The 102571-nt window shown below is 37.0% G+C and overlaps 1 protein-coding gene and 1 long non-coding RNA gene across 6 annotated transcripts; both read left to right on the top strand.

The window, feature by feature from the left end:
• Positions 1–12190: 12190 nt before the first annotated feature.
• Positions 12191–82066, top strand: phactr4a (phosphatase and actin regulator 4a). 5 transcript variants are annotated; one of them, XM_082186701.1, is made up of 15 exons: positions 12191–12574; positions 36375–36422; positions 60055–60219; positions 60687–60767; positions 61076–61993; positions 63806–64336; positions 71329–71460; positions 72744–73239; positions 73846–74096; positions 75299–75455; positions 75546–75601; positions 75730–75791; positions 76638–76775; positions 79388–79464; positions 80321–82066. In XM_082186701.1, exons 2-15 carry the CDS (start codon positions 36410–36412, stop codon positions 80334–80336), a joined length of 3093 nt encoding a protein of 1030 aa, XP_082042827.1. In that variant the 5' UTR covers positions 12191–12574; positions 36375–36409; the 3' UTR covers positions 80337–82066. The 5 variants fall into 5 exon arrangements, with proteins under 5 accessions (XP_082042827.1, XP_082042826.1, XP_082042829.1 ...); XM_082186700.1 differs by lacking the exons at positions 12191–12574; positions 36375–36422 and adding an exon at positions 51191–52524; XM_082186703.1 differs by lacking the exons at positions 12191–12574; positions 36375–36422; positions 63806–64336 and adding an exon at positions 51192–52524.
• Positions 24571–27144, top strand: LOC309510446. The gene is made up of 2 exons (XR_014210366.1): positions 24571–24766; positions 25057–27144. It is a non-coding gene; the product is annotated as an uncharacterized lncRNA (long non-coding RNA).
• Positions 82067–102571: the final 20505 nt, after the last annotated feature.

Genomic DNA, 102571 nt, shown 5'->3' with positions numbered 1-102571 from the left:
CAGCACAGCGCGAGCCGCGAGAGCTTATCTGGACACTTACCAAACTCGTGATGAAATAATGACACTGTTACACTACACAACGAAGCTCTTACTGTGTATTCACATCGTGTTTGCATTGTGATTTGGTGTAAGCATTTGTGAGAGTGCAAAAATTGCGTTGCAATGATAAGATCTTTATTCACGCGATCAACAGAGACTGTCTGTCATCTGCTCAGTCAGTGCTCATCATGCTGCAACCTTTCATGTGATGGAATAGATTTAAATATAATGCTTTAAACGATACTTTTCACGATTTGTTAATCTCGATAGCTGTAATAGTAAAAACGTAGTAAAAGTTTTTACTAGCTATTTCATATGCAAGTATGTCAGCCAATCACAGCAGTGGGCGTTTGCACTGCAGTCTCACAGCAGACACGCCCCTTAAAACAGAGCGTTCAAATCTGAGGCTGAAATCTGAGGCTGAAATCAGGCTTGGAAAAATGGCTTTTATTTATAAATTATGACCATTTTTAATGTAAAAATCATACTAACATTATAAGGGCACCCCAGGCAACATTATAAAATAATAAAACAATCCAGTTCATGACCCCTTTAATTGATGTTATCTGGCATTTTGTAATGTTTACATTCCAATAAAAACAACACAAATTAAATTATACAGTAGGCCTAGACTATAGACTATTTACTTGTGATTTAGCTGCAATCATGTAAAAACGTTATAATATAATATATTTACGACAGTGCAAGTATTCCACAGCGACTCTAGGGGTCGCTGTTTGACAAAAACACAATTTCTACTTAGTGTGGCTTTAAGTAATATGTACTTTATTCTAGAGTTAGTTGCATGTGATTATGCATAATTTATTTATTACTATGGGTAACTATAACAACTGTATGTAACGTGTAATACTGTAAAAAAGTCTTACCAAATTTCACACTTTGATACCCTCATGAAAATGGACACTTAAGCATACTTTTACTTTTTTTTTTTTTTTAAATAACATACTTATAATACATTAAAATAACATACTTAAGTGCAAACTGAATGTAATGTTTTTGGACACTTCATTGCATTAAATGCAATTATTTGAATGTAATACCCACTTAAATAGGACTTGAGTAAACAAAAAAATACTTTAATGTCATTTCTATTTATGTAATATTGAATAACACACCACAGTTAAAATTATAATCAAGTATTTTGCATTTAGTATGATAACATCAAAATAATTTCCCTTCAAAACATGACAATATTGTCATGGGTAGTTGCAGGTAAACAGACAAAGATGGAGCATGAAGCTTCATGGCAATGGTCCAAATGACAGGCAAACTGGATGCAATGCAACACACACTTAACATAGACATGACCAGACACTGAATCACGGTGAAGGAGAAACTTAAATAGTGAAACAAGATAATAACAAGACACAGCTGATACACATGAACTCATTGACAGAAACCAGACTACCAAGGAGAGGCGGGAACTGAACAAAGGAACACATGAGATGAATGCAGATAAACTAAAAGTTCATGAAAACTAAAGACACTGAACATAATGGTGACAAATATATATTAAAACATAATTATTTCAAATATACTTTAAGGTAAAACATTTCATTTGACTAAGCACACTTTTTCACAAGGATACATTTGAAATGTAATCGTCTATTATTAAAGGTACAATATGCAAGAATTTTTTGCCGCAAGAGGGCGCTAAATTCCAAACAACAACAACGGCGTAGCTTGATGACGATGTGAAGGAGCGTGGAATGATGGGAACTGTCGTTTTAAACTCCACCGTGGATGTAAATCAGTCAGACGGAATCGAAAAATCATTAATGAGGTTAAGTTCTATTTTTATAAATGTTGCGTTTAATGAGATGCTTTTTGTGGCGAGGGGGGCGTGGTTCAGCGCGGTCTGTGATGGGAGAGAGAAGAGACGAGCAAGTAGGTCAAGTGCAAATGACGAACACCTGTGTCTTATTGCAGTATTATTGGCGTGGAGAGACCGCTTATAAGCCGCGCTGGAACGAGAGAGAGAGACTGGAGAGAAAATTGGACGCAGAGGAAGAAAACCGGTGGATCCGAGCTCTCATTTTTGAACTGTTTTGTGCCGTCGCGGTTGCCACAGTGAATGCGCGTTGTGCACGACTTTTGTTTGTTTTGCTTTATTTTAATAAAGTATGAGTCCCAGTCACGCCGACCCCTGTCTTCTTCCTTCCTGACTCTTAAACCTCATCACACTTTTATTTCATTAAAATGAATTAACCGCAAGAAAAGTAAGGTTTAATACTAAATTGGTTATCATAACGCGGCGCAGTTTTACGTGTTCTAAACAATTGTTGTAAAAGTACATTCGAACATACCCACATCATTTGCCAAAATACTGATTAATCTTTATGTATAACACATGCTATGTTTATTTACATGGCCATAAACACCAGATGTGATAAACAATGTCAATAAACTAAACACAAATCTAAAGCAATAATACTTTCCTTACATAAACATAACTATTACCGAATGCTACATTTGGAAAATATCAAATTAAGCATGCTTTGTCGACAGAACCATCTGCAGTCTGTAAAGAATAATTGTGTACCATAACGACTGCACGAAACAAGCTAAAGTTTGTAGCTTGATAGACGCTACAACTACAACTTCCGCATTTGTCCAGGACTCCACGCAGTACGAGCGGAAACCGAGGGTAACGCGGATATGACGCAATTGACTGCCGACTCCCAGCTCTCCCCTGTTCTAACGCCCCGTTTCCTTGGTTAAAATCGCAATTTTCTCACGATTTAAAAATAGTTGGAAACATTTGGGATATTGTAAGTAATCAACTTAACAAAATATATAACACTGGCCTTGAGATTTTGGGATATTTTAATGCAAAATTCTTACATATTGTACCTTTAATTATTTTTCTACTTTGTGATGAACTTGATGACTCGATTTCTTGATTTTTTTGGGGGCTATACTGTCCCTTTTTTGGTGTACTATCCCTTTAACAGATGTAAAATTTGTTTAATAGTTTACACTGACTTCAGTGTAGAAGGTACTAAATCCTTTCTGTTGTTCAATTCACCACAATTATAGCAGAAACTATATTGAGAGAAAAGACACTTGCATTGGAGATCGTCCATATTGTTTCCAGCTATGCACAGACAATGACGTTAGATGTACGAGTCACAAAGTCTCGTTTTAGACGGATTTTGACTTGTCGTTAATTAAACAGCATTGTTAACAGTAAATCTTGTCATATTGTCTAGTTACTTCAGTCTTGGACAGTGCTTCATGAGTCTAGACTTACATACATCGATTGACCTGCTTTCACATCTCAGACTGTCAATATGAAGTGTGTGAACTCATCACCAAAGCAGTTAATATTTGGGCTAAAGCAAAACCACATACAAACATGAATAATATATACAGTACTGTACTATCAAGCAAAATTAACATAATGCAATAGATTGTGAATTTTCAACATTGGTTACAAAATCCATAAAAGGGGATATGAAGAAATAGACTGTGGATTGGTTGTTGATTTCTGTCTGCAATTCTTTTCTTTGCAAGATTATGAATAATCACTTCTTGTTAAGTCTAGGAGGAATGCATTGTTTACTTTAAACTGTGTGACCTGATAAGTTTGGAATGTCATATATCCCTCAATGAGTCGCCATTTCGAATGATTCTCCGTGGTCTACAAATTGGAAATGATGTCAGAGGATTTGCCACAAAAGCTGAAGAAGTGTGACTAGTGAAACTGGAACTTGTAAACCAGTGGTCCTCAACTGTTTTATTTCAGAGCCCTCCAAATTAACAGAAACTGGGAGTAATGATACACTCACTGGCCAATTTATTAGGCACACTGTGCTAGTATAGAGTTGGACCCCCTTTTTGACTTCAGAACTGCCTCAATTGTTCATGGCTGGATTCAACAATGTTCTGGAAACATTCCTCAGAGATTTCCATTTTGACATTATAGCATCACGCAGTTGCTGCAGATTTGTCGGCTGCACATCCATGATGCAAATCTCTCATTCCACCATCCCAGAAGTGCCCTATTGGATTGAGATTAAGTGGCTGTGCCTCCACCTAGGGATGCACCGAAATGAAAATTCTTGGCCGAAACCGAAAACCGAAAAAGAGGAAACTAAGGCCGAAAACCGAAACACCGAAATAACTTATGCCAATTATTAGTACCATTGCATTTATGGCTATGACTGTGTACTACCTTTACTATAATCAAGGCATTGCATAAATTAATATTAAAGTTTCAAATAATAAATCAATTAACATTTTATGCAAATATTTATTTAGCACATTGCAAAGTATAAAATTAAATGTTTAACTTGACCCCACTCATGTGTACATTAAATAATAATGTAAAAGCCTATACTGGCCTGCAGAAAGGTTTAAAAATGAAATGTTCTCTCATAAAAACAAAGTGCATTTAGGTCAATACTGCCATAGCCCATAATAATATCTGCAGCTATATGCTCATGGACGTGAGTTGCAAAAACCATAAACAGCTAACACACACACCTCTGATAAATGACGGCTGCTCTGCACACACACGCAAGGTCTCTCGCTCCCTCTCTCTGCCGCGCGCGCGCTACGTATGCGCGCTCATGCTCGCTCGCGATTCCGGGAGATTTAAACTACTTTGCGGGCATCAGGGAGCCGCTATCAATACGCGGGAGACTCCCGGAACTTCCGGAAGACTTGGGACGTCTGTGTTTTAAAAATCGCTGTCCGTGGGTCACTCTCAGACAGTGCTCGAATTGAGGGGGGGCTGGGGGGATCCGGGACCCCCCATAAGGTATTAGGGACCCCCCATAAGAAATAAAAAATAGAATTAGGGGGGTCCCTCAGATATTTTTATTTTAGTAAAAATAATAATGACAAATCTGATTAAATGCATGCAATGGATACAGTACATTTCGTGAATTGATTATTTACAATAATTTATTTTAAGTTTGTTTATAGCTAGTTGTCTCTTTAAAATGTAAACGCCCCGCCCCACATCTAAAGAGCGCTGTGCGCGCGCATGACATCGTTGACTGACAGGATTGTTTGTTTGGCGCCGCTCCGGTGAAGCTAATTTTAGCTTTTTAAAAAATGGAGAAAAATAAACCTCCACTCCCAGTCGGGAAAAGAAAGCTTCTTACTGACTTTTTTGAGGGGTAATTGTTTCTCTCTGTATATCTTTCTACTTTATATCTGTCCACTCCATGCCGGGGCTTTTGTATTCCTTGCATAAATTGGAAACACTTAGGCTTAAGTTACTAATTTTTCATTATTAATAGTCCTCCTGGTTCTACAGGAGTGCTAGAGATCTCGATGAAGATGGATAAGTAAGGGTTAATGCCCGACGAGGTGTCCATTGTCAGGTATTAATGCGCGTCGGACGGTTGCCTCCGCCGAAGTCCATTAATACCTGACAATGGACACCTCGCAGGGCATTAACCCGCTTATACCATGGTCACTTAACAAATAACACATTTTTAAACCATTAGTTTATATTTTAATTAGTTTTACAATCGAAATCTAAAGGCTGTCATTGATAAACGGACCTTATCTGAGCCACAAAGTCTGAAATTAAATATAGAGTCATTTCAGCCTTAATAAGCCTGTTAACAAGCAGAATCACTGAAGGAAAGAAGAGGACAGAAAAAGAGACGAGCAGAAACACAAGAACTACAACTGACTTCAGCCACAGTCTAAGATGCTGTTTGTGGAGTTGTTTAATCCTCCTCTGCTGAGATCTTCACAGATTTAATGTCTCCTTTTCGCTTCAGTTCATCTTAGACTGTGGCTGAAGTCAGTTGTAGTTCTTGTGTTTCTGCTCGACTCTTTTTCTGTTCTCTTCTTTCCTTCAGTGATTCTGCTTGTTAACAGGCTTATTAAGGCTGAAATGACTCCATATTTAATATACACAGGTTTTGCGGCTCAGATAAGGTCCAGTTCTGGTTTATTTCTTTGCTCTTGGCTGACATGTGGCATTGCTATGGCCTGCTTGTGGCCCAGATCTGGCAAACAGGAGTGAGCCGCCCAACTGTCATCATTCCACGCTGCATGTGGGTCAGATCCGCATTCCACAAGTGCCAGATGTGGGCCGGATCTGGGCCGAAACGTGTTTTCTACATTTCTATGTAACACATTATATATAGTTATGTTCAGTTCTCCATTTCAGTTGTGGCAAAAGAGACTGAGTTTATATATATATATATACACTAAGTACACTGTAAAAAAATTCTAACCTCCCTAACTCAAAATTTTCTAGTGACTGATAACATCTAAATTTTTCAATTGGCCCAAGTGAAAATCTGTAAATTTAAAATTTAATTTACAGAATTTCACTTGGGCCAATTGCAAAATTTAGATGTTATCAGTCACTAGAAAATTTTGAGTTTGGGAGGTTAGAAATTTTCACCCTCTAAATCCATATTACTTTAGTAAGTAATTTAAAAGAAGAATTATATATATATACACAATTCTTTATCCAGCGTTTTTAATAAATAGTATATATACGCATATTATGATCAAATATACTGTATATTTTGTATAAAGTGTATATTGCGAGACTAACCAACCCCCCGCCCAAAAAAAACTTGGGGACCCCCCATAAGACTTGACTCAATTCGAGCTCTGCTCTCAGATATATTGAAATACGTCCACACCGCAGATATGTTGCTTCAGACAAGCACGTGCAGGTCGCGGTATCTGCTGTTTGCGTCATCACAACATTTCGGCCGTATTGTTTCGGTGATACAAAAATTTTCGGTGGCCGAATATTCGGTGCATCCCTAGCCTCCACCATTTGAGTGAAGTGAACTCATTGTCAAGTTCAGGATAACAGTTTGAGATGATTTACGTTTTATGACATGGCGTGTTATTCTGCTGGAAGTAGAATGTCAGAAGATGGGTACACTGTGCTCATAATGAGATGGACATGGTCAGAAACAATACTCAGGTAGACTGTAGCATTTAAATGATGCTCATTTGGTACTAAGAGGGCCCATCATATGCCAAGAAAATTTCCCCCTCACCATTACAACACCACCAGCAGCCTGAACCGTTGATACAAAGCAGGATGGACCCCTGCTTTTATGTTGTTTACACCAAATTCTGACCCTACCATCTGAATGTCGCAGCAGAAATTGAGACTCATCAGACCAGGCAACGTTTTTCCAATCTTCTATTGTCCAATTTTGGTGAGCCAGTGTGAATGGGAGCCTCAGATTCCTGTTTTTATCTTCTGCTGCTGTAGCCCATCTGCTTCAAGGTTCAACGTGTTTTTTAATTTTTTTTTATTATTATTATTTGAAGCAGATGGGCTACAGCAGCAAAAGAACACACCTGGTTATTTGAGGTTTTTTGAGTTACTGTTGCCTTTCTATCAGCTCGAACCAGTCTGGCCATTCTCCTCTGACCTCTTCCATCAACAAGGCATTTTCGCCCACAGAACTGCTGCTCACTGGTTATTTTCTCTTTTTCGGACCATTCTCTGTAAATCCTATTGCTGGTTGTGTGTGAAAATTCCAGTGGATCAGCAGTTTCTGAAATACTCAGACCAGCCTGTCTGGCACCAACAACCATGCCATGTTCAAAGTTACTTAAGTCACCTTTCTTCCCCATTCAGATACTCAGTTTGAACTTCAGCAGATCATCTTAACCATATCTACATGCCTAAATTCCTTGAGTTTCTGCCATGTGATTGGCTGGTGAGATATTTGCGTTGAACAGGTGCACCTATAAACAATAAACTGTTTGGCGAGTGTAAGTATATAAGTAAGTCCGATTAGAGTTAGTATATAATGTCACGGTCTGTGTGTTTAGTTTCATTTTCATGGACTTTTAGTTTGTTTGACTTCAGTCACATGTTTCCTTTATTTTAGTTTCCCATAATATGTTACCATGGACACTCATTTAATGATCACCTGCTTGACACAGCCCAGTGATTACCTCCAGGGGTGTAGATTTCAGTTTTCCTTTCACATCTCCAGACATTGCAGAAACATAAGGGCTGTCAATCCATTAAAGTACATTCAATTCACAATTCATTTCTTTTTAAGAGAGTACCCCAATATGTGTGACTGGCACTCTTAGTAGAACCAGACATGTCTGCAATATTTCACTTTTTAATTAATTATATGCTAAATTAGAAAGAAATTGGGAAGTGGCAATTTAGTGTAACTGTTTAGGTGTGGAGGATTTGATGAGTGGGTTGCTGTGAAACTTGGCTTTGTGTAATACTATAAATGAGCAAAAGTAATAAAGTAAATGAGTAATAAATAAATATTATAATAAAGGCCATTAACTCTTTGTAATACCAGCAATAACTTTCAATGGAACTCACAGTCTCCGCCTACAGAATGGTTTAGATATGACTGTTTATGTTAAGGTTATATAACTTACAGTGTCATTAAAAAGGAGAATGAATTATGGAATGTGTGGGACAAGCTTGCTGATGATCTAACACAGATAAGATTTAATTATAAGATTAAATATAGACTGAACACACATTTTAATATGATTGGTTTACTATTACTATTTGGACTTTGTTTTTAGTTTGCACCGGTTCCCTTAGTTTATTGTAATGGTTGTTAGCAGCTAATTGATTTGTCATTTAGTTCAGCTGCTAAAAACTATTACTGGGATAAACTTAATTTTATTGGTGAAACATTTTTACACTTAACAATATTGAGTACATTTTAAAGCTGTGAAATCAATGAAATATACTGTATGAATTGAGTAAATTCAAGTAAAAAAAATAAAGTAAATCTGAGTAACTGCATCTGGTACATTAACAAATAAAAATGAGTAGAAATAATTTAACATTTAAAAAACTATATTTATGAGTAATATTAACAGTTTTTATTTATGAGTAATATTAACTTTTTTTTATTTCCTCTAAACCTTTGTAAAATAGTAGCCTATTCCATACAACAACCAGTATAGCCTACGTTACATGACTTGGCCTTTATTGTTGATGAGTACAGCAATACAGCACATTTTACACTGTGTTTAACACATACAATATTGCCTACATTAAACTCATTTAAAAAAAACATTTTAGAAGTAAAAATGAAACATTTAAACATTCAGGTAGCCTAATTCAAGTGTAATCAATAGATCTGTTATCCACTTTCCACCGGATCAGTGCTGGTTCTCGAGCCGGAGACGGACTCGCGCTCAGCGGGTGAACTTTGAACTTCATACCGCCGTCCTGCGTTTCACTCACAGCCGAAAGATACTGCGAGCGACTGACTCCATAACCTGCCAATAAACAAACAGTGCACAATTCTGAGGACATTTTATCATCCAAATTAATTATATTCATTATCATTAGGAATAAAGTCGTGCGTTTATGCAAGGCGTTTCAATCACGCGAAAAGACAGGCGCGACTCTCGTTTAGGTGTCGAATTTCGCCTCTGTATGTTGTTTTGCATGAAATAAAATGATTTAAAGCACAGTAATGATTTTATAGATAAAAATAAAACATACACAAACCTGAATTTCACAGAGGAAATGCACCAAATCTGCGACGCTGAGAAGAGGACTGTTGTGCTGGACTGGAGAGTTCAAACAGCCCGTCGAGTTGTTGTCACGTCAGAGGGTGGGGGAGGGGTGCATTTTTTTAATTGAGTAAACTTACTCAATTTCTTAAGAGTGTTAAATATTAATAATATTGATTTGAATTAAGTAATTATTTTTGTTTCTTGAAACAGATCAGTTTAATTCAACATTCTCAAATATTTTGATAGAAATGTCACAAATATATTAAGTATATTATAAATAAATTATTGGTTTGTAAAATACTAAATCATTTTATTGAAAATAACTTAAATAAATCTGTAAATTTTAGATCAAATTAACTGTTGGATTTTTACTCAATTATTTTGGTATGTTTAACTCAAACAATCAAGTAAACGATATTCAGAGATTTGATTAAGTTAATAAAGTTAAACATTTCTGTAATATTTACTAAGCCACAGAATTATTTTTTACAGTGTGTGCACCCCATTGTCGCCAGTACTTAAGTTCTCTGTGTTTTGGTTCTGTTTGTCCTGTCTTGTCAATGCTTTGTGGCTGTTTAATCTGTGTTCCTGTTTCCTGAAAGTTTTATTAAAGTACTTTTGAGCCTTCATCTATGTGTTTGCTACTGTACAAACTGTGACGATTACAGCACTATTGTACATTGGAACATTTTGGTAAAATTTGGCTAAGAAAATATTTTTTCAAATGTTCAGAACACTGATCAGCAAATTCACATTAGTTAGAGACTAAGCTAAACTTTAAGCAGAGCATTTAGAGAGTCAAATCCTGGTGGGATAGGCTGTTGAAAACAGCATACATTGTGTATATTTCGGGTGCTGCCAGAAGGTGCCATATTTATAGATGTTCCATTACACTTCACTGGCTTCATTTTCCTACTTTTGTCTACTGATTCTTAAAATACCTTTGAAAATGTATACTGCTTTGTCTTTTATCTCAGAAAGTTTCTAAACATGGAGACTTACGGTTTTAGATTTCACAGATAAGGATGGATGTGTGAGGGTAAATGTTTTTAGCTTGAATAAAAGCAGAAATGAAAATTGGCCTATTTTCGAATCCATTCGACGGCAGACTTTATACATACAAACTCTGTGCTGTTTACATACTATGATAAGCCAAAATAATATGCAGTATGCATGCTATCTATGCTAGTTTTAATGTTTTCTGTAACAAGCTACACATTTCAAATCACATTTGAAAATCTGATGATGGTAAGAGGAACAGGGAAGGTTTTTGTTTTAGGAGCGGCTGGCCTGTGACCCATGCACTTGTTAATAAAACACTTCCTGCATGACTGTAAAGACTGTAAAAGTAAAAAATAATTGATTTTTCACTTATACATATAAAGAACTGGATATGGCATAATATGTCTGTACGTGTAGTCTAGTTTCAGTTTTGTGTTTCATGGACTTTTAGTTTCTCATTGTTTCCTGCTTTTCCTTTCTGTTTCCTTGGTTGCCACTGTTTCTAAGGGTGCATCTCAATCAGCTCTATCATCGTGAATCAGTATATTGTGTACACGAATTCGGGCACACTCCTAGACCCCCCACCAACCCTGACCTCGGAAGAGAGGTCAACTGGTAGTTTTCTTTAAAAAATATAATTAGAGTAAATAGAGAGATTATATTACCAGAATAACTGACTAATATGGCCTATTCTAAACTGAGAATTTATAGAGACATTTAGAGGATGCTACCAAAATAAGCAATTGGCTTTACAAATTGATTTTTGTTTTGCTTGTAGTCTTAATTATGGCCACTAGATGGCATGCGTGATTAGTGGAACAAGTTCCACACATCAGCTGGACGCCCTTCCAGCCATTAATGTCCTGTGAGTGCTATGAACATGGGTTGTTATTATTATAGTCAAATAAAATTAAAACCATACAAACATTTCCATCATTTGAAATAAAATAAACGTTTACTGAAATAAAATATAATATTTAAAAATGTAAAGTAATTTTTTAGTTACCAAGACAACATTTCTTATTTTCATTTAGTTTATTACTAAAATAACTAGAAGTAAAAAAACTAATAAAAATGACAAAACACACCAAACAATTACTAAAAGTTTAACTAAACTTTAACATAAAAATACAAACAAACATATTTACAAAACTATAACAGTATGTCAATAATGCTAAAATAACACTGCAATGGGTAAAGGCTCCAAACGCTTAATTCATATTTAGAAACAAGACAGAAAGAGTGAGAGTTTTAGAGAATAACACTTTTTTTATTATTATTAAAGTAAAATTTTAATTTAAAATACATGTTCATCAAATCAAATGTAACATTTGCATTTTTTGCACATACTGGTAGAGAACAAATGTATAAGAATAATAGTGCTTGGTAGTTTCCAGTTTATTTTCTATTCTGTAATGATGACACAGTCAAATAATATAACAGTTAATTAATAAAAATATATTTAGTTAATACAATTAGTAACATAAACATTATAAAACAACATGTTACAACTTAAATATAAAATGTAATTAAGAAATGTAAAATAAATAAATGAGCAAACTATACATTTAGAAGGAGGGATTTATTATGGCAACCTGGCAACCTTAAGATTTTGCTGGCAAGTTCGAGCTTTTCCTTGTCACATGATCTGCCAGACTGCCAGCCATGGAAGAGAACGAACCGCCACAGCTTTTGCAGAGGAGGAATTCCAGGTGAGACACCTGGCAACCCGTGATCTCGCGCTTCATCAGAGAAGGTAGAAACCTGACAGTCAACCAACTGCTGCGGTCGATAAACACGAGTTGACATTGGGTTAACCGAACTAACTCAATCCACAACAACGCCATGAGGGGTTTTTGGATTAGGACATATTAATCCAAGAACATTTCGGATGTTTCTTTGTTTCATCTCATTTCATTTTGGGAGTTTGTGGATCTGACAGAGTTTGACTGACAGCCGCAAGGTTAACCTGGGGGACCCGCGTTTGAAACTCTTCACGGCTTAAGAAGTTTTATGGAGGGATTTTATTAACACATTCACACAGGTAATGCTTTTTAAGTTTTATAAATGTCGTCATTTATAATAAAAGGTGATGTTTTAATGTTTTGACTTGGTGTGAAACATTAGCCGCTAACTGCTATTAGCTCAACAACCTGTTGCTGTTTCAAAACATCATCAGCTGAGCAAACCAGGAAATAATTAACAATGATAAACAATTTAAAAAAGAATGTAAACACCCGAAGCAAATCTTTTAAACACAAACGTCTAGGGAATAATTGTATAAATAATGTTATCATGTAACGTTAATTTAGTTAATGATAAAGTGACTTATGTTTTGAGTCAGGTTAGCATCCGTTCTGTGATTCACCTTTTCACCATGTGATCATCAACACTGATTTATACTATGTTGAGTGACTTTCATCCTTGTGTTTTGTGACTCGGTCATATTAACTTATTTGTCGTTGACATGCACGAATTTATTGCATTCCCCACATGGTTTCAGTTGGGCTGGGCAAGTTTCAGCAGGCACAGGTAATGATCAGGTAGAAACACACAGAAATGGCAACCTCGGGGTTTGTTTTCTGCCAGATACACATTGAAACCTCATACTGCAGAAATTAGAATAACTGGTGCTGTTCTGACATCTCTATTTATTGTTAAGTTCAGGGAAGGGAAAATTGGCAAAATGATGACCAAAAAAAAAAAAATGAAATTGACAAAGGCCTACTAATAATTGTATCTTTTTTGTTTGTTTGTTTTTTTGTCATAGTTATTACATTTAAAAGTCATGACTTGTACTGTGAAAACTGAATGCTGTGTAATTTTGCTGGTGGCGGTGTCCATCTTTACTATTGAAACCCATTTCTGCTTTGGTACATTGTCATTATTTCATACTAAGATATAAATATGAGATTTAAAATGTGAAATTATGACATACTAAGTCATAACTTTTAATTTTCGTGCTATAGTTATGATATTAAAAAGTTAAAATGATGACCTTATCAAGATAAAATAAATCTAGTTAATTTTTTTTAATGTCAGGATTTTTGTCTTTTTAATCTCATAAGTATGACTTAGTAGGCTATGTCATAATTATCACTTAGTTTGTCATAATTGTAACTTTATCTCATAATTTTGACTTAATGTCATAACTATGACATTAAAAGTAAAATTTACGAGTGTGTCAATTTAATCTTAATCTCATAATTATGACTGACAGTATGTCATAATTATGACTTAGTAGTAGCCTGTGTCTTAAATTTGACTTCATCTCATAGTTATGACAGTAGGCTAGGCTATAATCCATAGTTTTGGCTATAGAGCTCATAACTTTTGACTTTTTGTGTCAGATTCAACATTTTAATCTCATAAAGGCTATGATTTAGTAGTAGGTCGTAATTTGGATTTATCTCATAATTATGACTTATGAGAGTATGTCATAATTATTACAGTTTATGTCATAATTAAGATTCACCAAAGCAGGATTTGTTTCTTATGTTGTGGAAATGAGCTTCCATAGAATACAGAGTGGACTCTGGGTTAATCATTATGAAAAATGTGGCTGTGTGTCCTGCAAATGTTGCAGTGATTTTGTTCAGTAAATGGCCTAGTTCAAGCTTGACTGTGTCTCATTTAACCTCCATTCATCTAGTCAGCACATCAAACAATGACTGTCAGACAATGAAGGATTGTTTAGTTGAGGTCAGAGCTCTTGATGCTCTTTAGGATGATGAAGTGCACTGTGAGCATCCTGAAATTGCTGTTGTGATGTCATTTTAGTTATCTGAGCAACTTAAGGTTTTGTCTCAGGCTATAGGGGCTTTCGTCCCTAATGGCAGAAGTACCCGCTTTTTGGCGGTATATTATAATAATATTTTGTACATTTTAAAGTTAAAGGCCCCCTGAAATCAAATTGTAAGTTTTTTTTAGGTTTTAGTTTGAAAATGTTAGACTTAAGGCTCATTCACACCGGGACGATTATCGCGCGCGCTTATCGCCGACTTTTAACGCCTTGTGACTAAACAAAGGGTGCCAATATGAGTATGCACACCGACGCGCAAAACGGCAGGTGTAAAAGCATAGGCTAATGTTTAAAAAACGCCTCGGGTTAGTTTTTTTGGTTTGACGCTCCGCGTTAAAAACTGGCCGAACAATGAGATTGGTGCTTTTGTTCACGTGCCTGGAGCTGCTGAAGTTACAGTACTTGGTGGCGCTCAAGCACAAAACGGTCTTGCCGAGCACACATTGGTAGAAGAAGATGGCGAAGAGGAAATAAGTAGACGAAGATTCAACGAGGCAAGATGAATGTAGAGCTGCTACTCTCTGGTGTCTGAACATAATTCACTTATATCCGTTATGATTGCCATTTAGCAAAAAGTGTGTGAATGGTTTTGGCAAGCACGTAAATACTGGCTCTCTTCTTCTTCTGAGTGTAAGAAGCGTAAAGTTGCGCAGCGCCACCTTGTGTACTGGTGTATTTTTGTTTATCAATAAGCATCATCTACTGTCAGGGAGTGAATTTGCACATTTCGCACTGCCAGTTAAAATCGTATTGGTATGAACACAAAGACGTGTCGGAAAAAGTCTCAAAGCCCTGGCGATAAGCGTGTGCGATAATCATCCCGGTGTGCACCAGGCATAAAGATTATGAATAAGCTGGTGTGTTCCAAAATAATTCCAAAATTCGCATTTAGGAGATACAGTATAAGCATTCAAAACTTACAGTCTCTCACTTCCGCTAAAATGGATCACGGATTTTTATGATATCACCGCGGACTTCAGCTTCTCATCACATCTTCTGTCCAATCAAATACTCTCTAGAATCTAACACGTCCCACCCCCTATGCTATAAATAACACCTGGCCAAAGCGACAGTTGTTAACACGTCACGGAGCAATATGGGCTGGAGATGTGTGTTCGGTTGCTCAAACGCTCGAGTTTTATTCTGTTTTCCAACTGTACGTTGGTTAAGAATGAAATGGCTAGAATTTATTCACACCTCTACTATTGAATCCAACGAATCATCAGCGCTCAAATTTGCTTCCATGGCACTGTCAAGTACGACTTGCAGTCTGTGAGGTAAACTAAACGCTATTGGCTATTTGAAAAGGGGGAGGAGCTATTCAATATGTCCCGTCTTAGCTTCCTGTTAAATTACGTCAACACATTATACAAAGCTGCAATTTGAATGCATAAAAGTGACCAGCTGGATATAAGCTAAATGCAAATAGATTGAATCAATTGCAACAGAAGTTTTATGTTGCAATTGATTCAATCTATTTGCATTAGCTTATATCCAGCTGGTCACTTTTATGCATTCATTAGCCGGTGAAGTTTAATATTTAAAGCTAGTGACGTGATTGCTTTCTCAACATTGATATGTTCATGTAGCCAACAGAAACATAAACAAATCAGAAACGCATTCTATTTCAGTTATTGTTTTTATCACTACCATACATATTGTTATTTTGATTAGATAATCATCAAGTGTTCTAAATAGAAGCAAATAAACTGAGAGTAAACTCCAATGTTCTTGGCTGCTCTTGATGGAGTTAGGGATGTTGTTAACCGATGACCGTTTGACCGATGGTTGACCGTATCAACGTTAACCGATCAAAGTTGTCTGCAGTCGGTAAAAAAAAAAAAAAAAGTGATCTCTAAATTAGGCTATTATAGACAGTGGACTAAACGCTACTACAGTTAGCCATCTCATTCCAAGATATTTTTGTGTGAAGTGAACAAATCCCTCACACTCAATTTTTCATTAAAAAATTCGCCTGTTTGTACTTAATAAACCAAAAAAAAACATTTGGCGCGAGGTCACAGCGTTTGGGTTCACGCGCTCACAAGGTTTGCAAAAAGTAAAGGCTACAGGCTAAAACACTCGAGGTTAGAGCCAGGGCAGACGACAGGATGAAGCGTGCAAAGAAAAGTAGTGTGTGGGACCATTTCACCAAAAAGAATGACACAGATGCAAGTTGCAACTTGTGTGATACAGCGCTTAAATAACTGTCATTTGCGGCATCTGAATGAGCCGCGGCAATGTTCCAAATGAGCTTCTAACGCTAGACAAAGGCCTTTATTTTCAACGCGATCACCTTAAGTTGTACCCAAACCATTTCGAAACGAAGGAGCCATTTGTCCTCCGATTACATACAAGCTCCTCGGCGCCGCGTTTGCGGGACTCATGTTTCGCACTGTAGGGGATTTAAAAAAATGGACGTGAGTATGTGTGAGCGGGAGGCAGAGCGGCAGAGAGATGCGACAGAGTTGTGAAATTGCAGGCGCGGCTCGAAATGGCTGTTATTTCAAATAGTGTAGCATATTTTAAACTAATCGGTTAACCGGTTTCAACCGGCTAATGAGGCTCGGTGGTCGGTCAAGAACATTTTTTGTTTTCGCCATCCCTAGTTGTGATGAAGTGTTGCGTTGGCTGAAACCACAAGCAGCTCTGTCTTCGCAAGGTTGAGTTGAAGGTGGTGGTCCTTCATCCAGCAAGAAGTTTCTGACAGCCTGTCCGAGATGCGAGAAGCTACTGTCGGATCATCTGGTTAGAATGAGAGGTAGAGTTGTGTGTCATCAGCATAGCAGTGATAGGACAAACCATGTTTGTGAATGACAGATCCTAGTGATGACATGTTGATGTAAGAGAAGTGGTCCAAGCACTGAGACCTGAGGCACCCCAGTAGCTAGATGTTGCGACTTAGACACCTTACTTCTCCACGACACCCTGAAGGACCTACCTGAGAGGTAAGACTTAAACCACTGGAGTGCGGTTCCTGAGATGCCCTTCGTCTTGAGGGTTGAGACAGAAGGTTCTGGTGGTTAACTGTGTCAAACGCAGCAGACCGATCCAGCAGGATGGGAACTGAGGATTTGGAAGCTGCTCTTGCCATGCAGTCTCAGGGCTTCAATAACCGAGAGCAGGACAGTCTCAGTTTAGTGGCTGCTTTTAAATCCAGACTGGTTATTGTAAATTTGTTTTTTCTGTGTAAGAAAGGTAGATATTTGGTTGAACAACACAATGTTCAAGTTTGTTAGCTATTTTTAATTTACATATTTTCTATCACTGCTACACTGATGATACACAAGTCTACCTCTCATTCCAGCCAGATGATCAGTCCAGAGGTTGTTCTGTGTAAGAAATGTAGAGACTTGATTTTGTTTTGTTTTTTGTCAACCTCTCCTCATTTATTCTTTTTTTGTGTGGAAAACTGTACACAGGACATTGTGCATATTTACTCATCTTATGTTCTTCCGAAGAAAGTCTGTTCTATAAGTACTAGCCTATATCTTTTAGGGCTGAACGATTATGGAAAATAATCTAATTGTGATTTTAGTTTTACCAATATTGCGATTGCGATTGAATATGCGATTACTTTTTTAAGCTCTGTATCTTTTCTATTATTCAACAAAAACAAGCAATAAATCATTGTAAAATAGGGAAGGGAATCTTTAGGCACCTCCTCATGAGCCGATCAAATTCTTTTCTTTAATTGATCTTACCAGTATTAATAAAACTTAAAATATTTAATTACATAATTATAAGTAGGCCTACTTATAATAATTACAAATTAATAAACTAAATTAATACAATTACATGTTAATAATTTGAACAAATATAGCTTCAAAACAAATAACAAAGAGGGGAAAAAAAGATTACAAGCAATAAACAAAGAGTGCTCTTTTAGTATTTAAGAGTAGGCTGTCGGAACGTTTTCATCTCTTTTGAAATTATAAGATGTGGTTTGTCCTGTCTGTTTAGTAACTTAAGATATAACTGACTGTGTCGCATTAATTTCGCGTCATTAAAGTATTTCGAGATGCAAACATTTAACCACGTAGATGGAGTCGCTCACAGCCGCATGCTCAAACGCTCTTCGCAAAGCATGCGTGAGTATTTGAAATTGAAAGCAGCTTCTGTCGGTGATTTTCATATTTTTCATATATAAGCCAACTGCATTCCAAGACATATGATGCCTTCGTAGAACATTTGTAAGTAAAATACCGGCGGGTGAGACCGCGCACTACAAAAGTAACCACGCAGACCGTGTGTATCTAATATCTTGTGCAATGAAGCCCGCGAATGTCCTTGTAGTTCGCTTAAACTTTTCCGAACTTTATTAAATATTATTTCTCGTAAGGTTCGAGTGTTGTCGTGTGTGTGTGTGTGTGTGAGAGAGAAAGATGAATTAGAAGCAAGCAGAATACGGTTGTTTATAAAGCACACGCGTCATAACGTATGTGGGCAATTCCAGCGTTATGGATGTGACATTTGAACTCATAATGACAGGTGAAATGTCTCAGAAAAAAAAAACTTCTTACAATATTTAAATTGGAAATGCATATTCTCAGAGCACCCAATCTGGGGAATTGACAGGCAAAATATGTTTTTCTAAAATAAATTTAAGCACCCCCACAAAAGGAAAATATGCATGCGTTATGGATGTGACGGGAAATGACAGAGTTTTTGGTATTCTGTTCGATTTCCTTTAAAGTCTGTGAACTTTTAAGTCCAATGTATAAATATTGCTATCCACATGATGAAGGGGTCTTAGCTGAACATGAAAATATCAATGTTTAAAATATATATATTTTTATGAAGTGTATTATGAGGAAAAACCAACGTTATGGATGTGACAAAAACCCTGTTATGGATGTGACGCGTCTGAAATACATATAGAATCTGTTTGGAAAATCAACAATTAAACAATCATGGCACTTTTGTTGATGCATAATGGCTGTTTTGACATTAAGAAGACTGTCTGAAATTAGAATAATCCCCCCCCCCCCCCCCCCATTATGAATTAGTTATTTTTTTAGCTTGGATCCTACTGTACATCGTAATTCAATATGTAAAATAATTGACAATAAGAGAAGATGAGGGTGAAGGTATTTATTTGATTTATGTATTTCATTCGTTCATGCTTAACACTTTCATCTTTCATCAAAATTCTTAATGAATATTTTTCGCTTAAACTTTTCCGAACTTTATTAAAGATTATTTCTCGTAAGGTTCGAGTGTTGTCGTGTGTGTGTGTGTGTGTGAGAGAAAGATGAATTAGAAGCAAGCAGAATACGGTTGTTTATAAAGCACACGCGTCATAACGTATGTGTTTAAAACTAAGCTCAGACATAAATCTGAAATTATCTTAATCGATACAGAATCGTTGGAGAGAATCTATAACACAATATCACATAAATTAAACATAAACTGTTATTTCCTGTAGCCAGGCCTTTATGCGTAGCGTGCCAAGTTGATGCATCTGCAATACAGACTGGTTTACTCTTGCGTCAGTCGCGTGTCACGTGACCAGACTGTAATCGCAGCTTTGCGTTAAATGATCACATTTCATCATATCGCGGTATTATCGCAGATGCAATTAATCGTTCAGCCCTAATATCTTTCATTTAATGCGGAGCAGAATGTGGTATTTTGCATGACAGTCGCAGTCTTTTGGATCTGTGCCATGTGTTTGTATGTCTGGGGCTTGTTTGAGCTAAACTCTAGCTTGTACTTTAAACTCTCACAGCTATGTAAATACTGCAGTGACACCAGGTCACTTTACACAACCAGTCAGTCCAGTTCTGTCTCATTTTTGTCAGGCTTTGGCACGGTACAGTTTCTCTACTGTGGGGATGTTTGACTCATTCATGTGGTTGGTTATGTTTTTTATTCATTTTATACTCGTATCAGTCCACATTATGCTGTTCACATCACATGCACATTCACAGCACTGGCTGTCCCGTGATTGTTCTTGCATTTTGTACAGTCAGTAAAATGGTGGGCCAAGGTGTTTTTTGCTCAAGTTTCCTTCTCTAGAGGGAGGTGATGCAAAGCTGCAGGAGTGTCAGTGTACGTTCTGTACATAATTCAAGTGTTGATCATTTTGTTGCTTTGTCTATATTGTTTAAGATAATAATGTTAATACATTATAATGGACCATGATTGATAATTGAATGATTTTAGTGCAAGTTTCTGTTCAGTGTTACTTTGTAACGTATTTGAATATGGGCTGGGTTGCCAGAGAATTGACAAAGCACAGATATGTAACAGTCAGTTTTTCCTCAGAGGTTATTTGTCTTAACATGTTCTCTGTGAGCATGAACTGTTCAAGCTAACTTCAGCTGTGCTGCATTTTTTTTCCAACTGTACAGTGTTCAGGAGTTGTCAGACCAGTTTGTCAGGCCTTACAAATTCGTTATTACTACTACCTTAATTTTGTGCTCCATCTGCACTTTTTTTATTTACGTTTATTTATTTATTTTTTCGTTCACTTTTGTTCACTTTGGCATCCTTTGCTGTGTTAATGAAGATCAATGCTGGAGATCGAATATCTTTTTCAGGCAACTTGTCAAAACAACAGCAGGCATTATTGATTAACCTTATTATTTTCAAATGACGGTACATGTTGGTCAAGTCACTTGTTGATGTGTGTTCTTACAGAAATATCTGAACACGTGGGTTTCAATCTTTAGCTCTACTCAAACTACTGGAGATGCAACAGATGCCTGGGTTATTGAGCGATTTTGGGAGGGGGTTAAGAGAAACGCGCAACCAGTTTAAAAGAGTATGAAAACGTTTTTATCCATCATAACTTCTAGAGAGAAATAGTAGGGCTGTGTTAAAAATATTAATTTCTCAATTTTAAGCGAACCTCATTTTGATGAACCAATATAACGTTTTTAGCAATAATACAAATAATTTAGCTAGTGAGTGACGACAGTTTATACATTTATAACTATGGATATTTGTCTTTAAAAAAAAAAACGCATCGCTTCGCTTCCAAAGGCCTTTATTAACCGCCTGGAGCCATATGGATTACTTTTATGATGGATGGATGAACTTTTTTGGGCTTAAAAATCTCAGTTACTATTCACTCCTATTATAAAGCTTGAAAGAGCCAGGATATTTTTTAATATAGCTCTGATTGTGTTTGGCTGAACAAAGAAAATCAAATAGACTTAGGATGGCTTGAGGGTGAGTAAATTATGGGATAATTTTCATTTTTGTTTATTTGACTTTAAACAAGTTGGCCCTGTAACTAGCGTAGCTTATTGAGAGTCTGCAAATTAGTGCCTGACTAAAAAACTTTCATATTTCCAACATGATGTTGTCCAACATGATGTCCAAGCACAAGAAATGCCGAGACAAGTGTGTGGAAAATAATTAAATATATGCACTATATTGCATATTCATTGTATTTGTACTTAACCTGTTCTTCAATATTTCATGTTTGAATAAATCTGTCATGTTTTATGAGAGCCACCATTTAAATAATTATATTTCAACATCTTTTTATAGAAACATAATTGTATCATTAAAAAGTTGCAATTTAAATGCTAGTAGCTTACAAATCAGTAGGCCTAAATGTTAACATTTAATATTATAGTGATGTAGCCTACCAACTGGGAATCCCTGTATAGTTTAAAGCATTAGTTGAGAAGATATTTTTTTCCTTGAGAAAATGTACCATGCACTGTCTGTACCTGATGCATACCCAGTTAATTAATACAGAAATGAATTGAATCAAAATAAGAATTTAATCGAATCACAAGCTTGTGAATCAAAATCAAATTGAATTGTGAAATTTGTGTTAATACTAGGGATGTCAACGATTAATCGACGATCGATTAATTGTCGATAATACATTTAATCGATACAACTTATCGATCATCGATTAAGCAGGTCTTCATGCGCGTGCGCGCTGCTCAACCGAGAAACATGTAAAGCGAGCGCGCCGGAGTTATGTTTGGGACCATTTTACACCTTCATCATGACTATAAGTTTGCGTGTGCATTCGCAGGCTTTTGTTTTGTGCAAATGTAAGTTGTAATACTGTTTATTTTCTGTAGGCCTATCTATATCTGATTGATCTCATATTGGATGCATTTGGTTAAGAATGAACTCTGTAGTAAAGCGTCAGCTTCAGCGCGCGCAGCTCAAACGGCAGTGCACGACTAATAAACTATTGAGACTGTAATATCACATAACATTATAAAGAGAACAATATTGTAATAAAACATTGTGAATTATTTGGGTTTAGTTGCCGTGTCGCATTGCTCCAGGAAGACCGCGTCCACAACATGAGTAGTTCTGAATGAATGGCACGTAACTTAGTTCAAGTTCACTTGTGCATGAATTTGCGTCATTTTGTGCAGATATAATTTGTAATATTATGTTTATTTTGAATATACCTGATTAATCTCATATAGGACGCATTTCTTTTAGATAAATAACGTGCTAGCAAAGTGCTCCAGTTTAACGGTAGCAGATTCATTCAGCGCGTGCAGTTGTTCCAGGAAGAGCGCGTCCACAACAGTCACACATTCTAAGCGCATATGAGGCGGCGTTGGTGACACGTTGTATTAGTAGTTATATTTGATTATTAAATAACTAATTTAATTATCAATCACATCGAAACATTTTACATATAGCAACATATAGCGTTTTGAGCAGCATTTGCAGACCCTGTCATGCTGTTATAGCCACTGCAGTAGACGCATATCGCAGTATTAAGGCTAATGATTAATCGATTAATTGATCGTTAATTTAAACGACGATCGATCATGGGAATTTGTGAAAATTGACATCCCTAGTTAATACCCAACCCTTTTAGACATTCTATTCTATTCTATTCTATTCTATTCTATTCTATTCTATTCTATTCTATTCTATTCTATTCTATTCTGATCTTGATTCAATTTGATCTTGATTCATTTGGATATATCAGGTATGTATAGTACGTACATTTTTCAAAAAAATTTCTCAACTAAATACTGTAATACTAAATACTGTAATCCCTTTTTTACTTGACCTAGGCTACTATAATATTAAAGGTTAAAATGAACATCTGTTTTGTATACAAACATTTAAATGCACACATGACAGTTTTTATATATTTTTTTTAATTATACTTATAATATTATTTGTTATTTTATACTATCTCTATTATTATTGTTATTGTTTGGAGGATTGGGAGGAGAGGAGAGTGGGGGGTGAATAGAGATGGGGTAAAATAATTTAAATTACTGAATACCCCAAAGGACATGTATTTCAAATTATAAGGTCTTTCTTTTCTCTACCTTTTTTTTTTTCTTCGTCTATCCTCATATTTTTGTTGGGCTGTGTTTCATTTTTATTTGTCGATGTGTATTATTATTTTATTTTGTAAAAATTCTGTATGTATTTGTATTCTGTTTCTGTAAAAAAAGAAAAAGAAAAAAAAAGTGTATATATATATATATATATATATATATATATATTATAATTTACTTATAATTTATAAAAAATGTTTATACTTCTAATTTGTTTTTGAAATATAAACAGTTAAACAGTGGCTTATTCAAACATAGGCCTACATTAAATATTGAAGAACAGGTTAAAAATAAATTGAATATGCAATATAGTGCATATTTAGCAAAAATGCTCTGCTCCAGAGCTAACTGTCGAGCTGTGGTCATTGAATGGCTTTTCTGAGATAAATGTAATGTTATGTGACATAGGCTATTGTTTACAAACTGTTTTACTGCCATCTTTCCATGGCTCAATTCTTGGGGTTTAAGAATTGATATTGTTTATCAATATGACGCACGTACCATAATAGACATTGCAGAATCGTTGACATTTAGGAATGAGATTGCGTGGGTGTTTGAATTAAGATCGCAATCTTTTGATGATTAATCGTGCAGCTCTACCATTTCTTAATCTGTATGTACGCTATTATACACACAAAAAAACAAAGTATACTTTGGGTTTTGCACAGTTTATTTGTGACCCTTAACCATTGTCTATTTGTGCTACACAGTAATGTACAGATTGTTGAGGCAATGTAGTTTTCTAAGTGTTTGTTTGATTTTCACCTGCAGCTCATACACATGACACTAGAGAGCATCATAAATAGATTTATCATTGTATCATCTTGTCATATATTTGTGTTGCACAGCACCACTCGTATTGTCAGAAAATTCTGCTTTTGAAAAGATTCCACACAAAAGTCTTAAAAAGAAATTAAGTTTAAAAAAAACCTTTTTTGCTCACGTGTAACTAAGGTAGGAATAAACAATGCACTTATTTAAAAAATTCAACAACACCATCGTTAATTCGACAGACGGACAAAACCATATACCACAAGCTTTTATAACAGTTTGTAACATTTAACATTACAATTTAACCAATTCAAGGTAACAGCCAAACGTAAAAGTATGACAACTATTAAATAAACAGCTTACCAATGTGAAAAATCCTGCAAAAGTCGTGCTTGAACAGATTCTAATCGATCCTCTTCATCTATGTTCTCCGGGTCTGATTCCGGCTCAAATTGATAAGGTAATATTAAAGACATGTTTACAATAACACTGAGCGCATGCATCTCCACGTTATGGCAAGAGGCGTGACCTTTCCGGGCAACGTGCGCTAAGCTGCTGTCGAATCACAACACAGGAACCGCTGGCACAATCAGAACTCGTTACGCATTTCTGAAGGAGGGACTTCATAGAACAAGGAAGTCATCAGCCCGTTTTTAGGACCGTGAAAACAGCGGTATACAGATAAGTAAATTGTGTGAAAAATACTGTGTTTTTTTACACGCGAAACATGAACACATGTTATATTGCACACTGTAAACACAATCAAAGCTTCAAAAACACAGGAAAAACGGGACCTTTAAAACCTGGATAATGCGACAGACAGCAGCCATATTGCGCCAGAACGCCCACCACACACCAGCTTATTGGTGGAGAGGAGACAGTGATGAAGCCAATCAGTATATGGGGATGATTAGGAGACCATGATGGACAGGGGCCAATGGACAAATTATGGGATTTTTTTTTTTGACCACAGAGAGTTAGGACCTCGGTTTAATGTCTCACCCGAAAGACGGTGCTCTTTTGACAGTATAGTGTCCCCGTCACTACACTGGGGCATTAGGACCCACACAGACCACAGGGTGAGCACCCCCTGCTGGCCTCACTAACACCTCTTCCAGCAGCAACCTGGTTTTCCCAGGAGGTCTCCCATCCAGGTACTAACCATGGCTGCTGGCATAACAAAGCATATAATATTCTTATATATATATATATATATATATATATATATATATATATATATATATATATATATATATATATATATATATATATATACAAATACCTTGAAACTTTATATGCAAAGCTAAACTATGTTTAAATGCTTATTAGGATCGACATTTCATCCCACTACTTGCTCTGAACAACCATAACAATGTGTTACAGACGTGACCGTTACGGATGCTTCATATTAAATCATATGCATATGACTATTGCTGTGATCTGTTTCAGGCTTACCATATATCAGTGCATATCCAATAATCGCAATAATATTTGTGCTTTGTTAGTTTTAATATAAAAAAAGGTCTCAACTTTCAAATTCATTCGATTTTATAAAAAAATTCAAACAATAGCTCTAGGCCACTCTTTAATACGGCGGGATATCTTTCTGTATAGTGCCTCAGTATAAAGCGGCGGATCAAGCGCACATGAACCGATCTTCTCTTCCTCTTTGCCAGTTACAGGACGAAATATGAATATCAAAAGGTATATGATACAGTACATCTTTCCCTCTTGGTTAAAACATGAACATTCATCATAATCCCGTGATCAAGCTGACAAAATAATAATAATATTGTAATCATTAGTGGTCGACGGATATTGTTTTTTTGATGGCCGATGCCTATGCCGATATCTTAGAGAGGAGGGTGGCCGATGGCCGTTATTTTTATATATACTTTATATTTATATTTATTTAAATCAATATTTAATAAATTAGAAAACAAATCCTTAAAATAAACATGCAATCCTATTACATCTGAATCCTATTGAATCTGCAGTCCTATTTTCAGCAGAAAAACAGTATTTTTCACAAATAAAGTAATTGTTTAAAAATAGATGAATATGTGAATAAAAAGGAAGTAAACACTGTAACGGGCCACTCAGTAACCTGGTAATTTTGTGCGCACTGGTAATTATATTTTTTCAAATAAAGACAAGGTAACGCTAATATTACAAACAGCACACAGTGAAAACGATATGAATATGACATAGTGGGCACCTTGATATAGCAGCATATTTTTAAATGAAGGATTTAAAGTTTTTCGATCGCGTCTCTTGTGAAGCTGATCTTCTGTTTGCATTCACTCATTTCGCACGGACCGACCGTCACTCGCAGTAACACGTTTATGCAGGCTACAAATGCATACTTCACAAGATATCACAGATATCACAGCTGGATTCGATTAAATCTGCAAGGTTTGTGAAATTAAATGTTTATTAGATAAACATTTAAAAAAATATATTGTTTATTAGAATAAAGTATTTTAGCCTGATTGTTTGCCTTTTCTGTTACAAATAATATAAAAGCAACACTTTACTTTTTCACATACCATTTACTTTCTTTGTTTACCAGTTCTGACTAACAAAGTATTAGATATGACTGACTGAGATTGTAAACTAATGAAGACGGAGAATGTGAGTGAGCGCTGTGTGATCAGGCGCTGCCGTTCTCTTTTTAGGCTCTGGTGTTCTCAGCGCCGCCCGTCAAAATAAAAGTCTGGAGTGCTGTCAAAATAAAAGTCCCTCTTCCAACACATCGGCCAATCAGAAAAAAAATTCGGCCGATATATATGCCAAATATCGGGCGATATATCAGTTGACCACTAGTAATCATTTTGACACGAAATAAAATGTGATCATTTTGACTCACGACTGGCTGAAAACCGTGCGATCATGTACACACAAAACATAGAGCTCATGATTGCGAGCGACTCACACCTACGGACAATAGTGTCAATCAGTTCACCTGACTGTGGAGGAAACCTGTGATTTGAACATCGCATAATATGATAAACATTAATATGTTAATGTACTTTAGCAAGCAGTTCTGTTAGCATGAAAATCATGGTCTCTATATTGAGTAATTCTGCAACCTTACCAGACTGGTAGCGCATATTTCAGTATTTGGTTGGGATGAGTCACTGAGTATTTAATTATAGAATATCAAATAGGTTGTGCGATTATTGTCTAAAAAAAATCTCCATGTTTTCGGTGCTGATGCGGTGGTGACGCGTTCATGTAACCAGAGGGTGGCGATGCCAGTAAGTAACGCTCCTAAAAGCTGTCACAAAGAACTGGCAAAAGTAATGATTATGAATATGTCAAATATGGCAAGGAGACATTTCAATTGTTTATTAATAAACAAGTGTTTTCTGTGTCAGTGACGATGCTGACTCGCGATCTTTGCAGTATTGTGAACGCACCTATATAGAGGAATGCACATTTCATACGGATTACATAAGCAGATAGCAGTCTGTTTCCTTTCCTTTCGTTTTGAATTGTTTTGTTTAAAAGTAGACATTTCAAGCTTTCTATATATATATATATTTCTCAGGTCTGTGAGGCAAGTACTTTTGAGTACCTATACTCTGAGTTTCGGTTCACGTGCAGGCGCCTCCGTGACCTGATTATATTGTCTGCAAAAAAAAAAAGCTTAATGAAGTGGTAAAAATCATGTCTGCCCACTCCATTTGTCTACCGATATATTGCTCATCTTATGATCTTACTCATGCTGTTCACTTTTCAAATAATCAACATAGATGACATATTTTTTTTTATTTTTATATATATTTATATATATATTAGCTAGAGGTCGACCGATAGTGGATTTTACCAATACCGATATTTAGGTTTGACTGTATGCCGATAACCGATTATTCAACCGATATTGTTTTTAATGGATATTGGGATTAAAAACAAACATAACACTCCAAGTAAAACAGTGCTGAACTGAAATGTGTTAAATGAAATAAATATATAAATATGAATATATTAAAATGAGAAGTTCTACAGAACGAACTCTACAGAAAATAATTTAAACATTAAAACGTCACAGGTCAAATGTGTGTTTCTTTAGCTATAACCTAGAAACATAGCCTATTTGAATTTCATAGGTAACACTTTGGAAGTCCCATTTGTTAACAAGGATGTATTAGCTAGCTTTCATGAACTATATGCATTATGCAATATACGTTTTTACTGCATGTAATAATATTTGAGCAATACAATTGTACCTTGATCATTCATGTTAGTTCATAGTACATTAACTTAGGTAACAGATAAAATTTAATTAAAAATACTCAATTTAAAATGTATTAGTAAATGTTGAAATTAACAAACTAACAATGCATAATACTTCTAACAACATTTATTAACTTTAGTTAATGCTAAAATTGTAATCTTATTGTAAAGTGTTACCATTTCATATGAATCATGCTTAAAGAAGATGGCCATATTTAAATATCTGCAAAGGCCAGCATTAACATAAATGAAAGTGAAAGTGACACGTGACGGCCAAGTAAGGTAACCCATACTTGGAATTTGACCTCTGCATTTAACCCATCCAAGTTAATGCACACACATTAGGAGCAGAGTAGTGAGTAGTTAACACACACACACTGCAAACGTTGATACACACACCCAGAGCAGCGGGCAGCCTTTGTGTGGCGCCCGGGGAGCGATTAGGGGTTAGGTGCCTTGCTCATGGGCACCTCAGTCATTTCCCACCGGTTCTGGAATCGAACCAGCAACCTTTGGGTCACCAGATCAACTCCCTAACCACTAGGCCATGACTGCCCCCTAAATGTAGACCTATATTACATGTATAGTCTCTCACTTTATTTGCTTCTATTTTAGAATACTTGATGATTATCTAATCAAAATAACAATATGTATTGAAGTGATAACAGTAACTGAAATCGAATGCATTTTTGATTGTAGGAATACTTCTGTTCTTTCTCTGCTAATGCAGCATTTAGTCAACAAATGAATTACTTTATAATGGCATGTACTTTAGTGTTATGTATTCATACCGTTTCTCTGTCTGTGTTTTAAATGCGCATCTGAAGTGTCAGCGCTCTACGTATGTGTGTTCTCTTCGCGCAGACTTGCGTGTTAACGTAAACAACTCAGCCAGTGATAGTTTTTATTTGGCCTCTAGAGGCCGCTCTCGCTCTGTATGATGCCATCAGTCTCTTCTCAACGCTCTCATACTGTGTAATGACTGCACACACTTCTCAGCCGATCCAGCAACGGGCGCAACCCGGAAAAACTATCAGTGTGGATTTTTGTCGATAACAGTAGTTCCACCAATCAACTATCGGTACCGATATATCGGCAAAACCGATGAATCGGTCCACCTCTAATATTAGCCTACAGTAGCCTACATATAAATTTTATATCGGAGCGGGATTTGAGCGAACACAGTCTTACCGGTGATGGTGAGCATGTGGGGTAGGGGTGTAATTTTTTTAACAATCATCGAATATTATTTGTTTTAAATGCCTGTTTGAGGTCTCTGTGAAAGTTTTAAAGCAGTCTTTTAGTGCCTTTTTCAGAGCGGTCACGTCCGCTACAGAAACTGTCACGTCCGTAACATTGTTTTTTCCTCATAAATGCGAACACGAAAAATAATTTAAAATGAATATTGTATTCTGTGGAGAGCCAACCGTTCTTCATCCGGTGGGTAGTATTACTTTTGGTTTGCGCAGTGTAATTTACAGAATATTTTGCCACCTAAAACTTTTTTCTTTCTTTTTTTTTTTTCTCACGTCGGTCTGTGTATGTGTATTTCCCTTATTTTAAATATAAAACATATGTGTAAACTGATATTTTTCTAATGTCTGGACTCCTTTATTTAGGGAGTATGGATATATAAACAGACGTTTCAATATATTGGTATTAAATGCATTTTCTGAGAATTTACATTTAAAGTTTTGACTGCAAATGTCACGTCCGTAACGCTGGAATTGCCCATACCTCTTTACCTTGTAACCCTGTGAATTAATACTGAAGAGAGACACATCTCTGATGCCTGTTTAATTAATAATTTGGGGTGGGAATCTTTTGAAGTTCGATATATGCATAGATTTGATTCTAAACTTTGAATTTAATTTTATTTATTTGACCTCACATTAAAATTTAACTTAATTTTTTTTTTAAGGAAAATTAAATTATTAATTTAATTGAAAGATTAGTTTTTTATTAGCCTATACATTAAGGTAACTCTAACTGTACATTAACTATATGAAGAGTTCAGATGCAAAAGCCTCTAAATGCCATCTGAAATTTTCTTCTAGAATGATCATTTTTATCAAGCTTGTGTATTTAAGTTCAGTAATTTCACTTAAATTACAATTAATAGTTATTATCTTCATTGCCATTTAAGTGAAATTATTGAATTTAAATATACAAGCTTGATAAAAATGATCATTCTATAAGAACATTTCAGATGGTATTTAGAGGCTTTTGCATCTGAACTCTTCATATATATATTCTATTGGATATGAACTGTTGTTGTCAAGTAAGCTTCATTCATAATGCTGCTTCTGCCCCATTGCAAGCCTAAATTGTCATTGCAAGCCTAAATTATCTCTAAACTGTCCGGGTGCTGAACTGCGCTCGAAGATAGAATCGCAATTCATGTGTGAATCAACCCCCCTCTCCCCACCCGCCAGCACTTTATTAATCATTAACAACTGTGATTGACTTGCCTGTAAACACCTACCGAACTTGATCACATGTGACCCAATATCCAAGATGCACTAGTGACAGTCTGACACTTCAATCAGCTTGTGCAGTTGAAGGATCTATATTAGATCTGTTATCCTTCATCCTGTTCAGGGTGGAAGGGGATATTTCACTTCTGCTGTTCCAGAGTTCATAGTGCACGTTAGGCCTGGTGCTTAAAGCTGCTCCAGCACTACAGGGAAGGGAAGTGAGACAGAGATTCTGTTTAAAGAGGCTTATTGGTGGAAGCCTTACAGCACTTTAGAAACAAATGGTATGCATAATATATTCTGTGTTGATCCGAAACTGCAACATTTCAGCATTGCTATTACATTTACATTTACATTTACATTTACATTTAGTCATTTAGCAGACGCCCTTATCCAAAGCGACTTACAAATTAGGACTAAATTCAGCGAGTCATCATAAAGAGGCAAAAGCAACAACAACGCAGGAAGTGCTCAAAATACGAAGTTCAGGTATTATTCAGAGTAGCATAAGCCTGATAAGTGATGTTTCAAAGGGAAAGGAATTTTTTTTTTTTTTTTTTTTTTTTTTTTTTTTTTTTTTACAGGGAAATTAAAACTGAGATTTGTTTAGCTTTGTGGAATAGCAAAAAACAATTGGTAATATGAAAGACATGAGCAACTGTAATCAGTTACATGATTAGGGTGTTGTTAGGGTTAGTTGCTTGTAATTATGCATAATCTATAGTTATAACTACAGTGAGTAGCCTACATGTAACGTGTAACAGGGACACTGTAAAATAAAGTGTTACCTAATAATTTATCATTTAATTTAATAACTTTTTAATGATATAATTATGTTTCTACTTTGATTCGGTTTTGAAATAAAATTATTTATATGGTTTATAACTTGTTTTCATAATGGATTTATTCATACATTAAATTAAGACGTAACAGATTAACTAAAACATTAATGCATAGCCTATGTAAAATTTAGCAAAATGTTCTTCACTAGAGTTATTTTTTCTAGTTTAAAATGTTCATTCATGTTTATTTTAGGGGTGCACCGACATGAGAATACTGGTCATTGTGGCCAATACTGATAACCGATAATAATTTGAATGGCAATAACCGATATATCTATCTATGTAAATAATTTTTGAAAGCCTGATTACGAAAACAAAAGTCTCACCATTAAAAGCCATGTCCCAATCACTTCAACATACTGTAAAGCAAGAATACAATACAGTATTATTTTACACTCCTATGGCCAACGAAAGGGCGGCCAGAGCTTCTTTGCAGCTCAAGTCGAAAATGAATTTGGTATTTAGGATTGGGCATTTGGTATTTAGGATTGGGCATTTGGTATTTAGGATAGGGAATTTTGTATTTAGGATTGGGCATTTGGGCATTTGGTCATTTAGCCATTTAGGATTTAGGATTGGAAATTTGGGGATTCAGGAGTATCTACTCCTGTCAGTGGGGTTAACCATAGTAAAAAAATAAATAAAAAAAACAGCGTATAACAATAGCCTACTAAAGCATGTTAGCAATATCAGCTAATATAACTAGTAGCTAATGTTAGCATCTTACCTGCTGCACTGTCTGCTGCTTTCTCGTCGTCAGACCGATAGCACTCCTTTCACTGGTGACTTTGAGGCCACATAAATGTTACAACGCTGTCATTAAGTTGAAGTTATCACATTATAAAGTACAGTACTCGCTCATGCAGCGGGACTGCCATAGCACCAACAGTTCTCCACTACCTGCTCCCCTGCGCCATTTGAGACAAACAAGTTTTTATGGCCTGATTTGAACTGATCTTTCCTGCCTGAAACCCCCTTGCATGTAGTGGAAATGCACAGAATGGCTCGAGATTTGAGCCAGTCTAATACAGTAACGCACAAACTTGCAGAAAGATCACCACAATTACAGTATGATTTGCTAATTCACCCAACTGGGATCATTTTGATCAATCTGTGTTGTGTAAATAATATACTTTTAGCAGTGTTTGGGATTGATAATATTAAAGAACCATTAAGCCATAAGGAATTGGCAACTCTTTAAAATTCTGCCATTATGTAACTGTGGAATAATGTTTATTGTTGAGAGTAGTTTTGTGCTTTGAGGTGTATATGTGTCAAGTCATTTTTATGACAGAAAAAGCTTTGCAGCAATACACAGAAAAATAAGAGTGTTAATGTTTTTAAGTTCATCAATTAGCCTATGTAACAAATTCAATAATGCATAAGCTCAGGTAAGATACTGCTCTACATGAAAACACTGTGTTTCCCATACATTGATTTATCTGTGTATCTGCCACAATATCAACATTGACTGACACAAATAGATTTCAGGGCTTCCCATTCATTAACTAGACTCTGGCGGCCCGTAAAAAAATATTTAAACTTCTCATAATTACATAAAAAGTCATGTCATGTTTTGCGGCATTGCTGTCAAACAAACTAAAAACGAAAGCGCGATAAGTCTTCTTGTGCTTATCAAATGACTTCGCTTCGCAAAGAGAAGTGCGCACTTCACTCACGTGATCAGCTCAGCGCTTCAGTTCACAGTGAATGAATGTGGTTTAGTGGGCACCAGTTACGCATTATTTCCACATTTGCATAGTTGATTACAGCATTTCACTAGATTTGTAATGCGACGCGATTGTAAACTTGTTTTCAGGAAGGAATGAAAGCTCGACTGCTGTTTCCGTCCAAATAAAAGCTCACGTTTATCTCTTGCAGAAATTAGGACAAAATAATTATTAAAGTTTCATTTATTTTTCTGTGCATTTGTTTTACAATATATGACTATTACTGTCATACACTGTCAGGAAAAAAAAAAGTACAAAACTGTATCTTTTAGGGTACAAGTGGCCATCACTGGGGTGGTACCCTGAAGGGTTAGGGTTAGCAAAACAAAATGTCGCAATCCAAATCGCAGTACATTTTTGGTCTCAAAATGTATAAACTGAGATAACTAATTACAATGGTTAGCCCTGTAAATATATAGTGTTGGCCACCGTTTTTATTAAACAAATAAGGTATGAGAGGCTGAGTTATGAAAGTTTGGATAAAGACCGCTGTCACAGCAAGAAGAATCCTCGAGAAAAGCCTCGATTTTCTTAAAACATCTCAACACGTGACAATTAACATACTCGCCCTCAAATTTTGTCCTCTCCTCTTCAGAGACTTCTATGCCAAACTGCAATAGCTCCTTTATTAATTGAGCGGTAGACAATTTCCCCAACTCCATTCTGAACTTCTGAGGGCTCTTCCCAATCGATCAGTAGGCCTAACAGCCAGTCTGACTCGAGTACTTTTCACGTGCTTTAAGCGGGGGAACATAAAATTTGACAAAATCAACAGAACATGCCATCATACGTGAAAAAATAAGAATATATAACATCATCCCGCATTTACATGAAAAATATATCCTCCAAAAAATCGTTTTCTGAAGTTCTGCCAGAACAGGTCAGGACACGTGACGACTCAAGCCAAGCGGGACATTTTCTTAAGTGACAACAACCATCAGTCTGCATAAGCATGTTTTGAATGTTTTGTTGCCGATCATCATGGTCTTTATTCCAAATTTAATTAAAATGTCTGTCTGTTTTTGATACAAGGTTTTTTTTGTTTGTTTTTTTGACAAAAAATGTATACTAGCTAGGCTACATTACACCAAACATGAACAATTATTACAAATATTTATTAATTCATTAACATTTGTCTTATTTTACAGACAGGATAGGCTACATGAAGTGATGAAGTATATATTCATACACATGTAGCCTTATCTTATATAGGCCAACAAAATATATTTGTAACATTTAAAACAATTTAGTATGGTGTTTTGCTGTTATGATGAGCTGACATGCATTTAATTTATATAAAAACATACATAAGTTTAGTTGGAGCTAAACTGTAAAAACAAAAGACAAAAACAAAAAAACAATAAAGTTTAATTATAGGTACAATGGCCCCAGACCCCCCTGGAGGGACAAAGGTCCACCCACCACAGTTTCACAAAATCCTGTGGGAAACACTGTTAAACATTTACAAAATAATTGCTGTCACTTAATTTCCTGAGGAACTACTATGCTGCTTCGTAAGCAATAATCCTGTCTGGAAAAAAATGTGTGAATAGTTAGTTATATAAGAGTCTGCAGTGACGTAAACATAATTATTGATTATTCATTATAATTTAGATATGTTTTAGCAAATACACGTCTTTTAATGCAGATGATAGTCCCATGAAGGCCTGTATTTACTGTCAAGCATATTAAGTTTTCTGGAGTTTCAGAAGGTGACAGAAAACTTCTAGGAGGTTTTTGAAAAAAAAAATAAGAAGAAAAAAAAGAAGACTTTTTTTTTTGTTGGTAAACCCCCCCCCAAAAAAAATTGTAAAAATAACTACTGCCATTATTTTTGTTACATACATTTAATGTTCTAAAATTTATTTTCAGTAATAAATAAATGTAAAATATAAAAATATATAATCTAAATATAAAAATGAATTAAAAAATATTGTGATTTAAATATTGAAATATACAAAAAATGTGTTATTACCTCTATTTAGAAGTTATTGGAAATACTAGTTGATGGAAGGTAGTTCTATATTGATTACCTTGTTCTTAAATGGGTGCAAGCTTGCAAGTAAAAAAAAATAAAATAATAATATTTAGGCTAATTTGAGAGTTTTATCATGTGTTGGAATGGATGAGATATGGTATGTTGTGTTCGTTTTTCCAGATAAAGGACTGTAGTTATTACATGGCAATCACAGGTGACTAGTTTCATTGCCTCTTATTACTCCACACTGTTTTTTTTTTTTTTTTTTTTTTTACATAATCAAAGTGAATAAAAATTAAGAATCATTTCAAATCAATATTTAATGTCTATTTATTTATTTGGTAAGTAGTATAATATGTATCTAAGATAATAAGATAATATAGTCATTATCTCAAAAAAAAAGCCTTCAGGGTGATACCATCTGCTTTGTTGTGTCTGTTTATTTTGCGATAATGATGTGTTGTCTGTACATTATCCTTTACTTGCATGTTGGCTTCATTCATGGGTTCTTTTTGAGTCTATCATATCATATATCATATCATATCAATCATATATCATATATCATATCATATCATATATATATATATATATAGACACATATAGACACACACACACACACACACACACACACACACACACACACACACACACACACACACACACACGTAATGTTTTTACTAATCAAGTCATCCGTCTCTTATTTCCTCAGGAACCTCTACCTGCTGCTGTGTTCTTGACGTGGGAATGGAAAACCGAGGTAAGACAATGGAAGGATAATCTTGTCAAAAAGTAAAAATAAATATGTGATTGGTCACAGTGGTCATCATTCAAGGGTCATGTGGATTGAATTGGTTTTGGGCTGCATCTGACCTATGTTTTAATAATCAATTTATCTGTTTTAGATATAAATTATTTGGATATTCCACATCTTGTCCAAAACATGCACAGAGTGTAATTACCTCAATAATTAGTAGTAAAATTACTACTTCAGTAGTAATAATTACTTCATTAATGCTTATTTGTTAGGCGATTTGTTGTTACCCTTGAATAGTTGCATATTCACACCAATTTTTTTTGTTTAACCACATACTTCATAGAAAACAATGTCTGGTTTTAAGAGTGTAGTTGGTGAATAGTGATCCTGTGTTATATTATAAAATCACTGACCTCATAAGGAATGTTAGCCTCATAAAGAAGGTTGACCATGTGACGCATAGGTGTGCTGGCTCTCCAGTGAGATATCTGATCACGCTTTGCCCAGTCGACACACCCACAGGTGAAACTCAGCGCTTTTCATTTGCCACGTTGTAGCTTTGTTTTTCTGTGGGGAATTTTACCTTTATGGACAAAGAGAGTAACTCCGTAGAAGAGGAGTATTCCTCATCAGGTAGGAAAAACTTTGTTCGCTGCACTTCAATGTCTACAGACTGAGGAACAGGGTAAATATCTGTTGTCTACCATTGAGGGTCAAGTGCTTTTCTTTGATAACAATGAGGAACATATAAAAATAGAAGCAGCCTTTATGTTTTGTTGGTACGGACTGTTTTTCCCTTCATATTTTGGGTTATTCATTTTAAAAGGGATGTATTCCTTTTCATTTAGCTATGTAGCCAAGGTGTTTTGCAACAGCACATATAAGCATGTACTATTGCTCACCATAAATGGTGTAATATGGTGTAGTACTTTAAAAACTATTTATTGTTACAAAGAAATTCTTTGTTTATTCCATATCTATAATCTGTCAACTGGTTTCAGATTGCATTTTTTTTATTTAGTTTAGAGCACGATATACAGCAGTAGATCTGTGATTATTTGCCCATGTGATACCTTTCAAAGTACTGTACTGTGTCAGTATCATAGTACAGTGATGTTTGACATCAGATTATAATGCACCGTCATACTTTCATTTGTACAGTACTGCTTAAATGTTTGGGGTTAGTAAGACTTTTTTTTTATTTTATTTTTTTTATTTATACTTTTATTCAGCAAGAATGTATTAAATTGATCAAAAGTGAGAGTAAAATACATTTAGTGTTACTAGGGGTGTGACGATAACCGCATCACCGCAATATCGCGTTAATGAGATGCCTACCGCGGTGTGAGGTCATCACCGCACTTTTTTTCTTTCTTTTTTTTTGAAAGTCACAGGAGTGCATATGGTGTGTGATATGAACTATAAACACATTAATATTTGCTTATAATTTACTGTATCTGCGAGTCCCATGTTCAAGTGCTTCTGGAGAAAAAAAACCCCGCTTCCTGCGCAAGGGAGGGACAGTCTGTTAAACATATGGGGGATTTATTTTTTTGTGTGTGTCTGATTATTATTAATTAACTGCTAGGTTTCAGTACTTGTGATGTTTACAGATAATGTTCAATTAAATACAAACAAACACAGGCATAAAAGACAAGCATAACGTAAACAGTTGGAGTTAGATTTTAATTGCAAGTAGCGATCTCTCTCATGTGGTATAGGCAATAACAGTTGACGGCGCTAGCCGAATGATTTAAAAAATAGCCACGAATCTAGTGTCTAAGCCAAATACTGTGTTGCCTTTGAGGCAGGTGACAATTAAGGGGAAGCCGGTGAATTTGGACAAGGCAATATGCCGTATTTGTCGCACAAAAGTATCCGTCTCGCGAGGAAATACCACTAACTTAAGACCACATCTTAGAAAAATTAACCATCCTGTGGCGTTTGCTGGACTTATGGCCGGTTCAGATTACACGTTTTTTTTATCTTATGCGATAGTCACTGTGTCAGATTACACGATTTTGACTCCTAAAATCGTGTCGTGTCGTGGACAAGAACCATGTCAGACTACACGTTTCTTCCAGACCAGTCATCGCGTGTCGTTTTTGAAGACGCGCGTGAAGGCGAAACTAGTAGCGCGTGAAGGCGAAACTAGTAGCGCCTGACTTCCGGAAACGAACGTAAACAAACAATGGATGAAGCGGCGATTTTCCTATTGGCTGTCTTGTGTTCAGAAAAAGATAAAAAAAAGAAAGAAAACCCGACAATGGACACGTTCTTGGATTGCACGAAGAGGACAGTACTGTCAATCCTTCAAAGAGAACTTGAGGTAAAATATGTTTCACTCACACTCTCGCTCGCTCGCTCATTCACACACACTCTCTCACTCATTCACACACACTCACGCATTCTCACTCGTAACACACATACATAATCACACTCACACAAACAAGTTTCTCTATAGCGAAGTACAATTTAATGAATGATTAGTTAGCTTAATGCTAATTCCAGTCAGTTACTCACCGGGTTGCTGAAGTACTTCTGCTATTTTTCGCCAGCATTTTTCTTTTTTAATTCTGTCATGGTACTCTCTCGATGAAACATCATACAGGCAGGAGTACTGTTGCCACAGCTCCACGAACCTTTCCTCCATTTCATAATTCCACTTCGCAACACCATCGTCTCTATTTCGTTTCGGCATTTTTGAAAGCTGTGTATGGAAATGCGTCTGTGCTCCTATTGGTCAATGTCACACGTGCTAGAACCCGTCGTGGAGGACCGAAAAAAAATTAAACATGCTAGTCTTTTTGTCGTGGTGTCGTGAAGCATCGCAGACGCAACGTAGGCTGTCGCCCGCTATGACACACTATACGAGATGAAACGATCGAATCTTGCGTCCCAACGCCCGTTGTCGTATACGAATTCCCACGACACTCTAAGTCAAACGGATCGTGGCAAAATCGGGCTAAAAACGTGTAATCTGAACCGGCCATTAAGTGCAGCACACCTACCTTAGGATGGCGACACTGGCTGCGTGGCGTGTCCGTTTTTATTTCGGCTCCCATGTTAACAGGTTAGAGCTTGCACACTGCCTGCGTGAGACGCGCGTCTCAGTTGCGGCACGAGCCGCGCGGAAAAAAGCGTGCATGCTAGAAATAGAACCGACGCCTATTTTTCACGCAAGCCTGTTGGAAGCGTTTCCTGGCAAAATAGAATAGGAAAAAATGTTTGTATGTCATTTTGACATGAATACATATTAATAAATTACATTTTGATGTTTGAAAGTTTAGGTTTTGACATAAATGCAGATATAAATGTAATTAAAAAAAATATGATCGATTTTCAAATATTGCACCTGTCAATACAGAACGAAATATTCTGTAGCCTATTTTGCCATCAATACTGCCGACGCTGTCTTTGCTGTTATATATTTATGTTTAACATTAAGTATAGGCCTTCCACAACTCTCTCCCCATATGTCGAATATATCACCAATGAGGCTTATATGTCACCTAGCAGCAGCAGCGCTGTTTCTGGTGTGCAAAGACATAGAAAAAGCCACGCAGCTGACACAACAGAAACGCCACACTCACACCACGCAGCCAGTGTGTCGCCGGCCTTAATAGTTAATTATTAATATTTACAATTTAATATTTGTTAATTTGTTTTTTTGTTAATAAAGAATACTGCTTTATGTTATTCATTTCCATTGTCATTTACAAGCTACATGCGTTCTTGATCGCCTCTGCAGTGTGTGACGCGGCCGCGGGTGATTTTTTTTAAATGTATTTATTTATTTATTTTTGGGGTGGGTGGGGGGTCGGTTAACCGCCAAACCGCGAGATTTGTTGCTTCTTTACCGCGGTAAGAAAAAAATTCCATACCGTCACAGCCCTAAGTGTTACCATTTTTTTAAAAATATAAATACTGTTCTTTTAAACTTGAACAAAAGAAAAAATGGTAGGCTAACACTTTACAATAAAACTTTATTGTAAAGTGTTATCATTTTTTCTTTTGTTCAAGTTAATGTATTCATTAGTTAATGTATTACCTAACATGAACTAACCATGAGCAGTACATTTGTTACTGGATTTGTTAATCTTTGTTAACTTTGGTTAATACAAATACAGCTGCTCATTGTTTGTTCATGTTACTTCACAGTGGATTAACTAATTTTCATAATTAGTAAATGTTGAAACCGAAAAAGGATTGAAAATCTTGCCAACACCAAACTTTTGAATGTTAGTGTATCATATTACTATTCTATGGTACACCAATGTTATTTAGGTCGAAAACAGTTGTAGATTTTGTAGTATTTTGCTAATTCTTGCTTAATTACTATTTATGCCCTTTCTATTTATATTGCTATGTAGATTCTTTTTCCACAGGATCATTTAAAATGAACTTGTAATGACAAAAAGGTGTTAAAAAAACCCCACATACGTTACATATCATTCAATGATAGGTATTGCAAATGATACCATGTTATCACAATGCTACCTGTCCAAAAAAGCTACCATAGTCCTGTTTTATTCAAAAAGCATTATAATACCATGGTACTTGTTGTTACTTTTTCTTAGTAATGAAAGTTATATTCAGGGACTGTGCCAGGAAGTGGAGTTACTCTTTACTTACATGAGTTTCTGCTGTGATCTGGAAACAGTCCAAGAGATTTCCTTGATAGGATTTACTCGCCTCAGTGTTTTGGCCTGTTTTCTTCCCGTGACTCTTGTCCTCAGCATTGGGACAGAGAGAGAGAGAGATACCAGGACAGCAGATAGGGAAAGAACAGGGATACAGATAGAGTGTTGTGTCTAATGCTGGGACAGATCACATACCGGTAGTTGTGTTTGTTTAATACATTTGTCTGTACCATTGGTGAATTCCTTTAGAAAGTGAGCATCATCTTTATGCTGTACTGGTACTGCACACACTGTTTGGAATCATTTGTCACTGCCACTGCCATTTCCACTTTATCTGAATCTAAATGTTACCTTGACAACAAAGCAGAACATCTATGTCTATAGTGGTTAAGAAGACTGCTATGACAAATAAAATATTGTTTTACTATATTTAATACTAATTGATTCACGTGTCTCTCTGTATGGTGTTTGGTAAAAGCAAGCGAGCAAGCAAACAAACAATATATATTTTATTTTTATTTTTTTATTAATAGTTTTCCCTAATAGTTTTTGTATACGAGTCAAAAAATTTAATAATGGAAGAGCAGTTTTAAAAAGTGATTTTTTTCACTATTATTTACAACAGGTTGTGCATTTTCATTGGTTTAAATAAAATATATTTTTTATTATAAAAGACAATAAAAAGAACGTGCATAAAACCACTCCTTTCCTGGTAAAAAATTTAGTGAATTTGCAAACATGTCAGTCTCTGAGTAATTTAATTTATTCAAGCCACGAAATAAACTTCATTCCGTAAAATAAGTGTAATGAACTATGCAAAAAGCATTTCGAACGTCTCCAGCACATCTTATAATTTGCCCAAAAATCAAACATAGTTCACCCCTACACACGTTATCAAAAACTTGCTGTCGGTTGGAATATTAGAACTAAAAACATTGACTTAACACAATCATGGGCAACAAGCACTTCACTGAATGCTTGCCAGCTAAAAAAATACATAATTATTACCTTATGATCGATCTGTTTTTAAAACCAGATCACGACATCGACGTCTGTCAAAAAAATTACGTGCACACAGGGAACTACACTAACCTTTTCCACAGGTGGCACTTGCGCTACTAACTTTTTCAGTTACTGGCGCAAAACATGATTTGGTCGCACAAATTATTTATAGTAAGCCGCTCTGGATAATAATGAACAATAATGAAACTGTATTGCATACAGATGTGCTTTTTATTTTACTTGCCATCTTTTAAACCACATGCCTTCTTGTTTTTGTTTTCTTTAACATTGGTTGGGATAGATTTACTGCAATAGAAAATACAGTACACAATAAAGTGCAAAATGGATTTCAACATGCTATGGTTGGCACAGATGGGCAGACTCCTGAACTCTTAAGTAGTGATGCACCGATGTGAAAATTGTGGCCGATACCGATAATAACCGATATTAATATTGCTGTTATGGCCGATACCGATATCGATATCTCTGTATAGAAAACAAATCAAATAAAGAGATATTTTCCAAAACATGTTTTCTTTTTTTCTTTTTTACTTTAGAAATGACTTATGTTGGGCACCTTTACCTGTGTGCAAAATATGTCACACATAGGACACACATGCATTATATTGCATTGCATATAATGTGTGCTGGTCAACTTGTCTAAAATTAAGAAACCCCTAGAAAACAGTAAAAAAATTTAATAAAAAAAAACAGGTGTACAATAAAGATAGGCTTCTTAATTTATTATTCCAATAACCAAATATGATACTAAATAGCACAGGGAAAAGGGCTTCTATTTGTGACGTGCTGTCTTTGCATTTGAACATTGCACATTTTAAACAGGACACGCATTAGCTGCATAAATGTTAGCCAGTACAAACATATTTATAGAAAACAGTTGACCATGAATAGACAGGAGTCCAATAATAGCATAACGAATCACTTATTCTAAAAATATCAAGTAGGCTAAGTTAGACGAATGCGACATATAACGAGGGCTGTGTTGTAAAACGTCCGTCATTTAACGAATTTTAAAAACACGGATGGATAATACAAAATGCTTTCCAACATTTTGACAGAAAAAAAACAAGGAAGAACAAAATTTAAACTATAGCCCGTCAATTTTCATTTTACAATTATCTTCTCTCTCTGTGCGCGCGCGCGTCCGTATTTGTGTGAGAGAGAGAGAGCTCGCGCAACAGATACAATGGTACGTTTTAATCTAAGTAACGGTCGCGAGGCTGAAGCCAACTTGATGTGTTGAATGCTCAGAGCACGTTATAAAACGTATTCTTAAAATACACATTTCTGTTTTAATAAATGCTCATAGTAAATCATAGAATATTGCCTAAAACATAGGTACAAAAATAATCAGTGATACATTTGCGACCCATTAAAAAATTTGGTCGCAATGGCATTTCAAAAGGTCGCAGAGTAGTTCCCTGGCACAATACAAGGTAGTAGAAGCAGAGATCCAGCGAGTACATGCATTTCCTGGAAACCCACACTACCAGATGCTTTCCGAGAAGGAGAAAATGGCAGCCTAAGTGGCTTCAAAATACTCTCTGTGAGAGATGATAACGCGCATAATACATAATGCACTGGAGTATAAATGTATTCTTCACTTACTGAAATTGAATCTGAGTGATCAGGGAACCGTTTGAAAAACTTCACACTGCATGCTAAAGAGAATAAATACCAGCTAAAGCCAGGTGCACACTGTGCGATTTATAATAATCCTTTACAATTGTTGCTTGTCAGACTGTACGAACATGATCATCGTTGTAAGGCATGTCACACTGTAAGATCAGTTGTCATAAATGTCAGGCTGCATGGCAGTCAAGACGCGTTAAAAACTTGTACGGAGTTTTACATGATCAATCAATGACACGTTCGGTGACAGTGAGCTGCATTACACACGGGATTGAAATGGTGGCTACTAGGGATGCACGATATATCGGCCACCATATTGGTATCGGCCGATATTGGTTCATTTTTAGGGCTCTATCATACACAGAGCGCAATGCGGCACCAGGCGCGATGCAAGTGTTCTTTGATAGTTTCAGCCCGACGCAGTAATCATTTTCACGTCCTGCACCACGTTGTTTAAATGGCAAATGCATTTGCGCCCATCTGTTTGCCCATGGGCGTGCTGGTCTTAAAAAAACTGGCGTGTTCAGGCGCATTGTTGGCGTGTTGCTATTTTGAAGCAACTGAAAAAGACTGTGCCATTGACCAACAAAAAAATTTTTTTTTGTTATTTAAAGAGCGGATTAGTAATATGCGCCTTTAGGCGGATGCACAACATGCATACACTCTGCTTATTACACACGGGATGCGCAGCAGCACACAAACATGCCATATATTAAAAATAAAAGGATTACAGTGTAAAGGATTATTATTGTGTTCATAAAGACATGGTGGAATCCGGCTTGTCCCATAGATGGTCTGCTTGCGCGCTTTAACCTTGTGCACGAGTAGATCAGTTTCCTTTCTGAAGAAACGTTCAGTCTATCGGCTTGCAAATTCCGCCATGTAAATAGCGAATCCGCCATGGCGCAAGCCCAACTGACTTTTAAAGGGAATGAGAGACGAGACTCTGATTGGTTTATTGCACGTTACACCCAAAACACACCCATTACTCATTAAGAGAATAGGGACAACCCTTTTAGACCATGCGCCGGGTGCTGACCATTTTCCCCATCGTTAAACTAGCAAAAGTGGATTCGGACATGCCCTAAGTGAACTTGCGCTATGCGGTTTAGACCATGCGCTTAGATCGTTAAAATATAAAAGCAGATACATAATGGATTATTTCCTTCAGCTGAAACACTTCAGATGCGCACTGTTCATCATGATGGATTTGAATTGCTTGAAATATGATTGGAATCACTTCAAAAAAGGAAAAGTGCAACATATGCATTGTGCAGCACAAGTCTGTCATATAGGCTAGATACAATTATAATGAGAACATTATAATTGTGTGTTTGGGACATGGCTTTTACTGGTGAGACTTTTGTTTTCTCAACAATTATATAAAAATTTGGATTTAGATATATATAAATATATCTACTTTCAAATATAAAGAATTATCGGTATCGGACAAATTTTTTATTTCGGTGCATCCCTAGTGGCTACAAAGAAATCTCTAATGTTAATTTTGGTCATGGCTTGTCTTGAAACACAAAGACAATTTGACAGTCATCGTAGGAGAAGTCACACTGCAGAACTGTGAGTCAAATCTTCTGACACTGCCAGAATTTTGTCGGAGGTCAAATTTGATCGCAACGGTCATTAATCAGCTGTCGGTGAACATGTCAAACTAACGATCAAAGACTTTTAGCCAAGGATCAAAGAAATCTTTTAGGATTTGCTAAATTTGTCTCAGACGGCCAAATCGTGGCCAAAATCGCAGTGTGCACCCGGTTTTAGTTATGTTAGTGAGTGTCTTTGATCTTGGTTTTGACGGACCTTTTTTGTCCACAAATTATGCATTCTGATTCTGAATTTTTTTGTTTAAATATATTCAATCTTTTTTTAATCTTGACTGATCTTTTTTTTCATAATTTTGGCAATAGATGAACTGTTAAATGAGTGATCTTGAGATGAGTCCCTGCACTGTAAAAAGTGAACGTGCAGTTGTTGCTTTAAGGAGGTATTTCTTCATGATTCTACCTATAAATTCTACAAGGGAATGCTGTTTTAACTTTGAGTTAAATTGACCCAATATACATTTTCCAATAAAGCTCAGGATGAACACATTCGACACATGCACCAGACGTGCACTAGTACGCACCAGAGGGCAGTATAGTCGTGACTCGTATCAGCTAGTCGTCCAGTTTGACTCATATTCTGATGTAATATTCTTTACTTGGCAGGTGATTTTTAGAAAATGTAGTTTGATCACTATCTTCTTGGTTGTTTAAAAGATTAAGGCTATTATCAAAGTTTGATAAAATGTTAAATTTTCTAATAAAATATGGTACATTTTTACATGATTTGTTACATTTAATTACCCCTTAGCATATTTTTGACTCATATACCAGGTAAAAGGAAAGACATTTCATCAGGTTTCTAAATCAATTGCAAGGACACATCATGTGATTATAAATGCAGGGTTCCCACGATAATAGCAGACCTGGAAATATTTTAAGATGTTTTCTAGATCTGGAAAAGTCAGATTAAAATTTTTCTATTAATGTTCTGATCTAGAATATTTCATTAACTACCAATTGCTCTTATGAGGACAAAATTTTCTTGCATGTCATGATATTTAATTTTTAAACAAATTGTTCCTTCAATCATCTTTTTAATTAGTCACACACTCACACTGGTTCACAAATCAGTCTGTACGACTTAACGAATTTGTCTGAAGCAAAATAATTATAAAAAATCCTCATCTACTGATCACAAATTACTGAAAAGGACATGGACATTTTTTGGTCCAAAGATGTGGGAACTCTGTTAAAAGCCAATTTGCTTCCTCCAAGACACCATGGTATGTAGGCCTATACTTTGCATGGCCTTTAATTGTTTTCCTTCCTGTAATGTCCTTTACTGGTACAAAAATGCCATGGGGAATTCACCCCATGTGTTGATGTTTTTAAATGCTCCTCTTCACCTCGACGGTTTCACTGGTCTTCCATCATTGTAATTATGCTAATGTCCAGTGAGTCAGCAGTTGAGCAGCACAATGAACTGAATGCATCTAAAGCCTCACATCAGTGTATCAAAAGAACAACTAGCCAAAGCAATTCAGAGTGGGGTGTGCACTGAGCAGTATGAACAATTCTGTATCACAGTCATTGTATATCAAAGGTACTGTTATGTATTGATTGCTATAGTTGCTTTAGCTGGAAATACAATCTTGGAAATACTAAAAAAGTACTAGTACAATATATCCATGTAGTAATGCCAATGTACACACTGTATGGAACCAAATGTTTAAAATTCATAGCCATTAAGAATGACTATTAAGACTGACAAATAGGCTATGTGTTGCAAATATGGCCACCTTGAATGGGACGTTTTATTTTATTTACTAGTTTTTGTGCTTTTGGGTTAATGATTAATGTTTGGATGAATTGCTTTATAGTTGAATGAATTTAATTGGATTTCAATAACACACTGTGTCCTTCAGGTGGCACTAGTGTAAGTCATTTGGCTTTTGTTGCAAGCAAGAGGTCATATGTAGAGCTAGTGGAAATGTGTGCTGTCAGCCTGTATCTGCTTTACAGTTTCTGTTTTTGTAACTGTAGAACAGTAGAACTTATTAGGCTTTGAATTAGGCCTGCTTACGGTCATATAGCCTACAAGTTTCTCTCACATCTATTAAAGGCACAGTATGTAAGTTTAGCTGCTAAAGGTCGCTTATTCAAAACAATAACAAAGGCGTAGCTTGATGACGCTGTGAATGAGCGTGGAATCATTCCTGCCTATGGAAAGCAATTCAACGGGACTCAGGCAGAAATCTTGTTCATGGGTGAGCTAATGTATTATAGTTTTATTTACGTTACTGTGGTATTAAGCAGGGCAGGGCCTGGTACATTTTACTTTACTGTTTTTATTATGCTTAAAGGCCGCAGTCGGCCACTGCCGCTCGTTTTGTTGATTATGTTCATTGCGATTAAAATTAAGTTTAATGTCTGCCTCTTTCTTCCCTGAACTTGAACTTTGTTACATTAACATTTGATCACTTAAATTCTAGGGGTGTGACTAGACGCTTATCTCACAAGATGAGACGAGACCGGAGATTAGATTCACGAGAATGAGACGAGATGAGATTTTTGCACAATATTTTATAGAAATCCTCCATGACAAAATTCATGTCTGGAAAAATAGTCTGCAGGTGCATTTTGAAATGTTTTAACTAAATCTTGTAAAGAATGTAATTTCAGTTCTACTTTATGAGTATGAATGATCAAATGCATTGAAAGACAACAATATACAAGCACTGCAAAAGGTTTTGCCACAAACTCAACTGACTGGCTTCTCTTCTGTATGATTTCACAGTCTCTTCAGACATCACTGTACATGAATTATGAGCTTCCAGAACTTTGATTGAGGCTGTGTGTGACCTCCTAATTCCTTTCCACAAACATAGAAATAAAAACAGTATAAATAACAAAAATAAATAAGTTTTTATTAAGTGCAAACAATAAGTGCAAGTGCAACCATTATCAAAGTAAGCGTCCTCTCTCACTATTCAAAGTGCAAACAGAGACCAAAGTCACCATCAGTACAGAGATGGATTACTTTCGGATTTGCGATCACACGTAGGCCTACTCCGTGTATAGGGAGCGGTGGTGCTGAGCGCACATTCTACAAGATAAGATATTTATCACACGCGGCTCTGTTGTGCAACGAATCCTTCGCCATCATCACGCAATCAGTGAACTGTGATTCCTGCTGCACTGTGCGAGACTGCAACTCGTGCTAGATGAGCAGAGCAGACGTTTACAATAGTTTAAAATTGTTTTTATTTATTTTTAAACAGCAAAACGACAGCGGTCGGTAATGTAATGTGAATGTATCTGTGGCATATTCTTTGCTAATTTCCCTCACGCTCCGTCATGGTGATGACGGAAACTTTTCACTCTACGAGAAATCTTGTCACACCCCTATTAAATTCACATTATTTTATAGTCGTGAGTGCTGAATTACTACTCATAGACTCACTTTATTTGACAAATTAAAATTATGGGGTAACGCAGCGCTGTTCTACTTGGTCAAAACAATCATACTAAAATACATTTGAGTGTGTTGAAAGTTATGTTATAGGCTAATGTTAATCTGTGTTCGCTCGGTGGCTGATATAAGACACTTTTTGTACACTGCAGTAAGCTATATCGATATTAGAATATCATAGTAAAAGCTGGATTGATAAATGACATGCAGTTAATTTTAAAATATTTAGTATGGTGGAGAAAATACTGTTACTACAAATAAAGGTCTTTCTGATTTTGCTAAGTTAGCTGCAAAATAGTGTTGTCTCTGAGGCATGGTATTAACATGTTACTCATGGTAAATCAAGGAAACGAGATTTAAACCATTAGACTAACTGTATTGAGCTAGGCTATATAACAATGTTTCGTTTTCTGTTGATAAAGGTACCCAAACAGTTGCTTACCTGTCTAATAAAACACATAATATTATTAAAGGGGTTTTGGTGTTTCCATGGTTTTTATGGAAATCAAGGCTAGTGCAGATATGACAAGATTGTCAGGCGACGCAATGACACGGCCTGGTTAAAATAGCGAATTTCTCTGGATTTAAAAGTTTTTGGAAACATTTGGAATAATGTAAGTACACAAGTCAATACAATATATAACATTGTGCTAGTGGTTTTTGGATATTTTAATACAAAAAAACTTACATATTGTGCCCTTAATGACATGAGATGCACAGTGAATTTGCCTTATGGGGTTGTTACATTATTACAATTGGTAGATGTGTTCCAAGAAAATCAAACCCATGATCTTGTTGGAAATCTCTTGGTATTGCCATACTCTGAAAGAGAATCGTAATTGTTCAGATTCCATTGAATTATTCTATGACTTTTTTTTCAGAACTTCTGAGACATGAATGCAGATGTTCAAGAACAGTCAGCTTAAGAAAATCATTTGGTTTCTGTAAATAAAACCACTTCTGAAAACCACTTCATTTCGGATTCGCTATTTACATGGCGGAATTTGCAAGCGGAAAAACGTAATGGTTCTCTAGCGAGGAAACAGATCTGCTTGTGCGCAAGGTTCAGACACAAGCAGTGTTATGGACCTGCATATTGGCGCACATTGCTAACGCGCTCTTTAAATAACGGAAAAAAAATATTACAACTGAAATAGACTGCGCCATTGACCAACAAAAACCTGGTCTAAAGTCAATGGCGCAGTCTATTTCAGTTGCCTCAAAATAGCAACGCACCAACAATGTGCCTGAACACACCTCATTTCAGACCAGCACGCACATGGGCGCACAAATGGGCGCAAATGTATTTGCTGTTTAAACAACAAAACAGCAGGACATTAGAATGATAACTGCGTCGGGCTGAAACAATCAAAAGAGCACAGCCTAACCCTATCAGAGAGTGTTTTTTTGTTTGTTTGTTTTTTAATAAAGATTGAAAGACTTTTCTGAAGTTCTCTTAGTTGTGGTGAAGTAATATGACCGCGGTGTTGCTTAACTGTAGCTTTTTACTACTGGCGATTGTATTTAGGCTTCAAAATTCATAAAAGTTATGCCCATTTGTGAATATTATCTTGAGGAACAAAACAATCATTGACTTTTGTCACAGAGCTTATTTTGTGCAATTATCCAAAAGCCAATGGAAAAATACTAAAGGCTTTTTGTTGAGGGAACCAGAGTGATGATAGTTATTTCTAAAGGGGAATTTCAAATGCAGAATTATCTTTTATCTTAAGAAATTATTCTTATGAATTTAAATAATAAAAATAAATAAAATTTTGTCTTTTTCAGTTATAAAACTGATTGTGGGAAAGTTTAGCAGTTGTACGCTGTCTCAACTGTTTTAAAAGGCAGTGCTGTCAACATGCTCCACTGGCAGAATAAAGCTGTCTGCTATGTTTATCTAAAATGCAGACCAGTAAAGTCTTATTTCTGTCATTATTAGTGGGATATTTGGGAGATCTTTTAATAGATATTTAAAAAATGGTTTATAAACTAAGAGCATTTAATGTCCAACATTAAGTTGTATCCCATTTAATGATCCAGTTGTATCTATCTTAGTTCATTCAACACTTGTCTGGCTTTTGTCTCCTGACAGCTTTGATTTTTATCCAAACACTGTGTGTGTGTACGTGTGTGTGTGTGTCTCTCACTGGAAAACCTGGCTCTGACTGGCACTAAACACAGCCAGCCTTGCTTTTCTCTCCTCCTAGTCCCAGAGCTCTTCTCTCTGATCCCAGACTCCCACACGTAACGATAACACTAGCCACATCATGTCCTGTGTGGAGAACTCCCTTTTACAGAGGGATTTACATGAGGTTAAATCATAATGTAACTGGCTGACATGGAGTTCTCTTTGATTTACGCTTTTTTATCTTTTTTTTTTTTATCTCAATGTTCACATATTTTTTTTTTTTTTTATGTTTTAATGTTTTTGAAAGAAGTCTCCTATGCTCACCAATGCTTCATTTATATTTGATTAAAATGCAATAAAAACCTAAGTTGTGATCATGAGAAAACAACTGTTTTGGTTTGTTGAAATCATGAGAAAACAAAAAAAGAATAAAATGATAATGCATGGCCTTATGGCTTCCGTAAACATACTTATAGATATAGCTTATATGATTAATCTCACCTGTATGGTTACTTTTCACTCTGTATAATGTGTAAACCTGAGGAGAACTAACTTTTACTTACGTTCACTGAAATTACTAACTAGTACAGTTTATTGAAAATCATTCCAAAAATTGTTCAGAAAAGAAGTTAGTTATTATCCATGAAGATAATGTGAAGGTACTGCCTCCAAGACACACAGTCTCATCTCATTTCATATTTATTAAGCTTTATTTTATTAATTTATACAAAATACAGACTTCACTAAATACCATTCTGGTATGTGCTTGATCAGAGTGAAAAAAGACAACACATTTATATTCACCCCATGTAAAGTATAAGTTTTCATACTCTCATTAGATGTTACTGAGCAGTGGAGGAGAGTAAGACTATGCCAACCACATTGCAACACTGTATTTCTTCATTTAAGTTCTCATCAGCATAATTGTCTGGAATTTTACCTCCCACTTTGGTTACGCCTAGGTGCTCAGCATCAATGTAAGTATACTGTGAATGGTCTTCATTTCATGGCCACATACACATAAATAATCAGCCCGTGACGCCAACTCACTATCTGTCTCACTCACTGTAATTGGAGCCTTCTATGATGTCACTTCCTGCCAGTCAAGGGCTCCACCTCGCCCCATCTCAGGTTGCAGCCACTCTCTGGTTACACTGCACCGTCTAATGCATTTTGGGAAATGAAGGTGTGTAGCAGGAGAGGCAGAGACTGGCTCCTACCTCCTCTGGTCCCTCCAGAGTTTCCCTCTGTGAACTTAGGCTCTGAAAAATCTGCCACCGGGAATGACTGGCATCCTGGCCGGCTGACATACTTCAGACAAGCAGCGTATGTTATTTATGAAGTCAGGGCTGCTGAGAGGGAGGGACCTTCATGAGTCGTTGACTAAGAGCAAGCGAACCACCAAAACAGAAGTTGTGAAGTAAGAAGGAGGGACGAAACGGCGAGCGTGAGCACAAACTTCTAGGATTACAGAGCGAGAGTACCTGCTCGCCGAGAATAGTGGAACTGTGTTTTGCCCTCCCTGCCGCGGGCCCCGGGACTGGCAGAGGACGGGGCACACGGGACTTGGGGGTACAGGGCAAGATTATGGGACAAGGAGCAAGTACTCAGACTTTAAACCCAAATCTTACCTACATAACAGGTGAGTTACAGCTGGATTTTGGACAGAATGTTGATACAGAAACTTTTGTATGGTTTCTTATGTTTGGTTTGTAAGCAGTGCCAGACCTGTTTTGCTTTTTACGCTGGAGGTGATCAGATGATATTGCTTAAGCATACTCTGTACAGATGCCAACTGTGCTAGTCTGAATTATTGCAGGTGTACGTTTGTTTCACATGAAGGAAGGAGTAAGAGACAGGCAGGGGCAGGTCAATGTACACTGATGGAATTTGGCGGTTGTGCAATTGGACATTCTCATGTTTCTGTCAGGCACGCTTCCTTTAGTATTAGACCTTACGAGATGATATAAGAACGTGCTTCGCTGTAACTGCCTGTTGCTCTCTATAGCAGTCTCTATATTGGATCTTTTTAATCATGTATGATAATGTGTTTGGTCGAGGAGTTGTGTGCAGCAGTGTTAAAGGAGAAAACCTGTTTGTGCTGTCTATTGATTCAGGCTGACTCAAGTGGTTTGTTGTTACGCTGTTTTCCAACCCTATAAATTGCAGCATTATGAATTCGAACCCAACATGCAGCCTTCCTTTACTACGTGTTTTAAGACAAGACGAACAAATAGAGGCTCTGGGCCTCATTCATAAATCTATTCTTAAATAAATGTATTGAATGCTTTGGTTTACATGAGAATGGTTTTAAGAATGATTTGCACAATATGAATGATTTGCACAATCTTATTTTCTGAATAGCATAGTACTGTTTCTGCTTTTTATAGTGCTTATATGGTGCATGGTATGCACATTTTCTGCATGCACAGGTGCATTGAATTAACTGGAAATAAGTTTTTTGGATGGGAGTGACATATTACACAAATTGATTTGATTTGATGCAAATTGATGCAGTTGATAACTAGACACTCACATAGTTAAACTGAGGTCATATGACCGTAATATTGTACTGTTTGAATTTTTTTCACATAATGCTTTTTAAACGTTTTAATAGTATGCAGCATGCTTGTATTTCGTTCAAAATATATCCATAAAATACTTTTAACAGTCAAAATATCATATTCCAAATTTATTTTTGTTGCAATTCTATTTTATTTTATCTGTCTGTATTTTGTTAATTTTTTTCTCTTTTTTTCTTTTTTTAAATAAATTTTAATTGTATAATGCTTCAAATTAATCGAAAGTGACTGTAACAACATTTATAATGTTACGAAAGTTTTCCATTTCAAATAAATGCTGTTCTTTTGAACTTCCTATTCATCAAAGAATCCTGAATCCTAGTCATGGTAAAATATTACCCCTTTCACAAAGAGATTCCGGAAAATACACGGATAATGTGTCCCGTGATTTGTCCCGGGATAGTTTGATTTTGGTTCATTCACACTGCCAGTGATTTTCAGGAATCTGTGAGTGCGTTCACACACATCCCATAAAGACACGTGACGTCAGGATGTGTTGTAGAAAGGCCAGTCTAATCTTCTGCTGCCGCTCTTTCCATTGTAGTGGTGCACTTGGTGGATTTTTTTACGCAGCGTCTTAAGTTTACAAATGATCTGCACTTTCGAACCACGGTCAAGCATTTTTTTCTGGATTCGGTCGTACACTAACGCATTGCGTAACGTTCCACAAAGCTGGAGAACGATCTCAGCTTCAGCGCGGAATCTGCAGATAGTAAGGAGCTCCCTGGTCTCTGCTTCATTCTAGTTTGCAGACATTTTTTTGTTCTTTCTTTGTTGATGACGATCACAAACTTTCTTCTAAGAGCAACAAAATACCCCTTACGGCATTGGTCCTGGCTTTTGTTCACTTAGACGTGTTCCGAGACTGATCCTGGCAATGTTTCTAGTCCCCATCCCGGCATCAATCCCGGGACGTGTTTGTGTTCACACAGAAGGCACTCTAGCAATTTTACGGCAATTTCCCGGGATCAACGCGCTGTGTGAAAGGGGCTTATGTAATACATTGCAAATTAGTATATTATAATGATTTCTGAAGGATCATGTGGCTCTGAAAACGGATGATGCTGAAAATTCAGCTTTTTCATTACAAGATCTTTAAATTGCAATAATATTTCACAAAATTGCTGTTGTTCTTGTATTTTTGATAAAATAAATGCAGCCTTGGTGGGCACGATGCTTCATTCAAACACATTTTTTAAAAGTTGTATTATTAGGTTTCAAATAACCACCAGTTTTTCAGTAGTTTTTCACCTTCTGATGACTTATGTTGTTTTAAGGTGTTGCCGTGACTCTTCTGTTTGCACAATACTCTCCACTAGTTTCCTCTCACTTAATGTTTGATCATTACAAGCTTGTTCACTTCTCCCATTGACCTCTGTGTTTATTTATACACTAAGCAGTGTCCTTGATGTTCTTGTGTGAAGTCCTACCTCTACCATTAACATAGCTGTATATTATGCTCAGTGTTTTCAGGACAGTCGACACTGATCCGATTCTCACGTTTGTCACTGATATGAGAGGAATGTGCAGCCTTCCTGAAACAAAGAGCTCATTGAGTGTGAGGCAGTGCTTCATATAAGCGTTGATTGAGGTGTGTGTGTTTGTGTGTCAGGTGAAGATCAGTGCTTGGGGTTGTTGGGTATATTGTGGCCTGTGCTCTTATTATGCGACGTTCACTTTGATTACTTTATTATTCTATTTTGTCAAGGTCATGGTGCCATGACAACAAGTCACATTGTTTTCTCTTGTCACCGTGCCCTTCTTTTTCCAATCAACATGAGGACAGTGTGTTTTTCCAGTAAGCAAATTTAAAGTAAAACTTTAAAGTAAATTTAGAGGCTATTCCATATATCTGCATTGATTTCATGGGAAAAGTTGCAGAATAAATTAATAAAAAAATTAGTGGTACAAAAAGATAATAATAATAGTTGTAGGACGTGGAAGTGGATGATACATTTTCACGAAACAATACATTACACCTTAGCAACCACACAGCAATGCCCTGGCAACAACCCACAACAGTCTAGTGGTGGTTACTTTTTCTCTGGCAAGTAGGCCTACCACTTTTTTTTTTTTTTTTTATTTTACTCAGAAAATGTAAAAAACAGTTATCTTGTAGAGAGACATCACAGACAGTGTGTTTATCTCATGATGAGTATGTGACATTAAGAGCTTGTGGTCTGGACAGATGATTGGATCTCTGCATTTTGCCTATCAGCCAAATCTGCGTGGTAATTATGTGTCTTTATTGCTCAGTGGGAGGTTGTTGTAACACCGCCATGTCGTGTCGTTTTCAAAGCTAGACCTTCATAAGAGGAGCTTGTAGTTTTTGATTTGAAGATTTGTGTACTCTTGTTTAAAGTGTTTTCATTGGAAAATCCCATTTGAGTGAAGTAAACTAGGTCTGTGTGCTGTCAAACACTTGCTTAATCAGTTAGCGGCATCTATGCCAATGGAGCTGCCAAAACCCATAAACATTCCAAACCTCCCCATGTGTCATACACAACTTGCCTTGCCTTGCCTTGCCTTGTGTCTCCAGACCAGTTTAACGGTCTCTCTTTCTCTCTCTATCAATACATTATTCTTGCTTTATAGACATCATTTGCACAGCCTTCTCTTTCCTGTTACAACATTTTTATTCAAACAAAGGAAAAAATGCAAGTGTAAGGGAGGAAACATCAAGAGGATTTAATTATGTTTGTATTTAGTGTTGTCACGATACTGGAATTTCTAACTTCGATACGATACCTTGAAATATCGATATTGGATACCATTTTTGATACCACATACCACCATATAGAGAGAATTTATCTTATATATATATATATATATAGGCTATATATATATATATATATATATATTATTAATATTATTAATATTATATATATATATATATATATATATATATATATATATATATATATATATATATATATATATATAAATAATAATAATATTATTATTATTATTATTATTATTATTATTATTATGTTGCAATAGCTTACAAACAGAACAGGGAATATTTTCTTGAATCGTTAAACTAAACTTAAAAAAAAGGTAAACACTCAGTTGTAAAATAAGAACAAATAAACAAATTGTAAACAATGGCTCAGATAAATACAATTGAATAAAGAGACGCATGAAATAAACATGGCTTTACGTATTTCAGGTGGGTCTATTAGTAGTGTTCAGGTAAGGAATAGGCCTACTACAGAAATGAAGTATAAATGTAAAATAACTGGATAGTCTTCATTGTTAAAAAAACAATGCTTAGGGTAAAATACAGGTAAGGTAGGCAATTTTCGGAGAGGCTAGCAATACCAGGCTAGTTCCCTTCAGAGTGCTCTCCAAAGCCAAGGCTCCTCCAAAACACAAACGCACACAGCAGGGAACAAACAAATGTGTCACAAGAGAAGGTGTTAAACTATCTCATGTCTAAAAGCACATAACATTACAATAATATTGAACATAAACAATTTTCAAGAGCACTGACCTGTACCACCTGACTGCTGCAGGTTCATTTCGGTGTTGATAGTGTTGCCATTGAAATGCATAAATTCGAGTCACGAACCACCCCAAGTATAACATGATTCCTGTCATTTCAGTATTTCCATCTCTGCTGAATTACGGTAGTTATGGTGTGATAGCAGCATAAGCTCATTGTTTTGGTTCAGGAGGAACTGTAAAAGGTGGCTACTGTTTCAGTTGCGGTGCTGTCACTTTAATAGCAAATGCACAGATCCAATATATTTCTCTCAACTATTTAGACAACACAATAAGCCACGGAAAATAAGTAAATTTGGTACTCCCGAGCTGTTTGAGAGGCGGCTTCATGTGTGAGCGTATAGATTAGGGGTGCACGCACTTTTGGTGTGAGTGTCGAAACCTGTGGGAATGAGGAAAATTATGCACAATACCCGCAACCCCGCATTGAAATTGAGGCCAACACCAAAACTATTCAACTGGAGCAAATGAGATGAGTGAGTGAGAGGAGGCGGGTGTGTGTTGCCATTGGAGAGAAGAGAGAGCGAGAACCCACAGCTGGTATCAGTGTATCGATACTGCAGAAAAGGAGTATAGGAACTATTTCAGATATTTGAGTATCGATATCGAAATATCGATATTTTTGACAACAATATTTTTCCCTGTTTTTTTCCCCAAAAAATGGGCTTAATGACACTTAATTTTAGATTTTACCTCTCTGCATTCAGTCTCATGCAAAACACACTGGGTACTAGAAATCTGGTATCCAGGCATATTGATAAAAATTATTGATGTAGTAATACAAAACAAAACTATTGTTAACTTTAATTTGACAAATTTAAGTGGATTGAACTTAATGAAATGTATTTGTGACAAAACATGTATTAATCTTATTTTAATTGTATCTTATTATCTTCTTTCTTTTTTTTACTTAAGTTTTTTACACATTATTAACACATTGTACTAATTTAGGAATTATACAAATTATAGAAATATAAATGCCCTACAATGCTGTCAATAGACTTGAACAACCTGGGACACTTATTTAGCGATCTATTTTACCATAATTGCTGAACATCAGCATTAATTAAACAAGCAGGGGGGAATAGATATGTGGTTATAGTTAATCTTTATATGCCAATTATATTTATACTTCTGAAATGCACATTCAAAAGGTGGCACCTTTTAGATTCCTGTGGGATGTTTTGAAATGCCATGGAACTGGCCAGTTGGCTTGATGTACTATGATTAGATCTAGATATTGTATTATGTTAAAGTGAAACTGAAGCACATCTTTCTACACTGCACAATGTGACCTGTTCTTATGGCTACAGGTAGGCTACTGGGTTTAATAGAAAAGTTTTGTAAACCTCAACTGGGTGTCACTGCATGCAAAACTGTTTGACATCTTGCAAATCACAGTGCGCTCATGGCTTGTTTGAGTCAGGGTTTCAGTATCCATATAACTTTTCTGAATCTCTACCCACTGTTGTTACTTGTAAATGTGACTCATTAGGATGTTGAAATTATTGTAATTATGTCAATCTATTTTAGCAACATATTACAGTCACACTGTGTTATCTTAGACTATAAATATTTAGGGAATTACAGTTATTGTGTTAATATACTGAATCATATCGTGATAAACGGAGTCGGTTTCCTTTTCCTTTTGCTGTGAACACATAGTGCAGCGGGTATTATGTTACCGTGTAAAAGAGCCATGGTGACTTTCTGTAGTGTGATTTCGTTGTTGGATTCAATGTAGAGTGTTCTTACACTTTTGGGTTTAATAGATCACCGAGTTCATTATGCATTTTGTTGAAAATAATTCCATCTTTTCTAAACATAATAATAAATATAGCTGCAAGCAGCAATTATCAGGACCAAGCACAAAAGAAAGCACAATCATTTATGCAAGCATGGCTTTGAGCTTCAGAGCAACTGCAACAACGAGTAATTAAATATATTTTTTGTTTATTTTAGTCAAAATGGCTGAAAAATCACAAATACAATCACGTTATATTAAAATTGCTTGTCGCTTTTGACCAATAGGTGGCGCTGTAACCGAATTGATGATGTGTTGTCAGAATGTCAGTGTGAACAGACAATGACACATAAAAAGTTTGGTGTCAATTTGGCAAAGCATTGCAGTGTTACAGCATCAGAATCAGCTTGGCACCATGCCATCAGAATTTGTTGATCTGTTCGAGAACTGTTTGGTCAATCACAAAGCTTTTAATAACTTTTGGCTGACATGGTCTGAAGATGATCTAAGCAAATTTTTGTGAAAATCAAACCAACTTTCCAGCAAGCGGTTCTGTGGGCTGGCATAAGGGGCTTTCGCACCGGAGGAACCTTTTCATAGTTCCTAAAACTACTGGCAGAAGTACCCGAATTTTGGCGTGTTCACACCGCAGGAACTAGGAACGATTTTAGTTCTAGGAACTCCTTTTGGAGGAACTAATTTAGCTCCTATTTCAGAGTAGGGTCTACACCAGCACTTTAGGAACTATCAGTGACGTTAGTGTATGCCAGTGGTCCTCAATCTTTTTTCGTCGCGCCCCCCTTTAAACCTTTTTTAAAATCTGTAAAAAAAACATTGTATATATTTATATTTATAACGTTCATAATATAATATAATATAATATAATTATAATAATAATAATAATAGGAACACTAATTATTACAATAAGTGCCTACGAACCTTCAGTGCTTGGCCCCTAAAAATCCACAAGAGGCCATGCATTAGTCATTTTATCTTAATTAACCGAAGTAATTTTGGCATAAATACGTTTTTCTGAGTTGTATACGTACTGTATGGAAAGTGTATTACTAAAAACTGTTTAAAATGATGTTTAAAAAAACGAATCAAATTTAAAATATAAAATGCATTCTGTTGTAAGTTGTATTAATATAAAATGCTACGTGTTTGTTTATCAGTATTTGACTACATTCCTATGCACAACATTAGAATTAGCAATTGTAATTATTTTTTTATTTTTTACTTAATTACCTGATGAAAGTACAAAATCTGCAAAAAAAAAAAAAAATGGACACCCAATTACAGGCCTGGAAATGACTTATCTCTCTTTCCTCCTCCTCCCCAGACGATGAAGTCGATCATAGTATGCCAGAGAGTGATGGAGCACATCCAGGAGCAGGAACCCCTTCGGCAAAAGGCAAGGGCAAGTTCTCAAACCTGGGCAAGATCTTCAAACCTTGGAAGTGGAGAAAGAAGAGAAGCAGTGAAAAGTTCAAGGAAACATCAGAAGGTACTTTTCTTGTCTGATTTGTGACAGTTAAACTGCACGATTACTGTCATATAATGCTAATACTGTTGAAACCGAAATCTGATATGAACCTTTTTTTTTCCGGAAGGTACAGTGATATGTTTTGATTTGTTACTAAACTTGATATTAATTTGACATAAAAAAAATAAAAAATAAAAATTAAGACTTTTGCCATTTTTCTATTATTTTGTGATTTATATTAAAAGATTTTGGAAATGGGGTAATGAAAAATAAATAAATAGGCAATTGTTTAACTTTTGAGGTAACATTATCCTATATGCATTTCATACAAAACTGTGACTTTTTTTCTACACTAGTAGTAGCATACACACTACCAATGCAACTTTCCAAAGCATTGCAAATTAAAGTATTCCCTAAAACTCACTATCTTGCAAAACCTGCTGCTTGAGAGATTAATGTGCATATCTGCTCTCTTTCTGAATGATTAGTGCTGGAGAGGAAGATTTCGATGAGGAAACCTAGGGAGGAGCTGATAGAGCGAGGGTTACTTAAGGATATCCCAGAGAATGGTATGGCAAACTAGCAGGGTCAATGGTTCACTAAAGGGGAGGGAACCAAAGGTTTTTTATCAGATTCTTTCTTTCATAAACATGTCCCGGTCATATTTTTTTTAATGTATTATGTGCTGTATTGTCATTTCAAATAATGTAAAAAATTATATATGATTCTACAGTAAAAAAGGGTACTTTACAAAAATGGAAATTGCGATTATTCTTTTCTTTCCTATTTTGACATGTATGCACATGAAACATCTTGTTTTTGTTTTTTATTTGTTCTGTTGGTTTCTGTCTCAATCCATTACCCATATCTGTTTCAGAGAGTAATAACGTGAATCATAAAGCTCCTCCAGTGAAGAATGGCCACACTGCTCAACTACCTGGAGAACGCAGGTCAGACACAGGATCAGAAGTTAAGGCACCATCTTCACGACCACACGGAGAAGAACAGAGGAATAGCCTCGCGCCTGAACCGGAACGGCGCAACAGAGCACCTTCCGATGTCAGTCGCAACCGTCAGCCGCTGGATGTGGACGCTCGAACACGGTTACCACCTGAAACGGAACGACGCAGCCGACTAGAGTCGGACTTGGAAAGACGTGCAGGATCGTTACCAAGAGAGAAACAAGGACAGGAGGATGGACGATATCGGCGGGACGACCGAGACGAGAAGGCGGGTAGGGACAGAGAACGAAGGGATAGAAAAGATGACAAGGATGTAAAGGCTGAACGTAGAGATGATAGAGACAGACGAGATAGGAAGCCGGATAAAGAGGACTCGCATGGAAGAGGTGAGCGAGATGAACGTGAGAAAGAGAGGAGGAATGACAGAGAAAAACGGGAAGAAAAAGACTGGAGGGAGAGCAGGGACAGGAAACAGCCACGAGACAGGAAAGAAGATCACGAAAGGCGAGATGAGCCCGAGAGGGCAGACGATCGAGAGCGAAAGGAGCTGATTGAAAGGAGGGAAGACAGGGAAAAAAGAGAGGAACGGGATAGACGTGAGGAAAAAGATCGAAAAGATGACAGAGAAAGGAGAGATGTCAGGAGACCAGAACCTATGAAACAGGTGTCTGATGGGAAACTAGTCAGACCTCAGTCAGAACAGGACATGCGGAACATTCTTCAGAAGAGCTCGTCTGACATTGGACCGAAGTTGCGGCCGGCATCGGAGGCCATCCAGAGCAGCACACTGCCACGATACACACCTGCAGAGGAAGAATCAAGGGCACGAACAGGTAAAATTCCCACCCAGCCCGCTTCATTCATGACAATAGATTTGTGGTCTCATAACATTGAATAAAGGCATCACCAAAAACTGTGAGGTTTACTAGAGGACTCATTTTAATAATCACATATAGGGCTAAAAAGAAATACTGTCACACTGGATGTGGTGCACTTATGCTACTTCCGTCTTAAGCTTTGAAGCATTCAGTGTAGACCTGGGGTGTCTAATTCTGGACCTGCAGGGCCACTACCTAGCTAGAGTTTAGTGGTGTGTCTTAATCAGCTCCCTAGTTCAGTAGTCAGGGCACTGATGAAGGAGTCTGCCATTTTAAATGTCTCAATCTCGAAATCCCACCAGTGCACTGAAATGTTTGCTCCCTAAGTCCCACAATGCACTATGAAAACCAGGGAGCATTGATGCTCACTATGTCGCCTTAATGAAAGTTCTGAAGCACGAAACACAGCTCACGTGAGCCAACTCACTACACATAATGACACGCGATAGATGTCTTTTAAAATGCAAACGATTATTGAATTATATTTCAGCTTAAACGCATCGCTAGACAGGTAATGAACATAATCTAGCAAACATTTATTTATTTACGGCTGTAATGTTGTTGCATGTATATGTAACAAGCATTTATCATAATCATAAATAACATTAAATATCATAAATAACATAAAAAAATAATATCAGAAAGATATCAGTTCTGCTGTTTTTCATATATACCAGTAGCTGTTGTACAGTAAGGACATTATGTCTCCTAATCATGTCATCAGTGTCTCAATGTGTAGTGAGCCAGGGTCCTTACTGCCCTTACCAGTGCCCGAATTTGTGTACATGATATACTTTTTCATTGTGACGCACCCTAGCTTAGCCCTAATTATACACACCTGAACCAGCTAATCGAGGTCTTACATATCGCTAGAAACTTCCAGCCAGGTGTGTTGGACATGAACTCTGCAGGAAAGCGGCCCTTTCGGGAGCAGGATTGGACACCTCTGGTGTAGACAGGCTCAAACTGTTGCAGCGTGATTAGGCTACGTTCAGACAATAGGCAAAAATGGTCCAAATCTGTTTTTGTTTTTTCACAACAGTGTGAACACCATCTAAGATCAGAACTGACAGTTTTTTTATGATAATTAAATGATAGTTCAATATATCCAAGCCCTGTATATGTCTGTAAAATATCATACAAGTTGTTTTTTTTATACCACATGATCTTTCATTAGCGCTTCAACCTATTTTTCAGATGAATTTGATTGTAATAGATGTCAGTATGGTGTCTTGTTTTTGCTGTCAGGATACAATTACAGTAGTGTGTCTGTGCCACAAATACATTTACTTGAGCTCTTCAAAGCAGCTTATATTAGGTTCTCGAGAAACAGCTTAGCTGTACCAAAGAGTTTCAAGAGTTTGACCATACAATTCATGCAATTCTATTTTGGGTGGGGAGGGAGAGAGAAAAAAAGATATGCAGTTGCTCACTGTGTGGCTGAAGTTTTGCTCAAAGCACAATGGTGTAAAAGACCCCATGAAACAGCTAGATTCCAGTGTTGGGATTTTAAATATTGAAACCGTTGAGGTGGGAAATATTGATGGGTTCATCCCATGTATGTTGTTTAAAAGTTGAAATAAAAGCCAAAAGTCTCCCATTTGTTGGTTAATGGGGTCTTTAAAGTGCTCCTGCACCTCACCGCCACTGTTAACATGCTATGCCTGATGTACTTGTGCCTGCTGTTGTGACTGTGCTGTGCACTTGTGTGTATTTTGTTAGCTGTGTTTATGTATGTTTGTGCATGTGTCTTGTGCTCACCATTAGGATCACTGGGTGTGCGATTTGTTCCTGAGCCCAAACCTGCAAGTACCTTCACTAAAGAGTCACAGCCACCCAATAAGCAGGCCCTTCTCCCTCCCAAATGGCTGATGGCTGCTTCCTCCTCCTCAGAGCTTGCTCCAGTCCCATCCTCACCCCCCTCCTCTTCGTCATCATCGTCATCTTCATCAGCATCGTCATCCGCTGCTCCCCCCATTGCTAAACCTCCTCCCCGGACTGTGTCTTTAAATGTAGACGACTCCTCCCGCACTAATCCCATTCCCCCTGTAACAGCAGGAGACCGTGAAATCCCGCCCACTGTTCCCACCCTCTCCACCTTGCCTGCCATTCCTGCCCACTCCACCCCGCCTGCTATTCCCACCCACTCCACCTTGCCTGCCATTCCTGCCCACTCCACCCCGCCCGCTATTCCTGCCCACTCCACCCCTGCGGCCCCTACTGCCCCTACTGCTCCTAAACAGCCACCAGTGCCCCCTCCCAAACCTGTCCATCACAACAGCAACACTGCACTGCAAGGTGAGTCAATATTTGTCCTGTTTTTGGCTTCTGCTCCAAAGCTGCTACTGTAAATTATATGTGGCTTCATGCTGCTCTCTTCATAGACCTTAGTCAGAGTAGACATGACTGTGAGGGATGGAAGTTTGTTTGAAGTTAGTTATAGTGATTCAACATTTTTGTAAAAATTTTATCCTGGGAAAAGGTTTTTGTGAGTTCCTTATAAAATTATATTCAAAAATGTTTTCTATTTTTGTCTTTTTAAAATATTTATCCTGTAATTATGAATGACTAGGAAAAAAAACTGTCTAGAGTAACTGGGTCTGGATTCATGAAAATCTTCTTAAGAAAGAAGTTAAGAATTTTTTACAGCCATAAATCCAAAAGTTCTTGAAATTTTTCTGAATTCTCAAATATTTTCTTAAAATATTGTGTCGCCTATCAATCACGTCATATACGCACTACCCTTGATTTCCTTTTTACTTCCATAGAAACCATGGAAACACCAAAGACACTTTAATATATTATGTGTTTTATTAGACAGGTATAACACTTTTGGTTAAAAATTATCCAAAATCAATTTTTAAGCAAGTAAATAACCAATCAGTGTTCAAAACTGTCTCCTTACCTTAGATTCACATCGTTAAGCTTGTAATAATTTTTTCAAATTTAATTGGTTGGGTCGGTTTTTGTGGGAAATACGAGTTTGCCACTGTTCGTCTTTACGTCATGTCCGTATACATAAAGATGTAGTCCCGGCTAGTATATCACGTGTGTGGATGCTGCAGGTGGTGAATCGTTTACAGCCTCTTCGTACAGCTGCTGGATAGGAATTCAACTTGTCGTTTTCATGGCGGCTTGTAATCCTGAAAGTTCAAAACGACAGTCATCGTTGACAACTGGGGAATCACCAGTAGTCAAGTAAAAGACTTCGGACACAAGTAATTGACTGAAATTATATTATATTCTAGTTTTAAATGTGCATCTGATTACAGTTATAGTGGGGGAGAACAAGTATTTGATACACTGCCGATTTTGCAGGTTTTCCCACTTACAAAGCATGTAGAAGTCTGTAATTTTTATCATAGGTACACTTCAACTGTGAGTGACGGAATCTAAAACAAAAATCCAGAAAATCACATTGTATGATTTTTAAGTAATTCATTTGCATTTTATTGCATTACATAAGTATTTGATACATCAGAAAAGCAGAACTTAATATTTGGTACAGAAACCTTTGTTTGCAATTACAGAGATCATACGTTTCCTGTAGTTCTTGACCAGGTTTGCACACACTGCAGCAGGGATTTTGGCCCACTCCTTCATACAGACCTTCTCCAGATCCTTCAGGGCAATTCGTTGGGCAATGCGGACTTTCAGCTCCCTCCAAAGATTTTCTGTTGGGTTCAGGTCTGAAGACTGGCTAGGCCACTCCAGGACCTTGAGATGCTTCTTACGGAGCCACTCCTTAGTTGCCCTGGCTGTGTGTTTCGGGTCGTTGTCATGCTGGAAGACCCAGCCACAACCCATCTTCAATGCTCTTACTGAGGGAAGGAGGTTGTTGGCCAAGATCTCGCGATACATGGCCCCATCCATCCTCCCCTCAATACGGTGCAGTCGTCCTGTCCCCTTTGCAGAAAAGCATCCCCAAAGAATGATGTTTCCACCTCCATGCTTCACGGTTGGGATGGTGTTCTTGGGGTTGTATTCATCCTTCTTCCTCCAAACATGGCGAGTGGAGTTTAGACCAAAAAGCTCTATTTTTGTCTCATCAGACCACATGACCTTTTCCCATTCCTCCTCTGGATCATCCAGATGGTCATTGGCAAACTTCAGACGGGCCTGGACATGCGCTGGCTTGAGCAGGGGGACCTTGCGTGCGCTGCAGGATATTAATCCATGACGGCGTAGTGTGTTACTAATGGTTTTCTTTGAGACTGTGGTCCCAGCTCTCTTAATTTTGGCCCAATATTTTTTTTTCTATCTTAATTTCTCTGGGGGAAAATATTTACAGTAATCTGAGAGAGTACTTTCAGTACAGGTTTGTAGAGATATGGGGATATCAACCGTTGGAGATTAGTTCTGACAGTCATTTTCATTTTCAATTTAGCATTTATGCATTTTGGAGGTTTTGTGGCTCAAGAAATGAAAATAAATTAAAGTAAAGTTAATTGAGGCAACTCCATACATTCTACTTTTAGGTTATCCTTTTACAAACAGCTGTTACTTGCTTCGCTTGGTGGTATTTGCCATTGCAGTGATAGAAGGAATGAAGTTTATCGTTACATTTTTGACACATACATACTAAATGTAGAAATTTCGCTGCCATTGGACAAATAATCTCAACTGGCAGGTGTCAAAATGTTATTTATAGGCTTTGTGTGTTTGTAATGTATAGCACAGTGAAGAAAAACAGGAAAGAAGAGGGGGCATGCTTTGTTTCCATAGGGGCATAGCAGCTCTAAATGTTACAAGCTAAAGCTTTGTTCTTAATTTTTTTTTCCTGCCAGAATTGTTAATTAATAATAAATCATGGTCTGTTCTCCATTGGGTCTACTTGTGGGTCTTCAAATGGCTGTAGAGGCCAATCTGCAATCCACATACTTTGGTGCAGTGTGGGCAGGGGAGAGTGGTAATCGTTGATGGTGGTTGAGCCTTTTTATCTTTCTCCTTGCAAAGCTGCCGCTTTGTCTCTGTGGGTCGGCAGATTTCTTCCAGGTGCTCCTGTCCAGTGCAATGTGTTCCCAGTTGCGCGATGTGATATAGAATTTCTTCAGAATGGCCTTGATATTGTCCTTGTAATGTTTTTTTTTTTGTCCGCCAGTTGCTTGACTACTTTCCTTCAGCTGGGAGTACAGGATCTGTCTGGGGAGACGTGTATTCGACATGCAGATGACATGGCCTGTCCCTCGAAGTTGGTTCTACATTTTTGTAGAGGTGATGCTGGTCATGTTGGCCTCCTCCAAGATGCTGATGTTGGTGTGTCTGTCCTCCCAGCTGATCCTCAGATTCTTTTGTAAGGATCTTTGATGGTATTGTTCCATGGCTCTCAGGTGCCTTCTGTAGGTGGTCCATGACTCTGCTCCATACAGCAGGGTGGGGAGGACAATGGCTCTGGAGACCAGAAGTTTTGTTTGGGCTATTAGGTCTCAGACTTCAAAGACTCTTTTCCTGAGTCTGGCGTAGGCTCCACTGGCACAACTCAGGCGATGGTAAACCTCAAGAGTCTATGTCAGCTTTTTAGGAAAGAAGGCTGCCAAGGTAGGGAAGTGGTCCACATTTTCAAGAGTGGTGTTGTCCACTTGTGTGCCCTGGCAAAGACATTCATGGTGGTTTCCCAAAGAGGGCGCCTGTGCGTGACTGTGTTTAGCGTGGGGTAGGGGTGGAACGGTACACAGAAGTCACGGTTCGGTTCATACCTCGGTTCAGACATCACGGTTCGGTACGAGTTCGGTACAATGGAGGGAAAAGCAAAACAAAAATGCAGAAGGCTTGTGCATGTCTCAGGCTGTACCACCAAAGGAAAATAAATTACTTAAGCCTTGTATTTTTTAAATAAGTTTTATTAATAAATTAAAGGCATAGAACCAGTTTATTTGTAGTGCACTGACAATAGTTTTATATAATTAGTTTATTAATTAAATTAATAAAAAGACTTTGAGATATGTTTGGTAATTGTACCTGAATGAATTGAAAATAAATTGCTACATTTCAGATTAATATATTTGTTTTCCTTAATGTAATTAACAGTAACTTAACACTTTGCAGTTTGAATGATGTCCTGTATTAGGGATGGGACGGTATGAAAATTTCATATCACGATGATAGTGACCCAAATTATCAATATTATCACGGTTTTGTTAAAACGAGATGAAAGTGTTCAAAAATAACTGATGCTCAAACTGAAAACATTTCAACAAGTTTTATATTTGAAAATCAACAAACAACAAATAAAACAAGCAGCTCTATGCACTTTAAGCAAGATTATATTCTGTGGCATTTCCTTCCTTATAATGACCGCCGTCAATAACAACGCATTATAACACAGTGCACATGTATCACAACGGACGCGCACGCGCTCTCTCGTTTCATTCAAATACAACTTGCCGTCTTGCGTGTCCGTTTTCGATTGTATTGAAAATTAAATCAGAGTTGATTTATTGTTTACTGACTTTGATAATATTGTTGTGATCATCTTAGACGATTGTTTTGTTCGCAGTACAAAATTAATTTATAAACGGGTAAGATTTAAAACATTAATCTGCCTTCCGCCATTCCTTCTCGAATAAAACAACAACATTGCGCGCTGCGTCTGTGTCAGACTGTTGCTGGCTGGACATGATTTACAGTGAGTTATTAAAATCGCGATAATCAAACACGGTTTTAATGATAATTCAATTTTAAACGATAATACTAACCATCAGTACATTTTATCGTGGTTTATAGTGAAACCGGTAATCGTCCCATCCCTATCCTGTATAAACAAAATGACGGAGTATGTTCTTATGTTTCCACTGTTCGATCGCGCACGCGCCTCACACACACACACACACACACACACACACACACACACACGTTCACTATCTTTGTGGGGACTCTCCATAGACTTAATGGTTTGTATACTGTACAAACTGTATATTCTATCTCCTTACACTAACCTTACCCCTAAACCCTACCCATCACAGAAAACTTTCAGCATTTTTACATTTCCAAAAAAACTCATTCTGTATGATTTATAAGCTTGTTTACCCATGGGGACCTCAATTTAGGTCCCCACTTTGACACGAGTCCCCATGAGTCTGTGTGCATTCAGGTTGAAGTCCCCACCGGGAGATTAGGTGTCCCTAAAGAACCCGCGTATCTAACAGTAGTTCCACATTACATTAATTAATTTGCACGTGAGTTTTATTTATTTTTTATACTGTGTATTCTCCGTGTAAATTTATGCACCGAACCGTAACGCCCATACCGTTTCGGTTCAATACGAATACATGTACCGTTCCACCCCTAGTGTGGGGAGACTGATGCACAGACAGCCACCACACGGTCCTTGACAGATCTGAGTCAGAATCCAGTGGTAGAGTCCAATATGACTGGGGGCCCTTTTCTGCTGCAGTCTTCATCCGCCTTCCCAGCTGTTGTGACGCTCCTCTAAGGCCAGCCATCATCCTCTGCCTGTTCCACCGTTGAGGTCTTGGTTCAGTTGCTCTTTGTCAGGGACCTCTGACCATACCTTGACCTTACTGCCATGGGTGGCCCTACCAGGAGCATAGCTCCACCACGACAAGGTGGCAATCCCGCCGGAAAGGAATATGATGGCCTGTGTGTTGAGTGAGTCAGGTGTGTTAGTGTCTGCTGCTCCCTCCCTCTGAAGCAGAGAGACAGATGCGTGTTCCAGCGAGATGGGCAGGCTTAGACATGTCTCTGTGCTGTTTGTGCTGCTCTGCTGGCACAATGTTCACTGAGCAGCTTCTTTCTCACGACACACCTGTCTCTGGGTGCTGCGGGCTTCTGCCCACAGTTCTAAGGAAATGCTGTTGTAAGACAGGTTTTAAACATTGTGTTTCACATCAAATCATTAAAAAATTGATTTATTGTTTTGTTTTTGTTTGTTTTTCAAAGTAAAAATGCAGAACGTTTTTTTTTTTTTTTTGTGATGGGTAAGTTTAGGGTTAGGGGCTACAAAATGTCATTAGCTCACTATAAAAACCATTGTGTGCGTGCGTGCGTGATGTTCCTATAGGACTCAAAGTGTCTCTGTTTGTCCTCCATAGCAGCTGATGCTCTGTCTGCTCTCACAGACATGAGAACTCCCTGTACTTTTGTTCTCAGACTTTATCAGTACAGTAGAACAGAACAGTTATCGCCACCTGGATTCCAGATGTATTTTTTTCCTGTTCGTTTTCTCTATTTCAGAAAATCAGTAAAGAGTCATGAACCAAATCATGGATTAAAGAAACTGCCTTTAAATTTTATTGAGATGTTTAATTGATTCAGTGAGTTCAGTCCATGATTTGCTGCATTCATATGCTGTTTATTTGGATTGACTTAAAATAGATGAGATCTCATTCTGACAGCTGGACCAGTGTCATTGAGGAAAGATAACTTTAGACATGCTGTGGTCCAGTGACATGAGAGGCAGGCAGCAGCTGCTCAAGTGTTAGAAACACAGTACACTACCCCTCTCCAACAGGATCCATTTATAGACTCCCTAGTCCAGATACCAGGACAATCCCATTTCAGTATAGTCTGTACCATTTGAGCAATTGAGTGTTTCCCCCAAATGTATTTATATTGGCTTCATTGTTGGAAATTTTGCTGAACATTTTCATACTTGTATTTAAATCATAATATTTTCTCACTTCATTTTTAGTAAAGTTCATTTTAAGGCTTTGAATTTGTGAAGTTGCATATAATCTAAAATGTTCCCTGTCTTCCTTTGTACTCTTGCAATTGGTTGAGCCAGATGATCACATGTTCTTTCATAATTTACTCACCCTCTTGTCTTTCCAAGACAATACTTTTGTTAATGTTCAAAACACAAATGAAAATATTTTTAATGAAACCTGAGTTTTCTGTCCCTCATGTGAAAGTCTATTACACCAAATTTTAATGCTTCAAAAAGTAAATAAATACATTGTAAAAATCTGTTTGAACATGATTGCTTTATATGATAAACAGATTTCATTTAAGCTTTGATGTACATTGATCAGCGAACATACATAGACCACTCAAATATGGTAAACGGAAGCTCAAACAAATTTGCTTGATGCATGAAAACAAACCTAATCGGTTCTTGTGTGTCAAGCAAGAATGCTTAAGTTCAGTTTACCAAATTCACTGAGCTTTATGTATGTGCATTGGTCAGTGTTTATGTTAATACAAGCCAATACTAACCCTTTAAGCAGGAGGTTTTAATAGGTGTCACTTGTTGAACTAGACCAGTGTCCAACAGTGCTTGTGATTGTTGTATGAGATGCTAAACATAATCAAATCCTTCATCCACCCCAAAGTGTCAACATTACAAAGATATTACAAAGCTCCGCCTCCTCAGTATTGGACAAGCTGGAGACAGCAGGGCAAGTCTGGAGTCTATCTGTCCCTGCCAACCTACCTCAGCCAAAGGGGCTCTCAGCTCCACCCAGGTAGCACTGGTGTCTCCCCATCGCACACCAGCTGGCATGCATGTCCTAATGTTCTAATAACCTCACAGAGTCATGCTTTTTTTCACACCCATACTCAACTTTTTTTTTTTTTTCTTCTCCAAATCACTACGATTACTGAGAACAGATGAATGAAATTCTGTTCATCCTATTTAAAAGATGTGACAATCACATGTAACCAGTGTTAACGATGACCAATAACCAGTAATGAAGATTAAATTCAGACTCAATCTGGATGACGTCTGAACATGCACCTGTATACTAACGTTTCACCCTCTCACAGAACATACAACTTGACTGAGTGTCACTCAACAAGTTCTTTGGAGTAAGTTTGGAGGCAGTGTCTAACATTGAGTTTTTGACATTCAGTGTGGAACTGGCCTGCGTTTAGGCATGCAAGCATGTTAACTGAGACGTGAATGCTTTGCCGACACATTGCAAGTGCAAACTTAACGTGCACTGTCTCAGGACTTAAGAGGGCAGTTATTTTCTTTACATGAAGGAGATTTTATTCTCTACAATAACGCGCATTGATGAATCATGTACAACAAGACCAGGAACATGTATTAAGAATCTTAAATAGGGTCAATTTTGATTTAATGTGCACTACAACCAAGGCCTGATTGAGAAAACTGACCACTGAAGTAGGATGTTTATGAACCAAGTACAATAACTGTATTCGTTTCCACACCAATATAACTTTCTATATACCACTATAACATTATTATAAGCACACATTTTATCGTTCATCAGCTGGAAAATATTTCAGACAATATTCCTCTGTCATCATTGCAGCTAGGGTGTGGACATTCCTTTTCTCATAAAATTAGGACGATTATTAAAACTTTATAGGTATTGTTATCATAACAGTTATCCTTGGTGTGAATAGGCCTTTACTGTGATGTTCACTGTTACGTCCCTTGTGTCTGCATTCAGAATGCAGCTTGTTCTGAACAGCCATTTATGAAAAGTCATGCTTTTCTAGCTAGAAGCCTTTCTGTTCACAAACTTGCATAGAGTGGAATGTTTCAGACCTTATTATCAAACAAGCTCCCAGAATATTAGAATCTATTATATATTATTTAATCTGTTATCGTAGAATATTAAATCCCTCCCCATCCTGTACTAATACCTGTTTGATTAATTCCATGGCATGCAAATTAATAACTTGGCTGATAAAATCCTAGCTTGGCACTTCCGTACAAACGTATGTGCTTTAACTCTTTTCTCTGTGAAGTTAATTTTGATTTTACTTTTTTCTACAGTGGATCCCTCTCAAGTCCCAGTCAAGCGATCTCCTCCTATTCCCCCAAAGAGGATGACTCCTGTGACCAAACGCCACTCAGACGACTCTTCGGCCAATCAGCCTGAGCCTCCACCCCCAGGCCCTTCCTCCGTCCCAGTTCCAGCCACTGTGTCTGCTCCTCCTCCTGCCCAATCAGATGACAGCAGAAACTCAAACTCTGAAGCACTCTCTCCTCCACCAACCCATATTCCACCATCCCCTCCTCGCTCCCACCCACCTCCTGAAGTACCCCGCGTGGACCCACCCAGTCCCACTACAGACCCACCCTCCCAGCTGCCCTTACCTCTGCACATACGCATCCAGAGAGCCTTGAACAGTCCAGGCCTGGTCCAGCCCAAACCGGAAGGATCCCAGCGAGCTCACTCACTTCTCTTTGAATTACCTCCAGAATTTCTCGCTGAGGCTCCAGGAGGGGGACGATACTCACTTCCTGTCACTATCGAACCTCTGCGACTGTGAGTGTACATATCAGTTTATCTCAGAACACAATGTTCTCTACCCTTGTACTACTTGTAACATTGAAAAACTTGTGACATTTGTCACAAAATTGTATCACTTGAACGAGTTTTTAAGTCTTGCCATTTTAAAAATTTAAACGATTTTAAACCATTCAAGCCCATGAAGACAAATGGAGTTCTCTTTCACATCTTGTGCGTAAACACAGTCTGTAATGTCTTAGGTGTACATAAACAGTTGACAGAGAAATTGGATGTGTTTCATTATATTGGATCCATGCACTAGGTCTTAGACAGCAGCATGTATATTAGTCTGCTCTCACTTTGTGTCATTAATGTTCATCAAACAACGAAAGACTAAGACAAAATCACTTACTGCTTTTGAATGATTAGCCTAACTTTTGTAGCTTTAACAAGGATTCAACTATATTTAATATATAAAGAGAAGAGTCGAGTCGAGGCTGAACATTGTTATTTTACATTTGATTAATCGATTTCTGTACTTGAATACTACTATTAGACCTACATGAAAATCTTAAAGCACACAACCACTCACCATATGCCACATATATGCTCACTGTGTCTTAATGATTTTGATTTGTTTAGGCCTGAGGATGATGATTTTGACATTGAAGAAGAGCTGCAGAAGCTGCGTCCAGTCCCTCGGCCCACACGACAGCTGGAGCTGGAGCCACGCAGCCGACGCGGTCTGGTGGGAGACCCTCGAGTCACTGTCATTCCTGAGAACACAGGCCCTGGAAACAGTGAGAGTGAGGATGAGGATGAGAGCGATTCTGACGGACCCATTAATTACAGAGATGATGATGAGGAAGATGAGGAGGAGGATGTTCCCACAAGTAGGATGCTTTAATTCTGTCTGTGCACTTATATGTACACTTATATGTGCATACAAAGTTTGTGACAGTCAGCACTTTAAAAAATGAAATAGTTGAATATGCTGTTAAAACTCTCATTGTGTTTGTTTGGGGTCAGTATAATATTTTTTTGAAAGAAAATAATGATTTTATTCAGCAAGGATTCGTTAAATTGATCAAAAGTTACAGTAAAGGCATTCATAATGTTATAAAAGATGTATGTCAAATAAATGTTGTTCTTTTGAACTTTCTATTCATTAAAGAATCCTGAAAAATGTTTTATCACGTTTCCACAAAAGTATTAAGCAACTGTTTTCAACATTGAAAATCATTTTAAAAAAATCTTAAGCTGCAGATCAGCATATTAAGTTCACATTAAGCATCCTGTTCACACCAAGAATGAGAACTATAATGATAACTTTAAATGCTCAAACCTCGAAATCTTTAAAGCAGAATGGATTCTGATTGGCTCTCAATGTTTTTTTATTGTTCATCAGCTGGAAAAAAAACATTCTGAAAGTGATTCTGACTATATGGATGCTCTGTTGTCAATATCGTTATAGTTGTGGTGTGAAGGATGTGGTGTGACATTTAAAACTATTTTTAAAACACTATCTTTATAGTTATTGTCCTTGGTGTGAGCGGGCCTTTAGAATGATATCTGGAGGATCATGTGACATTGACAACTGGAGTAATGGCTGCTGAAAATTCAGCTTTAGCGTCACAGAAATAAATGACATTTTAATACATCCAAATATATTTAAATATACCGTATATTCAAATAGACAGTTATGTACTTTCACAATATTTCTGTTTTTATTGTAATTTAGGTCAAATAAATGCAGTCCTGGTGAGCATAAGATACTTATTTCAAAAACAATAAAAAAAAAAAATACAGACCTCAAACTTTTGAATCGTAGTGTACTTTTAACCGTCCTTGGTGGAAATTATATTTTTTGAGACTTTGTCGCATAGGCCTAAAAGTAAATGTGATGGAGTAATAGTGTAATCTCCTTCAGAACGTAGTGATTTGCTCAAACTCTTTTCTAGCTAACAGATTTCTTATGTCAGAGTGTTTTAACCATCTTTGTGTTAGATCATGAATGTTACAACTTTGTTCACACATAAGATCAATACAAAGTTTGTGAAAACACCTAATGAGGATTATGGGTGCATCTTGTCAGGTGGTCTTGCGAGCCGTGTGAAGCGAAAGGATACCCTGGCACTAAAGCTGGAGCGTCAGCTGGAGAAAGAGCAGTCTGAGGACCAGGAGAACATCGCCTGGAACAACAAAGAGCAGTGGGAAGCTGTCCGCAACAAGATCAGCACCACCCTCACAAGGTCTGCCTGTGTGTTCAGAGGGGTTTTATGGGGTCTTTGTCCTTTCCACACTGACACTGTGTATATTTTGTGATTTGTATGTTCTTATAGGAGGTTGAGTCAGAGACCCTCCGCACAAGAACTTGAGCAGAGAAATATCCTACTAGGTCAGTTACACCCCTTGTCTTCTAGTCCTCCATAGTATTTGTGGTAATCAGTCATACCCAGTAGTCGCAATTTTTGAATGCTTCCAAAAAAAAAAAAAACTCAAAATCTGCGTGTTCTTCTGTTTCAGCCAAGAATGAAGCGGACCGACGGGCAGAAAGGAGCGAAATCAAGCGCAGGCTGACCAGAAAGGTTTGAAGGCACATTCATTACTTGACTAAGTTTGTCATGAAAACCACTAAAGGCTTAAATGTTTGGAATTAATTTGAAAGGCAAGTACACTACCGTTCAAAAGTTTGGTGTCGGTAAGAATTCTTTTGAAATAAGTCTCTTATGCTGCAAGGCTGCATTTAGTTGATACACAATTCTGTAAAAACTAATATAGTGAAGTATTATTACAATAAGTTCAATTTTTTATTTTTGTGATGGCAAAGCTGATTTAGCAGCCATTACTCCAGTCTTCAGTGTCACATGATCTTTCAGAAATCTTACTAATATGCTGATTTGCTGCTCAAGAAAAAGTGTATGAATAGAAAGTTCAAAAGAGCAACATTTATTTACTTATTTTTTGTAACATTTAAATGTCTGACACTTTTTATCAATTGAATGCATCCTTGCTGAATAGAAGTATCAGTTTCTTCTAAAGGAAAAAAAAATATCTTACTGACACCAATTTTTTTAACTGTACTGTATAAATTGTCTCTAAAGTCATGGTAATTAAAAATTAAAAATTATAATTAAATTTAACTTAAGTTAATTTTCTTATCCTTTTCCAGAATAAAAGCAGCCATACTCTCTCTGTTAGAGTTTCAAAATGTAATACAATAAATATTAAAATAAAAATAAGTAAATTTGCTCACTACTCACTTCTGACTTCTTAACTATCAATGCGTAGTTCACAAAAACTATAACTAACTAAGTTACATGAACGGTTACAAGCGGCTTCTAATTGTGTCAAAAATATTTTGAGTGAGGTGCAAGTAGGTACTAATCTTGCATGACGTGAAAGTAAATGTTGTTGTGTCTTTACATCTGCAGTTGTCACAGAGGCCCACAGTAGCTGAGCTCCAGGCCAGAAAAATCCTGCGCTTTCATGAGTATGTGGAGTGCACTCATGCTCAAGACTATGACCGGCGTGCTGACAAACCCTGGACCAAACTTACACCTGCTGACAAGGTCTGAACAAATTACTGGTCTCGTCTGCCCCCTAGTGGTGACTGATATAAGATCAGTTTGACTTATGTAAATTGTAGTTAAATGTCTGCTGTCTAATAAAGCAAGACGTCTTTACCAAACAAAGCTTATGTAAAAAGCACCATGACATTGAAAATACACTGTTTTTCAACCATCATCCAACTTCAAAGTCTTAGAATGGTATGTTGATTTGACCATCATCATTAAGATGTAGTTCTGTAACTCCACACAACCAGTGATATTCTGAGTAGGGGTGGGGGGACATTTTTTATTCTTAGATGTATCGCGATGCGGACGATTTTGAATCGATTCACAAATGTCAAAAATCTATAAAAAAAAAAAAACGTAATAAATTATAAAAAATTATAATAACGTAATAGACTATTGTAGGGGTGACCCCGAATAGTCGAAGATTCGATGCTTCGATAGGAGGAGCCTGATTCGACTACCGATCTCACGGTCGAATCTTCGCAGGGGTGTTATGAAACGAGGATCATGCCACTTTGGCTATATGAGGGCGCTCAATGTCTGATTTCACATAGAACTAGCTTTTATGTAAATACGTTAATATTCAGCCTATTATGATAATGCTGTAGGCCTATATAAAAATGTGCAAAGAAAGAAGCTTTTAATAAATATTTTTTAACGTGCGTGAATAAATCCAAACACCCCGTGACAGATTTAAGTTTCACTTTCAATCCGTGACCGACAGAGGAGCGTCTTCGCGGCAAGGATTTAAATCTTTAACAATGTCTGGGATAAGAAAATCTAAAGTGTGGATGTACACCATCAGAAAGGATATTCTCCAAGGCTGGATTTAGCATCAGGAAAACCATGATCGCACTTCAGCCGGCCAACGTTAACATGTTTCACGCATAGACTGGGTTTCACGTTAGAATGTATTTTATCCGCGCGCACAATTTGAAAAGACTCCAACGGACAGACAGAGTGAAAGACTTTCAGGATTTGTTCTCTCGATCAGGTACAAGTGATTTCAAAACTTTTCAGCCGGTTCTAATTTTATTTTTGGATGCTGTGAACATTTTTAGCTAAAAAGACTGCCTCTCCAGTTTAGCAGTTATTGTTGTCTCTGCAGTTAAAAAGACAAAGTTGAACATTCTGGCTACTATCGTTATTTTTATAATTTCTTTATTTTTATTTTATTTATTAATCTGTCAGGGTTATCTAATCTAACTATTTGTGGCTTGTGTTTTGAATATATGTTCCCCTGCATTTTCGGCATTTTGCACACATTTGCTCCTCATCCTGTGACTTGATTCTGATTTATTTCGTTTTGTATTTTTATTTATTAGAAAGGTATATTCTGTTCTAATTTAATTTAGTAAATTAATTGTTTATTTTTTCGGTGCATCGATGTTGTGCTGTAGGCTGGCCTGCTCGCACAGGTAATTTAGCCGATTTAATTTGATTTGCATGTGAAATGCAAATCTGCAGTGTGGCCTTTCTGGAGTTATTTATGTTATTTCTTAGTTTTATTGATCAAAAATATTTTTATACATTTTCTTATATCTTTGTGTGATTTTCTGTACATCGCGGCTTTGAAACGTTAAAGCCCCGCCCCCAGCCCCACCCCCACCCCCACCCCCACCCCCATACACATGATTCGACTATTAGTCGACTATAGGCAAGACATGACGATTCTGATTCGACTATGAAAATCCATAGTCGGGGACAGCCCTAGACTATTGACGGAACGCAAAAGGTGGAATTCTAAAGCGCGGACGTGCAGCCCCCGGACAGTCTGTGGCGTGCGCATAACAGTACATTACGTACATTATACGTAGGTTTACTGTACTGCCCTCCACAGTCACAGTGTGTATCAGTGCAATGCCAGTCACAGAAAGTTACATTTTGACTGTGCCCTCTGCAGATGTTCATTTACTTGTTTTGTATAAGCTGTTTTTGATTTGTGGTATACAGCAACAATTTCAAGTCACAAGTCTTAGACTCTTTATCATTTATTTGTGTATAAGAGCAGCTTTATATGTTACTAATTATTCAGAATATGCGTATGTCCACAAGCATTATTTTTGTATGAAAGTTGCTGGTACATAATTCTATATTTTTGTATGAAAGCTGTTTGTGATTTTGCTACAGCAAAATGTTTATTTATTTTTTTGTCTGAAGGATTATATTGCTTTATAACAGGAGGATGTTGGTTTGAAGTCTATTATTTTATGTTAGAAATTCAGAATATGCTGAAATTTGTATTAATTGGCTACAAGTATGCTGCTAGTACAGGCACACATTTCTTTTCCTGTTGGTTCTTTACAATGTTGGGACATATGCTGGCAAATGTAACCTTACAGTTGACTTGCCAAATCACTTCCATTTTGTTTTATTAAAAGATATTGGAAGTAAATTATTTATGGGTCATTATAAATACTTTACTTTAAAAGTACCAAGTAGTCTCACACACAAAAAAGATGCATTGATAATCGTTTTAGCATCGCATTGCAGCCCTCTGAATCGTAATCGAATCAAATCGTGAGATGCCTAGAGATTCCCACCCTTTATTCTGAGTGTTCAGGTTGTTCTTTCTCTTTACTCTTGTGTTCTTTGTTCTCCACTAGGCGGCCATAAGAAAAGAGTTGAATGAGTATAAGAGCTCAGAAATGGAAGTTCATCAGGAAAGCAAGATATACACAAGGTCTGACACTTTCAGCACTTTTTTAATTTGCATATTGTGCCTATATATACTTTCTGGATCTTATATACACTTAATTCTGAATATTCACAAGGGATCTTCATATCTGTATCTATTGAACCATTTAAATATTTAAATAAAATGTTCTGCTCACCAAAGCTGCATCTATTTGATCAAAATACAGTAAAACAGTATTATTGTGAAATATTATTACAATTTAAAATAAGTTTTCTATTTTAATATATTTTAAAATAGTAAAAAATTAAATAAAATATATTTTAATTTGTATTCCTGTGAAGCTGAATTTCCAGCATCATTAATCCAGTCTTCAGTGTCACATGATCATTCAGAAATAATTTGAACATGCTGCTTAATATTTTGGTGGATACTTTCATGATATTTTTTTTTCAGGATTCTTTGATTATATATATATATCAGCAAGGATGCAATAAATTGATCAGAAATAACAGTAAATGCATTAATAATGTTACAAAAGATTTATATTTTAAATAAATGCTGTTCTTTTGAACTTTCTATTATTATTATTATTATTATTATTATTTTTATTTATTTTTATTTTTTAAATCACACTGACCCCAAACTTTTAAATGGTAGTATACACATAGAAGACATTTTTATTAAACAAAGTGAGAAATGGAGAAATGCAGAGCTTATTGTAGAATATTAATGAAAGAGTTTAGGGGGCGGCCACCGTTTTATTCCCAGACTTCCTTTTTTTTTCGGAATAAAGGCTATAATTAAAATAATCTGCATGTGAAAATGATCATTGTCTTTAACCATCACATGGACTGAATGTGCATAACAAAAATGTAATTTATTCTTTCAATTCCTTTTGCAGGTTTCATCGCCCATAATCCGCATCCCTAAAGAGGAAACCCTAGACAGATAAAAGCTGCCCCCATAACTGCAGCTAAAAGCCTCCATCTCACTCCAGCATCCTGTTTCCCATGATCCTCCAGCGTATACTGATGAGTGCCCAGGCCAGCTGCTCAGTTCTCTAGAGTGAAAAGGAGGAGGAAGTGATGTGGGTGTGTGCAAGACACTGGTACTTGATACTTCAGACACTTTTGGGCAGCAGGTTTGAAGTGCCAGCTCTCTGTAGAGTTCCCATGATTCCCATGGCCGGATCACTTTGTTGGAGTATTTCAGGGAAAAGAGGACACAGAACTGTGTGGATTTGGGGGTGTTTTAATTGTCTGTATGGTACACACAGTTCTGTGATCAAGAATAGGCGTGTGTACTCAAACAATAATACTTTTATGGAAATGATGACACTGGTGATAAAACTTTTTTAGTGGCGAGTGATTGTGAGAGACTGTGTGTGTGTGAATGTGTGTTTATAAATGCTGTCCACTCATGCCTTAACACTGGTACGAAATAACTTTTTTAGCCTGACCTTAGAGTAATACAGAACAAACTCTGCATATAACACTGTTTCTCACCCTGAACACACACTGATGTGTGTTGATCTGAAAGTTCATCTTTGACATTCTCAGGACGTCAGCACACGGTGTCACTTTCTATGTGCATTTTACTGTAAATTACCATAATGTTTTACTTGTTCACACAGATTAAACCACCTTCTTTAATATTCTTCTCTTTTAACAACACAGCACTTCACTTTAGATATTTCCAGCTTAATCACACAAAAACGTGCAATATTTTACCCCAAAAGCATAAAAAAAAAAGTTTTGGCATGAAGAAAATTAAGCCTCGAAACCACTAAGATTTTTAGCATTGTGATATTATTTTCGTGACATTTAAGCATGTTTTCCCCCAAAATATTCTTATTATAATGTTGTAACTTTTTTCTACTTTTTTGTCAATGCACATTCTCAATGGTAATTCTTGTTATATAATTATTTTAATTTTTTTTACTTTATTACAATACAATACTGTAATTCAATACTTTTTCATATTAGCATGCATTAAAATGAGTGATTTTTTTATATATTTTTTTATTTTTTATCACACTACCATAATGGAAATTAAATTTGTTTTCATATTACAGATTTTTTTTCTTTTTTTTTCACAATGCCAAAAATTTTAATGATCTTAAGCTTCATTTTCTTTAGGCAAAACTTTTTTTATTTCTTTTTTTTTTTCTTGTATTGTATTGGGGTGAAATATGACTTGGACATGTTATTGACATGTTTCACAAGATTCAGATGTAGATGATGATATAGTTCATTGAACAATTTAAAACAAAATGGTTGATGTTACATCATTGGAGTTATTGTGAATTTTTTTTTTTTTTTTTTCATGTCACTGCTGGTTTTATGGTACACTTTGTTTTGTAAGCCACCAAGAGGGCCTGTGCACTGTATAGAGACATGCTGTAGATTGATTATATTGTATATCTCGTCTTCCTGACATCAAATATTTGTTTTAATTGTAATTATAGTATTACACTATCCTGTTTTTATAAGGTGCAAACAGTATGGCTACAGGTTAAGTGATATAATAATCTGATACAGAACTGCTGTATAGTTAATTTTTTATGTAAAGGTATTTTAAAAAGGTCTTTCAAGTAATACATGTACATTCACTTCACCATTAATTAAAACCTAAACTGTGAGTATCATTTGGTTCATTTATTTTGTATTATTATCATTTTACATAAGACATCCCTGTGTACTGATGCATGGAACATCAGTGTCCCTTGGATGCCTCATTAATGTGTTCACTAACACCAACAAACATGTCAGATTTTCCCTCCTTTTTTATATCACGTCACAGGTTTTGGAACATTCCATTGTAATTCCGTTCTATAAGAATATGAGAATAATTCACTATCAAGGTATACAGATATCAAACTATAATGATTTTTAGTCTTGGTATTATGGTAATATCATTTTTTTTTATATTGAAGTACCATGGTATTACACCATCTGATGCCTGATATTGAACTATGTGCCGCCTGTGTTCTACCTTAGCTAAATTAAAAGTGGATGGATGGATGGATAGATGATAGATAGATAGATGGATGGATGGATGGATGGATGGATGGATGGATGGATGGATGGATGGATGGATGGATGGATGGATGGATGGATGGATGGATGGATGGATGGATGGATGGATGGATAGATAGATAGATAGATAGATAGATACTTACACACACTCCTACGGCCAATTTGGCATGTCCAATCTACCTAACCTGCATGTCTTTGTACTGTGTTTGGGGAAACCAGCTAAAGTAACAGCATATGATGGGCAATAAAGCCATTTGCATTATTTACTTGGGGCCTGTAGATGGCAGTATAGATTCGCTCAAAATTACCACTTGTCATGTGTTTCCCTAACCACTGCCTTTCATTGTTTTCCTGTCTGATCAAGATTTTCTTAAATATGTGATGTATGCATGTTTTTTTTTACCTGTTCTGGAATAGTTGTGCAGTTATGATCAACCACCATATTTATTCTTATTCTTGTAGCATCTTGTGTTTAAACCTTGAAGAATCAACAATCGTGTCTGTCAGCTGTGGTTTCATCTCAGTTAAATCTCTTTTTATGTGCACTCGAAAGCTTTTGAAATGTTAATTAATAAGCTTGCAAAGAGGGATACCATTGTGGCTCACTTATTGATATGTTTATTAACAGCCCACCCATCATGACATTTTAAAGTTTTCTTGTGTCATGAATTTTAAATGGCTTTCCACTGCTCTCCAAACACCTCTTCAACTCTCTCATCCATAGTCTCTATCCCTTTATCTGTCTTGCACGGTTTAAGTCACTTGTTTAAGTTTGTGTTTATGGCAAGCAGTTTTAGCATTGAATACACCTGGCTCTAGTCGTAATTTAGTTTTGACTAGTAAAATTTTCTGCAATTTGGACTTAATTGGAATTAAGATATCTACATGATTATGACTAGTCATAATATGCATTAAATATATAACAATGTTATTTTTTTTTATATGCATTCAAGATATCTACAATGCTATGTTGACTAGTCATATTCTCCCATTGATATGGCAGGTGGAATTGGCATATAAAACTATGATTTGACTAAATATACTTAGTATGTTTACCATATTTACATAAACACGTGATGGACAAGTATAATGCTTCAGAGGCAAGGCAGACGCAGTCACAAAAAGGTAAAAGCTGATTTGAAAAAGTTAATAAGCGTTTAGCTTGTATTAAAATACTAATCTCATAGATTAGTACAGTAGGTTGTATGTGTTGTAAAATGACCCAAACATACAGGACCTTTATTATACCATAATTAGACAAAATGGCGGATAACAGCAGTTTCCAAGGTAGGATTGGTTAATTAAATGTTTAAGGTGGGGCTTAGCAAAGGTGTGTTTGCATGCATGTTTCAGATATCGATAAAGTAATTTTGACCAATAAGAATGTTTGACCCAGATATCTAAATTGAAATTCTTCCCAGTCACAAAGCTAAATGCAGATATCTCCAAAGTTTTTCTTTGTCAGAAATCATCTTGAGATATCCATAATTAAATTGCAGATATCTTTAAATGAGATTTGACTAGTCAAAAATCCAATTTAGGATATCTAACATTGTAATTCGACTAGTAATAAATTACTTTCAGACATCTAAAAAAATATATTTATTAACTATTTCACACGGTATTCTAACTTTGCAGAAGAAAGAACTGCAGATAGATCATAACAAATGATATAAATTAAATTTTTGGTTGAACTATCCCTTTAAAGATAACGGTTTAATTTAAGGGCACTGAAAGATAGAAATATTTTCAACACCACAAATGAATCTTAAGGGTTTACAGGTTAGTTATATCATAACACTTGTCATAGCAAAATATCCTCACATTTCATCTGTAAATGAGTCATCACATCATTGGTACTGCTGCTGTAGCTGATACATCTGAGAGCTATGACTTTAAAAAGGCTCATTGAAGTTCCTCTTCTACTTTTTATTACACCGCTGGTAAACGGAATTAAGCTTCACCCTGCAGAGTGCCTGACTGTCGTCTGATTAATTCCTAGTGTGAAATACAGAGGCAAAGTCAGATTGCAAGAGAGCATAGAAAAGATGGAGAAAATGAAAGAATGTGAAGATGAAAGGAAATAGAAAAGAGAAAAGAAAAGTTTGATTTAATATTCCCATATACTCGGATGACAGAGAATTAGGTTTATAGAATCAGTGTGTCTGTGGACTGATTTTAGCGATGGAGGTGGGCGTCTCCTTTTCGGTTTCATTTCCAACTGTCTGACAACATCCATGAACATTCAGAAAACCTTAACTTGATTTGACTGTAGACATAATGGGAAAGTTTCTTCATTCAAAACAGAACCGCAATTGGTTTTGTGCAAATATATATAGAAATATTTATAACAAAAAAAAAGATCATTTTGACTCAAATGCAATGAGCTGCTTGTAAAATGAAGATAAATGCACCGTAACTGCACATTCTACAGTAAATTAATGCATGTTGTTAAGTTGATTGGTAACCATAAACAGCCAACAGTTATGGCCTGTATGCACACCAAGAACAATAGCAATAACTAAAATGAAGTAATGATGAAATCACAAGCTATATAAACAAAGGTGACTAAGACTGTTAGATTAGGGTTAGATGTTAGGGTTTGGGTAAGTAAAATAAGTTGGCATGTATTTGCAAAGTTACTTATTGTCAGTAGCATGTCTGTTGGGGTACCATCAAAATAAAGTGTTAGCAGAAGCTTTTGTAGAAAAGTCGGCACTGAACCTACAGAGCAGTGAACTGATCTACAAGTTGTTACATGTACCACAATGTAAAAAGATGACATTTAAAGAATAGAGATGCATTGTGGAAGGGGCTCTTACATTTAAAATGGTGGAGGTTCAGATGAAAGGTCTGAATCTAACAAAGTGCTTTGTTTAGAGGTCAAAACAAACCCAATGTTCAGCCTGCGATAGAAAATCCCTGAGCCCCGAGCCAGAGAAAGAAGGTACTCTCTGATCAGAACCTCCCAAGGAGGTTCCCCGCAGAAGCAACAAGAGATCAAGAACCAAGCTTTAGATGGCTAAAACGGAGCCATCAGCAGAACCCATCTGCTGCCTTAGCGGTAGCACACTTCTCCAAATGTTTATCCTCAAACCCAGCCTTAGCAAAAGATTGAGTACTAAATCCGACATTGGACTGCCAATTGTTGAAGCAAATTAGTACCCGTATGCCCTGGAGCAGGGCTGGGGAACTGTGGCACTTGAGATCCACTTTCCTGCAGAATTTAACTCCAAACTTGATCAAACTCACCTGGTTGTAGCTTTCCAGTAATCCTGAAGAAATTGATTTGCTTGTTCAGGTGTATTTGACTAGGGTTGGACCTAAACTCTGCAGGAAAGTAGATCTCGAGGGCCAGAGTCTGACCAACACCTCTGCCCTTGAGCCTCAACAGAGCCAGAGCTGCATCCATAGATTTTGTAAATGTCTGAGGAGCCGAGACAGAATGTTTCAGAGCTCTGCAGAGTTCAAGGTGGCAGCAGACCAATACATCGAATTTTCTGCATGTGATCAGGATAGAGCCAAAGATAAAGAGAGAACTCAGCTGGATTGCTCTCCATGGCCTCCAGTTCTACATCAGAACTCCAAGAACCTAACTTCTGCAAAGCTAGAGTAACGGGGTCAGCCGATCACCCTTCTTAACTTAAAAAGAAGGAGAGATGAGAACAAAGCACTGTCATCCTGAAGTTTTTTCGCAGTGTAAACAATTAGATAAGTCGCTTTCTTTGTTTTAAAGAGCTGGATATCTACTTCGGGTCCTAAATAGGAGACGATGAGCATATGAAGCTTTGTGCCATGCTGCTTTATTTATCAAGTAGTAAAAACGGCCTTTCCCATGCCCAAAACAAGGTGTCTGTGGATGAAAGTCTGAAGCAAGGACTTGTGAGACAGTGTCCTGCACCACTTCAAAGACGATGAGTGGGAGGAGAATTTTAGAATGAAATGGAAGTCATTTATGACACTATTCAACAATAACGACAGCTCATTCTGTGCGTCATACGTCATTATGCCATCTCTACATTATTGCACATGCACAGTGCTTTCTAGTTTCAGTTTTCAATCCGATCAATTGTTGACATATTCTGTTGATAGGATTAGAAAAGATTTAAACCACCCTTTACAACATTAATTACATTTTAATTTGATTTGGCCAATTCATTCTGATTGACATGGTTATATGTGACTTTTCTATTCCGACAACGCTACTAGTCCGATTACAATTGGATTATTAGGGTATATGTAAAGGCAGCTAGTGACGCAATACCTCAGTGGTCGGTGCTTGCACCTTCTGAATTGATGTAATTCTGTACAGGCTTCAGACAATCGTCACACCAGAGGGTGTTCCCATAGATACTGATGCAGCGCTGAGTGAACATAAAAAGGAACTACACACGTTTTTACCACCCACAGGGCTGTTGGACATCTAATTCTAATTGGTTGACCAACGTTTTAAGTTGTGTGATAATTTTTTCAGTGAATGCACATCTAAAGAAGTTCCAGGCAGGTCTTGACAGCAATTACAGTTCTATACTTCTCCAAATTATTTCATTTATTTCAAAGACCCTTGCAGCCCACCACAGCAAAAGAACCAAAAATCACAAAGACACTGAAAATGATGTGCACTCCCATGAGATAAAACCCACTGTACTTCTAATGGGGCTAACATGTTGATATTACATGACCAGCTAAAAAAATGATTAGACTTTTTGTTATTAGCATGGATTATTCATCAAATAGTGCAGGTTGTTGAGGAAAGGTGTGCTATTACTTTTCTAAACAATTGTACAATTTTCACCTGGAGAACTACACAATGGACCAAAAAGAGACTTGCATCAAAAGAAGAACCAAAGCCATATCTAGAGTCCAGAATATCATAAAGACACTGGCTGTGTCCAAAGTCACCCCCTTACTTCGTTATGTGGTTACCGAAGCCATAGGGGCCATTATCAAGTGCACACATACAATCCAATAATGCACTACACCACCCTCTAGAATATATATGGCGAAAAATCGATGACAAAATTAACGGAGCGCACAACTGATGCTGGCGTGCAGTAAATGACATTCGCGAGAGGATAACAGATCTACGCGAGGAAACGGGAACTCGCGAGCTCATTCAAACCCTGCACGCGCGCATGACATCTCCTCTGCACGCAATAAGCTCTCGCGCTTGAACTCCTCTCGCCTGCTGCTTTTTCTTGCTCGAACACTTTTATTTTTGGCAGTCGAGGGGCGGGACTTGTTTTAATAACCTCAAATGTCATTAGTTACAATGTGATTGTACACCTGTCCTTGACTTCAGACATGAGACATCACTTAATTTGCTTTATTTATTTATATTAATGTGTAATGTGATTTAATGCATTGTTAATATAGAATAGATTCTTACCAGATACTTTATTAACAGGAAGTCTTACTAGTGATTGCATTGTGTTGTTAAGAGATATTTACAGACTGAAATTACGCCATTTCCATGGTTATTAGCATTGTAAATCTACCAAAATTCTTATACATTTTTACATAATATAAATGGTTCGATCATTATTTTTTCTATTACATGTAAAAGGGGTTCTGGCTTCTCAAGTTAAGATACAATACACAGCATAAATTATAGCTAACAAAGTCCTTTTCAGAATTTGCTACAAAATACAGAGGAACAAAATTAAATCCAGCAAATTATTAAACCCAGCTTAAACCCTGCAAAGCAGATATTACAACGTTATATAGTGATCTTAATCATCTAACTTTTTGTAAGCGAATAACATAATAAGAGAAAGTATGAGGCAAGTACAGTACACAGCATGAATGATTACACCCCACCTGAACATAAAATATCACAAAAAAAAGAACCCCTTTTACATTTAATAGAAAATATAATGAACCACTCAAAATTGACATAATAGTAATACACAGGATGATAACAAAAATCTTACACAAAAACTCTTGCGTATTGATATAAACAAGTAATATATCTTTCATCCAAAGCCCTTGTTATATTTACAACTATTTGATGGACACTTTTTACATTTCTGAGGTTCTCAGATCCAATATAATTTTGGTTGGGTAAACGTTTATAGTTGTGAATGGGAGTGGTAATGTAGTGGTGAACTACAGCAAATGATTTTGCATTCCCTTTTTTTTATATATATATATATATATATATTTTTTTTTTTTTAATGCCAATAACCCAAATCATAGTGTTATGAATATAAAATGTAAAAATTAAGAATTTTGGTAGATTTACAATGCTAATAACCATGGAAATGCGTCATTACAGTAAATATCTCTAAACAACACAATGCAATCACTAGTACAACTTTCTGTTAATAAAGTATCTGGTAAGAATCTATTCTATATTACCAATGCATTAAATCACATTACACATTAATATAAATAAATAAAAGAAAAAATCATGTCTGAAGTCATGTGAATTACGGGTCATTGGAAAGGCGTCCAATCACAACTGACTTCCGGAAAAGGGGAAGTAACCAATGACATTTGAGGTTATTAAAACAGTAAGTCCAGCCTCTCCACTGGCAAAAATAAAAGTGTTCAAGCGAGCAAAAGCAGCAGGCGAGAGGAGATCAAGCGTGAGAGAGTGGGGAATGATCATGCGCGCGCGCGAGGGCTTGTATTGCGTGCAGAGGAGATGTCTTGCTGGCACGCAGGGTTTGAATGAGTTATCCTCTCGCGAATGTCATTTACTGCGCGCGTCAGCATCAGTTGTGCGCTCCGTTAATTTTGTCATTGATTTGCCGGCATAAATATACCCATGCACTGTGAGGATTGCGGCACATGAATTCCTGAGTCTCATCAGAAGATGGTGAACGATTCATGTATGGAATAGAGCATAATAGGGGTCAATTTTAGATATAACTGTAGACTCTGGGCCAGTAAGCAACCAGCTTTTTATCACCCATAACACCATAGCAACTGCATACTGTAGCAATTCCCTAAAAACTCTCAGAACCCCCCAGGAACCACACAACACCCTGGCATTGGGGCAGTTAAGTATTTCTGCTATATGGTACTGTTTTACAGATACAGATGAGTTAGTACACTGGCTTTGTTGTTGTTGTTGTTGTTATTTGGAGAAAGCATATCACTGTTAAGGGGAAATGAGGTCTGCAGAGGCAATGAAGCAGTCATTTCTGGGTCTCTGAAGGCTTCCTGATCCTGTGGGGAATCCACATTGTCACTGATGCTGATGTGAGACTCATTAAAATATGCTGGACTGGCAAGATTTTCCCCTCAGTAATGTGTTTCATTTTCTCAATCCAGTCTCAGGAGTTTAGCCCGTCAAGTAATCCAAATAAAGCGGCAGTCATACACCTGGGAGTTTGATTAATAATTGTTTAAACACAAATGCTAAAACAAATCTGTGGTCACATGTAAATTTGGACACTGTGGGACAATTATTTTATTTACTAAGTGTTGCAAATTAATATGATTTGACTTTTTCATGGCACACAAAAGGAGTTAAAAATTTCTGAAGCCATTTCATAGCATTGTTTGAGGAAAAGACAGAATTTTATCTGATATGTGTGACAGTTGACATAACCGCTATAAGCCTTTAGACTGATAATGACCTTTTTAAGTATGTGTACATAGGCTACTTATATAAGATAAGAGATAGGAGTAAAACATTATATAACTACATTAAGGTAAACATATTGTAGCAAAATGAGCATCTGCTGCTCTGCTCTCTCAAGATTTTCGATCTACTGAAGAATGCACAGTGATATTTTACAGGGCCTCAGGCCATTACTCACATGCCATAATAAGTAATATTTCTCACTGTATTCTATAGCATAGCCACAGGCTATGATTCATCTCACATATGTCTGAACATCTGAAATCTGCAGCAAAGACTTGAGCACAAACAACCCTTTACATAGCCATATTGTATGTCTAATAAATGGGTGTTAACAGATGGCAGCATTAAAAGGGTCATGAATTGCATTTTTTATTATTATTTACTGAGGCGTACTTATAATGTTAGAAGTATTTTTACATCAAAAACTGTCATAATTTAGGGGGGAAAAAAGGCTATTTCCATACTGGTTTTACATTAAAAGTCTCCTTTAAGACTTTGATGTAAATGGCCACTACTATGATCTTTGCATAAGAAAAAAAATCTACATTTACATTACATGTAGAACTTTTTTGAAAACTTTTATTATGTTCCCAAAGGAAAAATGTAAGCTCAGTGGGTGCTTTTCCTGAGCTCAGGAGACATAGTTGTGATTCTCAAACATCAGCTGCTCCGGCGCCTCCTTCGCTCTTATACTCTCGATGGCGGGGTGGCCAAGGGGTACGTGGAGATTCCCCAGGATGAACGTGCAGTTGCAATTCAGCTATGCTGAGTGTTGTGCTGCGCAAAGTCCACGTCTGCCATCCAGGGCCAGTAAGTTCTCAGCTGCTCTCGCTGCCAAGGCTTACAGCGCTGCTGGACAGGTCGCCTCTGCCCTGCATCCCATAGCCCTCCTGCAAAGTCTACTTTCTTTATCTCCCAGGCCGGCCTCTTCGGCGACGCTGTCGTCAATTTTTCCCAGCAGTTCTAGGCAGAACAGAAGCAGACGATTAAACACATCCTGCCCCGGCAGTCTGCTATTCATTTATATATATAGCCACTCTGTAGAGAACAAGAGTGTTTTCAGTTCTCATTCAATGGTGTCAATGCAGGCAGATCAATAATATTGTTGAATATAAAGTGTCCCCAAATAAGCAAGCCAAAAGCCAAAGGCAACAAAGGCAGTGGCAAGGAACACAAAACTCCATCAGGTGACAGAATTAAAAAAAATTAAAAAAAAATCTTGGGAGAAACCAGGCTCAGTCGGGGGGCCAGTTCTCCTCTGGCCAACGAACGAACAGTGTATGATTATGATTCAGGCAGCATTATAGGTCAAAAGTCAGATTGGATCAGAACATTCAGAATATTCAGACATCACGCCGGTATGGAGACAGGTTTGTTGAGGATTAGTGCCGATGGCTGTCGTGTCGATGAGACCTTCACAGGGAAGAGTCTAGTTGACGCAATCTCTCTTTTGATTGATATGACATCCCTTTATTTACTGCTACAAGCTGATAACGGTTTGATAAGTATGATTTAAACCATACTAATGCAATTCCACTAATGCCAACATAATTTTATAGTCTATTCAAAAGAATGTTGTGGTTAATAGTATCAAATGCAGCACTAAGATCCAGTAACACTAACAGAGAGATACCACCACAATCGGATGATAAGAGCAAATCATTTGTAACTCTAATGAGAGCAGTCTCAGTACTGTGATAAGGTCTAAATCATGACTGGAAATCCTTGCAGATGTAATTTCTTTCTAAAATGGAACATAATTGTGAGGATACCGCCTTTTCTAGTATTTTTGACAGAAAGGGTAGATTTGAGATTGGCCTGAAATTTACTAATTCTGTAGGATCAAGTTGTGTTTTTATAACAAGAGGTTTAATAATAGCCAGTTTTTGGTATACAGTATATCCTAATGACAAAGATTAATTAATGATTTTAAGTAGAGGGTCTATGACCTCTGGAATCATCTCTTTATAGTTGATTAGTCGGTATAGGGTCTAGCATACATGTTGTTGATTTAGATGATTTAAGGAGTTTAGACAATTATTCCTCTCCTATAGCAACAAATGAATAGAATTGTTCCTCAGCGACCCTACAATGCACTGTCTGATAGTAGACGGTTGCATAGTTATTTTCACCCTAATATTATCAATCTTGCAAGTAAAGAAGTTCATAAAGTCATTACTGCTATGCTGTTTGGAAACTTCAGAAGTTGAAGCTTTATTTCTTGTTAATTTAGGCACTGTATCAAATAAATTAGGGTTGTGTTTGTTTTCTTCTAGAGAGATGAAAAATAAGCAGATCTAACATTTTTTAAGATCTTTCTGTACGCAATGTTTCCACGAAATGCGAAAAACGTCTAGTTTTTTTTTTTTTCAGCTACGCTCCATTTTTCTGGCTGCTCTCTTGAGGGCCCGAGTGTGCTCATTGTACCACAGCATTAGAGTATTTTCTTCTATCTTATTTAAGTGCAAAGGAGCAACTGTGTCTAAAGTGATGTAAAAGAGAGAGTCAATAGTTTATGTTGCAATATTGAGTTATTCTAAGCTATCTGGGATGCTGAGGAGATGAAACTGATCAGGAAGATTATTAATAAAGCAACATTTAGTGGCAGAGGCGATAGTTCTACCATATGTGTAACAGGGAGTCGGCCTTGCAGCCTTGGCTAAATGGAGTATACACGAGACTAGATAATGTTCTGAGATGTCATCACTCTGCTGCAGAATTTTGAAGGCATCAACATTGATTCCATGTGACAATATTAGATCTAAAGTATGATTACGACAATGAGAGACAATAGAGTTTAGAATGTCTCTAAATGCCAATCCCAATGCGTCTTTTTCATTATCTACGTGGATATTTAAATGACCAACAATTAAGACTTTACGTGCAGCCACTAACACTTCAAAAGAATTGTATTTAATATTAGACTTCTCAGTAATACTGAAGATATTACTATAAGTACAGCAACACTCCCCCTTTGCCTTTCAGACGAGGCTTATGTTTATAACAATAATCTTGGGGGTGGGCTCATTTAAAGTAAAGTAATTATCTGGTTTTAGCTAGGTTTCTGTCAAACAGCACATCTAAGTTATGATCAGTAATCATATCATTTACAATAAGTGCTTTTGAAGAAAGGGATAGAATATTCAGCAACCCGAGCTTTATCATTTGTTCATCTGTATTATATCTGTTTTTAATTTGTTGAACATCAATAAAAATGTTATCCTTAAATAGGTTTCAGAGTTTTTTGTATTTCCTAGTTCGGGGAACAGACACAGTCTCTATATGATGATATCTAGGTGAAAGAGTCTCTATGTGATGGGATTTATCTAACTTCTGTGACGTGAGACAGCCAGCAGGCAGTCGGTTTAGCCAGTCTGTCTGCTTCCTGACCTGGCCCCCAGATAGTAAAGCTTCAACTCTAAAACTATGTGCTATATTACTAGAGAGAAGAGCAGCACCATCCCAGGAGGGATGAATGCCATCTCTTTTTAACAGGTCAGGTCTTCCCCAAAAACTTTCCAATTGTCTACGAACCCTATAATATTGTGTGGACACCACTTAGACAGTCAGCCATTGAGTGAGGACAGTCTGCTAAGTATCTCATCACTCCGGCGAACAGGAAGGGGGCCAGAGCATATTACAGTGTCTGACATTGTACTTGCAAGTTCACACCCCTATTTAATGTTAATTTTAGTGATATCCGACTGGCGAAGTCAAAAATCATTAGTGTCGACATGGATAATAATCTTAGAGAATTTATAATTAGCATTAGCCAGTACTTTTAAATTTGCTTTGATGTCAGGCGTTCTGGCTCCCAGCAAACATGTGACTATGGTGGCTGGTGCCTCTATTGTCACGTTCTGTGTAATATAATTGCCAATCACTAGGGCACTTTCAAAACGACTCTGAGTGGGTGCGTCACTGAGTGGGGAGAAGCTGTTTGATGTTCTAATTGGAACGGATGAGCCGTCTCACAGTCACCCAGTTGCCCTGCTGGCTGGGCTCTGCAGCCGGAACCGAACAATGTAAAGAGTTCTCTAAGCAAGTCGCATCCAAAGCAGTATCTAAAGCCCTTAAAGTTTGGATGCGCGTCTCTAGTTCTGAAATCTTCTCCGTCAGCCTGACTATCTCCCTACATTTATCACGTGCAGCACTCAGCGCTGACAGAGAAGGCTATACTATACATGTGGCAGGCAGTGCAAGTGACAATACCAGGAGATGACATGACTCACTGTGTTTGTTGACTGATCCAACTCACCACAGTTGTTTGATGGACTCATTAAAAGCGCGAGCGATTGAGAAGAAAAAAAAACGGCAAGCACTGGCTAGCAAAATGCTTATGATTAAAGCTAGTTTACATCATTGTAAGTTGTCAGTTCAATGTGACAGACAAAATTAGATAATATTGTGATGATTAAATTATATTAAGCAATATAAATAGCAGGAAAGATAGAAGATAGAGTTTAAAAAAAAATAAGAAAGCTTAGGGGCCTTTGGAAGGTAATGTTATTTTTAGTCCAGTGATTCTGTAGTATTTCTCTTGTCTGTCCATGTAACGTTCCAAAACGTATATATATATATGTACTTGTTTATAAGAAAACAGCAGTGATTTTGCCAAAGTATGCAAAAAGTGTGCAAATATTATTTGTATGTAGTTAGGATACATAAAATGCTACCAAACATTTTTAATTTTTTTTGCAAGACAAAGGCCCCCCAAAAAGGGAATACCACATAATGTTAATGTTATTAAAAACAATAATGGTGGTTGAAATGTTCTTGACATTCAGCATAAATTAAATAATTATCCATTCATGTAATTGTACATAGTTAGTGGACAGTTCAAATTCTTGATTAATATGGATTATTTTAACAATATATTTTTTCGTACTTTTTTGATGTGTTCAAATTTTGGTTGTGTGGACTTTCATTGGATGGACAAAAGCAATGAAAGAATTAAAAAATATATTCATTAGTGATGAATGGAAGTCTTATAGGTTTGGAACACAAAGGTTAGTAAATGATGACAGAATTGTCATGTTTGGGTGAACAAATCGTTTAAGATTGCATTTAATGTTTTGACTTGGTGGTACTTGGATGGTATGATTTCTGTAGAGGCCTGAAAAGTTTGAGGACTACTCGTCTGGACGATTTTGCTCTTGTGTCTGGTATTGTAACGTAGTCTTTAAAGCCTCTGGGCATCATCAGAGTGTCAGGAATCTTCTTGAGACAGAGTGGTCGTGACTGTAGCTTCAGTATAAGCTAGTGTACTGTAGATGCACTCAGTGGACCGGCCAAGTAAAAAAATAAAATAAAAAAAAACCTCCAGAGTAAGACACCTCCAGCTGTCAGGAAATTAAGAGCAACCAACAAAACAGAAAAAGTAAAGAAGGGTGAGAAATATGCAAATCGACAAATCATCATTAAAGTTGTTAATTTGCTGTCTCTGCGGGATGCACATACAGTGTTTTTCATAGCAGCACTCTCTGAAAAACAGTGTCCCTGTGAAAAATATCCACTGGGAATCCAGTGTGATAGTGTTAGTAATGAACACGCCAAACCTTGCAAATGTGCTGACCTGAGCCTAAGGGGTAGACTATTTCAAAACCTAACGAGAGATCCATTACTCATTACCTGCTGATCACACTACAAACCGCTGAGTTACTAGCTGCTGATCGACCGTGTCTCTGGGCTTCAGCTCAATCACAGTGGACATTTTAGAATGTAATCTCTCCATGCGTCAACTCAAACTTAATTTTAAAGGGGTCATGAACTGCATTGTTTTATTGTTTTATAAATGTTTCCTGTGGTGCACTTATAATTTTAGTATGATTTTTACATAAAAAATTGTCATCATTTAGAAATAAAAGCCATTTTCCCTACCCTGATTTTAGCCCTCTGATTTGAATGCTGTTTGAAGGGGCGTGTCTGCTGTGAGACTTCTGTGACGACTTCAACTAATCGAGTAAAGATTACAGATTAAAGATAAAATAAATTGATTAATGTGATTTAAGTGTTGAAAGTGCTAATCTATGGCATCATATTTATATTGTGACATGAAAGGTTGCAGTAGTGAGTATTGGAGCCGATCACAGACATGTTGAGCGCATGAATGCAGCGATCGTCTCATCATAGCAACTTGATTTCTGCACACTAACGAATGCTTTCATCATAACTAACTGCGCAAACACAATGTAAATAAGAGATTCGTTGATTACTACGGGAGTTTTGACGCGAATCCAGAAATCAGTCACTAGCCGCGTTTCCATTACCCTTCAAATTGGGCAAATCAATTTCGCAAAAACGCCCATATATCGCAAGAACGTTTTTACGCTCGCTTGAGGTGGTTTTCAGTCAATTCGAAAAAGGAATATTTCGCAAAACTGAAATGGAAGACAAAAGTAGCCTAATACGGGAATACGGGATTCTAAACAACAAAGAAATGCCACAATTTATAAAGACCTTGAAGTAGCAAGGAGGGAGAAAAGTGGCTGCTCCCAGGAATAAAGGACTTTCCTTGCCATTAAAGCTTGGATAACATGCCTATGTCTCGTGCGGTGGCTGAGATAATGGCTAGTGCGGTGGCTGAGATACGTAAACCTAGCAACATCCATTGCCATGATTTTTGTGTTAAAATGATGTTTTAGTCACATAACATCGGTTAATGGAAACGCCTTCATTTCGCAATAGTTTTTTATCAACATTTAGAAAATATCCAAAAGTTTTGCGCAAACCTGTAATGGAGCTACTGATTAACATGCGCTGTTTGATTGACAGCTCCAGCGACTGCAAAGGAAGTGTTCTTTGATCGCGTTCTATATCTAATTTAATCACAGTTTTAATAACAGATTATTTTCATCCTACTAAGAGGAACAATGTGAAGACCGTTTACATTAGACCGTTAAGTCACTCATTAGTTTGATTTACTGGCACATAGCCTAGGCCTAGACAAAGACCATCTGACTGAATTAATCATTACCAGAAATCACTGGTCACAGATCAGGCATTAGAACGAACAGTTACTTACATGTTGTGGCATTAAAGGGTAACTCTCGCCAAAATTGCAGCTGCGACTTTGCAAATATGCTAAGGTTTGCATTCTAGGGAGTCTGCCCATTAAAAGAACCTGAAACAAGGAAGGCAGTTTCATCTAGGGGGAGGCAGCTTCAACCTTAATACATTTGAAATGGCTCATGAAGGATGCTTGCTTAAGGACTCCAATTATGGGGGAGTCACCTACAACTGGTGGAATGCGCCCACACATTTTGATGGATTTTTTCAACATAGCAGCGAAATTGGCTTAAAATACAGAAACTGTGAAGGGTCTACTTTTATTTGTGTACACTCACAATAACAACAAAACGTTGTGCTTTCGTAAAATAAAGAAAACAGTGTGCACTTTCTGCCAGTCTCTGTGAACTTCTTTCTGAAATGCGTCACATAAATGAACTGAAACTCATGTCTTTGGAAAGCTTGAAGTGTCTACTTTTAAATTAAGTTGTGTCAAAAACAAATATTCTCTGTTTATGTAATCCGTATGAAACTAATGAGGGGTACAATCTTCCCTGTCTGACCTCATTATTTTTAATGTGACCAGACCCACGTGCAGTGCAGGCTATTCTGTAATCGGGGACCACGCAAACCTGTAACCCACCCATCACCTCAATAAGGCAAAGCATCAAGCTTCATCATTCCTCTGCTTTTCAGACCAGTGTTTATTGTGAAATACCGTGTTTGTGGATATCTGCTCAAACATAGATGTTTATAATGCGTTAAACAATTATGCTTCACAATGAGGAGCGGCTCGATCGATTCAGTTAATGGTCTCTGCAAGCACTGTGAGTTTGAGTCACTTAAAATGTGCATTTGAAAAGCAAACTGCGGTAAAAAAAGTATTTACTCCAAACTCATTTCATAACATCAGTCAAGAGTTATAATTATAGTACAACTTCTATTTGGGATCTGAAGTCTCCTTTTATCACAGAATGAGGGAAACATATCATTTTGAAGTATTCTACATATAGTGCTGTTGATTAGCACTGCATCATAAATATACTTTATTATTATGAAAATATCCGAGATGGCTTGAAGAACAGAGATAAACCATATATTGTCACAAAGTCGTGTGTTTATTGTCTTAATATTTAATAAGTCAAAGCATTTATATCTTCTTTTTATTCAGCTACAGCTGAATAGCTCATAGCTGAATGCCTTTGTCCTTATTAGGGATTAGGGCCATTAAGAGAGGGGTCTTTGTCTTCACATTATTTGAAACAGTGTTTTGAGGTGTAGAATAAATTTCTTAAAGGCCACAGACCTTCACCACTCTAAACTTAAAGGAATAGTTCACTTCAAAATGAAAATTCTGTCATAATTTACTTACCCTCAAGTTGTTTCAAACCTGTATGAATTTCTTCCATCTGCTGAACGCCTATAACGTCACACTCGATCCCGCCTCAGCGCAATGCTGGCCGAGCCGCAGAGAGTAGATGCTTAACTCTCATCCCTCAAGAAAGTCTGCCAATCACTATCATCCACCACTGTTATGACTTCTTCTTCTGCCTCGGCGAGTCCCATGGCCCATCCAGCGACCTTCTCTGGCGAGAATGATTGCAGAGGGTTTCTTCTCCAATGTTCCTTATTCTTTGGAAATGCAACCCCAACTGTTTACAACCAAAAAGAGAAAAATTCTGTCCTACTGCTGATTCATAATCTGTTCCTGATGAATTGTTCCATATACATCAAGGAAGAACCTCGGTGAGTGATAATGCCCCCAGATTTTGCACGTTGGCGGCCGTTATTGGCTAGAATGAGACTGCTTTACTTACAGCTTACCGGAGAGGTTTGAATGCAGAGATCCACTGACAGATGGCCATCTACGATGGTGTGATTGGACACGAAACCTTTATCCAAAGATTCATTTGCATCTCCCAATGTCTCACTGCCATGCATGTTGGACCTGCGCATCATCCTCCGGTAACACCATCTGTTGCCCTTTCAGCACCAGAACTGATGCAAATCGACTCATTCCATCTTTCCTGTGCGGAGCGTCAACGTCGGATACAAAACCAGCTGTGCCTTTACTGTGGATCAGACGAACACCTAATTCCCATCTGACTCACCACGCTCATCGGTGAGTGCCATTCAACTTCCTTCCCTTGGTTGCACCTCTTACTCGCAAGACTGTCTCAGTAACTGCCTTCAAACGCTCTGTTTCAGTGCAAGTCCTCATAGATACTGGATCAGCTGGAAACTTAATTTCTCTCAATCTTCTTCACAAACTTGAACTGAGAAAAAAAACCCGGCTCACACAAGATGAATCTACACTCTATCTTGGGAACACCGCTGGGCCGTGCCTACATAAAAGGCACACTATGCAGTTTCCGTTTTCCTCAAACAGTGACCCCTAGAGTCGCTGTGGAGTACTTGTATTTAACGTTACTGTCGTAAATTCCACTCACGCAGAGCCGTCTCTGCACTCTTCCGACCGCGCTTTCTTCGTCTTCGAGGCTGCTTCATTTGTTGTTGATGTAGGTGACGTTGTGCTGTAAAGCAAGTCGTGATTCTTGCGAGATTTGGCGGGGCGCCACCTCTCAAACTTGCATTGCTGGTTTTGCCAGCGGCAGGTGGATCACCCTGCCGCTGTGATAACTCGCCTAATCATCTAATCAGCTAATCATCAGTTTGATGTCTTTGGGTGTTGTTCTTAACCCGATTCAATTTCATTGTTACTTACTGTCCAGGGGACAAGAACCTCAGGGCGGATGCCCTCTCTCGTCTGCATCACTTCATCACTGCATCACTGCATCACTGCATCGAGCAAGACCTGTCAACAACCGAACCTAAGTCTAAACTATTTTTAGGACTACTGTAGCTTAATAGAATTTCATCTTCTGTAGTGCATATTTAACATTAAAACTTGCACTGTTCTGAAAAGTTGGAAGCTACATGTGGCAACCAATTAAATTTAAGGACATTACACAAGATGAATTTAATTAAAAACAGATTTGTCCCGAAAAAATAAATAAAATAAATGCTTTAAACAGTGAATTGCCTTTTTTGTAAATGAGCTCAAGCTCAAAACCATTCTGCATTATTAGTCTAAATTAATTTCCAAGTCTCAAAACAAAATGTCCCAATTGGTTATATTCATAATCACATTAAATTAAGACTAAATTTAATTCATCTTAGCCTCTGATTATTACAATAGTGAACAAGCCAGAACTGCACAGACATTACCAGCAGCACCTTTTCGAGATCTGTTGCAGACAGTTAGCATGTGGCATACACAGAGTCCATAGGAAGTCTGGTATTTCAGCAAGATGGGCAACCCCCTGTAAACATCCACCAGCTTCACGCTGAAAAGGTGTTAAAAGTTACTATTAATATAAATCCGTGTATTTCAACAGATGAATGACTTTGCAGTCTAGCATCTGATTCCTGAGGTGTCGAAAAAAGGACAGAAGGGGGATAGAGGTACTAAACGTGCACAGCCAGATCAGTGGGACAGGAAGGACAGACTGACACAAGCACATTTGTTAATCTCATCAGACACAACAGACCGGAATGAGTCGACTTGCTGTGTAATTGTGTTTGTGTGTTGCTGGGGTGAGTCCCAAATGCATTGATTGTACTCCTTCCTGCCTTTGCCCTAGCTGCATGTCCATTCCATCTGCCACAGAGTTTGTACATCACAGATATCTGGGACCAAAAATTGCTTCTTATATCTTACTGTGCAGTGTGTGTCCAACACATATTCTTATTTTCTATTCTGTTATTATTAGCTACTCGCCTGACTTGTGTCTGATTTGAATAACAGCTTTTCAATTTCATGTCAGAGTTGCACTTTGAGTGTAAACAAGTGTGCTGACGGGAAAGGATCAGATGAGGATGAAACTTTTGCATTTTGAGTTCAATATACAATCAAGGTATCCATCTATCCATGAAAAATGGTGTTTCCTGCTTGATTCCATATTTGTTTCTTTTTTTTCTTCTTTTTTTTTTTGTCAATCAGAGTGAAAGAAGCCGATATTTTGTCCTCATATAAACATACTGAAAGGAATCTTCTGGCTTGGTAAGACAATTTCAGAATGGAATTATTTAAACTTTCACAAACAAAAAATAACCCTTTTTCAGGACACTGTATTTAAAGATAATTTTGTAAAATACAAATCCAAAATCTAGATTTACGGCATTACACACACACACACACACACACACACACACACACACACACACACACACACACACACACACACACACACACACACACACACACACACACACACACTTATATTTATTTATTTATTTATTTATTTATTTATTATTGGAAAGGGTTTAAACAATGTTTTAAATGCTTGTTCAATCAGCCATAAACAATAATTGCACATGCACCTGCTTCCGACACTAAGGGGCAGATTTACTAAACAGGGCAAATTAGCGTGAAAGCGCAATTCCAAAAACTCTGTGCGTGATCTACTGATGACGCGCAAATTAAAGAACACAGATGCAGTCAGATCATTTCCATAATGACCAACACAATCTACCAAGAGCAGTGCAAATTTGCATCTGGTTCAAGACATGCTTTTTTAGGCAGTAAATAATGTTTCAAATACCAATAAATTGACCATTGCAAACCTTAGTAAATCACCTTGCATGATTCATTCAAATACTCTCCTCCCATACATTTTGTGACTGAACGGGAAACTCCAACAAATGCATATCGTTTTCAACTTGCACTTTGAAACCTGTTTTAAGTTTGCATTTTCTGGCCCTAAAAACGCTATTGTTGTGTAAATTAATGGCCAGAACACAGAACAACTTTTCAGCTTTTAGTTGAAAACGGTGCCATGCAAACAGCCTCCTAAAGAGACCTTTCTACTAACTCTGAAAAACACCAGAAGAAAGGTCCAGGGTCCATGATCACCTGTGTGAACATGCCATATCTGCAGCAGGGAGGCATGAGGACTGCAGATATGGCAAGAGCAATACACTGTGGTACAGGGAGATGTTCTTGCAGTGCCAAACCACATGTACCAAGGCCCTGTTTACAACAGGTATCAGTGTCATCAGTTACATGTATAATTCATCCATTCTGTCCTTGTTGTGAAAAAAAAAGTCCTTTTCATGTGGTCATCCAGCAGACCCACGTTCAAAAAAGAGATGCCTGATGCCAAACCGTTTATTTTGTTCACTAACAAACAAAATAAGCACAGACTAGTTTAGTGACGGCATATTTGTTAAGTGAGTCGAGCAGCTCGAGCGTTATTGGCTCATGCTATAGTCAAGACAAAGACATAGCTACACAGAATCGGGTACAAATTATCAGTAGAGATTGGAGATTGCGCTGCGCACTACAGAAACATTTTAGGAGCACAGAAACTTGTTGTCCACGCTGCCCTGTGACTTTAAATAATAGCTTTGGTACTGTATCGCTACATTATATTTATCATATAATAAGAGGTATTTATGTCACTGTTTTTATATCACACAGCAACAAGGTGGCAACTCGGGTGGTTCT

The sequence above is a fragment of the Leuciscus leuciscus genome (assembly GCF_965113295.1).
Source record: "Leuciscus leuciscus genome assembly, chromosome: 12".
Taxonomy (NCBI): Eukaryota; Metazoa; Chordata; class Actinopteri; order Cypriniformes; family Leuciscidae; genus Leuciscus; species Leuciscus leuciscus.
Note: the sequence above shows the minus strand (reverse complement) of the source record. Positions and strands in the feature narration are given on the sequence as shown.

Excerpts from the sequence above, each read along its gene's own strand:
- phactr4a (XM_082186700.1), top strand. The coding sequence starts at position 52,470 with ATGGGACAAGGAGCAAGTACTCAGACTTTAAACCCAAATCTTACCTAC. Across the intron at positions 61,994-63,805 it reads AGAATCAAGGGCACGAACAG|GATCACTGGGTGTGCGATTT; the intron begins GTAAAATTCCCA and ends GCTCACCATTAG. Across the intron at positions 64,337-71,328 it reads CAGCAACACTGCACTGCAAG|TGTCAACATTACAAAGATAT; the intron begins GTGAGTCAATAT and ends TCCACCCCAAAG.